The 122,406-nt window shown below is 37.6% G+C and overlaps 1 protein-coding gene and 1 pseudogene across 14 annotated transcripts; one reads left to right on the forward strand and one right to left on the reverse strand.

Annotated features, from left to right (window-relative positions):
• The first annotated feature begins 17,134 nt into the window (after positions 1-17,134).
• LOC114291047 (ABC transporter C family member 12) lies at positions 17,135-110,898 on the forward strand. 13 transcript variants are annotated; one of them, XM_082887334.1, is made up of 29 exons: positions 17,201-17,291; positions 17,708-17,796; positions 17,885-18,184; positions 20,359-20,537; positions 20,901-20,940; positions 21,202-21,358; positions 21,835-21,949; positions 22,040-22,120; positions 22,286-22,310; positions 23,585-23,641; positions 26,204-26,269; positions 27,824-27,898; positions 28,821-28,928; positions 29,766-29,900; positions 60,118-60,224; positions 60,319-60,412; positions 64,482-64,649; positions 69,816-69,956; positions 76,052-76,252; positions 76,367-76,465; positions 76,587-76,739; positions 77,153-77,556; positions 81,739-81,931; positions 82,214-82,537; positions 83,676-84,432; positions 86,218-86,339; positions 105,989-106,234; positions 106,328-106,763; positions 108,245-108,749. In XM_082887334.1, the coding sequence occupies exons 3-29, from the start codon at positions 18,131-18,133 to the stop codon at positions 108,340-108,342; spliced, it is 4,635 nt and encodes a 1,544-aa protein (XP_082743460.1). In that variant the 5' UTR covers positions 17,201-17,291; positions 17,708-17,796; positions 17,885-18,130; the 3' UTR covers positions 108,343-108,749. The 13 variants fall into 13 exon arrangements, 12 of the variants coding, with proteins under 12 accessions (XP_082743459.1, XP_082743453.1, XP_082743455.1 ...); XM_082887333.1 differs by lacking the exon at positions 108,245-108,749 and adding an exon at positions 110,751-110,898 and having other exon boundaries at positions 17,135-17,291; positions 17,708-18,184; XM_082887327.1 differs by having other exon boundaries at positions 17,135-17,291; positions 17,708-18,184.
• Positions 51,754-58,023, reverse strand: LOC114293209 (mitotic checkpoint protein BUB3.3 pseudogene; annotated as a pseudogene). The gene is made up of 3 exons (XR_014340910.1): positions 56,874-58,023; positions 54,588-54,643; positions 51,754-52,218 (listed from the first exon to the last, which is right to left on the reverse strand). The product of XR_014340910.1 is annotated as a mitotic checkpoint protein BUB3.3 pseudogene (transcript).
• Positions 110,899-122,406: the final 11,508 nt, after the last annotated feature.

Genomic DNA, 122,406 nt, shown 5'->3' on the forward strand with positions numbered 1-122,406 from the left:
TTAATCCAACTTACCAAATGGTTGTAAAAATTGCATGATCTAAGGTGGATCCTTAGTATAATGAGGTGAAATCAAAGGCTTTGTGGCTAAGGTTTTCAAACATGAAGAGGTGAGGGAGAGAAAAGAGAGAAGTGAGAGAAAATGCACAAAAAGTGGGTTTTATACTTGATGATCCTCGAATAGATCGCTCAAACAACTACTCTTATGCTTGAGCGAACACAGCCAACTCTCAGAATCTCAAACCTGCAAACAAGAGTACTAGATGTCACGAAAGACTGCTACACTTCTTCGCTCGAGCGACGAAGAGAGATTTTCAAACCGTTACACAGACCAACAATCTCCCTCTTAACACCTGCCTGCAAGTAGCATGCCATCTAGGGGAATCGAACTTGAGATCTCACTCTAATACCAATTGCATGATCAAGCGCTTACCATCTCACCAAAACCCATAAGTAGTGGTGAAGGTGCAACTTTATTCTCTTAAAGGGTACAACGCCAAATGCCACAAGTTGATTGTGATTTTGCCTCAACCCAGACCTTCGGCACGGCGGGATGCTGGCCCAAACCTAGGCCAACACAATTGAACAGATAAAAATAATTGAACAAGATAAGTTAAAAAAATTTTAAATAGATAACCTCAGTATGTGTGTGTGTGTGTGTGTGTGTATGAAGGAAATATAATACTATATACACAGCGGAATATTATATGGGTTCAGGCATACCTTGTGGGTAAACAGATTGCATAATCAATCCAGTATAGAAGTTGAATCACGTACTCTTGAATAATCTCCATAACAATAGAGTAAAACTACTAGAGTTTTACCCACACCAATCACCGTACAAAGGCATAATGGTTTATGGAAAAAGAGAATGTATATTTTATTTGTTGTAAATACAAAACCCAAGTTCTATTTATATAGAAGAGTTAGGAGACCCATAGGATAGGTATATTATCCCAGATAATGTCTATCCCATATCAACAATATCTAATTAATAATTATCATCTAGTATATTGACAATTATCCATATCAAGATTATCCCATATCAAAATTATCTCATATCTTGAAATATAATCTATTATTTTATTTGGATCTCTCCTAATCGGGTCATACCACCATAGGCGACCCAATGGGGTTTGGGTTCTAAACCCAACCCAATTTCACACATCTCTCACTTGAACATGCGTTGGCATAACACCGCGCCTTTTGTATCTCAATCTACCCAATAAATGCAATCATACTTAGCCAATGGACCATGTGACCGCTGAGGATGCTTGCATGTGGGAGCTCTACACTAGAAACTCATCACGGTCCAGCATAGAGGCATCAACCCAAAGATAGTATCTCATATGCCCTAGATCCATTTAGTTACACCTAGTTAAGCATCTTTGATCCCTCAATGAGCAAACTTTACTTCTCCAATCATGCTATGTATTCACACCAATCCTCGTCCCATATAGAGCGATGTGAGTTGTCGACAGTGAATATAGAGAAAAGGTGTAATGCTAGACAATCTTCCTTTCACCCTCATGTCAGTTAGTGCAAAATTAATTGCTTTCAAAGACATGTTCCTCAAAGCCGAATCATACATGACCATATGCAACATACCGAAGTAGCTAACATTGACTTCTTACTTTATGACATAATTTGAAAGTTGCTAAGGGTATAGTATAAATGTCAAAATTTAAAGCATATTTTTGACTTATTTAGACTCACACGATGTGGAAAAATTAGGATCCTTTCTCTCACCTCACTAACTGGTTGCCAAGCACATGTAGTATGAATACATGCTACGGTGGAGTTACTCTTCTAAAGAGTGATGTCATCCTCCAAACACCGTACAAATCTTAGTTCAGTCACTAACTAGTGCATATGTCACTTTTCAAGCACCTAACTCGAGTTTTTTATTTAGCCGCTATACAAGCGCTAAAATGAGATCTCGTATCTGGCCATCTCTATACGTATCTGGCCATCTCTATAGGCACATCATGGAAAGTACAAATTTCTATCCATGGTCGGTCAAGTAACATGACCTCATCTTGGTCAACCAAGGCGACTTTAGCTGTGGATGATCTAAGTTAGAAACAACTCCCACTATGATCTAACAACCACATGTCTCGTTTTTGCTCGCTTCATCGAGCACCAAAAGCGATTACTCGTGTGAGTGAGCCAATCTTGCCTATTGACATCAATCAACAAATCTATATATGCTTTCTCACAAGTCATATCCAAACACAAAAATGAAAAGAACAAGCATAAATACTAATTGCATAAATAATATCCCAAACATTGCAAAGTACATAAGTAATCCTCCAAGTCTAAAAAAACACATAAGCATCACTACCATCTACGTAAACCCAAAGTCCTAACATGAGTACAATGAGCATCTCTCGAAATTGGTTTGGTCAATGGGTCCATAACCATGCGACTAGTAGAAATGTGTTTTAAGATAACTTGCTTCTGCACCACTATTTCTCTGATGAAGTCAAACTTTATGTCTATATGTTTGGTTCTTCCATGATATTTAGGATCTTTGGCATAGGCGAGTGCAACCATGCTGTCATAATGAATAGTGACAGGGTCTATGGCTTCTGAGACTACTCCCAAATATTGTAAGAACCTTTGTAATCAAACAACCTCCTATACGGCAATTGAGCATGCCACAAACTCTACCTCCATGGTAAATAAGGAAATACATGATTGTTTCTTACTGCTCCAGGTAATGGCTCCACCACCGAGCAGGAAAGCATATCCAGATGTAGACTTTCACTCATCTATATCACTGCCCCAGTCAACATCATGGTAACCAACTAGGTGTAAATCTGTACTCTGGTAGCAAAGCATATAATTTGCAGCCCTTTGAGGTAACGCAATATCCTCTTGACTGCATTCCAATGAGCAGGTCCTGGATTGGACTGGTAACGACTTACCAATCCCACTACATAACATATATTTGGCTGGGTACACATCATAGCATACATCAGGCTTCCTATTGCATTAGCATAGGGTACTTAGGCCATCCTTTCTTTTTCTTCAAGAGTCTTATGTCTCATATTAAGGCTTAGGCTCTCACATTTGGCTAAAGGAGTGTCAACATGTTTGTAGCTTTGTATTCGGAATCGCTTTAAGATATTCTTTATATAACTCCCTTAAGACAAACCGAGAAGCCTCTTAGAGCGATCTCTTAGGATCTTAACCCAAAGTACATAGCTAGCTTCACCTATGTCCTTCATTTCGAAGGTTGAGGACAGCCACCCTTTGGTGGCGCCAATTATCTCCTTGTCATTTTCGGTCAATAGTATATCATCAACATACAACAACAGAATCAAAAAACCATCCTTGTATCATTTGACATACACACAGTGGTCTTCATCGATCATTGTAAACCCATCAGTGATAATTGCTCAATGAAATCTCAAATACCACTTTCTAGATGATTGCTTTAAACTATAAATAGATCTTTGAAGCTTACAAACTTTGCGCTCCAAACCAGCTGTTATAAAGTCCTTTGGTTGATCCATATAGATTTCTTCATCCAATTCTCCATTAAGAAATGCAGTTTTAACATCCATCTGATATAGCTCAAGGTCCAACCGAGATACTATTATTAAAATAAGGCGAATAAAGGCAGACCTTACTACTAGAGAAAACGTTTCCTCATAGTCTACACCCTCCAATTGGGTGTAACCTTTCGCCACTAGGTGAGCCTTATACCTTTCCATGCAACCATATGCCTTGCATTTGATCTTGAGAACCCATTTGTTCCCAATGGTCTTTCGCCCAGGTAGCAGATCAACCAAGTCACAAACATGGTTTTTTCTCATAGACTCCATCTTATCAGGCATCGCAACTTTCCACTCATCACTAGTAAGAGATACTAGAGCCTCTTTTATAGTTTTTGGCTCAGCAATGTCACTTGGAGCAATCATGAATGCTTCCCTCACAAACTCAAAACGAAGACGACGGATGGATCCACACTCGTTTCTACGGCGTTGAGGTTCTTGAGAATCCATATTTGTGGACCTAGTCCATCAATGTCGATCCCACTGTCCCTAGGAGCTTGAGGGATTTCATCATTCTCAACTAAGCTACATGGTGTGCCATGTTATGGTTCCTCCATCTCATGGAGATCTACATCTTCACTAACCTCACCTCTCCTAGGAAAAACCCCTTCTAGGAAATCCACATCACGCGACTCAATTTCAATCACACTCTCGTCTGGCTGCTTTCCAATGAACACATAGCCATTAGAATACTCACAATAGCGAATGAAGATACACTTCTTTCCTCTAGGGCCTAACTTCTCATATTTATGAGAAGTGTTGTGTATGAAAGCTGTTGAACCCTATGGCAGCAAATTGTCCAAATTTGGCTTTTCGCTAGTCCATAATTCATAAGGGGTGGAAGGTACTGATTTAGAAGGCACATGATTAAGGATATAAGCAGCAGTTACCCAATAGGAAACGAAAAGATTGGCTTGCGCCATCATTGACCTAACCATATCTAGCATTGTTCGATTCATTCTCTCCGCTACACCATTTTATTGCGGAGTGCCAAGAATTGTCAATTATCTAATTAATCCTTTCTCGTCACAAAGCTTTTTGAATAACTTAGATAAATATTCGAGGCCTCGATCTATCCTTAAAGCCTTAATGCTTTTGTTTAATTAATTCTCGACCTCTAAAACATAATGTCAAAAGCAATCCAATGCTTCTAACTTATGGGAGCTCAAATAGACATAACCAAAACACATACAATCATCTATAAATGTGATAAAGTAAGGAGCTCCATTTCTTGCCTTAACATTCATTGGTCCACATATGTTAGAGTGAATTAGCTGTAATGGAAAAGATGCCCTTTTGGCTTTTCCAAATGGTTTTCTGGTTGCCTTGCCAGCAAGGCAATGCTCACAAGTGGGTAGATTGACCCTAGTGAGTGGGCCTAAAAGGCCTTATCTAGCTAACTTGATCATTTTGCCTTTCCCAATGTGGCCTCATCTAGTATACCATTTAATAGAATCATTATCAACATCACAATTAGACGTAATATATGAAATAGAGTTATCGGCATTATTCAAACTAGAATTATTAACATCCAAAACTAAAAAACCATCTAAAATAAAACCATTACGATAATAAATTGTACCCAAAAAAATGCAAACTTATCCACTCTCAAACTGAAAATTAAAACCAAGACTCATCATGCTAATAACTAATAATAAGTTTCGTCGAATCTCTGAAGCATAAAGTACACCATGAAGATATAGAGTGCACCCACGTTGTATTTCCAGCTTGTAAGTGCCAATCCTAAGCACCTCCACACTAGATTCACTACCCATATATATACTTTTTTGCTACCAGCTGGAACTCGACAATACTCAATGAACCTAACTCTGTCCCTCGCTACGTGGCAGGTTGCTCCTGAGTCTACAACCCACAAATGAGAAGAGTGAGCAACCAAAACTTGACTAGAAACATAATAGTCAAGGCAAGAAAATAAGTTAGTGAGTACCTTCTTTAACTCAGGGCAATCCCGAGCGAAGTGTCCTTCCTTCTTGCAGTTAAAGCATGACATGTTAGCCTTAGCTTTCTTGCAAACCCTCTTACCTCTTTTGCGCTTGAAAGTGCCAACGTGCTTTGGCCCAAGGTCAACCCCATCTTTCTTTTTGGGAACATGCTTAACCCCTTCGCGCCTAGGACCAAATGCCCGGCACGAGCTAGACTCAGCAACAAAAGCAGTGCCATCAGGTTTAGCCGCCTCTAACCGCTCAGCTTCAAGCTCCAAATGACGTGATATGTCCTCAAATGTTTTAACATTATCATTGTGCTTCATATGACGCTTCATTTCTTCCTAAGAATGAGAAAGTGAACGAACCACTGCCTGAACTTGTTGCTTTTGTGTCATATTATGACTTGCTGCCGCCAGCTCACATATCATAATTGATATCACCCTCATATGTTGCTTCATTGAATAATGCGCTTTTTTTTTTATAGGAATCAAATTCCATGGACCCGCGCAACTTAGCCAAAGAGGTGATGCCGAATTTCTGTTTGAGAGAGCCTTCCACATTTCAAAAGCAATCAAGGAACCTTCAAACTTTACCATCAAGTCATTATATATGCTGCTTAACATCGTAAAGCGAGCGTAGAAAGTTGTGCTCCAACGAAGACCTTGTGTGATAACCCTGTTCCGTATTATGTTAATTGGTCTTTATTATGAATGTGATTATGTGTTTGATATGATTTTGTGTGCCATTTATGTGAAAATATGTGGTTTTGAATTTCTATCTGTTCACCATAGGAATATCTATTTGATTATCTGCTTTGGAATCTAAATTGAAGGCCCTATCGGCCGCGGAACCCGAAATTGATTACGCTATTGTGATTGGCATAATTTTTAGAGCCTATGGTGAAATTTAATTAAAAATTGATTCAGATCAGATTAATTAGATTAAATTAGTGGTGTAGTGCTCAAATTATTTAATATTAATAATTGTGATTAGTGGAACTTATGTAAAGAGGGCCACTATACACTTAATTCTTTTACTTGAGCTCAAAATCAAATTTTGTGCCTTAGAAAAAGAGAGGGTCGACTAAAGAAGAGAGAGAGTGAAAGAAATGAAAGATTTGAGCAAGAAACTTGCGTAAATTGAAGACCAACTCAAGATTTGGCCATAAATTAGGAAGATTGGGCTTCTAGGTAAGCAATTGGTTATGAATTCATGAGTTTAATATTGTAATTTTGAGAATACAAAGTTGAATGGTGATCAAGAACAAGAATTGTGTTGTATTTGATGAGTTTGAAGTTATGGAATGCATGCATGTGTATAATTACCATGAATTTGTATAGTTGAGCATGACAAGTATGATCCATGTAGAATTTTGATTAAAGTTCATGTTTGTGATCACCATTTGCACCATGTAAGTTGAAATGGGAGTTATATTCCACATGCATGTACAATTCATGAGAATATGAGTTTGAAATACATGGAATTGTTATGATGGAAATAAGTTTGGGGTAATTTGGAACATGCATGTAAGTAATTCATGGAATTGAGCTTCATAATGTTGTAATTTGGTGTTTGTAATATGTTAGTACATGTATATGTGAAGTTTGAGTCATAATATGCAAGATATGTTGATTTGAATGTTGAATTTGAGCTCAAGAACAATTCTGGATTTTCCAGAATTTGGGATGTCCGCTCGAGCGAGGAAGGCGCCGCTCGAGCGGGAAATACGAGCTCCCAGGACTCTTTGCACACATGATGTCCGCTCGAGCGGGAAATACGAGCTCCCAGGACTCTTTGCACACATGATGTCCGCTCGAGCGGGAAGTTCACGCTCGAGCAGGGAGCTATGTAGGATGACCTTTAGCTCGAGCGTCCGACTTCACGCTCGAGCATAAAAGTGAGGCAACCGGTACTTTTGCAGACCTTCTGGGTCTGCTCGAGCGGGGAAGTCCACGCTCGAGCGGGGGACCCCTGTTTCTGAAATTTTGAAAATGCATTATGTGCTTCGTTTTCCGTTCTCTTTCACTTCTAAGTACTCTTAGGCATGCATAAAACATTGTAAATGAGTTAAAAGGATAAGAAAGAAACTTAAAGAGGAATATGTGAATTAAGGAACGGATTGAATCGTTTGTGACCCATGTGTGTTATGTAATATGTAGGGTCAAGCTCCAGGGCAAATTATCCAGCTGATCACTATGAGTAATATCTTAATAAAGATGTTTTGAAACATGTTATTTGTCTAATTACTTATTTCTCTATAAGTTTTATGAGTTTGTCGATTTGAATTATGGACAAATGTTTGCTATGCCATATGGTTGGGCCTAAGGCCATTTGCTATAAGTGAATGGGCCGAAGGCCAGTTTGACATAAAAGAATGAATGGGCCAGAGGCCAGTATGACATGAATGAATGAATGGGCTAGAGGCCAGTTTGACAGGAATGAATGAATGGGCCAAAGGCCAGTTTGACACGAATGAATGAATGGGCCAAAGGCCAGTTTGACAAGAATGAATGAATGGGCCAGAGGCCAATTTGACATGGATGAATGAATGGGCCAGAGGCCAGTTGACACGAATGAATGAATGGGCCAGAGGCCGTATGACACGAATGAATTGGGCCCGAGGCTGTATGATGTGTTTGGAACCACAGTCACTTGAAGTGTATTTATATACATATATGCTAGATAAAATACTAATTGAGCCCAAGGCCATTTGAAGCACGTTGTTCTAAATACTGTTTGTGTAACTTCTTTATTTGATACTATTCACTGGGCCTTCGCTCATGCTCATTCATGTGTTTGTAGGTGAGCCAAGAGAGGTCCAAACCCAGCCTTAGTGAAGTTTGTGTGGAACAACCAAGGTTTTGAAGAGTCAGCCCATACGTCTCACGCACGAGACCCGTCTTCGCCCTTTTGCTATCTTATTTTAATTTGTCATGTTAGCGAGGACTTTGGTTATGTTTGTATATAGTTTTGATTGGCTGACTTAAACTTGAATGATCCTGTATGTACAGAACTCTGTGTTAGTACATATAATGATGTAAGTTATTAACATATGTATGTATGGTTTGTTACGACGTGCCATATAAGCGCAGCTCTAAGGACAAAGTTTTAAATTTGCTTCCGTTTGGCCCCTTTACTTTGATGAGTTACGTCTTATTTGGTTTGAAGCCGTAGGTAATCTCGTGATTACTGGCCGGTTATGTCCTTAACCCATGGGAGCGGAAGCGGGTTCGGGTCATGACACCTTGTTTACTCAGTCTTTGGCTCGAGCGACTATCGAGCGTTCGTCGAGCGCAAAAATCATGTAACCAGTACTTTTACAGACCTTGCAGACCGCTCGAGCGACCGAAATTGCACTAGAGCGGACTGCCCTTTTTTTGAAAATTTGACTAAGTGTTTCAAGTTACATTTTGGCATCCTCATTGCATCCTAGGTATTTCTAAGCCTTAATTAAGACATAACAATGAGGATGAGGATTAGAAACACACATTATGGTAGGTTTAATTGAACATCAATCTGAAAATTCCAGAATTCTGCATCATCGCTCGAGTATAAAATGTGAGGTCTCAAAAGTTTTGTAGAGTTTTGCAGACCGCTCGAGCGTAGGAAGTTGCGCTCGAGCGAAGACCTTGTTTACTCAGTCTTTAGCTCGAGTGACTGTCAAATATCCATTGAGCATAAAAATCATGTAACCAGTACTTTTGCAGACCTTGCAGACCGCTCGAGCCACCGAAGTTGTGCTCAAGCGGACTGCCCTATTTTTGAAATTTTGACTAAGTGTTTCTAGTTACATTTTGGTATCCTTATTACATCCTAGGCATTCCCAAGCCTTAATTAATAATGAAGATAAGGATTAAAAACACACCAAGATAGAAAAGAAATGAGTTAAGTGTTTTCCGAGCGTGTGTTTCATTGTGTATCCATTATGTGTTTATACAGGTCACGTGCCATAGTCCATCTGATCTGTTTGCTCTGTTTGTTCTACCACTGGAGCTATCTATGAGTAATAACTTTGTAAAGCTATGTTTAACTTTAATTATTTTCTAAATGATATGAAATGATCTGTTTTCTGAAATGCTATTTTCTATATGGATGAATGATTCTCCAGATTTCTGAAATATTTTCGTGACATCCTTAGCATCATGTGATATCTATTATCTGCTCTGTATATGTCTCATATAATCATGAGTCAACTGTACATCCCATGTGATCATAGGTCAACTGTTATGGATCCTTATGAATGTCTTTGTGCACATGAGTCAATTATTTGCGTCCCATATAAATGGGTCAACTGTTCTGTTAGCGCTAATGGATGTATCATGTAGAATTATCTATGAACTCTGAATATAAATATGAATCTGTTTTTGAATCTGAATTCTGATTACTGAATCTGTTATAGACAATATTCGTTTAAATCTTTACTCTGTTATTATTCACTAGGCTCCAGCTCATTCTATTATTTATGTATGTAGGTAATCAAGCACGGGACCAAGCTCAATGAGGTTTGCTTGGAGATCTGTTTGAGTCAGCAAACTAGTGTGCCTCCCGAGAAGGTTCCAAAATGTCTTGTGGTCGAGTTTTGTGGGCATAATGCAAGTTTAAGTTACTTTGCTATGTTTGTTTGGTCAAGCTTTTGGTTTATTTGTATCTATGATGATGTAAGACTGACAATCTGATGACACCATATATGTATGTAAATTTAAGTTTTTAAATTTTTGGTCACGTGTATGTCTACACAACTCTATAGACATTATTCATTGGTATTTTCTTCTGCTAGCCCCTGTATCCTTATTTAATTTGTTCAGAGGCCTTTGGTAATTCTAGGTAAACCTATATGGGCGAGTTTGGGTTGTAACAAAACCCAACCCAATTTCCAATAGCATATAAGAATTTGAACAAATAGAATAAAAAATTGAACAAATGGGTTAAAATAATTTGGATAGATAGGTTAAAAAAATTCAACAAATAAAATAAAAATTTGAACAAATAAGTTCAACAGATAGATTAAAAATATTAAAACAATTTAATAAATATATAAAAATGTGAATAGATAGGTTCAAAAAATTGAACAGATAAAATACAAATTTGAACATATATGTTAAAAATAAAAATTTCAACAAAAAGGAGGTATTTATGGAATAAAATTTGTTAATGAACTTTTAACCAACAAATGTCTTTATGTCCTCAATAGAACCACTATTGTCCTTTATGACTTATACGGGTGTGAATATAGATTTATCAAGGATTTTTTTCTTTTTGAATAGCACTCCTGTTATTATATTGTTTCAGACCCTTTCAGTATGACTCGTCATCAAAGCTACTTGTATATAAACCGAGATCTTCATTAAGAACGGATTGAGAATTATCATTATGGGAGTGCAAAAGTATGCTTGAGGATGCAAATTGGGAGAACTTGAATATACAAATTAAGTAAATAATTAAATAATAATAATATTACAATCTCAAATATTTTGGTGGTGAATTCTAAAGTGAAAATTAAATATTTGGAAGGTCTTTTAATTAATTTTAAACCTAAAATAAATTTATGGTGGAAATCTCTAATTTAGAGGTAAGATTTAATATTTTAAAAAAATAAGGGGCGAGTTAGTAAGTATATTTTGATGTAATAATAGTTGTATTTTATTTAAATTAATGATGAGAGGAAATATAATAAAATAAAACATAGGATAATAATTTAGAATCTTTTAAGTTTAGATATATATATAAAGCAATCCTAGTTTTCCTAACCAAAACCCTAACCCTTATTATAATTGTTTTCCACATCACTTTCAACATATGGCAGCCACAAAAGAGAGAGAGAGAGAGAAAGAGAGAGAGAGAGAGAGAAATTTCTTGCACCCTTGTGCCTCAACAACTCTCTAAGGTAATAATCAATCTATTATTGTTCTATTATAATATGTTGTTTACATAGTTATGGTGCTTGTGGGTGTTGTGAGTTGGTGGAAGAAAAAGGAATGGATTGGTTGATTGGGTTAGTATTCTAGAAATTTTAATTGAATTCATAATGTTGCTCCTAAGAATATTAATCTGCTAGCAAACTTTAGAAATTATGAAATCATATCAAACAAATGAATTTTGAACTAAAATTTTTACGGTAGATTAATTACATATTGAATTTCGTATCTGAATTTTTTCATAATTTTTGGGAGTCAAAATCCATATAAACTGATACGTTCAAATCTATCCAGAAAACTGTTTTAAACAGTAAGTTCAGGAGTGTTGTTCTCTTTGGGTATAAATCCAAAAAATATCAAATCAGTGTCATTAGAACCGGTTACGAGTCTAGTTTTGTACGTTTTTGGCCTTGCATTGATTGCTTATGTATACTAAGAGAACCATTAATTTCTTTAAAGTGCTGCAGGAAACAATCTCTTTAGATATAATTAATTGTAGATAATTATTTTGATAAGAAAATGAAGTGAAACCATTTGGGTTTGAAACTTAGGATATATTAGTTGATATCTGAAGGGTTTTAGAATTTTTTGAACAACGTGGAGTGGGTTTTTAATTTTCAAAGTTAGCGAATAGATTGGAAAAAACTCTATTTTATCTTAAAGTCACTTTTAGTTAAGTTTCGATCAGAACCCATGTCTTTGGCGATTTTAGACCTTGAAGAACATGAACTTAGATAATATTTAAGAGTAACGGTGAGTTGGGTTGAGCCGTGTTAGTGCGCTTTAAGTTTGAGGTTACTTAGTTCCTATTCTTTAGTATTTTTAAATTAGTAGTGATGTGTAGTTTTCATACTTGGTTCAGGGCGCTAGTTAGACTTTCATATTCTATTCGAGGATTATGTTATTTCATTTTCAGGTGAGTAGTTTCATGCTACATATTTTTATAAATGTTCCCCTACCTTGAACTGTTGGAAAATTAAGTTGTTGTTTCAAGACTAAACTATTTTGATAAATTATTATATTATCAATGGAATTAAATTATTTCTGAAACATGTATGAACTTGGCATACTGCAAACTATTTATTTTGGTCTCATGTTTATAATAATGAACTATCATGTTTTGTGAAACTGACATGTATTGATTATTGGGACCATATGTGTATTTAGTCCAGGAAAATTATTCCATTGTGTGTGGTGACTCTGGCCACTAGGGAACAGATCCGGGTTGGGCCATGATGACTCTAGTGCTTAACGATTGTAAGGAAAAGACCTACATTAGACTACGTGACTTTCAATCGGATCGTCTTAGAGAAAAGGCCCAGGTTGCCACCCTGAGGATGACTCTTAGGCCTAGTTTGGAAAGACTAAATAAGTGCACTTTTTGACTTTTTTTGTATTATGTGTAGAAAAAGTAGAGAGGAGATGTTGATTGATGTGACCCAAAAAAGATAAAAAGATGAAATAAGTGCACTTTTTCCTTTGTAGCCAAACTTGGCCTTAGTTCAGTATTGGATCTAACGGGGCTTATAGCCTTGAGAACTGTGTAGCACATTATTTGTTTTTTTTCTTGGTACCCAGAAAATTATTGGTGTTCATGTTGTAATCTGTTTTAAGTGGAAAATGTCATTTATCATGTTCTTGAGAGACATGAGTATTTTAACTGTTGAACTGTGGAACCTTCTTTTTGAAACAGATTGTCTTTACCAAACTGTATGATAATCTAGTTTTTGTGATATATATCTTATTTTGGAATTGAACTCTGTTTTCAAAACTGTATTTACTATCCATGTTGCTACTCACTGAGCTATCAGTTGACTTAGTTGTTTATCATTTCCAGGTGTTAGAAGGACTTAGAGTGGACTCATGGCATATTGGGGACTCGATTGCATGGACCTCTAGGACATTCATTTATTTTGTTTTAGATTGTTATGTCAAGGTTGTGCATATTTATTTTTATTTTTATTGAGGTTCATTTAGGATTATTTTGATATGTTGGCTGTTTATATCCCATATGTTTGGATGGTATTGATTACGGTTGGTTTTGCCGTTTATACTTGTGGTATGTCACTGGATTGAGTTTGGTTATTTATTATTGGACTATTGTATAGTTATTCAATGTGTTTATGGATTTGTGTTTAGGTGTGCCTTGGGCTGAGTCCCTATGGGCCACAGCCGGTCATGCCCGGATTTGGGGTGTGACACAAATCCTTATAATTTTTAATTATTTTAAATTTTTTAGTATAATATATATTTTTTTTCAAATTTTTGGAGATATGATCCCGCACCCTCTGCACCCCTAGATCCATCATTGATCTTCATTAAGCACTTTTAAATCTATTATAATTAGAATATTACCCGTACTATCTATGGTATAAATAAATAATCAAAAATTAATTTTTACATTTAAATAATAATATAAAATTTATCTAAAATATGTAGTAAAAATTATTTATGATCAATTAAATTTTATTTACTGTTATCAACGTTACACATAAGAGAGAGTTTTTATTATGTTGTCACTAATTGTATATTATAAAAAAATACATATCATCAAAGGTTAGACCACGCAAGCTCATGGACTTGGTTTTAGCTTAAAAAATGCAATGGACCATAAAATTTTATTCCGAAAGTGAGTATGATATGAATTTAAAGTTAGTGATATGTGAATTTAAAGTGAGATGCCCAGGCAGGGGGGCAGAAGACAACTCCTACGACTCCTCAGCACAATAAGACCAAGGAACATTCTCGCCGGTGCTTCGCGGGAGGTCGGCCATGGAGAATCCCAGAAGACACGATCTCGGCCTAGATGATTAGGTCCGAGAAAAGAAGAGCTCAGTCTAAAAGTGAGCAGATCCCAGATTCCAGAAGGCAAGATCTCGGCCTAAGATGATTAAGTCCGAGAAGAGAAGAGTTTACCGAGATTATGTTTAACCCTTGTTGAAACTTGAGAAAAGTTTACAAGTTGAAGTTAAACCGAAATGATGTTTAACACTTGTTGAAACTTGAGAAAAGTTTACAAGTTGAAGTTAAACCGAGATGATGTTTAACGCTTGTTGAAACTTGAGAAAAGTTTACAAATTGAAGTTAAATCGGGGTCATGATTAAAGGAAGGAATGATATGGGTTCCATCACCTCAGGATGCCGAGGTAATAGAACCTAGGGGGCAGTTGTGGTGACATAATTTTTGAATGACAACACGTGGCCGAGGTGTCACCGAAGTGCCAACCGAGGTGCCACGTGTCTTGGTTATGACGCTGAGGTAATCTCGGCTAGGCTGAGGTTATCTGTGAGAATATCGGAATCCGAGATAAGCGGATATCCTAGAATGAGAGAAAACTTCAGTTTGGGTGAAGATAAGACTCTTAGAGGGTTTATCCTAATCCTACTGGGAGTCCAAGATTAGCAGTAATCCTAAGTCCATTAGAGTTAGACTTTTGTTGGGACTAGGATTGAGTTTGCTATAAAAGAGAGGCATCCCCATAGGTCTAAGGTATGCTTTTGATATTCTGTCTAGTGAGTTAAGCACTATTGGTTATCTTTGAGAGATATTGAGTATTGACTTGATCGTCGGAGTGCCCCTGGGTGGACGAGCTACCGCCGAAAACTCTTCTTTCTATTGCAGGTCGTTCGGACTTAATCTATTCTACCGGTGCTCTCCAGCTGGGTACCTATTTGGCAGTGTGGTCAGAAAATCACCCACACACTACTACTGTTTAATTATATAACAACTTTAGTTAATTATTATTTATTTATTTATTTATTTATTTTTGCCACCGGCTTGTTAAGGTTTTGTTTGGGAAATTAAGTTTGAGGCTTTTTAAGTTATTTTAGTCAAAAAAAAAATAAAATAGACTTTTTAAACAAAACATCACATCTAACTCATAAGTATTACATTCTTTCTTTTACAAAAAAGTTAAAAAAATTCAAAATATTTCTAAACGAGACTTTTTAACCCTAAGTTAAAATAACTAAAAAAATTAAAAAATCAAAAAATCTACCCACCGCTAAGTTAAAATAACTAAAAAAATTAAAAAATCAAAAAATCTACCCACTTTACAAACGAACCCAAAAAATGAAACTAAAGCACGTTGTTTTTTTTTTTTTTTTTTTTTTTGGGGGGGGGGTCAGTGTCTTCTGTCTAACATTGTTTTTGTCGTGAAGGATATAAATTATAATAATTGTCCCATGCACAGACAAACACACTCTCTGTCCCCTGCGTGGTCGTTCGTAAGCCGTGACGCTTGCATGCCCTTTTTTTGGTTTTTCTCACTTTGTTTTCAACTCTTTTTTTTGTCATTATGTCTTGTTGTTCTTCTCTCTAATCTTTTCTTTATATTTCATAGATACATACGTACATACATACTCTTTTTTCTTTTTTGTATTCATTTCTATCCATTCATATTAGAAATTTTATCCTCACACTGCTTTTTTGAGTTGAATTTTAACCTCTTGTGTCTCCAGTTAAGTGTCGTGTAGTTATGATTGACTACAGTTATTTGGTTTAAATTTATTTATTTATTTTTTATGATTCATTGTAGTGAGTGACTTTTAATTACCTGTGAAGTGAGTGACTTTTAATTACCTGTGAAGTGATATTAAGTTATGATTTATTGTAATATTTTGATTATTATTTAAAGTAATTTGTTATAAGGTAAAGTAATATTAAGAGCTCGTTTGGTAAGTAATTTTTTTAGTTAAAAAGTCTAAAAAGGCACTAAAAAGTAATAATTTATATCAAAAAGTCAAAGATTTTTTTTTCTCTCTATTTTTACACATTTTTTCGTAAAAAATCAAAAAATCATTTCAAACATATTAATTTGTTTTTACATCATATTTTAACCAAAACGCTAAAAAGTTACTAAAAAAGTATGTTCCCGAACGAGGCCTAAGATCACAAAATATCAAAAGTTGTATATGATATGTATTAGAAGAAATTTATGGCATGCACCCTTAAAAGGTGTACATTAGGATGTATTGTGATAAAAATTATGAATATTTGTCACGTGTTTATGTCACTTTTATGGGAAAATTCTATAATACGCATCTCAAAAAAAAGTATTTATCATATGCACCTAATTATGATTTTTGTAGTTTTTTTGTTATGACATTGTGATGTTAATTGTGTTAGGTTATGACTTAACTATGATCTTTTGTGATTGCTATTTTGATTATGATTGAAGAGATTTTTAATTATAGTTGAAGCAGTGCTTGGTAATGATCCTTTGGATCTTTTTAGTTATAACTGAAAATGATTTGATCATAACACTTTGTGATATCAATATCACAGAATATACCTTATAACTTACATATGGTACACTCTTTTGGGATTGTGTATGATGGAATGATCCTACTTTATGGTAAAATTATAAATAGTTATAATGTACACCCTAAAATTACAAATAATAAAATTACGATATTTTGTAATCTTTATAATATGACATTTTGTGGGTGGCAATTGTGACATTTTTGTATGGGTTATGTTATGAAGTTTTCTAAAAATATAGGAAAATGTTTGGGACTTCCATAAAAGAGTATCTTTATGACTCTTGTTAACGTATTGATCATTAATGTGTTTAAATTTTTTTTAGACTTATATCTGATAGTGACATGAATAATTTAAATCATGTTAAAATTGTAGGAATTATATTTTGTGGTCCCTATCGTTACTAAAAAAGTGCTTAAAAAAGGTACGGAGGGCATTAAATAAACTCGTTTTTTTAAAGGTTGCAAAGGTCCACATTAAAAGCCACAAAGAAAGAGACGCTCCTATGTATTGTAGAAAGAGAGAGGCGTATTTAAAGCCTCCTCTTTCATTACATGCATGTGAGGCTAAACAATCTACAGTCCTAAAGTTGCAGTGTTTCAGAGGTATTTTCGCTTGCTCACTTCGTTGTAGAGAAAACAAGGGTTTTGAATTTTTGAGGGCTTTAAGACCCATATCAGTAACCAATGATCTACCTTTCCATTTTGGACAGTTGCTGTTTTGAGTGAGTGTGTTTGTATCTCCATGTTTGTTGTATATCCCATTTTCTGAAGCCAAAAACAACAGAAAATATTTCAATAGAGTCTTACTCTCTTGTATTCTCCTCTGGTTTCTAATTTCTCTTGGAAACCAAAAGAAGGGAGGGTCAAGTAGATACCAATGCCTGTTTGTTTGTTTTAGTTCCAAGTAGAGTTCAATTTATGTCAGTGGAGTTACAAGTTTGATTTTTAATATGCATAAATATGACTTCTTCATTTTTTATTAATTAATTTCAAGACTCTATGGTTTGCTATTACTGCAGAGCAGAGGTGCAGGGAGTTATTTCTGGAAGGATTGGATGAACAGAAAACCCAATCAAATACCTAAATACTCTACTACTTAAAATTATTTGTATCTGTATTACAAAGAAAAATAATAATAATTTTGGTGGTGAACATAATTGAAAATGGGTTTTGAGCCTTTGGTTTGGTATTGTCAGCCAGTTGAAGGTGGGATTTGGGCAACAGTGACAGATAGTGCTTTTGGTGCTTATACACCATGTGGCATTGACTCTGTTGTGGTTTGTATATCTCATTTGGTTCTTCTGGGCCTGTGCTTCTACCGAATTTGGCTAATTAGAAATGATCTTAAAGTCCAGAGGTACCAACTCAGATCAAAATACTACAATTATGTGTTGGGTCTCTTGGCTGGTTATTGTATTGCTGAGCCTTTGTTTAGACTGGTTATGGGCATTTCATTGTTTAATTTGGAAGGACAGACAGGTCTTGCTCCCTTCGAGGTTCGTTGTTTACTATCATGCAGTTTCTATTTACAATTTTATTTCGATTCTAGCGTTCCTTTACTTTGAATAATATGCGATCTGGATTTTATAGTTTTCTTTTCTTTTCTTTTAAATGCATCTAACTAGTTAAATGTGTAATCTTGGGTATCTGTGCTCTTTTCTCCTATGTGTTTCAACATGCAAGATTATGAGGCATCCATAATGTGCAGCTAATTAACAGCCGAAGTTAGACATTTGCCTAAGACGTTGAGAGTAGTTTTTTAGTATGAAAATATCTGCCATGGAAGAGCATGCTTGTGTATTTGGTTGTAAAAGCAAATAAAGCTGAACTAGGGCTTTGAAGTGAAGTAAGCCCTAGTGAATACAGTTCTGTTAGGAAAAAATATTTTTCTCCGCGTAAATCTTGTTCATGATTTACAATGTTACTTCCTTCAATCTTTTTTCTGCGCTTACATTTCAAAACATTACAACTCCAAGTAAGATTCAGTTAGCCATCCTCGTGGACATTTACATTTACATTTGAGACATAGTTCGGATTCTCAAGATGATTTTACATGGCTGATGCAATGCCTAGCTCCAAATGGGGGTTTGTGGGAGGAAGGGTCAGGGAATCTCGATTCTGAAGTATCAAAATTTGTGGTGGCTGACTTTCTCTGCATTAATCTTAAGCATTCTAGAAACAAGAACATAGTATATGATAGCTATGTTTAAATCTTTAGAGACAAGAGAGTCACTAAATAGCATTTTGGACTTGCATTTACCTCAGTTAAAGGGCACTCCATTACTGGCTTTTCTTCTATCATGATCTTCTAAACGTGATTAGGTATTGCCCCCCAATGGCATTGCATATAGATTGCATGTTCTTCCCAGTTATGTACTGTACATCTCATGCATCTGTCTTTTATAAAAATTCCATACTCTTCTTTTGTGCAAAAAGATGTTTTTAGGGATTAAAGTATTGGATAGAATGCTTCATTTCACATATAAACTGAAGTTGAGGCTCACAAGGATTTAGGAGTGTGATGCTATTGCTGAAGGAGAGTTATTATGATTAGAATGAGAGGAAAAGGAATTATGCTCTTTGATATTGGTTTTGGACAATTTAAAGATATTGGTTGTTAGTATCTAAATTTATTTTGCGATAACTTTATATCAATGATCCTTTTTTTATGCTTCTCTTTTTCCCTTTTATGGGATCTTGGCTGTTACTGATTGACATTTGCCTTTGGTCATTGTGGTGCCTTAGTTTCTAATTTCTGCTATTTTGGTAAAGAGAGACTAAAGCTGATCTATAATGTCTTGGCAACCATGAATAAGCCAAACATTTTTGTTTTTGTTTTTTCCTTTTTGTTTTCAAATTTTCTGTGCTCAATTTCAAATGACAAAGTGACTGTAGAAATTATTCTTAGATCAGATGATCACTTCATTCTCACACTTACTTACCAAAGAGACAAAAAGAATAATAGTAAAAGTCACAACTTTGAAATAAGATGCACTTTATTATTGTTTTTAAGGGTGGCTTAGCCCAACAGTAAGACTTGTCATTAGTATTCCCTATATGAAGCACGTGTACTTAAAAAAAAATGCCATACATTGGATACACGGGACGAAACATGTATCTTTTTTTTTTTTTTTTTTCATTTGTGTTCAACTTGGGTATTGACTGGGTACCTCTGGAGCACAACAGGCTCCAACAACAATCATGTTTTGAAGTATATGAGTAACAAAATAGGGTGTTCTTTTATTCAGAGATGAAGTTTGCTTGATAGGCTTCCTTTAATGCTTAGCATGCTTTTAAAATTAAGTTTTGGTTTGTAGGTTTTCTAATGTAATGACATTAAAATTTGGTTTGCACTTTGCTTTTGGCATTAAAAGGTGTCATGAGTTTGAGTCATCGAAATAGTCTCTTTAGAAATGGGGTAATGCTGTGGACACCTTACCCTTTCCAAACCTTGTTGTAGCAGGAGTCTCATGCACTACGTTGCCTTTTTTATTGTTGTTATTAATATCATTTATTTTATTTATTTTCTCATTAATGAATTGCAATGTTCATTGGAATGTCTATCCCAGTTTTTTTATTTTTATTTTATGGCATGTAGATTATAAATTGTTTAGGCGATGTGATGGTTTAATGCTACGTTATTTGTAAAATAGTGTCTTCTCTCTTACAGATGGTTTCATTGATCATTGTGGCTCTTGCTTGGTGCTCCATGTTGGTTATGCTTGGTATAGAAACTGGAATCTACATCAGAGAGTTCCGGTGGTATGTCCGGTTTGGAGCCGCATATGTGTTGGTGGGGGATGCTGTGATGCTCAATCTTATTCTTTCAGTGACAGATTTCTACACAGGGTCAGTATCATTGTTCATTATTAACTAGTGTGATTACTACTTTTAATAAATTTGTAAACCTTCGTTGTTGGTACCTATGTATTGTGCTTGAAATTCATTTACTGATTGAAAAAGTACTCCTAGATTGCTCACTCATTCTATTTTGTGCATTTCCAAAACTTATTTCGATTTCCCTTAAGTTTTCAAACTCTTTCCTTCCCCAAGTTGATCAAAATGTCAGATCAGAAACAAAATCAATCCTTGTGCTTTGGCATATAAAATTAATGAACTATTTAGTTAGGATTCATGTGGCTTTGGTATAGAATTCCTCTTTTGTAACTGTCAGTGGCTTATGCATACTCATAATTGTATTTATTTGTGCAGATCTGTGCTGTATATGTACCTCCTCACACTTTTCATTCAGGTTTGTTGCTTTTGTATCTGTGTTGATCCTTCTAGGCTCATGGGATTCATTATGTCTTGCCAACACATACTGGCCAATACTTGTTAGACACTAAAATTTAAATCCAGAAAGCTGATGCCAAGTCAGGATGACTGCATTGTATGGGAAGCAAAACATTTTTCAAACCAAAATGGTCTTGATTTTAAAGTTTCTGGTTTTTATTTTAAGTCACTCTAAAGAAAATCTCTCTGATATTGGTATGTAATTTTTGTTCTAGTGCAGGTTCTGTTTGGAGTGTTTCTTTTTGTTTACATTCCTCAATTGGATCCTTATCCGGGGTACGTCCCAATACGGAATGACCCTCTTATTGACGCCGAGTATGAAGCACTTCTTGGAGGAGAGCATGTTTGTCCAGAGAGGGATGCCAACCTATTTTCCAGTAAGTAGTAAACATTATTTAGTGTTGTTTTTGCCAAGAATACCAAAGTGTTGAAAATGGCCTAGTTCTTGTTCTAGAATAAAGAAATCTTAGCAGTATGATTTTTTTCAACAGAGAATGGACTTCAATTAGAAAATTAGTAGATGCTATGCATGTGTATCTTGGAGGGTTAGTATCTTACAATTTGACATGTTTAGAGATACGCATAGCTAATACATATCTTACTATCTTATGCTAAATGTATCTTATGGGTGCATCTATTTACACCACAAATTTAACTTCTTGCACCCCTCATTTCCTTTTTTGTTTTTTTAATTACAATTCTCTCATGTAAAATTACCAAAAAACTCAAATCCTACAAATCATTGACCCCAATTTCTCAAAAACTCAAATCCTACAAATCATTAGAGATACGCACCCCTCATTGCCAATGATTGAGTTGCATACCACTAATGTGATGCATTGGTATATGGTAGGGATTTGTTTCGGGTGGATGACCCCACTCATGCGGCAAGGCTATAAAAGACCTATCACTGAGAAGGATGTCTGGAAGCTAGACACATGGGATGAGACTGAGACATTGATTAAAAAGTTTGCATTGTGTTGATTCTCTTACTTACACCTCTGCGTAGTTAATTAGGTCTTCGTTCTATGGGATGAAATAATTTCTGACTTTTGTAGGTTCCATATTTGTTGGGCTGAAGAATCTAAAAGGTCTAAACCCTGGCTTTTGCGTGCCTTAAATAATAGCCTTGGAGGAAGGTATTCTTTAAACAAAAACCATTCAAAATAATCTACATTTTTCTATTTTAGTGAAACCATTAACCTTCCAAGCAATTATTATTTTCTAATATGAACATCCACATGTTGTACCAACATATAAAAGCATTTTTATCTCATTCCTTCCAATCTAATTTTTTTCTACAGGTTTTGGTTTGGAGGCCTTTTCAAGGTAATGACATTATTCTCCCTACATTTCTTTAAGCTTTTCATTTGTTTAGAACTCTTCATATCCTTATATCGGGCAAGTTGCTTGCTCTAAGCATTTGATCTCTTTAGAAATATTGTTGTTTAGTGTTACGAAACTGTGTTACCTGCAAGATGCTCTCGTAATATACAAGCTGGACGTGTGATCCGTCATTTGTGTATTTGGCTTCAAATGTCATTCAATCTTAGGAGGCCTAGATGCAACTTTACCTTGTACATATCCTAGACCATGCTTGTCACTAGGACTCTTGCCAACACTCAACATTGGTTTAGTTCATCTGTATCACTAGTTAGCATCCTAGTAGTGACGTTGCATTAGTCAACTCCTTCTCTAAAGAAGACATGCTGCACTTTCTCTAAGGAGGTTATACTTGGCTTTGTTAGATCACCAATTCTCCCAACAGCTTAAGCTATTAAAAAATGGACCAAACAATGTATATCAAACTATCCAATACCCTCCTTCATGTGCAATCCCATCTTGCGTGTTGAGAGACAAATAGAGAACCAAATAGAAAGAGAAGCAAACAACTAAACATAAAAGAAGAAACCAAATTGGAGCCAAATACCAAATGCTAAGAGAGAGACTTGAACATAAGATCTCTCTCAACCTGAGCTCTAAAACCATGTTAAATCACTAATAGTTCCAAAATCTAAGCTTGACATACATTGTTGGGCCCATTTTCTGACAAGTAAAGCTTTTGGGACAATTGGTGACTTGATATGGTATTCGAGCTCAAGTTGGGAGAGAGTCTTGCATTCAAATTTTTCCATTTGCATTTGGTTCTTGTTTGCATTATACTTCTCTATATGTATGTATGTTTGCATGTCCACATGCAAAATCAAGTTACATATGAGGGAGGATGTTGAATAGTTTGACATACATTGCCGGGCTCATTTCCTAACAACTTAAACTTTTGGGACAATTGGTGACTTAACAAGCTTGGCTACAAAAAAACTAAAAAAAACAATTGGTCCACACAAATTTGCCAACCTAAAAAAACTAACAAAGCTCGTATCATGTGCATTCATTATAGTTATTTAATTTTGTTGTATAGTATGGCTTGAGCTTGCATTATATTTCTTCAATGTAGTTGTCCTAGGAGATATAGTCAACCTTGGTGAATTTTTTATTAATGTATTATTTGTTTTTCCTTCATATTTTACAAATCTTATGAATCATATGACAATCACTTATATTATGTTTGTCATCTTACTCATCATTCTTCAACAATCTTGTAGATTGGCAATGATCTTTCTCAGTTTGTTGGGCCAGTTTTGTTGAATCATCTCTTACAGGTTAGTCTTACCATTCAAATGCATGGTGATGCATCCCATCTTTGTTCCTTTGTGATCCAAGGCCCATAAAAGGGCCTCTGACTTATTTGGACACTAGCGAATTACTCGTGCCTAAGGCACTTACGACACAATTTGATCCCAAGTAAACTAAACACCCTTTCATGCCTTTGACCAATCCTAGCCCCTACACTTGAAACCAAACCAACCACTACTAAAACCAAGATAAACCACCAGACTCTTAAACTCCGGTTTAATCTGCAGCTGATGAAGAAGGCTGTATCATTACTTGACATTGTCAGCCATCACTAGTATTGTCACATCTACTACTATCACCTAGTTGTTGGCAAAGAGAAATCATAAGTAGAAGAAAAAGACAAAAGTTCAAAAGTTACAATTTAGGGCACAACCAATTATCAAATAATTAATAGAAATTTAGATTTTACAATTTAGGAAAGTGGATGTTAATATTTAGTTTAATTCGACTCATTACAATACTCAAATGAAATTGTATTATCACATATGGTTTTTTTTGTTTTGTTTTGTTTTGTTTTTTTTTATTATTATTTTTTTTATGGAGGAGAGACCAATTAATGAAAGAAAATATTAAAAATAGTTTTAATAATTGATAGGTAAAATATTAGTATTTGAACTAAGGAGGTTCATTAGTTGTTAAATTGTAAATTTGAAATGTATAACTCATTTTCTATATAAAAGTTTTGGAATGACAATTATTTAAGAAAAGTAAAAAATTAGCATATATATCAAACCCGGCACATAATTCATGTTGAAAGGCCATAAAATTTAAGAAAACTTGAGAAAATTGCCTTATAAAAAGGTTGAAAGTCTAAAGTGAACAAACTACATTAACAGTAGAATTGATTAATTTTATTTCGTAGACATTTCAAAAAGTGATGAGCTTTATTAAATAGATATATTGCCTTATAAATCAAATGATCAGTAACATCAAGACGAGTTCGGATTTGCTAAAGTTGAAGATTTCAACTTCACGGTGAAGTTGACCTATTATGGGACTAACTTGGACCCACTTCGATAATCTAAACCGTTCATCTCATACAACTAACTGAGAAAATTATCCATGCAAAAAATCCATTTGATCCAACATCGATTGTCATACCATTACATCGTTTTTATCCATACGACGTACATGTTTTTAAGAATGGACTGTTGATTTGTTATAATATATATGTGATTACTTATGTTTGATCAACCAAATTTTTTGCATGCATGTTCTTCTCAACTTATCATATGAGATGAACAATTGAAATTATTGTGATGAGTACAGATTGGTCCCACAATGCACCAACTTCATCTATGAAGTTGAGATCTTCAACTTTAGGAAATTCGAACATGTTTATTTATATTTTATAAATTCAAAATTCTATTAAAATTGATTGAAAACTTTCAAATCCGAATAGCTAAAAATGTTTTGTAATAATCTATTTAATTTGCTGAATTGACAAAGTTGTTGAATTGGCATGGGTAACTATAATCTATAATTTATATTTGTACCAAAAAAATTAGTTCCTAAAAATTTGGTTTTGTATCAAAGAAAGTTTCAGGATTTTACACCCTTTCAATGTTTAAGCATCAAGAGATAATTTTTATTTTTTTATTTTTTTTATTTTTTGGGAATAAAACATAACGGAGATATAAAGAAGAAAGGAGAGAACATTTTAGTAATTTGAGATAGGGTGGGAAGGGCATATTTGGGGTACAAAAGTTGAAAGTGACATATTTGGGAGGGAATGTTGAAAGTGAACAAACTTCATTGACCATAGGATTGAAAGCAAGATTAATCCTAGCCATTCTAACCAATTGTACCACATAGACGTTTCTAAGAAGTGATGTGTTTTATCATGTAGATTTGGCTAATTATTATATTCTAATTAAGTGGAAATAGTAAGCACACTTCACAAAAATTGTTGTGTTGTTCCATGTCAGTAGTAAAATTTGTGATGATAATTTATATTTTAGGGATTAATTTAGTTTTTCTTAATGGTTACTTCTGGCAATTAATTGTGCTTAATACTTTCCTAAAAGTATTTACTTTAATCCTAACACATCACCAATAATGCAATATGAAGCAGTTCCACTTTGCTTTTGGAGATATAATATGGATCTTGTAATTCTAAGCATTTTTTCAAAATTCCATATCATCTTATTGATACACCTGCTTTTTGGATGTTTGTCCATCTCCTCTTTTTACTTTTTTTTTTATTATTTATTAATCCCTTATAAATGATTGTGCAAAAATGTACCCAAAATTAGTTTTGTAGTCAATTAAATCATTCACAATTAGGAACACTTAAATATTGAAAAAAGTAGGTTGAGCTTATGAAGTCAATATTCACTGAAATAAGAAATTATAATATATACTTACTAGGTAAGCTCATAATTTCTTTATAATACTGTAAATCTTGTATATTTTTCACCCACTCTTGTGTTCTCCCTTTACTTCTCATTTTTAGGTATGCAAAGGACGCCATTTTAGCTTTATAGTTTGTATTTGGCCTACAAAGTTTATGATACTACTGATTACAGTCAATGGAACAAGGTGATCCAGCATGGATTGGCTACATTTATGCCTTCTTTATTTTTGTTGGGGTGGTATGATTTCTATCCTTCTTATTTTTATAAAGTATTTATGTTACAAAAATATGTATCAGATTTATCTCATATTTGTTTTTCTCAAGGGAGTAAATTGCTCTTCCTTTAGTATTTCTTTTTCTTTTTCCTCCTCTGCGTGCTATTAATTTCATTATATAATCACTAATAAATATTACATGTTATTTGGCATTCTAGAGATATCACATGTATGGGTTTAATATTAATTATCTGGGTCATTTTTCTTCTTATATTTATTTTTCAACTAACATCACAAAGTTGATTCATTGAAATTAAATGCAAAATCCACTGGGAAATACAATAAACATAAAAAAGAGAGAGGAAATCATTTGAAACGGAGCCAACACCGGCCAAAGATGTGGAGATGCCATTGATAGCCATCACATTAGTAGAAGAAAGAGGAGAGAAAATAGAAATAAACAAGGAAGGATCATTTTCCATATGGTGCGTAGCACCTGAATCAAATACCCAAGTGGAGCGAGATGAGGAAGACAAACCTAGAGGTGAAGAGAGAGAAAGCATTAGATGAATTGGGATTGATCCTCTACAGATGGGGCAGTAGCTGAAATATATTTATCCCCACCCTTCTTCCAAGTCAACTAGTGTCCATGATACCTGTCTCCACTTTTTTCCGAGACTCTTGCTGCCCAAAATTTTGTAGACGTAAAAGTTTAGGACACTGAGCCTTCCAGTGACCTTTTTTGGTGACAAAAACAGCATTCATCCAAAGGTGTATGAGTGAATGATTTGCCTTGTGTACTAATTCGATGGCCAGTAAACACTGTCTAAATTTTTTATATTATGACCATAGGATGGGCTTGGATTGAACTTGAAATTTTGAGGAAGAATAGTATTTAGTATTGCAATTATCCTTCAGACTCAACATCTTAAGGCATACAATTAGGTGTTTCAAATATTTAAAGCAATTGGTTTACTCATTTGAAGTTTCCAAAAGCTGTCTAAGTCTTGAAATGGGAGATACATCCTAAAAGGTATATGAAAATGACAATGATATTTGAGGTTGTTTTGGGAACTAAGTGAAACTCAGGCTCTTTCTGAGACTTAAAAATTTCTTGGGAGAAGTCTTTGGAAGTTTTGTCTTTCTTCTATTTTGACTGTGCAATCTAACCCCTCCCAGACCCCCATCCAATAGAAACTAAATTGGTTGTAGTTTTTATTCTCTACCACAATTTATTAATTCTATCCTTCTTATATTTTTTCTGGGTACAATTACTCTTGTTTTTTCATCCAAAACAGTGTATCACTTATTTTGTTGAATATTGAAGTCACATTCCACAGTTTTCTCATGAGAGCAAAAAGTTATAGGACTGCATATTCTTGAATATGTTATTTTGAATGTTCTCTATGCTGAACATTAAACTGCCGTTGTTAGTCCTTGATACTAAAAGATTTAAGCAGTTGCTTTCTATAAGCATTCTTTTCTAAGATAATTTATGCCTAGAGTACAACTGATCATGGAAGTTGTACTTGTAGTTTGCAATCATTGCATTGACTAGATGATTTTCCATGGTTCAGTCAGCTGGAGTGCTGTGTGAAGCTCAGTATTTTCGAAATGTTATGCGTGTTGGTTTCAGGCTAAGATCAACTTTGGTAAATTCTCTTTCTCCAATTACAGTGTAAAGATCTACATGTGGCTTATTTCTGTATTTCTCTTTCAATTTTGGTTGCTTTTTGTATCACCTAACATGTTTCTTTTACTGCATTAGCATTACTTGTTTGATCCGGGGCGGCCACAATTACAAGAAAACCAACAGTAGACTGCATACCATATCAGATTTTGAGGATAAAAACTAAATTTACATAATCAGATTAGGGGTTTCTTCTAGCATACCAAGGGCTTGGGTGGAGAGTTTGAATGAATCTGCTTGTGGCAGAAGTTTGTTCTCTATTCAATTTACATCACCCGGCACATCTATTTATCAATTTTTCATTCTTGAGCATGTCTAATGTCGTAGATTTAAAACTTTTTGATTTTTGGCGAAAAACTTTGGCTCAAGGAGGAAGCTGAATGATATAGTTTAGAAAAGTCAATGACCAAGAAGAACAAGAATAAAAGTAGAGCAAAAGAAGAAGTATACGATAGAAAACAGCTGGTGTAGTATTCTAATTGGGTGATAGGGATTGTATTTATGTTGATGAGAATGGCGCTCTTTGAAATAAGTAATGCATCTCTTTTACAAAAGGAGGAAAATAAAACTGTATGCAAACTCTGGGCCCTTCAAATGCCAGAATAAATATTAACCATGGTCATATTATTTAGTTTTCTCATGAAAACTTCTTGATCATATTTCCCCTTTTCAAACTTTTGTGATGACTGACCCAGACACTTGTCCAAATGCTGTCAAATATAGCTCACAGAGGATTTTCATTTTCCGTTTTTTAGATGTCAATGAAATGTTAATCAGTTGTTATGGTTGGTGATGTTGGTAATGTTCAATGTATATTCTTCTGGAGTTCTAGGATGTCTTGCCAATTTGAAAGCACCAACTTAATTTGACTTCCTCGTTTGTAGGTGGCTGCTGTATTTCGCAAATCCTTAAGACTAACCCATGAAGGTCACAAGAAGTTCCCATCTGGAAAGATAACAAATTTGATGACAACCGATGCTAATGCACTTCAGGCATGCTATTTTTGACAATCATGCACATGCACACAACCTCGCATGTAAATAAACCTTATTATGCCCAATGCTAAATTCATTATGCTTTTATATTATACTCTATTTGAGGACACTACGAGTATGAAATTTTGATGAAGTTTTGGGAAGTCAGACAATGATTTGTCCTCTCTCTATTTTGAATAATATTATGATATCATCAATTTCACCATGACTGTTTCCAAAGAGAATAAATTGACAATTCTCAATTGCCTGAACTTTTCGTCGGACTTCTCTGTATGTATGAAGAAAACTAGTGATGATTCACATATAATTGCATTATTTGGGAAATGTGTCTGCAACAAGTATCCCATGTCTGAAAGTATACAAGTCAGTAAAAAAAATTCTTGGATTTTCATTTTTTTGAAATTCAGCTGGTAATTTTTTTCTTTCCAGTCTGTTGTTTTTTATTTGAAGTTGGCAATCGGAACCTAGTTGGTCTCTCAAACAAAATATCAGTGGCTCTAGTCCCCTTGTCTTTTGAATACAAAAAATAAAAATAAAATAATAAAATAATAATAATAATAATTTTGACATTATAGTTTTAAAATAAAGTACAATTTTCTGTCCCCCACCAAGGGTTATAAATCTGCATTAGTACAACTTATATAAAAAATAAAGAAAGACAATCTGTAATAATACAGACTCGTTATAGTTAGAAATTTTGATTTGCAAGGATGCATTTTATCATATGACTGACTTTGGTCTATAATTGATTTTGGTACCAATCATGTCTGCATATTTTGGTAGTCTTTTGCAGTTGCTTGGATTGAATTATAAACTCATATGTCCTTTGTTCAGCAAATATCACAACAACTTCATGGTTTATGGTCAGCTCCATTTCGTATCAGTATTGCTATGGTTCTTCTTTATCAGCAATTGGGTGCTGCATCACTTCTTGGTTCCCTAATGTTAGCTCTAATGTTCCCATTACAGGTAACAAAAGTTTTTCCTGCTGCTTTGCAGCTACATATGGATTTTGTCTTAATGGTGTATTGCATGTGTGTGCGTGCGTGCGTGTGTGTGTGTGTTTTGAAATTTGTTGGATCCATCGACTTTGAATAAAATCATAACCATCTTATTTGGTTGACCATGTTTAGCCTTTTTTATTCCCATTCTACTCTGTCTAGGGAATGGTTGTTAAATGGCCTCAGCACCTAGGAAGGCACCCAGAATTTCATAAGCACCCCTCTTTTTCATCTATTTGAATGTTTTTCTGATATTATACTATTTTTGATGATTTAACATTTCAAAATATTTTAAGTAACAAAAGTCATGCTTGTGTGAGTGTTCGTAAATCAAGCAGCTACAAATTTTAGAAGGGGAGAATGTTAGGCATGGCTCGAAATGAAATATTGGGGGGTTCTAAAAGAAATAATAGAAAAAAAAAAGAAAAGAAGTAAAATAGGTTGGACTAGTGTGTGTGTGTGTGGTTACTTTCCATAGGGAAGAAGCCTGTTCTTGTCCATGGTTTTGAAGTAAATGAAGCTTGAGTAACCAGCTTAGGGTATGATGAGATATCACCCCTTATTTATAGATGAAGATTAGGGTTTACAAGGCATAAAAAAGATTACAGAAAAATGATTACAGACCCTAGTGACTTTCGGCTAATATAATATGCTAAGTGACTTTCGGCGAATATAATATGCCAACACTCCCCCTCAAGCTGGTGCGAAGATATCTCTCATGCCCAGCTTGCCTAATATGTCATGAAATGGTTTATTCCCAATTCCCTTGGTGAGAATGTTAGCAAGTTGTTCACCAGACTGGACAAAAGGAGTACAAATGGTACCACTAGTGAGTTTCTCCTTAATGAAGTGGCGATCAATCTCAACATGTTTTGTCCTGTCATGTTGAACTGGATTGTGAGCGATGTTGATGGCGGCCTTATTATCACAGTATAACCGCATGGAGTCCGTCTGAGCAATACCTAGATCACTCAACAATAATTTGATCCATAAAAGTTCACACACACCTTGTGCCATAGCTCTAAACTCAGCTTCTGCACTTGACCTGACAACCACATTATGTTTCTTACTCCTCCAAGTAACTAGGTTGCCACCAACAAATGTGCAATACCCTGAAGTTGATCTCCTATCAGTTACTGACCCAGCCCAGTCAGCATCTGTATAGGCTTCTACACGAAGATGATCATTCTTTGAAAAATACAGACCCTTACCAGGAGCAGACTTCAAATACCTCAAGATTCTCATGACAACCTCAAAGTGAATCTGATGAGGAGCATGCATAAACTGACTAACTACACTGACAGCAACAGCAATATCAGGACGGGAGTGAGATAGATAAATGAGCTTACCCACTAATCGTTGATAGCTCCCCCTATCCACAACTTCTCCTCCTTCATCATCTCCCAATTTCTGATTGGGTTCCAGTGGGGTGGCACATGCCTTGCAGCCAAGCATCCCAGTTTCCTTCAACAGGTCAAGCACATATTTTCTCTGTGAGATAAATATCCCATCCTTAGAGCGAGCAACTTCAATTCCCAGAAAATACTTCAAGCTTCCCAAGTCTTTGATTTCAAACTCTTTGGCTAAATATTTCTTCAACAGAGGTATTTCCCTACTATCATTGCCTGTAAGAACTATGTCATCTACATAAACAATAAGTGCTGTAGTCTTACCGCATGAGGAATGTTTCACAAACAATGTGTGATCTGCCTGACTTTGTTTGAAGCCATATTTAAACATAGCCTGAGTGAATCTCTCAAACCAAGCCCTTGGAGACTGTTTGAGACCATATAATGACTTCCGAAGTTTGCATACTTTGCCTTCTGTTTGATGATCCTCAAAACCCGGAGGAATGTCCATATATACTTCTTCTTCGAGGTCACCATGGAGAAAAGCATTCTTGACATCAAACTGATAAAGCGGCCAATCTAGATTAGCTGCTAGAGAGAGAAGTACTCTGACTAATTCATTTTAGCCACGGGTGCGAAGGTCTCCTGATAATCAATGCCATATGTCTGAGTAAACCCTTTTGCCACAAGTCTTGCCTTGTAACGCTCAATAGACCCATCTGCTTTGTGTTTCACAGTATATACCCATTTACAGCCCACAGGTCGTTTGCCCGTAGGTAACTCAGTCAATTCCCAAGTGCCATTCTTCCTAAGTGCTTTCATTTCCTCAATCATGGCTAGTTTCCACTCAGAGATAGCAAGAGCATCCTGAAAATGGTTAGGAATACTAACAGAGGAAATATTGGACACAAATGCTCTATATGAGGATGACAAATGAGAGTATGATACAAACTGTGAGATAGGATGTTGAGTACAAGATCTCACACCCTTCCTTTTGGCAATAGAAACATCAAGATCAATGGACTCACGAGATTCAAAGTTATCTAGACTCTCATCAGAAGCAGGAGATGGCAGTGGAGTAGCAGAAACGGTCCCGTGTATCTAGTTAACTTGTTTTCTGTCGATGTCCCGGACATAAACATGCCCATCCTTATTCTTGGTGACAGTGGGTTCTATAGTTCCAGTAGAAGAGGGTGGTGCAAGAGCAACTGGTTCTACCATAGGAGGCACAGGACTCACTTCTACCATAGGAGGCACAGGACTCACTTCACACCAGGGCTCCCCCGGAAATGAGGACGGTGACACCGGAGAGGACAAGAAATAGGACTGGGACTCAAAGAAAGTGACATCCATGGACACAAACCACTTACGAGAAGAAGGGTGGTAACATTTATACCCCTTTTGAGTAGGAGAGTAACCAAGGAAAACACACTTGAGGGAGCGAGGGTCCAACTTACCACGAGAGGGAGAGTGATTATGGACAAAACAGACACAACCAAATATTTTGGGAGGAATAGAAAACAAGGACTGAGAACCGAGGAGGACGTGAAGTGGAGTCTGTTCGTCCAAGACCTGGGTAGGGAGACGATTAATAAGATGGGCAGCGGTGAGAACAGCGTCTCCCCAATAGGGTCGAGGCACATTCATAAAAAAACACATGCACCGAGCCATGTCAAGAAGATGCCGATTCTTGCGTTCGGCCACCCCATTTTGTTGAGGGGTATTGGTGCAAGAGGTCTGATGGATAATGCCATGAGTAGAGAAATATTGTCCTAACCCAGAATCTATGTATTCCCCGCCATTATCAGAACGAAATATTTTGATAGTGGCCCCAAACTTAGTACAAATCATCTTATGAAAAGTGCGAAACACAGAGAAAACCTCACTCTTATCTTTCATGAGATACACCCAAGTAGCACGAGAAAAATCATCAATAAATGTAACAAACCAGCGATGACCATTCACAGACAGAACACGAGAGGGACCCCAAACATCAGAATGTATTAATGAAAAAGGAACTAAGCTTTTATTCAAACTGGGAGCAAAAGAAGCTCTATGTTGTTTTCCAAGTTGACAAGACTCACAAAGAAAGTCAGACACATGATGATTTGCGAAACTAGAAGGAAATAAATGCTTAAGTAAATGAAATGAGGGATGTCCAAGACGCCGATGCCACAGCCATACATCAGCGGGGGTAGTAGAAGACGTGGTGGAAGAATAAGCAAGTTTATCCGGTTGATCTAGGAAGTAGAGACCATTTTCTGCACTACCACTGCCAATCGTCCTCCCCGTGACAAGGTCCTGAAAAAGACAATGATCAGGAAAAAACGTCACACAACAATTCAAATCCTGGGTAAGACGACTTAAGGATAACAGATTAGCAGAAAACTTGGGAACATGGAGAACAGAAGATAGATGTATGGTAGGAGTGACTTGGACTAAACCTTTTCCAGAAATGGAAGAAACAGTTCCATCGGCAATCCTAACTTTGTCCTGACCTGAAGAGGGCTTATAGGCAGAGAAAAGATCAGAGGAGCCAGACATATGATCTGAGGCACCAGAATCAATAATCCAAGGCAAAGATGTATGACACAGGAAAGCACAAGGAGAAGATGCTAAGTTACCTGAGCGGGCAAAGGACGAGGAAGCGGTACTGAGAGCAGTAGAAGATCGGCGGTCCAACAATTGGCGCAAAGCATCCTCCAGCTCAGTATCAGAAGCTTGGGTAACAGAAGTAGAATTAGAATCAAGGGTATCAAAGGCACTAGACTGATGAGCCCGGGAATAGGAACCACGTCCTCGAGATTGGCCTGACCGACCTCCTCGAGAACCAGACCGATCACCTCGACCCCCAGATGGAGTCCCATGAAGCTTCCAACATGTCTCACGAGTATGCCGCGGCTTCTTGCAATAATCACAGAATACAGACTCCTTAGCAGCAGACGGAGGAGGCAGGCTGAGGCCATCTCGAGGAGTAGACAGTAATGCGGAACGGTCAGTAGAGACAGGGGACATCATAGCAGACCGACGACTCTCCTCATTTTGTACATAGGCAAATGCCTCCTGCAGTGAAGGAAGAGTGTCCATACTCAGAACTCGACCCCTAACTGGATCATACTCCATATTTAGGCCGGCCAAAAATTTAAAGACCCGTTCCCGTGCGATGAACTTCTTGTACCCGACAGAATCAGTAGGGCAAACGGGCTTATAGTCTTCCAGGTGGTCAAGGCGTTTCCAGCCGTTGGTGAGGAAAGTGAAGTACTGAAGAACAGTCTGCTCCCCCTGAAGGGAGCTCTCAATAGAGCGACGCAACTCAAATACCTGTGAAAAATTACCTTTGCGGGAATAGGTAACAGACACAGCCTCCCAAATGTCCTGGGCAGTCTCCATAGACAAGTAGCCCTCACCAAGTTCTGGAACCATCGAATGGATAAGCCAACTCATAATCAAAGAGTTGGTAATCTCCCATTGGTCATAACCTGAGTCAGTGGTACTGGGTGCCTGTATCCTGCCATCAACATACCCCATCTTCCCTCTGCTTTTCAAAAACAAAGTCAAACTTTGAGACCATGCTAGGTAGTTCTGACCATTAAATAGAGAGGTGGTGATTTTCAGACTAGGGTTGGGGTTCTTAGTCATGGTAGTAGGTAGAATGAGACTCTCACTCTTTGGTGTTTGAGATGAAGGGGACACACTAGTGGAATCTGTCATGGATACAATACTACCAAACCCGCAACAAAACTAGTGGAAATCACAAACCCGGAAGGTGGTAGTGAGATATCAGGCACAATGACCACTATAAAGACATAACAAAATTAAGAAACGATTTTTTTTTTTTTTTTTTTTAAATTTTTTTTTAATTTTTAATTTTTTTAATTTTTTTTTAATTTTTTATTTTATATATATATATATATATATTTTTTTTTAGGTGCAGCTTTATTTATGTGTACATGTCTTTATATATAAATATATATATATATATATATCAGGCTATATTTATAAATATATATCAGGATATATATGTATATATATATATTTATATATACCACAGTGAGATCAGAGGCTGAGGGCGACGAGTGACGAAGAAGACGAGCGACGAATGGCTGGAGAAGATCGCCGAGCTGAGGAGTTGACGGCTGAGTGACGATCGACAGAGGAAGGCGAGGAGATCGACGAGGTGAGGAAGACGAGTTGAGGAGATCGACTGAGGAAGACGAGCTGAGGAAGACGGCTGAGGAGATCGACTGAGGAAGACGGCTGAGGAAGACGGCTGAGTGATGATCCACTCAGGTAAGCTTCGAACCCTAGAGTGTCGTTGGTGAAAAGGTCTACCAACGAGGGTGAGCCGAAACCCTATAGGTTCTGCTCTGATACCATGAAGCTTGAGTAACCAGCTTAGGGTATGATGAGATATCACCCCTTATTTATAGATGAAGATTAGGGTTTACAAGGCATAAAAAAGATTACAGACCCTAGTGACTTTCGGCTAATATAATATGCTAAGTGACTTTCGGCGAATATAATATGCCAACAGTAAACAGTTCAATTAAAGTCAAATTAACCAATCTATTAAATTATCATACTTCTGTATGCTATAGTTTAATTGTTTTCTACATCTAAATTTGCTGTATTTATTCGTTTGAGCTGATAATATTACTAGAACAGTCTTGATTATTTCAGAATCAATAAATAAAAATCCAAGGCTTCAGATAGTTTTAAATTTCTCTGGCAATCAAGATGCCTGTTCGTTAGTTATATTATCCTTAATTGAATATTTGATGGAAAGTAATTGCATATTTGAATCAATTGAAATTTGACCGGGATAGTATGATCTATCTGTTTATCGAATCGAGCCAATCGAGCTTCTCTGATTTCCAGCAGTTTGGTAGGACAAACAGTGTGTGGATATAATTAAAATCTAAGTTCTTATTAGTACACACTTGTTCACCAGTTGCTACGTAAAAAATCGATTGTGAAACAAATGCAACTTTTGGTTGCCTGGAATTGTTTCTAGCATTGAAACTTATTGAAGAGTTAACTGGAATGACTTAAATTTTTATAAAGGGATTAAAAGAATTTTAATTGATCAGAATTAAGGAAAATATGTTTTATTATGAACATACTTATATATGGAGCATTAATATGCTAACATAAAACCATATTTCTACTTGTATAAATTTCTACATATCCGGTTTTTTCATGCAATGCATGTTTCATGGTGAAAATCTTTTTGGTTAAAGACCAAATATAAAATATATTATATTGTTGGAATATAGAATATATTTAGAATCTATTTAGGATCTATTTAGGATCCCGTGATTTGTGGATCATGGATATTTAAGCTTAATTTTTGCACTCTTGTTTATTTCCTATTTTCAATTCATTATATATACACATGGCCTCACCCTTATTGTGGTAAGCCAATTACATACAGTTCTTCTTGGTATTCAAGCCAATACCCTAGCCCACCCCTCCTTCCCCTCTTCTTCTCTTCTGTTGGCACCACCCATCCATCCAGCAACACTGCCGGCAGCCCCTTTTTCATCCAGCAGTCACCAACAGCGCTGTAGGCAGCCTCCAGCAGCCCTGTCGGCACTTTTAGGCTGTCACCCAGCCATCGCACAGGCCATTCCAGGCCTGGGTCTTGCTGGATAGCCTTTATAGGCTTTGTCAGTCACTTCAGAGCTTAGTCTGCCACCGACCAGGCTATCCAAGGTCTTGTTCATCGATCACCCTAAAGTGTGTTGCTAACCTTTTTACAGCGCTTTTGGATGTGTTGACTTTGCTTCTCTCTGTTACAGTTCTTACACTAATGTGGTAAGCATGTGCTCTGTTCTTTTCTTTGGAAAGGCTACCTATGTGTTCGGTAGCAGTTTTGTTGGGCAACGGCATTTCTTCGGCTTCAGTTTTTGCCTTGTGGTTAGCCGTTTCTTAAGCTTTTGCTGTGTCAGTACTCTTCCTCTGCGTCGCTTCGCATTATGACTGAGACTTCTGAGAAATCTGAGACAATTGGGGGTGTATTACTCCAGTGGTCCCTCCCATTGATGTTTCTCTCACTTTGCCTACTTCTGCACATTGTATTACGAGTGTGGTGCTTAATGGGAAGAATTTTGTTGTTAGGAGTCGCTCTCTTCGTCTGTACGTTTGTGTTAGAGGTAAATCTGGTTGGCTTCTTGAAGCTATTCGGTGATAAAGCTATTCAGTGCATATTTGTGGGATAGTCTGCCCTTTCCGAGGGTTATTGGTGTTATGACCTAGTTGGTTGACGTTTTTACCATTCTTTGGATGTAACTTTTTGTGAAGATCTTTTTTTTTGTACTAACTCTCTTATGTTGGCATCTCCTTTCTCGGATCTGGTTGGGGACATGCCTTCTTCTGCTTGTCCCATTCGTATTTTTTACTTTGCCACTCTGAGTCTCCCTTCGGCGGTGTTGCCTACCGGGTCTTCTCTGCCACTTGCTTTGCCTCCAAACTAATTCCCGTCGTCCGCATGCTCTGCTCCCGTCTAGCCTCCTTTTCGTCTCCGGATTCAGGTAATGCTTCTCCCTTAGTCACTGTCTTTCCACCCCCGCTTTATCCAACTCCTCTTTCTTCTCATCGGTATCCCACTCACAATCGTTTCCCCCCTAATCATTATGGTTGGCTTAGCAGTACTAATCATCCGGTTTTCCAGTATTTGTCTTATGTTGGTCTTTCAGATTTTTAGCGTTCTTTTCTCAGGAAGCTTGAGTCGATCTCCATTCCTCGCTTAGTCTCTGAGGCTCTCCAGAATCCTCGTTGGGTTGCGGCTATGCAAACTGAAATGGCTGCCTTGGAACATAATCACACCTGGGAACTTGTTCCTTTACCTTCTGGTGAGAAGATTGTAGGCTGTAAATGGGTTTTTAGTGTGAAGTATTTAGCTAATGGTACCATGGATCGATAAAAAGCTCGTCTTGTTATCAAGGTTTTTACACAGATTCCTGGCAAGGACTTTAGGGCTACCTTTCCACCTGTTACCAAATTGACTTTTGTTCATTTTCTTGTATCTATGGTTGCCTCGTTTTCTTGGCCACTTCATCTACTTGATGTCAAAAATGCTTTTCCTCATGAGGATGTACTTGAAACTATATACATGGATCTTCCACGCGGTTTTCGGGCTGAGAGGGACTATGCTGGTAGGGTATGCTTGTTTGTTTAGGAGGAAACAAAACTTAGGGAATGATGAGACTGATGATTTTAGAGTAATCAGATTAGAGAATGATTAGGATATCATCCCTTATTTATATTAATGAAGATTAATTATTACAAGGCAGCCCTAAGACATAGAATAATTACAAACTAATAACTCAAATAATAATATAATATGCTAATACTCCCCCTCAAACTGGTGCGAAGATATCTCTCATGCCCAGCTTGCCTAATATGTCATGAAATAACTTATTCCCAACTCCGTTGGTGAGAATGTCAGCAAGTTGTTCACTAGACCGCACAAAAGGAGTACAAATGGTGCCACTAGTGAGTTTCTCCTTAATGAAGTGGCGATCAATCTCAACATGCTTTGTCCTGTCATGTTGAACCGGATTGTGAGCGATGTTGATAGCGGCCTTATTATCACAGTATAACCGCATGCAGTCCGTCTGATCAATACCTAGATCACTCAACAATAACTTGATCCATAAAAGCTCACACACCCCTTGTGTCATAGCTCTAAACTCAGCTTCTGCTCTTGACCTGGCAACCACATTCTGTTTCTTACTTCTCCAAATAACTAAGTTGCCTCCAACAAAGGTGCAATACCCAGAAGTCGATCTCCTATCAGTTACTGATCCAGCCCAGTCAGCATCTGTATAGGCTTCCACACGAAGATGATCATACTTTGAAAAATAAAGACCCTTACCAGGAGTAGACTTTAAGTACCTCAAGATTCTCATGACAGCCTCGAAGTGAATTTGATGAGGAGCATGCATAAACTGGCTAACCACACTGACAGCAACAACAATATCAGGATGGGAGTGAGATAGGTAAATGAGCTTACCCATTAATCGTTGATAGCTCCCCCTATCAATAGCTTCTCCTCCTTCATCATCTCCTAATTTCTGATTGGGTTCCAGTGGAGTGTCACATGCCTTGCAACCAAGCATCTCAGTTTCCTTCAACAGGTCAAGCACATATTTTCTCTGTGAGATAAATATCCCATCCTTGGAGCGAGCAACTTCAATTCCCAGAAAATACTTCAAGCTTCCCAAGTCTTTGATTTCAAACTCACTGGCTAAATATTTCTTCAACAGAGGTATTTCCTCACTATCATCGCCTGTAAGAACTATGTCATCTACATAAACAATAAGTGCTGTAGTCTTACCACGTGAGGAATGTTTTACAAACAAGGTGTGGTCTGCCTGACTCTGTTTGAAGCCATATTTAAGCATAGCCTGAGTGAATTTCTCAAACCAAGCCCTTGGAGACTGTTTGAGATCGTATAATGACTTCTGAAGCCTGCGTACTTTGCCTTCTGTCTGATGATCCTCAAAATCAGGAGGAATGTCCATATATACCTCTTCTTCGAGGTCACCATGGAGAAAGGCATTCTTGACATCAAACTGATGAAGTGGCCAATCTAGATTAGCTGCTAGAGAGAGAAGTACTCTGACTGAATTCATCTTAGCCACGGGTGCAAAGGTCTTCTGATAGTCAACGCCATATGTCTGAGTGAACCCTTTTGCCACAAGTCTTGCCTTGTAATGCTCAATAGAACCATCTGCTTTGTGTTTCACAGTATACACCCATTTGCATCCCACAGGCCGTTTGCCTGTAGGTAACTCAGTCAAATCCCAAGTGCCATTCTTCCTAAGTGCTTTCATTTCCTCAATCATGGCAAGTTTCCACTCAGAGGTAGTAAGAGCATCCTGAAAATGGTTAGGAATGCTAATAGAGGAAATATTTGACACAAACGCTCTATATGAGGATGACAAATGAGAGTAGGACACAAAATGTGAGATAGGATGTTGAGTACAAGATCTCACCCCCTTTCTCTTAGCAATAGGAACATCAAGATCAATGGACTCAAGAGATTCAAAGTTACCTGGACTCTCATCAGAAGCAGGAGACGGCAGTGGAGGAGCAGAAGTGGTCCCTTGTATCCAGGTAACTTTCTGTCTGTCTTTGTCCCGGACATAAACCTGCTCTTCCCTATCCTTGTCCTTGGTGACATTGGGTTCTGTAGTCCCAGTAGAAGAGGTTGGTGCAAGAACAACTGGTTCCACCATAGGAATCACAGGACTCACTTCACACCAAGGCTCCCCCGGAAGGGAGGACTGTGACACCGGAGAGGACAAGAAATCTGACTGGGACTCAAAGAAAGTGACATCCATGGACACAAACCACTTACGAGAAGGAGGGTGGTAACACTTATACCCTTTTTGAGTAGGAGAGTAACCAAGGAAAACACATTTGAGGGAGCGAGGGTCCAACTTACCACGAGTAGGAGAGTGATTATGAACAAAACAGACACAACCAAATATTTTTGGAGGAATAGAAAATAAGGACTGGGAACCTAAGAGGACTTGAAGAGGAGCTTGTTTTTGTAAGACCTGGGTAGGAATACGATTAATAAGATGTGCAACAGTGAGAACAGCGTCGCCCCAATAGGACCGAGGCACACTCATAGAAAAATACATGCACCGAGCCATGTCAAGAAGATGGCGATTCTTGCGTTCCGCCACCCCATTTTGTTGAGGGGTATTGGTGCAAGAGGTCTGATGGATAATGCCATGAGTAGAAAAATATTGTCCTAACCCAGAATCTATGTATTCCCCCCATTATCAGAACGGAATAGTTTGACAGTGGCCCCAAACTGAGTACAAATCATCTGATGATAAGTGCGAAACATAGAGAAAACCTCACTCGTCTTTCATGAGATACACCCAAGTAGTACGAGAAAAATCATCAATAAATGTAACAAACCATCGATGACCTTTCATAGACATAACACGAGAGGGACTCCAAACATTAGAATGTATTAATGAAAAAGGAACTAAACTTTTATTAAAACTGGGAGCAAAAGAAGCTCTGTGTTGTTTTCTAAGTTGACAAGACTCACAAAGAAACTCAGACACATTATTATTTGTGAAACCAGATGGAAATAAATGCTTAACTAAATAAAAAGAAGGATGTCCAAGACGCCAATGCCACAGCTATAAATCATCGGGGGTAGTAGGACTCGTGGTGGAAGAATAAGCAAGCCTGTTCGGTTGATCCAGGAAGTAGAGACCATTTTTTGCATTACCACTGCCAATCGTCCTCCTCGTGACAAGGTCCTGAAAAAGACAATGATTAGGAAAAAACGTCACACTACAATTCAAATCCTGGGTAAGACGACTCAAGAAGAACAAATTAACAGAAAAATTGGGAACATAGAGAACAGAAGATAGAGATATGGTAGGAGTGACGTGGACTAAACCTTTCCCAGAAATAGAAGAAACAGTACCATCTGCAATCTTAACTTTGTCCTGACCTGAAGAGGGCTTATAGGCAGAGAAAAAATCAGAGGAGCCAGACATATGATCTGAGGCACCGGAATCAATAATCCAAGGCAAAGACTTATGAGACAGGAAAACACAAGGAGAAGAGGCTAGGTTACCTGAGCAGGCAAATGACGAGGTAGATGTACTGAGAGCAGTAGAGGACTGGCGGTCCAGCAATTGACGCAGAACATCCTTAAGCTCATGAGTAGGCATGCTAGAGAGATCATTAGAAGCTGGGCCAACAGAAGCAGAATTAGAATCAAGTGTATCAACGGCACTAGACTGATGAGCCTGGGGATAGGAGCCACGTCCTCTAGACGGGCCTGACCGACCTCCTCTAGAACCAGACCGATCACCTCGACCCCCGGATGGAGTCCCATGAAGCTTCCAACACGTCTCACGAGTATGCCGCGACTTCTTACAATAATCACAGAATACAGACTCCTTAACGGTAGACGGAGGGATGGGAGTTAGGTTGAGGCCATCTCGAGGGGTAAACAGTAATGCTGAGCGGTCAGTAGAGACAGGAGACATCATAGCAGACCGGCGACTCTCCTTATTCTGTACATAGGCAAATGCCTCCAGAAGTGAAGGAAGAGTGTCCATACCTAGAACTCGACTCCCAGCCGGATCATACTCCACATTTAGGCCTGCCAAAAATTTAAAGACCCGTTATTGGTGAGGAAGGTGAAGTACTGAAGAACAGTCTGCTCCCCCTGAATAGTGCTCTCAATAGAGCGGCGCAACTCAAACGGCTGTGAGAAATTCCCTTTGTGGGAATAGGTGGCAGCCACAGCATCCCAAACATCCTGGGCAGTCTCTATAGACAAGTAGCCTTCACCAATTTCTGGAACTATCGAATGAATAAGCCAACCCATAATCAAAGAGTTGGTAATCTCCCATTGGTCATAACCTAGGTCAGTGGTGCTAGGTGCCTGTATACTACCATCAACATACCCCATCTTCCCTCTGCTTTTCAAAAATATAGTCAAACTCTAAGACCATGCTAGATAGTTCTGACCATTAAATAGAGAGGTGGTGATTTTCAAACTAGGGTTGGGGTTATCAGGCATGGTAGTAGGTATAATGGAACTCTCATTCCTAGGTGTTTGAGAGGTGGTGGACACACTGGTGGAATCTGCCATGGATACTATACTACCGAATCCGCAACAAAACTAGTAGCAATCACAAACCCGAAAGGTGGTGGTGGAAGAAAAGACACAATGACCACTGTAAAGGCATAACAAAATTAAGAAAACATAAAGTTTTTTTTTTTTTTTTTTTTTTTTTTTTTTTTTTTTTTGGGGTTCTGTGTTGTGTTTAAGATCTAACAGAGGCACTACATCTATATGACATATGAGATGTAAGACCAAACAAAGTGATACCAGAGACGACGAAAGATGAGTGACGAAGTGATGAAGTGGCGAGCGACGACTGAAGCTGTTCAAGAGACGACGGCATAGGGGAAGTCGCCTGAGGCAGAGGGGCTACCAAGAGCAGTCGACACCAGCGGATGACCTACCCAGGTAAGTTTTGAACCCTAGAGTGTTCTTTGTTGCTGAGTTCGACCAACAAGGGTGAGCCGAAACCCTAGACAGGCATCAACCCACCCGAAACTACGTGGGTCCTTCTCGGCTTGAGCCGAAGCCCCTCAGGGTGGAGTCGGCTTGAGCCGACAGAGAGAGAGGAACTAGCGCCGGTGGTGGCTGGTGGCTCCGGTGGTGAATAGGAACAGTATGGGTAGATGGATTTAGGTGTTAGGGTTTGGCTCTAATACCATGATGATTTTAGAGTAACCAGATTAGAGAATGATTAGGATATCATCCCCTATTTATATTAATGAAGATTAATAATTACAAGGTAGCCCTAGGGCATAGAATAATTACAAACTAATAACCCAAATAATAATATAATATGCTAACAGAGACAATCATCTCATTTTATATTGATAATATGTAGCTTACAATGGAAGCCTTAAGGCACAAATAAGGAAAATACACAATAAGGAAACTACAGCTAAAATAGAATAAGAAATACATAATAACCAAGCTATTATTCTGACACTCCCCTTCAAGCTGGTACGAAGATGTCTCTCATGCCCAGCTTGCCAAGTACATCATGGAATGGTTTGCTCCTAATTCCCTTTGTGAGAATATCTGCCAGCTAATCACCCGACTTTACAAAAGGAGTACATATAGTTCCACTAGTGAGTTTCTTCTTAATGATGTAGTGATCAGTCTCTACATGTTTCGTTCAGTCATGCTGAACTAGATTGTGAGAGCAATGTTAATAGGAGCCTTATTGTCACAGTATAATCGCATGGAATCAGTCTAACTAATCTCCAGATCACTGAGCAGCAACTTGATCCACAAGAGTTTACACACACCTTGTGCCATGGCTCTAAACTTGGCCTCTGCATTAGACCGTGCGACTATATTGTGTTTCTTTTTCCTCCAAGTAACCAAATTACCTCCAACAAAGTTACAATAACCAGATGTGGACCTTCTATCAGTTACTGATCCTGCCTAATCAGCGTCTGTATAAGCTTCCACTCGAAGATGATCATGTTTGGAAAAATAGAGACCCTTTCTTGGAGAAGATTTTAAGTATCTAAGGATGTGCATTACTGCCGCCAAGTGTGTCTCATGAGGAGCATGCATGAACTGGCTAACCACACTAACTGCCATGGCAATGTCAGGAAAAGAGTGAAATAAGTAAATGAGCTTACCTATTAGTCTTTGATAACTCCCCTAGTCAACCATAGCTCCCCTACTATCATCACTCAGTTTCTGGTTTGGCTCTAGCAGTGTATCACAAGCTTTACTCCCAAGCATCTCGATTTCTTTCAATAGGTTAAGAACATATTTCCTCTAGCAGATGAAAATTCTATCCTTGGACCGGCAACTTCAATACCTAGGAAATACTTCAGATTTCCCAAGTCTTTTATTTCAAACTTGCTTGCCAAATATTTCTTCAACCGGGTTATTTCCTCACTATTATCTCTTGTAAGCACTATGTCATCTACATAAACAATAAGAGCTATAGTCTTACCATGTGAGAAATGTTTCACAAACAAAGTGTGATCCACCTAACTCTGTTTGAAGCCATATTTGAGCATATCCTGAGTGAATCTCTTAAACCAAGACCTTGGAGATTGTTTGAGACCATGTAATGACTTCCGAAGCCTGCAGACTTTACTCGCTGTCTGATGGTCCTCAAAGCCAGGAGGAATGTCTATATACTCCTCTTCTTCCAAGCCATATTTGAGCATATCCTGAGTGAATCTCTTAAACCAAGCCTTTGGAGATTATTTGAGACCATGTAATGACTTCTGAAGCCTGCAGACTTTACTCGCTGTCTGATGGTCCTCAAAGCCAGGAGGAATGTCTATATACTCCTCTTCTTCCAAGTCATTATGTAAGAAATCATTTTTTACATAAAATTGATGAAGTGACCAATCTCGATTAGCTGTGAGAGAGAGAGAGAAGTACTCTGATTAAATTCATCCTAGCCACTGGTGCAAAGGTCTCTTGATAGTCTGCTCAATTGAACCGCTCGCTTTATGCTTCACAATATACACCCATTTGCATCCCACAGGTCTTTTGCCCTTAGGTAACTTAGTTAATTCTCGAGTGTTGTTCTTACGAAGTGCTTTCATTTCTTCTATCATGGCATGTTTCCACTCAGGAGTAGAAAAAGCATCCTGAAAATGATTGGGTATACTAACAGAAGATATTTTGGACACAAAGGCTCTATAAGGACACAAAGCTAGAAATAGGATGATTAGTACAAGACCTCACACCTTTTTGTTGAGCGATAGGAATATCAAGAAGAGTATACTCAGGAGAAGAAAAAAAGATAGCAGTGGAGAATCAGAAGTGGTCTCTTGTATCTAAGTAATTTTCTGTCTGTCTTTGTCCATAACATAGATTTTTCCCTCCTTCAATTAATTAGATTCTGTAGATTCTATATTTCCACCACTAGTAGCCGGCTCACCTTCTGTATTCTCAACCACTGGTGATGAGCCAGGGACTGATACAGACCTAGGAATCTTGTGTCACCAAGGCTCCCCCTGACGGGAAGGATTGGGACCCCAAGGAGGACTGTGACAAGAAATAGCACTATGACTCAAAGAATGTGACATCCTTGGATACAAAGCGCTTATGGGATGAAAGATGGTAACACTTATAACCTTTTTGATTAGGAGAGTAATCCAGAAAGACACACTTCAGAGAGCGGGGATTAAACTTACCATGGGACGGAGCATGATTGTGAACAAAATAGACACAACCAAAGAGTTTGGATGAAATAGAGAAAACAGACTCAGAACTTAAGAAAATCTGGAGAGGAGATTTTTTGTGCAACATTTGGAGTGGGAGACGGTTGATGAGGTAGGCGGCAGTGAGAATGACATCCCCCCCAGTAAGGCCTAGGCACATGCATAGAAAATGACATGCAACGAGCTATATCAAGAAGATGACAATTTTTGCGCTCTGCAACTCCATTTTGTTGAGGGGTGTTAGTGTAAGAAGTCTAATGAATAATCCCATGGGTGGAAAAATAGCTTGCTAGACCAGAATCAATATACTCACCCCCATTATGAGAACGTAATATTTTGACAATTGCCCAAATTGAGTACATACCATTTTATGAAATTTATAAAACACAGAAAAAACCTCACTTTTTTCTTTCATAAGATACACCGAAGTAGTACGAGAAAAATTATGGATAAAGTAACAAACCATCTATACCTTTTAAAGACACAACACAAGATGGACCCTAAACATCAGAATGAATTAATGAAAATAGTTCTAAGCTTTTATTAAAACTTAGAGCAAAAGAAGCAATGTGTTGTTTTCTAAGTTGACAAGACTCACATGAAAATCAGAGACATTATTGTTTATAAAAATAGAAGGAAATAAATGCTTAAGTAGAAAAACGATGGGTGACCCAAGACACTGATGCCACAACCACAAGTCTTCCTTGGTGGTTGGAAACTTGATGGAATGATGTGCCAGCTGGTCCACCTGATCTGGGATATAAAGACCATGTTTTGCTTTACCACTACCAATTGCCTTCCTCGTGATAAGGTCCTGAAACAAACAATGATCAGGAAAGAAAGTCACACTAGGGTTCAGGTAATAAATAAGACAACTCAATGATAAAAGATTAACAGAAAAATTAGGAACATATAAAACAGAAGATAATGATAGAGAATGAGTGGCATGGATTAAACCTTTCCCGGAAACAGAAGAAACAGTACTATCAACAATCCTAACTTTGTCTTGACTTGAAGGAGGATTATATTTCGAAAATAGATCAAGAGAACCGGTTATATGATCCGAGGCACCATAATCAATAATCCAAGGTACAGACTTATGAGATAGAAAAGCACTCGGAGGAGCGGCTAAGCTACTTGAGTAGGCAAAAGACGAGGAGGATGTACCGGATGGAGTAAAAGAAGAACAATGGCGATCTAGTAGGTAGTGCAAAACATCCTGTAACTTAGAAAAAGACATACAAGATTTATCACCACTAGAACGAGCAACTGAAGAGGCATTAGGAGTATCCACGGCACTGGTATGATGTGCACACGGATTAAACCCGCATCCTCGCGACCGTTCAGAGCAACCCCCATGACTACAAAAACAGTCACCACAACCACTAGAAGGAACCCCATGAAGCTTCCAACGAGTCTCATGGGTATGTCTCGGCCAACGACAATAATCACAGAATAGTGTATCCTTCTCTGAAGGGCTAGGTGAAGTACAAGGCAAATCAGGACCATCTTTTGGAGGAGCAGAAAGTAAGGCTGAATGCTCTGTAGAGGTAGGTGGCAGCATAGCAAAACGACGACTCTCCTCATTTTGTTCATAAGTGAAGGCCTCCTGAAGAGAGGGTAGAACATCCATACCAAGGACACGACTCCAAACAGGATTAAACTCTACGTTGAGACCTTCCAGAAATTTGAAGACCCTTTCCTGTTCAATAAACTTTCGGTAACCCACTGAATCAGTTGTGCAAATAGACTTATAGTCTTGTAGATGATCAAGACGTTTCCAACCATTATTAAGAAAAGTGAAGTACTAAAGGACAGTCATCTCTCTCTATACTGAGCGCTCAATAGAAAAACGCAAATCAAAAGTCTATGAGAAATTTTCCTTTCGGGAATAGGTAGTGGCCACAACATCCCAAATATCTTGAGCAGTATCCATAGATAAGTAGCTTCCCTAATATCTGGTACCATGGAATGAATGAGTCATCCCATAGTTAAAGAATTGGTAATCTCCCATTGGTCATAACCAGGATCAATGATTCCTGGTGCCTTGCTCGTCCCATCAACATAACCCATATTCCCTCTACTCTTCAAGAGAAGTGTCAAACAGTGTGACCAAGATAGTTCTAACCATTAAACAGAGAGGTGGTAATTTTTAGGCTAGGGTTTAGGTTTTCAGATATAGTAGTCATAATGAGACTCTCCCCCATAGGTGGCTGAGAAATAGTGGTGGAGTCACTAGTAAGGTCAACCATTTATATTATACAAATTGAATAACAACTTGCACTAAGCAATATCAACTGGAAGAGGGAATAAAATTAACTGTACCAAGCAATGTCAATCACAAACCATTATAGGAGCATAACAATCAGTCAAGATTGAGTAATGGGGCCATATAATGACCCAATAAATAAATAAATAAATGAAATAGAGGGAAAAAGAACCTCCAATCAAGACAAGGCCTGAACTATTCTCAAAGAAGAGAGAAAAACTTGCTTGAAGTGGGGAACAGAGTGCAAATGGACCAATCAAAACATGTGCTGAACGAGATGATGATATTGACCCAAGAAGAGGAGGAACAAGGTCAGAAACTGTGATGAAACAGTCTAGAGACCAGCTGATGATGGGCAACCCTCAGAGACACATCAATCAGAGCTAAAAACCATAGTGGGATTGTCAACTGGAGCTGAAAGGGCTAGGAGGCTTTCGACTTGAGTCGAAAAAGGAACAGGGGCTGCCGGTTTAAGCCGAAAGGGGCAAAAGGACTAGCGACTGGACCTAGATGTCCTCCAACTACTGTCGGTGAGAAGAGGAGGTTGTTGCAAGCCCTAGAGAGGAAGAGGTGGTGCCAAAACAAAGTGGGTAAGGGTCGGCTGGTGATAGGTGAGAGTGAGAGGACACAAAGGTAACCCTAATGCTTTGATACCATGTTTGTTTAGGAGGAAACAAAACTTATGGAATGATGAGACAATCATCCCTTTTTATATTGATAATATTTAGCTTACAATGGAAGCCTTAAGGCACAAATAAGGAACATACATAATAAGGAAACCACAGCTAATGACAGCTAAAATATAATAAGAAATACATAATAACCAAGATATTATTCTAACAATCCTGTCTACTTAAGGTCACTATGTGGATTGAAGTAGTCTCCACGGGCTTCGTTCAGCAAGCTCAATTATGTTATTTTATCCTTGAATTTTGTTAAGTGCCACTTTGATCACACGTTTCATTCACCGTCAAGCCAATGGTCGTTGTACATTTTGTTGGTCTATGTAGATGAATATCATCCTCACCGGGGATGATGCCTGAAGAATTGCTCTAGTGAAATAGGAGCTTACTAGAGCCTTTGACATCAAGGATTTTGGTCCTCTCAAATATTTTTTTGGGTATAGAAGTAGCTCGTTCTTTCTAGTGAATATCTTTTTCTCAACGTAAGTACACTTTGGATCTTCTTCAAGACATTGTAATGTTGGGGTGCAAACTTGCTTCTACCCTTGTGGATCAAAATCTGAAGCTTTCAACGGAGTCTGGTGAACCATTTTCTGATCCTTTTCGGTACCAATGGTTGGTAGAATGGTTGATCTACTTGACTAATATAAGCCAAATTTGACATTTGCGGTTAGTGTGGTTACGCAATTCATGCATGCGCCTTGTACCACTCATCTAGATGCTATTCTTCATATGAGATATCTCAAGTCTTGCCTTAGTTTAGGTTTTGTAAAATAAATTGATGTATATTATTGATTGATATTTTGATGATTGTTCAATTGATATTACAAGGCTTCCTATTATATAGGAGAGGATTTGGGAGTAGGTGAGTGTGTGTGGTAGGTGTAGGTGGTAGGTGGAGTGGGTTATGGTAAATTCTAACAGCCCCCCGCAAACTCAAGGAGGATAGAAACTAACCAACTTGAGTTTGAAGAGAGGAACAAAACAAGAAAATACATAAAAATAAAAAAGGATAGGAGACATTGGATGGTCGTGTCAGACCATTGGTGAAGACACTGGATGGTGGTGTCATAACGTTGTAGAGGACACTGTATGGTGGTGTCATAACGTTGTAGAGGACACTGTATGGGGGTGTCATAACATTGTAGATGACACTGTATGGTGGTGTCATAACGTTGTAGAGGACACTGTATGGGGGTGTCATAACGTTGTAGAGGACACTTTATGGGGTCATGTCGGACCGTTGTAGCAGACAATGTTGTGACAGTTGTTGTGACAGTTTACGGAGTCTTGCTGGACCCTTGTAGAAACTAACCGGAATCAATGTCGGGACAGTTTACAGAGTCTTGTCGGACCCTTGAAAAAGCTAACCGGTATCAAATGTCGGGACAGTTTATAGAGCTTGTCGGACCCTTGGAAAAGTGGCACCCTCAAAAGGTGTGCCCAATTTTGTTAAAAGACGTGCCATCAAAAGGCGTGCCCAATTCATCAAAAGGTGTGCCGGACATGATGGCGAGGCACGTGGGCGCCTTGGCTTGCGTGCCCGTTTGTCGGCTGGTGGTAAGAGGCGCGCGATGCGCATGGCTGCCTCGGCTATAAGACAGAGGCTGAGGCTGAGGCAAAAAACCTGCGAGAGATATTCTGAGAGAGATTTCTGAGAGAGATTCTGTAACACTCTGTTTTCTGAGAGAGATACTGTGTAACACTCTGGTGCCTAGAAAATGGCTTCATCGTCTTCCCGCGGGCTGCTCACCCTCTTTCCCGACCTCAACGAGTCAACGAGAGAGAGAACTGGTGCGGTGGCACTGGAAACTCAACCAAGCGCCCCGGAGTTTGCTCCGTTGAACTTTCCGATGCGGTCGGTGGAGCAAAGAATGGCAGTGCAGTCAGATGTGGAGGCCAACCAGTATACTTTGAAGGCATGTGTGGAAAGCATGACGGCGGTCACAAATTTGTCGAACCGGCTGCAGAGTAGGACAAATGAGGTGCAGCATGTAAACGCCCAACTGGCTCTGCTCCAACGCATGTATAAGGATGCGCGAGCAGAGATAAGTGTGCTAAAGGCGGAAAACAAGGAGTTGAAGCGGAAGGCCACCGTGATGTTCCGATTTGGAGGGCCGCCATATGCTGCAGAGGAGGAGCAGGGAGGAGGCAACTTGCTTGGTGGTCTAGGAAGTACAGAGGTAGCACCGTCAAGAGCCGCCCAGGATGGAGGCAAGAAGAAGAGACCGGCGGCAGAGTAGAGAAAAAAAAAATCCCACTGTGGGTGTGGTTGTTTTGTTTGTTTGTTTGTTTGTTTTTTTTTTTTTTTTTTTTTTTTTTTTTTTTTTTGTAATATAAATAGATATATATATATATATAAGATAAAGAATTGTTGGCGTGGGAAAAAGGTGATGAGGGTTGTGGGTGGAGAATAGGTTAGAATAAAAAAAAGGTATATAATAATAAGAAGGTGCCTTGTGAGGATTTGTGTTGAATAAAGAAATCATGGTGGGTGTGCGTGGAGTAATAGATGAGAATAAACATATACATATATATAATAAAAGAAAAGAAAGTTGAGTGGGATTGGTGGGTGAAAAGGAAAAGCCAACTGGGTGGTGAGAGTGTGGGTGTGATCTGCCCCATTTGATCAAAGCCGAGTCAAGTGGGTTTGAAAAAGTAAAGTGAGAGAGAGACAATAGAAATGCATAGAAAGAGACAATAAAACTTCTTAAACTCTGCAGGTTCTATCAAAGCTGTTTAAGAGGATGCACCACTTCGCAGAGCTTGAGACTTCCTGGATTTGCTAGTTGTCAACTGAGACTCAGGCTCCTTTTTTACTGGCTCTTCCTTCTCGGACAAGATTAACTCAATATGGCATGGGGAAGACATGTAAGGGTTTATTCTTCCATGAGCACGGTATGTGCGGCGTCTCTGCTTCTGTGCCTGATTCACCTGAATGTGAGATATGTAAAGTGTATCCACGTCCAAACCTTTCACCTCGGCATTACTCTCAGCATTTTTAAGCAAGTCAAGTATGAAGCCTGCAGATTTGACAGGCCAGCGTCCTTGTCCATTAGAATGTCTGTTCTTTGCCTGGGCAGTTCGACCCACACCCCGACAAAAGCGTGTAAAGGGAATAGCCTGAACTCGCAGAGCCACGCAATCCACGCTGTTCTCCACGCAGAAGCAGACAAGGCTGCTATTTTGGTTGAAGCTATTCGACTGGTGATACAGTTGATGCTCAAAAGTTGAAGGATTCAAACTTGACTCTGCAGGAGAAGATTAAAGAGTTGAAGGCTGAGAAGAATGAGCTTCGTGAGCCAATCGCCGTTCAGTGTAGTAGATCGTCGGTCGACTGTTTAGTGCTGGACGAGGACGACGATGGGTAGGGTTTTGAGGGTAGAGAGAGCGATGAGAGGTCCGGCGGGCGGCCAAGGTGAGGCTGCCGCCCGCCGGTGAAGTGAAAATACTAGGTTCTCAACCTAGCTCTGATACCATGTAAAATAAATTGATGTATATTATTGATTGATATTTTGATGATTGTTCAATTGATATTACAAGGCTTCCTATTATATAGGAGAGGATTTGGGAGTAGGTGAGTGTGTGTGGTAGGTGTAGGTGGTAGGTGGTAGGTGGAGTGGGTTATGGTAAATTCTAACAGGTTTGTTCCTTTCCGTTAGGACTCAAACGGACTGTCTTCTTTACTGATGCTGACTATGCTAGGTCAACAACTAGTCAATGCTCTACCTCTGGGTTTTGTACCTTCTATGGTAGTCATATTCTATCATGGAAAAGCGAGAAACAAGTTGCTGTATTCGGTCTTCTGCAGAAGCTGAGTACCACGCTATAGCTCTAGGCACATGTGAGTTTCTCTGGCTCAGGTGCATTCTCTCTGAGTTAGGCTTTGAGATGGGCATCTCCTCCAAATTATTCTGCAACAACAAATCTGCCATATGACTTGCCTCCAGCTCAATTCTTCATGAGCAAACCAAACATATCGAAGTTGACATCCACGTTTTGAGAGGCATCATTTGTCCATCCTTTGTTCTGTCTTCTGATCAAACTGATGATGTCTTCACTAGTATATGGGACCATCTCTGCTCCAATCTTCCATTGTCAAGCTGGGTTTGGTTAGTATATGTGAACTTGCTTAAGAGGGAGTGTTGGAATATAAAATATATTGTAGAATATATTTAGGATCCCATGATTTGTGGATCATGAATATTTAGACTTAATTTTTGCACTATTGTTTATTTCCTATACTTAGAAAATATGAAGAAGAAGAACTCCGAAAATATGAGGAAGAAGGAATATATTTCAGTTATATTCAAAACTTCTTATCTTACAAGACCAAATGACACTCCTTATATAGGAGATATTACAAACATCATCATAACCCATTATATGCCACTTACATATTATATATTACCACTATCTACCACTATCATATTATATACATGCCACTATCTACCACCAACACCACTATCATATTCTATACATGCCACTATCTACAACCAACACCACTATCATATTCTATACATACCACTATCTACCACCAACACCACTATCATATTCTATACATGCCACTATCTACCACCAACACCACTATCATATTATATGCATGAACACAATTTCCAGCACCTATTTTGTAATCAGTTTCATTATATATACACATGGCCTCACCCTTATTGTGGCAAGCCAACATACACTTCTTCTAAGACAACTATTAGCAATCAGATAAAATATTTTGTTTGTCATTTAGACGAGGTGCAATGACTGTTAAAGATCTTTTAGTTGCATATTATATCAAACACATATATGTTTGCATGTTTAGTGTTGGAGATAAGATTATATTGTCAAAGATATCAGAAAATATGGAAGATGTTAGAATATGTGGAGATCCTATGATTTGTGTTTATCATATTTTTTGTTTTTGATTTATTTAAATTTCTTAACTGAAGGGATTTGATTGTATCTCCCACTCTATATATATGGTGTATCATGTAAACAAGAGTATCAAGTTGAGTGAATGAAAGATTTAGCCCTCTAGGGCTTTGTATGTATGGATGTAGGCCAATATTGGCTGAACCACATTAAACCTTTGTGTTCTTTCTTTTCTCTTTTCTGTCTCTATTATCTCTCCATATTTAACCTTAATGCCTTATTCCAAAATTCAACTTGGTATCAAAGCCAATTGAACCCTAGGCATGTTTCTCTATGGAGTGCTTTCTCACTCCACATTTTTTTGTTGTCAAGGTGTTTTTCGCTCTTCCTTGATTTGACCGCTAATTTGCTGATGTAGTAAACAAACTTTGTGATTTTTACTTGCTTCGGGGCTACTGATGTGTTTGGTAGCATTATTCTATGATATGTCGAGTTTTCCAGCTACTTCTCTACCCTTAGGGTTCCCATGCTGATGTATAAGCACATATTCGTTTTTTTGTTTTTGTTTTTTTTTTTTGTGTGTGTGTTTTTGGGCTGTTGGTGTGTTACCATTCTTTGTGGGATGCCCTTTTTTCGGCCTTTCTATTTGTGGTGATTTGCCATTGCTTTGGCTTGTTTCTTTCTCGCTCTTGATTGGTTTCTCTTACTGCCATCATGATTGATTCAATGCACATTTCTTTATTGCAAGATATTGATTCCTTACCTATGTTCATTGAAGTTGTTATTGAAGGGAGTTATTACAATTGCTGTTGTCTTTCGACGATTTTATTGTAGTTGTTTGTAATATCATCGTCTTTTCAGTTCAAGTTGGACACTTCACTTCAACTGTTCTGTGTTCCAACTTGGGGTGAGTGTTGGAGATAAGATTATATTGTCAAAGATATTAGAAGATATGGAAGATATTAGAATATATGGAGATCCCATAATTTGTGTTTATCATGATTTTTTGTATCTTTAATTTATTTCAATTCCTTAACTGAAGGGATTTAATTGTATCTCCCACTCTATATATATAATGTATCATGTAAACAAGAGTATCAAGTTGGGTGAATGAAAGATGTAGCCCTCTAGGGCTTTGTGTGTATGGACGTAGGCCAATATTGGCTGAACCACGTTAAACCTCTGTGTTCTTTCTTTTCTTTTTTCTGTCTCTATTATCTCTCCATATTCAACCTTAATGCCTTATGTAGAAATTTAATGTATAAAGAGAAATGATTGTATTATTGATTGTAGTATATTGTTATGTTTACAATGATTCCTATATATAGAAGAGAAGAATAGGTAGTAGGTGGAGTAGGTGAGGTGGAGTAGGTGAAGTGGGTGGAGTAGGTGTAGAAGAATAGGTAGTAGGTGGAGTAGGTGAAGTGGGTGGAGTAGGTGTAGTGGAGTAGGTGAAGTGGGTGAAGTAGGTGATAGGTTTTAACAGCCCCCCGCAAACTCAAGGGGGAGAGGAACTAACCAACTTGAGTTTGGAGAGAGTAACAGAACAAGAAAATACATAAAAATAAAAGAGGATAGGAGACACTGTATGGTCGTGTCAGACCATTGGTGAAGACACTGTATGGTGGTGTCATAACGTTGTAGAGGACACTGTATGGTGGTGTCATAACGTTGTAGAGGACACTGTATGGTGGTGTCATAACGTTGTAGAGGACATTGTATGGTGGTGTCATAACGTTGTAGAGGACACTGTATGGTTGTGTCATAGCGTTGTAGAGGACACTGTATGGTTGTGGCAGACCGTTGCAGCAGATAAAGTCTGGACAGTTGACGAGGTCACACCGGACCGATGGAGAAGCTAACCGGAATCAATGTCAGGACAGTTTTATGTGGTCATGCTGGACCGTTGGAAAAGCGAATCGGAATCAATGTCGGGACAGTTTATGGGGTCATGTCGGACCATTGGAAAAGCTAACCGGAATCAAATGTCGGGACAGTTGATGGGATCATGTCGGACCGTTGGAAAGGCTAACCGGAATCAAATGTCGGGACAGTTTATGGGGTCATGTCGGACCGGTGTAAAAGTCGCACCCTCAAAAGGTGTGCCCAATCTGTCAAAAGGCGTGCCATCAAAAGGCGCGCCCATGTTGTCGTCGAGCGCCGAGCGGCGCATGATGCGCGTGTCTGCCTTGGCTATTTAACCAAGGTTGAGGCGGAGGCTGTGCAAACCAGTCTGAAACCTCTGAATATTTGCAGTCTGAAACACTCTGTAACCAACCCTTCCCTGAAACACTCAGCAACCCATAACATGACCTCTTCTTCCCGTCCAGCTACCCAGAACATGGCCTCCTCTTCCCGTGGTCTGCTTACGCTCTTTCCAGAACTGAACGAGTCCACAAGAGAAATAACTGGTGCGGTGGCCCTTGAACCGCAACCAAGCGCCTCTGGTTTTGCTCCGTTGAACTTTCCGATGCGGTCGGTGGAGCAAAAAATGGCAGGGCAATCAGATATTGAAGCCAATCAGTATACATTGAAGTCATGTGTGGAGACCATGACTGCAGTCACAAACTTGTCGCACCGGCTGCAGAGTAGGAGAAATGAGGTGCAGCAGTTAAACGCCCAATTGGCTCTGCTTCAGCGCATGTATAAGGATGCGCGAGCAGAGATTAGTGTGCTAAAGGCGGAAAACAAGGAGCTGAAGCGGAAGGCCACCGTGATGTTCCGATTTGGAGGTCCGCCATATGCTGTAGCGGAGGAGCAGGGGGGAGTGAACGTGCTCGGTGGCGTGGGAAACACGGAGACAACACCGGCAAGGGCCGCCCAGGACGGAGGCAAAAAGAAGAGACCGGCGGCAGAGTAGAGAAGAAAAAAAAAAAATCCCGCCTGGGAATGTGGTTGTTTTGTTGTTGTTGTGGTTGTTTTTTTTTTTTTTTTTTTTTTTTTTGGGTGTAAAATTGTGATCGGGGTTGATCCCCTGATATGAATAAAATGACAAGGTTGTGGAATGTTGTTGGTGTATGTGTGGCTCGATGCAACGGCCAAAAGTTGCCCCCCATGGTTATATGATAAGGATGACACACTATTGGAGTATCTTGGAAACTGTAGTAGTCTCTTCTTGCTTTGAGCATCCCATGAGGTAACATAACCCTCGTTGTTGCCAGTAACAAAAGCACCGGAGACAAATGGATTAAATGCAATGTCATTCACTGCTACAACTTGATGCCTTCCATCTTTTGACTTTGGATGACACCAAAAAACATATCCTGTTTCACTTGAATTAAGATACTCCAACGCTATCCGTCCATCAATTGATCCTGCCACAAATCCTTCATAATTAAGAATTGGCCGGACACATCTTATTTGAATGCCCAGACATAATTCCTTCACATAAACTGATTTGTTAAAGTTGCGCAAGTCATATATCTTTACGGATGACCCAACAGCAACCATCAAATGAAACCCAGAGACCGCCATAGATTCCACATCTGCACCTGCAGTGTTCAAGCATCCAAGAGTGTTTGTTGAGCGCGTATCCCATGACATTATCTTTTTGTCCCAACCGCCACTGATTAGTTGACGTGTTTCAGCAGAATATTCAACACAGCTCACTAAATCATCATGATTTCCAAGAGTATCATGAATTCCTGAATCCAAATCATACCTTCTAATGAAACTGTCAGAACCAGCGCCAAAAGCAACTGACTCATTCTGGAAACAACAATCAAGAAGTGCAGCTTCGGAGGGAGCCTCTACTCGGAGCATAAAGCTATCCAAATCATACAATCGAAGACTGGTGTCCCAGGAAGAGATGAGGAGATTGTTGGATTTGGGAGCGAATCTGATCCTGGTAATGGCGTCTCCAATTGCGTTTTGGAACTTCAAATGAGTTCCTTCATTCATTTTCTGAACCCAGAGGAGAAAGGGAGCTCAGGACATTCGATTCAGAAGGGGTGTATCGAATTGAGGTGTAATTTAACTGGGATTTTTTGAACCCTAAAACTGGGGAAAACTTCAAACCCTAAATTTGGTCTCTGAAGTTCGATTTGTCCAAATCCACAGCTTCTTCCGGTGAACCACTGACATTAAAGTGGGTGTGTGGTCTTGTAGTAGTAGTAGCAGCAGTTTGTGAAAGTGCCAAGTGCAGTGGTCTGCCGAGAGGGACACCGAGAAGAGAGAAGAGAGAGCCCAGGTGCAGGAAAGAGAGATGCTTTGCTTTCTGTGCTGAAATAGAAACTGTGCATGTTACTGTCTTACACTTCTTCAGTCTTGACTCACTGCTCTCTGTTATTACTTCTCACAAATGCGGAGGTGGTGGCTCGGTGCAGAGGTGATGGTCTAGGTTCAACAGAGAACCTCCATGAAAAGGAGTAGAGCTGGTTTGCAGCCATGGCCGCTCCCACAGAGGAGAAGGATATTCAGACAAGTTTGAACCCGGTAAATTAGATGCTCCAATTGGCAGAGAGGCATTGAAAGCCCAGGTGGTGGTCGAAGCAAGGATTGCTGGTGCAACTGGGGGAGCCCATTGGGGGGCCCATAAAATCCTTGCCAATACATTGGCATAGGTAATCCACTGCCATTAGCACTTGGAGGAGGGGGAGAAGGCCCCCATGACCCTAAATTCCCTCCAGGTTGATACAACGGCAAGCCACCTTGGAAACTTGACGCTGGATGTCCCAACTGTGCATCGCTGGAGGAGCGACGTGATGAGGACAGTCAGCGGCTGGTTTGGACATGTGGTGGTGAAGAAGAGTAAAGGTATGTGTAAAAAATTTTAGCGGACTAGGTTGAGGCCCGGCGGGCGGCTAAGGTGAGGTTGCCGCCCGCCGGGGAAGCGAAAATACTAAGTTCTAAACCTGCTCTGATACCATGTAGAAATTTAATGTATAAAGAGAAATGATTGTATTATTGATTGTAGTATATTGTTATGTTTACAATGATTCCTATATATAGAAGAGAAGAATAGGTAGTAGGTGGAGTAGGTGAGGTGGAATAGGTGAAGTGGGTGGAGTAGGTGTAGAAGAATAGGTAGTAGGTGGAGTAGGTGAGGTGGAGTAGGTGAAGTGGGTGGAGTAGGTGTAGTGGAGTAGGTGAAGTGGGTGAAGTAGGTGATAGGTTTTAACATATAACAAAATTCAACTGTTAGTTTGTTTTATGGAAGAACCCCTAGTGTCTTGGAAGGCAGATATAGTAATACACAATAAGATATGAATAGTTTGTTTTTTGGAAAATTGCACTTTTACCATGAAATTTTGAATATTTATAAAAGAAGTTTGTATTTTGGCCCCTTCAAAATATATATAGTTTTACTCCAACCCCTCCAAAATCTAAATAATTTTACTTTTGCTATCCTAAATTTTAAAAAAATTCATTATTTTTATGTAATTTTTAGTAATTATAGAATAAATTAGTATTTTAGTCACCCCAAACCTTTGAAAAATCTCATTACTTTCATGTCATTTTGAGTTTTTGTAAAATAAATTAATATTTTGATTTCCAAAATCTATAAAATCTTACTTCAATTCCTCTAAAATTTAAATAATTTTGCACAATTTCTGCGTCCGCCATTGAGTATAGCATACGTCTTTGGTTGGAGCTGAATAAAATATATTAAACACTAAAAGTACTTATTTTAATATGGATGACTTTAATTAGTGTAGTATGATTGTACACTATATAAGATGTGTTAAGATGTGTTGAGATTGAAGAAACGAGTCTTGTGTAGAGAGTCGTTCCAAAAAAAAAAAGAAAAAGTCTTGTGCAGAGAGAGAACAGTCAGACACACTTTTCATCAACATCTACTACAGAAGAGTCCCATACATGTAATAGCATTTTGTAGGACTTAAAAGAGTAAGCTTAATCTTATTCCTAACCAATTTGCTTTTTGGCAGCAGATGTCCATTGACTGGTCTACAATGGCCAATTTTAAGTTACTCTGAATGTGATTCTTTGATTCAAAAGTTATATTGATGGGCAGAATGGGTCACTTTTAGACCTCAGAGTGCTTTTAGTTCTATGCTTTTGAAACCTGATTAAGTTTGGGGAGCATAGGAAATATTGCAGTTAATGTTTGAGCATTGAGATAGATGCCACAAGATCTTGGAGATATTAAGGAAACATTGTTCTTTACTTTGTTCAGTGCTCATGAATTTAAGATTTATAACTATTTGACTGTAGTCACTGTGTCTTCCACTGTTTTGCTCAGAACTCTTATACATTTAATTTATCTTGTGGGAACAGACATTTGTCATAAGCAAAATGAGAAAACTGTCAAAGGAAGGATTGCAACGTACTGATAAGAGAGTTGGGCTGATGAATGAAATCTTGGCTGCCATGGACACTGTGAAGTATAGTTTAATCTTTGCTAGGTTTTACTTAAGCTTATGTACTACTTTAGGCTGTTAACAATGATTATTTTTATTTTATGCTAAACTAATTCAGATGTTATGCGTGGGAGGAGAGTTTCCAATCTAAAGTTCACAGCATCCGGTTTGATGAACTCTCGTGGTTCCAGAAAGCACAGCTACTGTCAGCGGTATGACATGAATCATAATCTCGGAAACCATCTTCTTGGCGCTACAAATTTTGCAAATGGCACCATAATTTGTGATAAGTTTCTTTACTGTTGTACTCACTACAATTGAATGAAATAATACATTTTTAGTAGATGTGCCTGCCCGTTTGCATTAGTGAGTTCTGAACTCGCTTTAGTTACTTAACATCTTATAGGACATGTGGTGTAGAACCAAAAGACGAAGAATGGCATAACCAAAAAATAGGGTTTTTAGACAAGAAGAATAAATGGGGATTTCACTCCCAAAATGTCTCTCAGAAATCAAACTCAACATCCAATCATTAATCATCAAAGTCTAGGTATCCAAACTACTACATAAAAGGCCATATATATAGGCATAAGCACCATCTAATTAGGAAACTCATAAATAGGAAACTATGGAATTGGAAACTACTAATAAAGATACAAAATCCTAAAGACATAAAATCTTTTTAAATCATAACTCCGAATAATACCAAAATTCAAAGATTCTTCAATTTATTGTCATCCAATGCCTTTACGGTCCTCATCAACATGGCTAGTTGTAATTGTTTTCTTTTTTGCCCATGGAGTGCTGAAGCGAGGGGTATTTAGACTTAAAACTTAAGGCTTATCTATTACATGCTGGTAAAGGGGAAAAGTGTTTTAGTATTAGTGGAGGCAAATCCCAAGTTTAATGGCTGAAGATGTGTAACAAACTATACTTACAAATATATTTATGGGCAAATTCCATTTTACCACCTTATGGTTTGGCTTCACCCCGTCTTTTAAAAATATGCCACTCACACTCACATGGTTTGGGACAAAAATGCACAGTTAACAATGTTAACAGAAAATGCAAAAGATCTTTATTCCCTCCTCACCATGACATTGTCTTCCTCCCCTTTCATTATAAAAATCATCAAGAGGCTAGAATTCGAATGCGACAGAAAAGCAAATCGGCCAAGGCTGCAAAAGGGAATGTGATGGCCCTAAGAAAGCAATTAGAAGAATTTTCTAAACTAGTGCTGCACATATATCCTTATCAGTATGGGAAGCACCATTTTTCATCTCAACTTAGCACATGTAGAGCTTTGTATCAACTCAAGTTAAGTTAATAGAAACAAAACCCTTTCTCTATTGATCTTATGGGACATGTTTTTGCTCACCTGGTGCAGGAAACTTCGACTCAGCACACGGAGCATAGATTAAACTAAGCATAATTTGGGGTTTTGTTCTCATGAAACACAAAGTTTGAGACTTTTCTATATTCATCAAGATCTATCTTAAAAAAAATAAAATTTAAAGCACAAAAACCCAAACTAATTACAAATCTCTTCAAAGAGCTTTAGACTCCAAACCCTGGCACCTTGGGGTCGTTGTATATGATCTTGAAGAAATTGCAACAGAAAGGAAAGGATGACTATAGGAATGAAGATAGAGAACGGAATTTTTGTTTTCTTAATGGTTAGGATGGGGTTGGCTTGTGTTCGACCAGTTGCAATCAATGAATTCATTCAATTTCATGGGGCATCCAAACATCCAGAGATTGAAGTGCAAGCAACTAATTAGAGTTCTCAGTGCTTATATTCTGATGGTCACATACCAATGCCCAAACACAGGAGGCCAATTTAGAAGCACTGATCATGCAATACTGATTTAGCAGGGGAAGAGGTCGGGGGTGGCTAGGGAGGTTGGGGAGCAGAATGGGAGGAGGGACAAGGATGGGTCTAGAGGAGCCGCCGGACACCGGGGGGGGGGGGGGGGGATTCGCACCCCCAAAATTTCAATAGTTCTCACCCTCAAATTATAAAGATTCACCCCCCAAATTATTTACATTACAAAATTTAAAAAATAGTCTCTAAATCGAGTTTTATCAAATATTGATCTATTCTATTTGTTATATGTATTATTTGTTATATTTCAATATTGTTTAGAGTTAATTATATTCTTCTATTTGTTCTTATTTGTTAGTATTCTTTTCTGTTTATATGTCATTTTTTGTTGTTTTTTTTTTTTTTTTGTTTTTTCCTTTTATAAATCACACTTTAATTTGCTTATATACCTTATTTTGCATTCATTCTTTTTTGTTCATTCTCTAAAAATAGTAAAACATGACATTCTTGAAAATGAGTTCATAAATTTTAATTTCGCTTATTGAAATGAATTATCATGTTACTCATAAAAACATACATTATCCACTTTTTTGTGCTATTATAAATCAAAATTTAAAATTTTATAATAATTTTTTTCGACGAAAAGTTATGTGTGTTTTTGCCCTCCCAAAGTTCAAGTCCTAGATCTATCCCTCAAGAGAGAGGTAGTGGCGGAGGAGGTTAGGCAGTAGTGGAAGAGGAGGCTAGAGGGGGTGGGACGGGTAGGTGCATCAGGGTTAGGATTTGGAAGATGGGTAAGACAATATCATCAAATTCAAGTTTTATTGTAAATGACGTTCAAATGGTGGAGGAATCAACAAAATAATACATTTTGTTTTCATAAGGAATTATTAAGATCTCATATTATTGAGGCAAACATAATAACAAGAAAATTAATGAATGACATCCTTGCAAAAATTGTGCCAAACCCCTAAAGCTTGAGGAGTTCGGTTAATCTGTGACAAAAGTCCATTACAATTTCCACAGGATTCCAAGAATAATGTCAAAAAATGTAATCATAATGATGAGGCAGTAGGATCCAGCCCTTGAGACTACAAATGGATCTCACAAATGTGAACAATAAATTTCAATGTGAAAATAACCAAGAGGGCTTTGATGGTTCGGGCCTGTTAGCGGGGGAAGAGAAAGCAGAGTGAGACTAAATGGACCCGGCATATACAATAAGTGAGGCATAATCAAATTTTGTTCTGTCTCGGTCTCAAGTGAGAATGTACTCTTTGTGGCCTTCTTTGTAGGAAAGGGTTATCATATCAAGATTGACCCGTTCTCCCTTTCCCTTCAACATGCTTTCTACTTTCACCTTCCTTTTGGATCGTCGTTTGTGAGCTCTATAGAATGGAATGGACTTTGGGACAGTTAGCTAGTGAGGCTTCGATAGTCAAACCAGAGGGTTATGTGTAAGCTCGGTACTAAGACTAAGATAAGCCACTGAGCGATTTCAGACAGAACTTTTGAGATTTTTCTTGAGTCTTCTCTTTAGAAGTGTAAGGGTCCAGGATGAGAGCTTGAGCCCAATTCTATCAAGCCAAAGCCCCTAGTCAATGTCTCTGGGTGTTGAAGGCAGTGTCAAGGCAAGAAAAGAAAAAGAAAGAGTACGGTGAAGCAAAGGGCTTTTTCCTCAATAGCAATATATAGGAATAAATAAATAAGACAGTCATTCCTCTCTGGTTTACCTCAGAATAAGACTGCCCCTGCCAATGGCAAGACTTGGGGTCAAGGCATCAAGCCACCTAGGGCCAAGCCACCTATATTTATAAAGGCTATCCTGATATTGATTCAACCCTGGAAACTCTAGATGTCTATCAACGTGCTTATGCTACTGGATGGATGATACTCACATGGATTTCTTTGTAATTTCATCAATCCATCTTGCTCCTTCCCCAAGATCATATACAATTTCTGTGCATGTGTAGAAGACTATATAAGATTAGCATGACACTGAAATATATATATGGTATCGATAAAAAATGTTCATCTATTATTACTTCTTTTTTTTTTAAAGCCATTGCACTTTGGGCCACCCCCAAGATTGCATATGCATCTATATTTGCACATAGAATTACTTGCATATCCAGTTCTATGCTGTTATATAGTACTGCATTTGATTTATCTTTGGGCAAGACTATAAATATGTGTAGTATCGTAACCTGATTCATCTATTTTATGACTCAATGATCAACTACAATTTGCTTGTGCTTTACAGAAGTAGACTAATTGCATTAATGATTCAAATTTTTGTCCTACCTATCATTTTTATAATCTTTGAATGGATCAGCTTCTCTAAAGGCTATTTGTCGACCATAAGTGATTCATGACACTGTTAATTTTGTTAAACGCCAAACCTCTATGTTGACCATGGAATGTACGATTCCTAACTTTATTTTTTTCTTATGTAGTGTAACAGTTTCATACTAAACAGCATTCCAGTGCTTGTGACAGTGACATCGTTTGGGATGTTCACTTTTCTTGGAGGAAATTTGACTCCCTCGAGGGCTTTTACATCACTTTCTCTGTTTGCAATGCTACGTTTTCCGTTAAACATGCTTCCAAATTTAATAACACAGGTTTTGCCTTCTTCAGCTTGGTTATAATTTTATTCAGCGTACAATTGAGACTTTGATATTTTGGATACTTGAAAGTAGAATAAGCAATTAATCAATTTATTCAATATGTAAACTGTGTAATATGTTATCCAATATCATTTTCTGCCACCTCCTGAACTTTCCATTTTATTCAATTGAGGAGCCATGATCGGCTTGGAAACCAAACAATTGGGAACCGCATCAAAATGGTATAGAACTTTAGGAGCATTTTCAAAATGTGCTAGGTCAATTGTCTTGAGCTTGGGATCCGAATGTCGGATTTGAAAGTTGACAGAGTTGACTCTCACGGCCTTGCAAATATTTCATGAAAAGTTTTCTAGAATCTTAAGATAATTAGGCACTTAAGGGATTTCGATTTGAAAGCAAGATAGGAAGGCAAAAATGGTTAGGGTTGAATTACACCTTGATATGGTAGTCTAAGAAGCAAGTACATGGGAACTGACAATTTTCAAAAAATTACGGACATGGCGGTGATAATGATTTTTTTTAAAAAAATATTTATTTACAAAAATTATAATAATAATAATGATAAAAAAAGAAAAAGAAAAATAAAAATTACCCCTAATTTTAACATGAAAACAACTCAATCTACAATTTAAAATTTGAAATATCAATTAACATATAAAATGGGAGCTTCTATTTGCACACCTCCTATTCTCTCAATTCACACCATTATGGGAGCTTCTAGTTGCACACACACATTCCACTCTGTGCACACACTTAATGATGATTATTTTTATTATAATTTTATTCCCAAGTAAAATTACTATTTTGGACATCACACTCAATTCAAATAAACACATTCGGAAGTTGAATGTCGAAAAAATGAAAAAAAAATCGAAATTCTACTGTCGAAAAAAATGATAATTTTCGGAATGCTACTTCCGAACAAGTTGTTTATTTTTGGAATACTACTTCCAAACAAGTTATTTATTGAGAAGGATGTGCATAGAGTGTAATGGGTGTATGCAAATAGAAGCTCCCCACCATTATCCCAATTTTTTTTAATTACCATTGTATCCTTTAATTAAATTACCTACACACCCCTTCCTCCCTCTCAACTCACCACCGCCGGCTGCCACCTCCTCCCAACCCCGCGACCGCCAACTGCCACCTCCTCTAACCCCACCAGCACCGGTTGCTACCCCTCACCTCCAATAGCACCATTCCCACCCACCTCAACCCCACCACCGCCGGTTGCCATCTACCCCACTTCCATCGCCTCCCTCGCTGCCCTTTACCTCTGGTACCATCTTCCCTCTGCAACAACTCTCCAACGCCTCCTTTGGCGAACCCCTCCCATTGTGACCTCTTTTTCTCTTCTTCACTTGCTCGCTCTCTCTCTCTCTCTATTCGATTGATCATTTATCGATCTTAGTCAATCGCGAGGGTTGGGGGTGGCGGTCACTAAGGCTGCGGTAATGGCGAGGTGTGGTTGTGGAGGTGTCGGAGTGGCGCGGAGTTGAGGCAAGGAAGGGTTGAAGGAGTCTGAGGGAGGGACAGTGGTAGTCGGGATGGGTTGTGGAGGGTGGATGAGGCAGTGGTGGGTCGCCGGATCTGGTGGTGGCTGGGTTGGGGGTCGGTAGGGTTAGGGTATTTTTGGGCATAAAGGGTGTGAATTGAGAAAATATTAAAAAATGAAGATGGTGTGGAGGTGTGAACTAGAAATGGTGTGTATTGAGGTAAACTATGGTGTGTAAATAGAAGCTCGGCATACAAAGTACTATTTCATCAATCATGACCCATACTATCATAGATCTCATAAGCATTTAAGTTCTATTAGGACAGAAAAAAAATACCATACTTAATTATGAAAAAACCCAATGAAGAAGATGACCAAAACCATCGCGTGATCGCCATCCACAAGAAAAACACCGCTAGCCGCTAAGAAAATAGGGTACCTCATCCCGTGGGGGTGTTGGTTTATTTATAATAATCCGGTATCTTGCCTAGCAAGTAACATAATTGATCTAGAAGTCTTACTAGGATTTGACCGCCGCCTTACACTTTAATGTAAAAAATAGTCATACATATACGTGAAATCATATCATGTCAAAACCATAATCTGTCATTTTTAATGTAAAAATATGAAAAAAGTCCCTATCTCAAATATGAAGAAAAGCTAATTCGAAAATGCAAACATCACTCGGTCATGAATCCGAGAACACCATTGCGAAGATCACGACGAGCTCTCCAACTTTCATTTACAACACTTTTGCAAAATCTCACTCTAAGGACTCCAATTTGAAGCTCAAAGATTGAGCAACAATGGAGAAAAGAGAAAGGGAGAGAGAGAGAGAGACATGTTGAGATAGAGAGAAAGAGGGCCAAGCTCTCTGCCAACCCAACAAGAAATGAAATGAGATGGAAAGGAAAGGAAGAGGAATGATGGCCAACACAAAAAGGGTGCCCGAGTTTGTCTTCCCAAAGCTTGGTATTTTTAAAAATATATATATATATATAACTTTTGTAATAATACTTTCAAATTTTATAATATAAATTATAAAATGATATGATTTTTCTCACCACAAAATATAATATTTTGATCACTATGAAATATACACATTTTCATTATTTATAAAATATATAATTTTTTGCCATATGGTACACACCATAAAATCAACTATCAAATATTTATTATAATCCTATATAATAAATAATTACAACTCCTAAGGTGGTGGTTACTACCAATCACCTAATTAAAAATGACCAAACAGTTAAATATGAGTCATTAAACAAATTCAAATTAAATTAAATTTAAATCATGGGTCTCACCCATAGATCAAACATGGTCCAATTATGTACCAAAATAGTCCCAACAAATTTATCTCAAATCCTGGTCCGAACACCCAAAACTCAATTTCAAATTCTGTTATAAATTAAACTGAACACCAATCAGTCCATGAATTTTCATAAAATAAATACTCATCATTTAATTCTAAAATTTTTATACAACGTGATAGACTCATATGGGAACAACATATAAAAATTTCATAATTTTCTGAGATCGGAAACTATTACTAAAAAATACAAAACCGAACTGTTTTTGCACAGAATTTACACAACAATCAAATTCAAAAATTTGCTCAATTAAATTATACACTGGCTATTTAAAAAAAAAAAAAAATTAGAGTCATTACAATAATGAATAGATCATCCATAAAAAATATGTAAATCATACTATTATTCTTGAGAAATAATAATATAGTGTTTACATATGCCAAAAGTTTGCACCAAAATTTCTACAAACCAATGTACATAAAAAAAGATTATAGTAACACACTGAAATTGATTTTTTCAAAGACATATGCTTTCTGCCTATATTAGTTGAATTTTAGGACACATATTACAGATATCAAAGATATAACGTATTAGGAGAAATGTTTTTTTCCGCCACCATCTTGTTTTGAAATGCAATACTTTGACCACCAAACCAACTTTCTAAAATTATAAATAAAAATAAAATAAAAAACACAAATGTGTAATGTGGAGTATCTAGGCACAAGACACGCATGTGCTTGATGCGTCCCCCTAACTTGTCCAGTGAAAAAATAATTAAAAAATTGACATGCCATATGGTGTGTCCAATAAATATCTCAGTGTGTCTAACACATGTTAGACACTGCTATGACTACTAAAATGAAGTAGTTGTGTTTCATAAATGCTAATTTAGAGTTGACTCAGGGTTGTTTTGAGGGATCGTTAAGGTTTCTTAGCACACCCTTAGGGTGGCCCTTTGCTAGCTGTGGGTGAGAGGTGTGGTTAGAGGTAGTCCGGGAAGATGGCGGGCACTTCAATGGCTTGGGATCATCGGAGGTGGAGAGGAGGAGGTCAAGGCAAGCTTGGAGAGGGAGAGGTTGGCAGTGATAGACCTTTGAACACTAATATGTAAAGTATGAGAGTGTTTTTAGCATGAGACTTGGTTGTATTGTTGTTGTTATGTCTCGCTGCATATACGATACGTTATATAGGCCGCAGGAGTATTGGAGCCCAAGCAAACTGTTGGACAGGTGGCTCGTTCTCCTCGACTCTGCCAGAAGTGATATAAGCCCTTCTGCCGTCTGTGGCTTGCCGGCAGGCGGAGAGCAACGTTTCGTGGCAGGCAGAAAGTAACGTTTCGTATATGCATCGGATGACATGAACGTAAGGTCATTGTTGCCTCTTCTCCAAGCCTGGTCGAGATAGAGTTGTCTTAGCAAGAAGACAACTATCGCGACGATCCCATGACCTCAGCCACCAGTCCAGTATCCTCTGATGATCCCGAGCAGTGGTGCCTGGGTCCTGCTCCCAACCCAGGCATCTAAGTAGATAAATGGGCCAGGGCCCACCTTAGTGTTTAAGAGAGCCAAGGGCTCGCTTCCAAGTGACCAAGTAGGAGAATGGACCGCAGGCTTAGCTCAATGTTTAAGAGAGGGGCTTGTTTCTGAGCGATCAAGTAAGAGAATGGGCCGCAGGCCTATCTCAATGTTTAGGAGAGCCATTGTTTATCAATTCAAGTACAAGTGAGCCGGGGGCTGATTGTATTGTTGTTTGGCCTTGGAGCTAGGTATGAAGGACCATGGGCCCTGCGGGGCCATGGTGCTGCCTGTTGCAGGGCTCTTTATATCTAGATATATTTGGGCTTGCATATATGCTCCCGCTTAGGCTAAGCATATAGTTTTGGTTGCTTTGGCACATGGCGCCTATAGGGCTCGCCATGTATCAAACATATGACGTGCCAGACGTGGTGCCTTATTGGTCTGCCACGTAGGTGGGGTTTTGGTGATGTGGCACCTGTAGGGCTTGCCACGTATTGAGCTTGATACAAGTACCCACACTAGCCTCATAGATAGAAAGAGGCATTAACCATGCGACACCTCAAAGAGTGTATTACTACCTTTGAAAAGTCGTGATACAGCCCCTGAGGGATAAATGATTGAAGGATTTGAGTGAAAACTGCTTTGCAATTCACTTTTGATTTATTTATATTTATATTTTATATTCTGATATATTGCAGCGTAGTTGTTTTCATTTCTTTACCTTATATCTGTTAAATAGAATGTTCCCCCCACCCTCCCCCCTACATGTTTAGAGTAGTGCTCAAGTGCCAGTTTTGCTATAAAATTTAAATATGGATATTGCTTACAGGTTGTAAATGCAAATGTATCATTACAACGATTGGAGGAACTATTCTTAGCTGAAGAAAGAATTTTGTTACCGAATCCACCTCTTGAGCCAGAACTTCCTGCCATCTCAATCAGGAATGGATACTTTTCATGGGATTCTAAGGTTTGCTATCAACATTAAATTTACAAGTGTGTTTTGTGTTTATGATGTGTGTTGCTTTCTGCTTTTCAATTCTGTGTTTGTGCTTTAATTTTATGATTTCTTATGCATTGCTCAAAGTTATGATGTAAAAATATGTAAAACTATGATGAGGGTTAGAGAGAAAGAGAGGAGAAGAAAAGAAGACTCTGTTATATTGAATATATTTGTAGGTTCTTAAAATAAACCTAAAACAATCAGCACATATTTAAAAAGAGTGCTACTATTAGCACCTACCTAATTTTTTTGGACCCCCCAATTTTCAACTTTTTTTTTTTTTTTATTACAATTATATCCTGAAGTAAAATTACATTAAATGACAATTTTTAATGAAACACCCACCCACCAAATGAAAACAATTAGAATGACACTCTACAATATTGTACAACCTTCATCCCCATCTATACGTATTCCTTACCAACCTAAAGCCTAATCGTATTCTTCTTCATCACCATCTTACACCCACGTATTCATCTTCAATGAAAAACATTTGAAACCACCTAATCAGGTAACGTTTTGTTCGATGGTTTTAAATGTGTTTAGTATTCCAAATCAGTTAATGTTGCAAACAATCCTATTACAGACTCCGAGTTTCTACATTTGTGATCGTTTTCACCATTTGTTGATACTTATAGAGCAATGGAAGACGATGACAAAAACTCTGATGAGGTTGGCATTGCATAAGTAAGTTTATCTATCTTGCATTTACAATTCTGGGTCATTTTCGATTCGGTATTGGTTTGTCAACTGTTAAGGTTCTGTTCAGTAATACAGCGCTGAACAAAAACATTTAGTTCAGTAATGCAGTGCTGGATATAAACATTTTGTTTGGAACTGGAATGCCGAACGGTTCTATTTTGCAGGATTTTTCTCCTATTTCTTTTCTAAGGGTTTTTCCCTCTAAAACCCCCTGTATCGAGGGTATTACCCTGAAATAAACCAAAACAAAAAAGTGATGGGGAGTTGGAGGTTACCTAAGAGAAGAAGAAAGAGATCGTAGAAGAGATTTTCAATTGAGATACCGTCGTTCATGGTGACAAGGAGAAAGAGACCATCGTTTATGAGAGAAAAGAAGAGTGGGATATTTGATTCGTCTCTCAATCATTTGTTGTTCTCAATCGTTCATTGTTCACTGAGAGAAGAAGAAGAGAGGTGTGCAAAATTAGGCGAGTGTGCAATTAGGGGTGATGATATTATGAATATGGGTAAAATTGGTATTAAGTGGAGTGTTCAAAGAAATCTTATTAAAATTTAGGATTTAGGGCGGGGATTCAAAGAAATGAGGGGTCCAAAGAAATTAGGCAGGTGCTAATAGCAACCCTCATTTATAATACATAACACCTAACAATATGACCATAGTACTCTCAACTTAACACAAAAATAACATAGAACATATAACTATTCTAACACTAACCCTCAAGCTGAAGCATAGAGATCGAACATGCCCAGCTTGGCAGACAAACACTAAAATAAAGAAGGAGCGAGAGGTTTGGCGAGGGTATCACCCAACTAATCATCAGAACGAATATATGGTGTCATAAGTTGCTTCCGCAACAACAAATCCCGAATAAAATGACAATCAATCTCAATATAGTTCATGCGCTCATGAAACACAAGGTTATTAAAAAATGAAATAGTGGCCTGATTATCACAACATATGTTCATTGGAGTGGGAACGGAAATACTAAAATCCTACAAAAGAGAACAAACCCCCAACATCTCAGAGGCGGTACAAGCCATGGTACGATACTCAACCTTAGCACTGGAGCAAGATGCAAGAGCCTCTAACGAAGAAGATGAAGTAGCCGAGCCATAAGAAACAATGCGACGCGCTTGAGACCGCTGATAAACCTGTAGAGGAGATGGTGAAGAATGACAGTAATCTAAACCTAGAGCCGGTGAGGGGACAAAAGGCACTAGAAGAGTGGGAGTCGGAGTCGGAGTGGGAAAAGACGGCTCCCCCTCACGATGAGATAAGATGAGCAGACAACTGATGGCCAGAAGGGGGAAAAAAAAGAGGTGGACTCAAAAAAGGTAACATCAACCCTAACAAAAAATTGACGAGACTTAGTATGATAACACCGATAACCTTTTTGAGTACGAGAGTAACCTAAAAAAACACATTTGCGAGCACGGGGAGATAACTTATCCATTCTTAAATCAAGGACATGGACAAAGCCCACACAACCAAACACACGAAGAGGAAGTGGAAACGGGGAACAATTGGGGTATAATTGAGAGAAATGAGACTAGTTTTGTAAAACAACCGAGGGCATGCGGTTAATAAGAGAACAAGCAGTGAGCACAACATCACTCCAAAACTGTTTGGGTACATGCATGTTAAACATTAAGGTGCGGCCAACAAATGGCAATGTTTCCGCTTAGCAACACTACTTTTTTGGGAGGTGTGAGCACAACGAGCCTGATGTATAATACTACGATCATCACAAAAATTATTCACAATAGTTGCACATATTCTAAGGCATTATCAGACCGAAATATCTTAAAGATTTCCCAAAATAAGTAAAAATTTCATTATAAAACTTAGAAAGTATTTGGGGCAAGTCAGATTGTTGTTGTAATAAAAACAATTAAGTCATCCAAGAGTAATCATCCACAAAAATAACAAAATAAAGAAAACCATTAACAATAGGAGTTCGAGAGGGACCCCATATATCTGTGTGGACTACATCAAAAGACGTAGACACGCGACTAACACTACGACTAGTAAAAGAACTACGTCGATGCTTTCCAAGTTGACACACTTTACACTCAAGCTGAGACACATGACTCAAATCAGGAATAGCTAACTTAAGCTTAGCCAATGATGGATGACCCAAGCGGAAATGCCATTGTAGGAGACGCGCTCAAAACAACAGAAGTAGGATGAGGAGAGCCATTAATATCCAAAAAATATAAGTCATCTTTCTTATGTCCCGAACCAATCATCCGCTTGGTTTGGAAGTCATGCAATACACATGAAGTAAGAGAAAGTGAAGAGCTTTAGTTAATTGACTAATAGAAGGCAAATTAAATGGAAAGGTGGGAACATAAAGACTAGAGATGGATTGAAGAGTACCTTGCCCACTGACAGGTTGGGAGGATCCATCAGCTAAGATAATATTATCGGTAACGAGGATGAAGAGTATTAAAAAGAGAAGAATTATCAGAAATGTTGGAACTAGCACCGGAGTCTAGGAGCCAAGGCTTAGAAGTTTGAGCCATACGTGCAATATTGCCTGTACTAGCCAACGTAGTTATGGAGGATGACGGGAGAGCAGTGTGAAGAGAATGAACGTGGTCAGTGACCTCACTAATCTGAATAGTGAGTGTATCACGAGAATCAACTGGGGAAACCACCATATCAGAAGGAAAGGATGTCGATGGCAAGGATGGAGCATCCATAACCTGATTCACATAATTAGGTTTACGATACTTCTTCCAACACCAGGGTTCAAAATGACCCAAGGAACCATAATAAGTACACTTCTGATCACCATGGGACATGGAACTAGTACCACGCCGACCATTACCATGAGAACCATGAGAAGAATGACCACCATGAGAACCACGTGAACCAGCATGAGAGCCATGGTGACTAGAGTGGCCATGAAAACTCCTAGGGGTAGACCCACGGTCACCACTGCTAGAGATCAATGCAGAAAAGGACAAGGACTAGGAGGAGCAACTAGATGTAGAATGACACTATCCCAAAGAAGAAAGCAATAGCCGAGAGTAGGCATTAGCAGCTGAAGGAAAAGTCTCACTAATAAGAATCTGATCTTTGAAATCCCGTAAATCAGAATCTAAACCCAAAAGTAAGGATGCCATCATAAACTCCTCCCAATATTTCTTCTGTTGGGCCAAACCAATAGTAAAGGGTCTGTGCTGCAGTAATTGATCCCATAAGTTCTTAAGTCCACTATAATATTTAGGTAGAGGACAACTAGACTGTCGAGTAACAAAGATCTATTCATACAACTCATAGACATGAGAAATGCTACTTTGATTTGGAAAAAGAATCAGCAAGGGAGTCCCAAATTTCATTAGAGGTTTCACAAAACTCCACTGTAGTAGCAACATGGGGTTCCAAACTATGCCAAAGTCACCCCATAACACATGAATCCTCACTTAACCAATCATCATAGCCCTTATCATTATCAGCTAGTGGAAGTTCAATAAGAAAGCGTGACTTTTCTTGCCACAAGAAAATCTTAACTGCATGGGCCCAAGCCAGATAATTCAGTCCATTTAATTTCTTAGTTGTAACAGACTTGGGTAAGTCATCATCGTTAACCAATGAAGATTTTGCATCAGGTTTTGCCTCGGCCGTGACAATGAGATAAAACAACAATACTAGAAAATAACAATAGATGGCAGCACAAAGCAAAGACCAACACCAGCCACCAATAAAGCGCACGCACACACACACACAAAAAAAAAAAAACAAACAAACAAACAATCAAACAAACAAGCCAAAGAAATTACCACTACTAGTAATCACCAAGCTAAATTACCAGAATCACCAGAATGAACAAATAGGTACAGTACTGGAACAAAATCAGCAATGCTGCGCCAAACAGATGAACAGAATCACTCGAAAATCCAACAAAACAGCAAAGCCAGCTCTGAAACAGCTCTCTAGGGCAATTTCGGCTCCCATAGAGTTGATTACAAGAAGAAACTGCAGCTAATGGGCTATACCACAGATTGAAGAAAATACCACCAAAAACTCGAAAAACATTCAAAAATTGAAAACTTGTATCAAATGGTCCCAAAAATTCCACAAAAGTCATCATCATCATCAGAGGGAGAAAATGACCTTGGGAGGTCAATCTGGTCCGTACAAATTATGATGTCATGCGATGTCATCATACAGAGGATGACATCAGCACATATTGTCACCTCAGAATAATCCCAAGAGTCTAATGAACACTTGATAGGGCAGAATTGATGCTCTGATACCAAGTTAGAATGTAAAAATATGTAAAACTATGATTCGGGTTAGAGAGAGAGAGAGAAGAAAAGAAGACTGCGTTATATTGAATATATGTTTGTAGGTTCTTAAAATAAACCTAAAACCATCAGCACATATTTATAAAACATACCACCTAACATTATGACCATAGTACCCACAACTTAACACAAAAATAACATAGAACATATAACTATTCTAACACTCAACAAAGTAAATTTTGACATTCGTAGCACTTTTTAGTCCTTCGTGCTTACTTATTTTGGTTTGTCTAAGCATTGTGTTCTCTCTATTATAGAATATATAATGGAGCTGCCAAAGCATCATGTATCTTTTGGGTGTTTATAAATATGGCATATTTGTATCAAAGATAATCATAAGAGGTTCATGGGGAATCTATAGGAAGTAGCAGTTATCTAAAGAAACTTGCTAGTGACGTGAACAGATTAAGAAAGCAATCAAAAGAAAAAGTGGCTGTCATGAATCTCTACATACAAATAGTTCGAACTTAACTTGTATTGCCCAGGAATAATTAGGATTTAAAAGCATTTGGACTTCAGAAAGATGAGAGATATATTCCAAGTTACTTAACATTCATAATGATTTTTCACTTTTTATCTTGGAACTTTTTTTAATCAGCATCTTTACAAAAAGGTTGGGGGGAGGCTGTCTACCTAGTACCTACTCTCTCTCCCAGACCTACCGTAAGCAAGAGCCTTGTGCACTGTGTATAACCTTTTCCTTTAGTCCCCTGACAGGGAAAGATAGATGGTGAATGTTGTTATGTGAACTAGAGTGAAACACAGAATTTTATATGACATATTTCAGCCCTATTTGTCTAATGGTCAAGGTTTACCATTTATGCATCAACAAGAAAATGTTACAGTTGCCTGCCAAAAAAATAAAGAAGTGAAAATAAAATAAAGGAAACGGTAAGCTACTCCAGCTGTGAAGCCATTACCTTTCCACTGGATAGTTACACAAGAGTTCAATCTTCTCATACACTGATAACATTAGCAATCCTGTGACTTTTAGGATTTATGTTTCCTGTATTTTTATGTATATATATACATATTTTTTTCAGGCAGAAAACCCCACATTAGCAAACATCAATTTGGACATCCCAGTTGGTAGTCTAGTTGCAGTTGTTGGTGGTACTGGAGAAGGAAAGACGTCTTTTATATCAGCAATGATTGGGGAGCTTCCGCCGGTAGCAAATGCAAGTGTTGTCATCAGAGGATCTGTTGCTTATGTTTCCCAAATTTCATGGATTTTCAATGCTACTGTGAGTTACAGCATGCTCATCCTCAATCAAAACTATGTCCTGTAGCTGAAAATTTGTTATATTAAAAATGCTCAGGATTTATGATCATTCAATGAGCAAATCTTATCCTTACAGGTACGCGAGAACATATTATTTGGATCTAACTTTGAACCAGCCAGATACTGGAAGGCAATAGATGTAACTGCATTGCAGCATGACCTTGACTTGCTTCCTGTTAAGTATAATGTTATATGATTGTGATTAGTTTTCATTAACATGATATGTGATGGAATGCTGTCATTACATTAAAATGGATCCTGGACCTGAATTTCTTGTGTATTTAATGCTTTTTCAGGGTCGCGATCTTACGGAGATTGGTGAAAGAGGGGTGAATATTAGTGGGGGACAAAAGCAAAGAGTTTCCATGGCTAGGGCTGTATATTCAAATGCAGATGTATACATATTTGATGACCCTTTAAGTGCTCTAGATGCCCATGTTGGTCGACAGGTAAACATTGCATGTTTAAGCAATATATTGTCACCTACCTAATAAGAGAGAACGAAAATTTTTATATTTAAAATGGTTTACTTCGACTTAGAGTGTCATTTGTGCTGAGATTATACCATATACTTCATGGAAAAAGTTCTCTGAAACTCTTTGTTGCTAACTCTTCGTACTTGTAAACAAGCTAAATTTACTGAAATATACCTTCCGGAAGAATAATCAGAAAACAGAGATGACTTTCTGTTTCATCTCTCCTTTATTTCTCTTCAGAATATTGCTCATGTTTTCTACACATCTAAACATTATCTTGGGTCATAATTATCACTGAATTGGCTCTTGAATCTTCTCAACTTTGTTAATCATTAATTTTTTTTTTTTTGGTTCTTGGTCTAATCTCCAGTATCAATTTCCTCCAGGTTTTTAACAACTGTATCAAAGGCGAGTTGCAAGGGAAAACCAGAGTGCTTGTCACAAACCAGCTACATTTTCTTCCTCAGGTGGATAAAGTCATATTAATATCTGAAGGTATGGTCAAAGAGGAGGGAACATTCGAGGAGCTTTCTAGAAGTGGAACATTGTTCAAAAAGCTCATGGAGAATGCAGGGAAAATGGAAGAACATGTGGATGAAAAGGAATCTGGTGATGAAATGGAAGATGGAATTAATCTTGATTATAAATCCTCGAAGCCCGCTGATAATGGTGTGCAGAATGCTTTTCCAAAAAGTGTGAACTCAAAAAATAAAAGGAAAGAAGGAAAATCTGTTCTTATAAAGCAGGAAGAACGAGAGACAGGTGTTGTCAGTTGGAAAGTCTTAAAGAGGTAGTATGCTGTATCATGAAGTTTTAGTATTACATTTCTATCATACTATGTTGTTTCTTACTGTTCAGTTGAAGTGGAACAGTATGAAAAACTTTGATTAGGGCTAGAGAGAAAGAGAGAAGGAACAAAGAGAAGACTGTCTATTAAACGTATATTTTTAGGTTCTTGAATAAACCTAAAACCATCGACAAATATTTATATAAAATACAATATAACCATATAACCATAGTACCCTCACTCAACACAAAAGTAATATATATCACTATATATTCTAACATGCTCATTGATTTCTTGATTGCTTCTAGGGAAAACAAAATTAAATGACCAAAATTAATATGAATCTTTTCTTGAATAGGTTTGCAATTGCATGCTATTGTATGAACTTATATGACTTTAGGTAAAGTATATCTGCCTGCAAGTGATTTTGTGGTATTTTTAAAGAAAGGAAAGGTTGTAGGTTTTGGGTTCAATAAGGTAGTCAGAATGAGTTTCACTGCTGTAATAAATTTTCAAACACATTAAATAAACTCATTCTGTTTCAACCTCTATATTTCAGCTCAAAAAATAAGAATCCTAGAATACTTGATCAAAATCTCATGTTGTATGCTGGACATGTGACTGACAATGATTGAAAAGGATATCCACTGATACTGCTATATTTTTCGTATTTTCTAATAAAAACATGTGATGTTAGGGGAAAAAATCCTATTTTATAAATCCAAAACATTGACCATGATTAAAAAAATATAGAAGTAAAATAAAATGATGGTTCAGATAGGAGATCAACTTAACACGTGTCCTATTCTTTTGAATCTTTTTGTTGCTTATCCAAGTGATAGTTCTAATTTTTGTCTGGATTTCTTCAGCGCTATTCTGACAAAATAACAGTTCCTGTGAACCTAATAAAAATCATCTTCTTTCCTTGTTTTGTGTAATCAAAAGCTAAAAGTTGTAAGTTTCATTGAAGTCATTATGACATAGATGTCCAATCTGAAGCTATTTTATTTTTCTAATTATAGTTTATACAGTGATGAGTCATTTAAAAAATATTGTGAAGCTTTGATTAATGGTTAAGACTTGGCCTAATAACCTTAAGGTGATGAGTTCAAGTCTTGGGGCCATCACTTTGTGGATTATGCCAAAGGTTAGGTGTATACTCAATTTTTCCCCTTCCAAACACATTAATGTGTACTAATTGGGCGTTGTTTTGTTATCCAACATTGTTAGGGATGTTTCTTTTTCTTTTTCTATTCTTCTTTTTTTGATGTAAAGTGGAATTCTTCGCTTAAGCAAAATGATATAGAAACATGTTTTTTAATGAACAAATTTGAGTCTTCTAACTGATATTTGGTTAAATCACTCAAATGGAGACCCTACATTCTCTTTGTCACCTTCTTGGATGCCCAGATTGTACTCAAGACAAAGATATTTTTAAGTTTACACTGCTTAAGATTAGATGTTCTAGGTTAACTTTCTTCAAGGCCAACATAAAGAAGTCCATGTGATTTTATTTGTCTTCTGCATGTGCGTCATAGCAGCTGAAGACTGTTCCTAATGAGATTGGCATTTACAACAGTGGCAAAATTGGTAAAGCACACTGTATAATGAAAAACAGCTGAAGAAAATAGACGGAAGTATAAAGTTGGAACTTGGTTTTTGTTGAATATAGAAATTAGAGTACATAGAATCTTTTTATTTTTAGTATTATGTATATAATCTGGGATTGTGTCAATCACTGATTTAGTATTGTTTTTTTATTTATATCGTTTCCTAAATTGTATCATGAATATATTATATATACATGGCTTCTACCTCATTCATGGGTAATCCAAATAATTCTTTTCATCCTTTTGGTGTAAGAGCTAGATTAAGTACCTACTAATTTTACTTCACCGGCAGGCGACAACCTTGCCTTGGCCGTCCGCCGGATCTCAACCCATTCCACTGACATATTTTCTTTCAGTATCATTTCATGGTGATCTCTTCCTCTACCCACTAGTTCATTCCTATCTCAAATATCTCTATCATATTTTTTTTATTCGCAATCTATTTTTTTATGTGTTTCTGTTCCACTTTGTCTTTCCCTCTATTTCAATCTCAAATAGGTTTCTATTTTCAAACGTATTTGAGTTTGAGGGGGGGAGGGGGTATTATACCTATATCATGGTGAGCATGATGATATACTATGTGAACCATCTAAGCCGCCCCCTCTGGCGCACAACCCAAGTCGCCCCCTTGGCGCACCACCTAAGCTGCCCCCTTTGGCGCACAACTAAAACTGCCCCCTTTGGCACACAACTAAAGCCGCCTCCTGGCGCACTTTCTAATCAGCCGCCCTTTGGCGCACTCAGTCATTTGTTGCCATCATCATTCAACACGGGGTCATAAGTTATGTGTGTGCCACGCTAGATGGTTCAACATCTAGTTCTCTACGTCGGTCCGGCATGACCCCTTTAAATTATCTCGACATTGATTCTGGTTAGTCTCTATAATGGTCTGACATGACCCCTTAAACTATCCTGACATTGATTCCGATTAATTCCTACAACGGTCCGGCATGACCTCGTAAACTATCCTGACATTGATTCTAATCAGTTCTTACAACTGTCTAGCATGACCTTAAACTGTCCCGACATTAGTTACGACTAGTTTCTACAATGGTCCGGCAAGACCATAAACTATCTCCCGACATTAGCTCCGGCTTCTGATGCTGACCAGGGTGTTTCCTAGCCATAGATGCTTCAGTAACTCTTCTAGGGCAGTTCAATCCCTATGTTTTTTTTGTCCTTTTCTAGGGTGTGGTGCTGATGTATTAAGCACTTTTTGGCTTTTTTTATTTAGTGGACTGCCAGATTTGTTCGGTAGCATTTATTTGGACTAACCATTGAGTTTTTTCCGGCTTCTTCTCGTCATCCATTGACAAGCTGCGATTGTTGAATATTTTCATACCAGCTTGAGAGGGAGTGTTGAATATAGAAATTAGAATACATAAAATCTTTTTATTTTTAGTATTATGTATATAATCTGTGATTGAGTCAATCACTAATTTAGTATTGTTTCTTATTAATATCGTTTCCTAAATTGTATCATGGATCTATTATATATACATGGCTTCTAACTCATTCATGTGTAAGTCAAATAATTCTTTTCATTCTTTTGTTTTGCGTTGATTGCATGCACAAGCCACGCCTCAATTTTCATAATCATATCTACTCAGCTGCATAACAATAGATGAAACATCATAAGTGATTCTTTGAAAAGCAGTTTGTAGATCAGTTAAAATGACACACTACACAAAGCCATTTCCAAAAAAAAGCACATTAGAAAAAATTGAATGAAATTATGGAATCTTTTTTCAACTAGATTCATTATCATTTATCCATGGGGTGGAGATTAAAAAAAGGCACTACCCTTTAATTTACTGTGAGATAGATATAGGTTAGGACATTCTTCTTATCTTCCTTCCTGATCGATACATACATACATACATATACCAAACCAAACCAAACATACATATATGCCTATATTTTTATAAACTCAACAATAAGAACTTACCTTATCCCTCTAAATGCCATTATAGCAATGTTACTATGGTGGGACGAAAATTATGCTCCTGCTTTCCCTTGTCGGCGAATAACTCTTCTTGACTCTACACCTGCACACACAAAAGTAATAAGGCCCCAACGAGTTGTTTTCACCGGGTAAGTCCTCCGACGATCAGATTAGTTCTCTTTTCCTTTTCTTTCTTGCTTTGTGCTAATTTCTGCTACTTGCATCTATATTTTCACATACCTCTTCCTTCAGTTCTAAGTCCGTATTCATAGAATTCCTTCCTTTCAATTCTTCATCATAACCTTTAATTTTCATTATCATGTCAATTCCACTTTTTTCCTCTTGATGGGACGTCCTCCCTTATACGATATTTTCATACATCTCCTTTTTCTCTTCAGTCGACCTCTCTTCTTCGGAAATCAAATGTTGCCAAAGAAGATGGATTTTCTTGTTCACCACAGTTACAGTAGCAATAAATGTCAATAGAGTAAGTACAACCATATGGTGAATATTATCTATACATTGGAGGCAACTAGTTGTGCTGTACAAGGTCTCTTCGAATGTTGCCTCTTGAATCAAACCTGTTCGGAAATACCCTGTATTAATGTGTTTATATTGCTTCTCTTCCAGGTATGAAGATGCCTTAGGAGGTTTGTGGGTTGTCATGATACTGTTTATGTGCTACATTTTAACTGAAGTTCTTCGAGTCTTGAGTAGCACGTGGTTAAGTGTTTGGACAAAACAAAGCGGTGGAAGCAGTTTTGGAAGCAGTTTTGGACCAGGTTTCTTCATTCTGATTTACGCACTTTTGTCATTTAGTCAGGTATTTTGACAACTTCATCTTGCAACTTACCTTCATCCTCCTGCAATTGATTATCCCAATTTTCTTTTCTGTATTGTTTATCTTATTTAACTCAATAATTTCATGTGTTTCTAATCATCTTTCCAGATATTATGTTCTTGGTTGGTAATAGTAAAACCAAGTAGGAAAGAATATCACACACACACAACATGTATATATGTTATGCACAACAATGCCTATGCACTGGCTATGTTAGTTGAAAATAGAAAATGAGGTTTCTTACTCTGCATGTGCTGTATTCAGGTGATTGTGACACTGACAAACTCCTTTTGGTTGATTACATCAAGCCTTAAGGCGGCTAGAAAATTACATGATACCATGCTACAGTCTGTACTCAGAGCTCCTATGTTATTCTTCCATACCAATCCAATTGGGCGGGTAATCAACAGATTTGCAAGGGATGTGGGTGATATAGATCGCAATGTTGCCAGTTCTATGAATATGTTTCTCAGCCAAGTTTGGCAGCTTCTGTCAACTTTTGTGCTGATTGGCATAGTGAGCACGATCTCCCTCTGGGCCATAATGCCACTTCTGATTTTGTTTTATGCAGCCTATCTATATTATCAGGTTGGTTTTCTTTCTCTTCTGTTTTATTTTTTGATTTGTTGGTTTCCAAGTTGATAGCCTAAACCTACAATCCTGAGCTAACTTCTTTACCTGAACTAATTCAAAAAAGTACAGGGAACCTAACTTATTTTTCACCGATGCAGCGCCCCTTGTCCATTTTTTGAAATGTCTGAATGCAGGCACAAAGCATCGCTTACAGGAAACGCCCTAGCCCTTACTCATCTATTCATATTAGGATTCATGTTACGAGAACGCTGCCTAACACAAAACCTCCTTATCCAGGCTTGACGGCTGTGTAAAAGATGAAGAACTAAGCATGACACAGGCGGAGTTAGAAATTTTGTTTAGCCAAAACCAGTAAAAGTGTCTATACTAGGCTAGCATATGTAGCAGCTTAAAACCTCTCAAATTGAACTTGGGATTTCCTAAAAATTCCTACTAGAAAAAGGATTTCCAAAACTAATTAAGACACAAACATAATCCAATTAAGAACACATGTGAGCTTCTATTTGCACACCACAAAAATTCTCAGTTCACATTATTTTTCCTTTCTGATATCAACTTTCGAACAAAAAATTAATTTTTCAAATATCAACTTCGGAACAAAAACACCATTCGGTATTAGATATCCAAACAATTGATTTTTGTTCAGAAGTTGATTATCCAAAAAGCAGAAATGGTGTGGATTGAGACAAAGTACAGTGTGCAAATAGAAGCTCCCAAAAAATATAGACCCAAATAATAAAACAATTACTGAATGACCCCTGGGTTTGAAAAATTATAGAAATACCCCTGATCTGGGAAATTGCCAAAGTACCTTGATCAGAGAACTTATCCCTATTTCCATCTTTTAACTTAGATTTTTAGGGGCTGATCCTCATCAAAATAGGAGGTACATCTTTGGTCGCCCTGGGAAATGTGTAGTGAGGGAAGGGAAAATAAAATAAGAAAATACGGAGATAGTATCTTAAATCTGTTCAGCCATTCCTTATACTGTATTTTTTGCAAATCAAACATTTACATAGCTTCTACATATGCTTGTCATATCAAAATTGAAAATCATCAAATATTTCTCACATTGCTCATTTCATGTCAATTGAACCCTTGACTACAAACAATATATACGTCTGTTTCGCAGAGCACAAGCCGGGAAGTAAAACGCTTAGATTCCATTACCAGATCTCCAGTTTATGCACAATTTGGAGAAGCACTAAATGGTTTGTCAACGATTCGTGCCTACAAAGCATATGACCGGATGGCCAACATTAATGGAAAATCTATGGATAATAATATCAGATTCACTCTTGTCAACATAAGTTCCAACCGCTGGCTTACCATAAGATTGGAAACATTGGGAGGCATCATAATATGGTTTACCGCAAGCTTTGCTGTCATGCAGAATGGAAAAGCAGAAAACCAGGTGGCATTCGCATCTACAATGGGTTTGCTTCTTAGTTATTCTCTAAACATCACAAATCTACTGAGTAATGTTTTAAGACAAGCAAGTAGGGCTGAAAACAGTCTAAATGCTGTTGAGCGTGTTGGCACATATATAGATTTACCTTCTGAGGCTCCAGCCATCATCGAGAGCCATCGTCCACCACCTGGATGGCCTTCATTAGGATCGATTAAATTTGAAGATGTTGTCTTACGTTACAGGCCTGAACTTCCTCCTGTCTTGCATGGACTGTCCTTCACTATCTCACCAAGTGAGAAGGTAGGCATAGTAGGAAGGACTGGTGCCGGGAAATCTAGCATGGTCAATGCTTTATTTCGGATTGTAGAACTGGAAAGAGGAAAAATCTTGATTGATGATTGTGATGTTGCAAAGTTTGGGTTGACAGATCTGCGTAAAGTTTTGAGTATTATTCCACAATCACCAGTTCTTTTCTCAGGTATGCATTGTCCATAAACTGGATTGTAGAGAATATAAGTTCCAAGTATACCTTACATTTTTTAATTATTATATTTCTCTTGAATTGGCCTCATTTTCTTTCCTCTTTGCGTAATTGGCACTTTCTCAACATAAAAGTCATATGTCCAGTATTATTCTGTCCTCGGTTTTAAAAAATTGTTCAAGTTGATATCAGCCTTGGGATGAATAGAATGCCTCTCCTGTGGTTCAGGAAAAACTAAGATCTTGACACTCTTTCTAGAATTTCAATTTCTTACCTTATAATTGTAGAATATTGAAATTCCCTAGATACTTCTGATAAATTAACTATCTTCTGCCTATTGGCAGTCTCCCAATCACCTTTTTCTATATGTGGGTGTTGCAGCTGTTGTCTACCTATTGCATCTTAGTAGAGGGCAATATAATGACATAGAAAACACAAGAAATGGTTGTTTGCTAGGTTGTGCATTATCATGCCACCTCAGGCAAATATATATTTTCATGTACGTTTTCTTGCTTATGGTATTCTTTTGTTAACTTTTGTACATAAGGACATAAAAACGTTCTACAATTATGACATGGCTGGTATTAGTTTTGCACACGGTTCATATTTGTCAAATAAATCCTATGAAAAGAATGCTAGGATGCTATGTAATATATTTGTGTAGGGAAGTGCAGGGTTGGCCCTGGCCCAAGGCAAGGCCGCCTTGGGCCCCCAAATTTTGTCAAATTTTAACTCTTATGAGATTTGTGGGTTTAAAAATTACAACCCAAATTATCTAATTTAACTTCACAATCGAAATTAAAGATCCTTAGAGCATCTCCAACCCTTCATTACTTTTATTCTAAATTTGAATGAAAAACTTGATTTGATATAAACTACTCCAACCCTTTCATCAAAGTTTTTTCATAATCTCATAAAAAAAAAAAAACTCCTCTTACCGCAAATTTCCATTTTCATCAAATTTGATGAAAAAAAATATCTCCAATGCTTTATCTTTTTGAATTTTCATCAAATTCAAATTTGATTAAAAATAAAAATAAAATAAAAAATTCTCCATTGATTTAATAAACATTTGATGAAAGGGTGTGGGATTAGTAAAAAAAAAATTACGAGTACTAAATTACCATTTTTCGACAACTTTTTTTTTAATGATTATGTATACATACATTAATACTATACTCTTAAAAATTAACTCAAAAAATATATTTATATATCTCATTCATTCTAGGTATGACTCACATTAAAGTACCTTTGAATATACATTATACACCTTCAAGGTAAAATTTTGAATAAATAGTTTTTTTTATACATAAAGGGCCCCAATTTTAAGATTTCACCTTGGGCCCCGAAAATCTCAGGGCCGGCCTTGATGGAAGGCCTTCCATTATAGATACCACTCAAGCTAGGCATATGTGAATATGCACAAACTCAAGGAAAAAAAGTGTCAAGTAATGAAACATATGGATTTACAATAACTTAACAACTGACAATTTACAGAAGTCTGATCTTGAAATGTCTGGATCAATGACAAATTATTGTCTATGTTAATTAAATTGACAATCAAACAGTTTGATAGTCTGCAGTGCTCCTCAATCTTTCCATTAGGCATCTTGAGTACAGCTCTATGGCTATACCAAGTTACACTTGTTTATAATAACTTCCCACTATATTTTTCAAACTAATATTTGTTAATGTAACTTATTCCTTTTTTCCTTGTCACAAAAATGTGTTGTGAAAAAAACTTCCAATAGTGACTAATTAACACTCATTTTATTTGGCTAGGGACCATCCGATTTAATCTTGATCCTTTCAGTGAACACAATGACGCTGACCTTTGGGAGGCTTTAGAGCGTGCTCATCTAAAGGATGTCATCAGAAGGAATGCTTTTGGTTTGGATGCTGAGGTATAAGCTTAATTTCTCTTTGCTCAATCTTTTTTATTTATTTTTACCTAAATGCTACTAGATATTGGATAAAAGGTGTTCATGCAAGGAGATTCAATCTTCGTACTGATAATCTTGTTTTTCTCTTTTTGTGATCAGTGCAAATGTTTAAAGTGTCTAGGTTGTAGGCATGAACAACTTGATTTTTTCTTGGTCAATGCATTTTCTATACTCTAGATCAATGCTCTAAGCCATGGATTGTTCGACAAACCAGAAAAGGTACCAGGTCAAGGGTCACTAGTTCAACGTCAAGTCAAGCGAAATCGAACCGTGATGTCATAATTATCTCATAAATATATTAAAAATAAATTTAAAAATATAAGCATTAAAAACATTAATTATTTTATATTTTAACGTACATATATGCTACGTTACATGGACTCAGGTATGGGTGTCAAGTGTGGGTATGTATCTAGAGGTCAGACTCATCAAACCACAAATTTAAGGATACATGAGCTCGGCAAAAAAATGTCGTATTTTTATATTTTTAATCAAGTATGTGAGATAAAATAGTGTTGTAAGTAATTTATAGTGTCAAAAAGGCATTTATAGCAATTATACAATAATATGTTCATAATAATAGTGTTAAATACAACTATATAAGAAGTGTCTGATTAAAATTATCCGACACATATCCTATACCTTTGTCCAAGTGTCGTGTGTCCTGCACAGGTATTTAATTTATATTGAAGAGTTCGTGTAACATAGCATATATGTTAATCAAATATATAAGTTTATACATATATATTGTTTGTAGTCAAATTAATTGAAGTTGTGTTTAGACAAAATGGGCATAATGTAATAAATAAATTATATTTGCCATAGCTAAACAAAGCAAGGTGATGGCTTGGTGGTCAAAATCCAAGCTTCTGTGGATGAGGTTCTAAGTTTGAGACCTCAAAGCTTATGTTTTTGTTTGTACCCTATTTGGCACAGCCAATAGGAGGCCGCCACGTGGCATGAAGTTACAAATAAAAGAGTGGTGGTTATGGGTCAACCCGTGGGGCTCAATGTGAGAATATTAGCTTGATTGTGTAAATATATTAGATTGATTGTGTGAATATTAGATTTGTTCTTATTTCCCATTTTAGTCTTGGGTCTAGAATTACTATATAAATCAGATGTATTATTTGTATTTTACATATTGAAATATACAAGTTTATTCATAAACTTTCATGGTATCAGAGCCGTGTGCGAAAACCCTAGCCGTGTTTTCTGTTCGTTCGACCTCTTTTTTGATCCTCCTAAGTTGCACATATCAAAATTAGGATCAACCTCTGATCTCATCGGAATCGCCACCCACCCAATACTGGAATGTTGATTCAACCCCTTTGTTCTCAGACCCTTGTTCACATATTTGAAGCTCATTACCTCGTGACCTGTCTGCTTCGCAGCCCCTGAATCACGATCCCTCACAACAGTTTGCCTCAAATCGCCACCCATCTGGTGTTCAAGACCTCCGTGTCTCACCTCTGCTTCTTGCATCTAGTGCATCTGGCTTGCCGACTTGGGATTATCTCTTTGTGTGGTCTCTCTGTGTTTGTGACCCCTGATTGACCCACAAATATGGACTCTATTGGTAAAGTTTTTAGTTTATTACAAATTGCCACATTTGTAGGTCTAATTTCAATTGAGCCCCTGTTGAGAGATTTTACACTCTTTGTTTACTACCACTCTTACGATGTCGGACAACAAAATTCAAGCCATCAGTTGCAAACTCATTGCTGTCAACTATGCTTATTGGGCTTATGAAGAATTTTCTTCTCGGTCAAAAAAAATTAGGGTATGTCTCTGGTTCTATTTCTCATTCATCGGATTTGAAAAATGAAGGATATCTAACTGCTTATGACACTTGGGATTGTGACAAAACCCAAGTTCTGACTTAGTTTCAGAACTCTATGGAAGATTGTATTGGGATGATGTTTTTCAAATACACTACTACTAAGGAGGTGTGGAACTATTTACTGGGAGTTTATCGGCAGTCTAACTTTGTCAAGCGGTATGAGTTGCAATCAGCTATTTAGAGTGCTAGTTAGCAGTATCGGTCTATTCAAGATTTCTACATTGAGATAATGGGTCTCTGGGATCAGCTAGCCCTCATGTAACCATCTAGCATTAAGGTACTTGATGCTTATTTGCAGTTTCGTGAGGAACGTTGTTTGGTGTAGTTCTTAACAGCTCTTTCTCCTCAGTTTGAGGCCATCTAAGGTGGTATCCTTAACCGTTCTCCTCTCCCTTCTGTGGATTCTATAGTTCGTGAGCTCTTGTCAGAGGAAACTCTTCTCAAGACGGCCAGTCAAGCTCTATCTCCATCTGGCCCTGTTTGGTAGAGCTGTGGGAAAGTACTTATAACTTATGCTTAAACAGCTTATAGCTTATTATAGCTTATAACTATGAACATAAGCTGATTTCTGACTTATAAATTAAGCATCTCCTGCCCCACTCAAAGAATAAGCTGATTTCTGACTTCCAAAAAGCTATAAGCTATAAGCTATAAGCTATAAATTAAATCAAACACATCAAAATAGCTTAAATTAAGCTGAAAGCTGAAATAAGCAGCTTTTAAGCTGCACCAAACAGGGCCTCTGTCTTCTTGGCTTGTACTCAGCCTCTACTATTGTCGACCCCATCTACACATCTGCTGCAATTGGAAGTATGACTGTCCCAAGAAGGGACGTCTGCTTGCTTTGTCTTCTCAGCAGTCTCAGACCCAATTCTGCGCTCTTTCTCTGAGTACTTTTCGGCCTCCCGAAGCTTATACTGCATCTGCTCTGGCGCTCGATCTTGACTTGGCTTCCTTGAGTGTTCAAATTACTCGGCTTTAGCATATATTGACTACTTCCCAACTATCCCCGTCTACCTCCACTCTTCCTTCTCTTCCGCACCTTCGAAATTAAGGATCTGGGCCCATTGCGGATTTTCTTAGTATTATTAAGGTAGTTTTTTCTCCCAAGGGTTATTTTGGCTTAGACCAAGTATATGAATGAAGTTATTCACCGTGTCGGTCTCACTGATACTAACCAATTGAGCTTAATGTAAAGCTTCATTATACTGTTGGTGTCCCAGTGGATGATCTTACCTCATATTGCAAGCTTGTTGGTTCCTTGGTCTATTTAACTCTCACTCGTCCTGATCTTACATATGTTGTTCATGTGATCATCTAATTTGTCTCTGCTCGTTCCATGCATTAGGCAGCCTTGGTTCGAATCCTCCACTATCTCTTAGGGTTTGTTGTTATCATCCACTTCTTTTTTAGATTTGGTAGCCTATGCTAATTTTGATTAGGATGGTGATGTCATTGACCGCAAGTCCATTTCTAGTTTCTATATGTTTTTTGGTGATCCTTGATTTCTTGGAAAAGCAAGAAACAAACTATTGTTGCTCATTCTACTGTCGAAGCTGGGTATTGTGCTATGGCCCATGCCACTACTGAGATTGTCTAGCTTCGTTGTCTCTTGTATGATTTAACTGTTCCTCAATCCTCTTTGACTTCTCGCTACTGTGACAACCGCAATGCTACACAAATTGTTCATAGCATTGTTTTTCATGAGCGCACGAAGCACATTGAGATTGATCGTCACTTTGTCGGCCAGTATCTGTAATTTGGCTCTACTTTGCTTCCGTTCGATCCATCTACGCTGCAACTTCTTGATTTCTTTACCAAGACTCACATTATTGCTCGGTTTCGATTTTCTCTTGACAAACTCTTCGTGCTTTCTTCTAAAACACCTTAAGCTTGAGAAGGGGGGAGGGGGGGGGGTTGTATGAGAATATTAGATTTATTGTTTCCTATTTTAGTCTTAGGTCTAGGATTGCTATATAAATCAGATTGTACTCTTTGTATTTTACACATTGAAATATACAAGTTTATTCAGAAACTTACACTCAAATAATGATTGGGTCAACTTGTAGAAGTTGCACCCTGGTCTATCCATAGCAACAAACAAAGGGTTAGACTTGGTCAAAGAGGCAGTTACGGATCCTTGGTTTTCAAGAAGCAACTAGAGATCTTGTCCCAATTTTCTCTCAACACTTTTAGGCAGCTATAAATGGAGAAGTAAATTACTGTCACAACCCCAACCCACCCCAAACAAGATCGTGTAATGACCGGCCAATAGTTCTTGACTACCAAAGGCCTACTAAACAAAAACAAGTTGGACTCTTAACATAATTAGGGCAAAATTAATTAAGAGAGTGTGGAAGCCTTTAATTTCTTATATTGAGTCGATTTAGAACATCCATTCAGAGCAAGTGAATATCTATATGAAATGAAAGCATACATTCTTCTTGAATAATTATTTGTACTATTAAATGACTAAATAATAAAATAGAATACAATACTCAACATAACTTTACAAATCCGATACAAGAAACGTAAAACCGGCTTCTAACTAAACTTTTCCTTGGTGCTCAAACTCTTCTCACGTAAGGGAGAGGGGTGAGCCATTGCCCAATAAATAGTAATACAATAAAGTGGTAAATGAATGAACACTAACAAATTTTATCAAAACCAAGAACGTGATCATTTTGAACATAATATAGCTTTGCACATGATAATAAAGCTTAACTTGCAAGCATATACATAGCGACGAACATTCTCAAGGCACTTCAAATCAAATACAAGGTGCCACAGCAGGTGGCGAAGAGCTCAGTTGGCAAGAGGTTATTGGTATGATTCCCAATAACAAACAGGTTCCAAGATGTCATCTTAATACATGATACAAAAATATATGATGTTCATTCATAGCAAAACAATAATTAGCTTTCATAAACATACCATACGTTTGCATTTCGAATCATAGTTTTTAAGAAACATAACTTACTATACTACTACTCACAAATGGCTCCATAGACAAGGGTATAGACTTCTTCAAGCTTGACCTATACGAAACAGGAAACAAACATTGAAATACTAGATAACTTGTAAGCTTCTTATATTCACTTAAACGTATGATTTAGTAGTTCTCTTTTCTACTTGAACATAATTCAAGTGGGTTTCTAATTATGTTAACCTTGTGTCCAGGTCTAAAACATGTATAAAAGTATCCAAAGAGAGAGAGAAAAATGAGTGAAAAGTAGTTCAGGACTTGCTAAATTTGGTCAGTCTGCTCAAGCGAACTTTCCACCACTTGAGCAGTGAAATGATTTCCCCAGAATTACAGGCCTGCAAACAAGATTCTGAGGACCCTCTCATGTTCGCTTGAGCGGTGCCCTAACTGCTCGAGCGGTTAACCGACTTCTTCAAACTTAACCAACTTGCAAAACTCAAAGTATTGAGAGTTCAACATCTTCGCTTGAGCAGTCTTCATACTGCTCGAGCAGTCTGAAACAAAAACCTGCTGTATGAAAAATCCAGCCCTGTTCTAAGTGTTCTACCTACATTTTTCCTTGAGCTAGGCTTGTGAAACTTAATCTAAATCATGCAAAATCCTCAAAAAACTTGAAAATAAGATTGTTTTGTAAATCAAAAACATTAAAACTTCCTTCATTTTCAAGAATCAAGGATGAGACTTTGAAATTTTCCAGGTATTTGAGAAAACTCTCTTTTCATGCAATCTATCTCTTTCTTTCTTCCTAGCAAGGATTTCAGCCACCAAACTCATCAAAACCAAAGAAACAACCAAAAGTAGATGTCGAAATACATCAAGAACACCATAAACTATCTCAAACAAGGATGAATACCTAACTTTCTTTTTAATTCCTCACCTAGCTTAACTTTTCTTATTCTTTTCCGTATTTCTCCATTTTTAAACCAAATTGATCCTAGTTTCTTCCAATTCTTAGATGTTAGGAGCGTTTACTACAAGAATTAGGGATGGATTCATACCTTAGAACACTTCTTGGTTGAGTTTTTGGTTGATTTTTCTTAACCTTTTCCTTTTTCCCTTCTTTCTTTCTTTTCTCCTCCTTTCTCTCTTTCTTTGGACTTCTATAGGTTCTATACCTCTACAGAACTCATCTCCTTTTATTTGATTAGAACATAAGGCTTTATTCAGTGTGGCAAAAATCGTACAAGGTTACTGTTAAAATATTATTATTATTTGTTGGGTTATTATCAATTGTAATTATTCTATGCCTTAGGGCCTCTTTGTAATTATTAATATTTATTAATATAAAAAGGGGATGATATTACAATCATTTCCTAATCTTGGTATTCTCTAAAAGTCATCATGGTATCAGAGCCTAACCCTAAAATCTAAACCCATCTACATCCATCCATACAGTTCTGTTATACCGGAGCAACCAATCACCCGCTGGAGATAACCCACTTCAGCAGCCGAGAAGGGCCCAGGTTGTTTTAGCTGGGTTGATGTCAATCTAGGGCTTGAAAACAACCCTGGTTGGTCGCACAAGGGTTCGCAAATCACCCTGGTTGGTCGCCTTCAGTGCTAAAGGCCATCCTGGCTTTGCCAACCACTGCTACCGGCTCTTTTTGCCTAGCCGACTGCCACTGACAGCCTCTATGCCTCTTTGGCTTCATGCGATAGCCTCTCTGCTTCTCCCTCTGCTCGCCTCTCCCTTTTGCCGTCATATGTCTGTCGTATGTCTCTTGTTTCTGTCACCTCTCTCTTGTCGTTGACTAGGTCTTTGTTTGAGTCTTTGTATCTGTCGTCTCTCTCCCTAGTTTGAGTCTTTGTTTAAAAAAAAAAAAACAAAAACAAAAACAAAAAGGAAAAAAAAAAATATAAGTTCTTAATTCTTTCTATTGTTTTTCCCTTCCACCACCATCTTCCGAATTTGTGATTGGCACTAGTTTTGTTGAAGGTTTGGTAGTACAGTATCCAAGGCAGATTTCACTAGTGTGTCCACTACTTCTTAGACACCTACGAGTGAGAGTTTCATTATACGTACTACTATAATTAATAACCCCAACCCTAGTGTTAAAATCACCAACTCTCAATTTAATGGTCAAAACTATCTAGCGTGGTCACAGAGTTTGACTATGTTTTTGAAGAACAGAGGGAATATGGGGTATGTTGATGGCAGGATACAGGCACCCAGCACCACTGGCCGGGTTATGACCAATGGGAGATTACTAACTCTTTGATTATCAGTTGGCTTATTCATTTGATGGTATCAGAAATTGGCGAGAGCTACTTGTCTATGGAGACTGTTTGGAATGCTGTGGCTACCACCTATTCCCGCAAAGGGAATTTCTCACAGGAATTTGAGTTGCGTCACTCTATTGAGAGCTCTGTTCAAGGGGAGCAGACGGTTCTTCAGTACTTCACCTTCCTCACCAACGGTTGGAAATGCCTTAATCACCTGCAGGACTATAAGCCTGTTTGCATTGCTAATTCAGTCGGGTATAGGAAGTTCATTGCATAGGAATGGGTCTTCAAGTTTCTGTCCAGTCTCAATGTGGAGTATGATCGCGTTTGCAGTCGGGTTCTAAGTATAGACATTCTTCTTGAAGCTTGAATAACCAGCTTAGGGTATGATGAGATATCACCCCTTATTTATAAATGAAGATTAGGGTTTACAAACAAGACAATTACAAGATGATCCCTGAGGGCATAACAATGATTACAGACCCTAGTGCCTTTCGGCTAATATAAAATACTAAGTGACTTTCGGTGATTATAATATGCCAACACTCCCCCTCAAGCTGGTACGAAGATATCTCTCATGCCCAGCTTGCCTAATATGTCATGAAACGGTTTATTCCCAATTCCCTTGGTGAGAATGTCAGCAAGTTGTTCACCAGACTGAACAAAAGGAGTACAAATGGTACCACTAGTGAGTTTCTCCTTAATGAAGTGGCGATCAATCTCAACATGTTTTGTCCTGTCATGTTGAACTGGATTGTGAGCAATGTTGATGGCGGCCTTATTATCACAATATAACCGCATGGAGTCCGTCTGAGCAATACCTAGATCACTCAACAATAATTTGATCCATAAAAGTTCACACACACCTTGTGCCATAGCTCTAAACTCAGCTTCTGCACTTGACCTGGCAACCACATTCTGTTTCTTACTCCTCCAAGTAACTAGGTTGCCGCCGACAAATGTGCAATACCCTGAAGTTGATCTCCTATCAGTTACTGACCCAGCCCAGTCAGCATCTGTATAGGCTTCTACACGAAGATGATCATACTTTGAAAAATACAGACCCTTACCAGGAGCAGACTTCAAATACCTCAAGATTCTCATGACAGCCTCAAAGTGAATCTGATAAGGAGCATGCATAAACTGACTAACTACACTGACAGCAACAGCAATATCAGGACGGGAGTGAGATAGGTAAATGAGCTTACCCACTAATCGTTGATAGCTCCCCCTATCCACAACTTCTCCTCCTTCATCATCTCCCAATTTTTGATTGGGTTCCAGTGGGGTGGCACATGCCTTGCAGCCAAGCATCCCAGTTTCCTTCAACAGGTCAAGCACATATTTTCTCTGTGAGATAAATATCCCATCCTTAGAGCGAGCAACTTCAATTCCCAGAAAATACTTCAAGCTTCCCAAGTCTTTGATTTCAAACTCTTTGGCTAAATATTTCTTCAACAGAGGTATTTCCCCACTATCATTGCCTGTAAGAACTATGTCATCTACATAAACAATAAGTGCTGTAGTCTTACCGCATGAGGAATGTTTCACAAACAATGTGTGATCTGCCTGACTTTGTTTGAAACCATATTTAAACATAGCCTGAGTGAATCTTTCAAACCAAGCCCTTGGAGACTGTTTGAGACCATATAATGACTTCCGAAGTTTGCATACTTTCCCTTCTGTTTGATGATCCTCAAAACCCGGAGGAATGTCCATATATACTTCTTCTTCGAGGTCACCATGGAGAAAAGCATTCTTGACATCAAACTGATAAAGCGGCCAATCTAGATTAGCTGCTAGAGAGAGAAGTACTCTGACTGAATTCATTTTAGCCACGGGTGCGAAGGTCTCCTGATAATCAATGCCATATGTCTGAGTAAACCCTTTTGCCACAAGTCTTGCCTTGTAACGCTCAATAGTCCCATCTGCTTTGTGTTTCACAGTATATACCCATTTACAGCCCACAGGTCGTTTGCTCGTAGGTAACTCAGTCAATTCCCAAGTGCCATTCTTTCTAAGTGCTTTCATTTCCTCAATCATGGCTAGTTTCCACTTAGAGATAGCAAGAGCATCCTGAAAATGGTTAGGAATGCTAACAGAGGAAATATTGGACACAAACGCTCTATATGAGGATGACAAATGAGAGTATGATACAAACTGTGAGATAGGATGTTGAGTACAAGATCTCACACCCTTCCTTTTGGCAATAGGAACATCAAGATCAATGGACTCACGAGATTCAAAGTTACCTAGACTCTCATCAGAAGCAGGAGATGGCAGTGGAGTAGCAGAAACGGTCCCTTGTATCCAGTTAACTTGTTTTCTGTCGATGTCCCGGACATAAACATGCCCATCCTTATTCTTGGTGACAGTGGGTTCTATAGTTCCAGTAGAAGAGGGGGGTGCAAGAACAACTGGTTCTACCATAGGAGGCACAGGACTCACTTCTACCATAGGAGACACTGGACTCACTTCACACCAAGGCTCCCCCGGAAATGAGGACGGTGACACCGGAGAGGACAAGAAATAGGACTGGGACTCAAAGAAAGTGACATCCATGGACACAAACCACTTACGAGAAGAAGGGTGGTAACATTTATACCCCTTTTGAGTAGGAGAATAACCAAGGAAAACACACTTGAGGGAGCGAGGGTCTAACTTACCACGAGAGGGAGAGTGATTATGGACAAAACAGACACAACCAAATATTTTGGGAGGAATAGAAAACAAGGACTGAGAACCCAGGAGGACGTGAAGCGGAGCCTGTTTGTCCAAGACCTGGGTAGGGAGACGATTAATAAGATGGGCAGCGGTGAGAACAGCGTCGCCCCAATAGGGTTGAGGCACGTTCATAAAAAAACACATGCACCGAGCCATGTCAAGAAGATGCCGATTCTTGCGTTCGGCCACCCCATTTTGTTGAGGGGTATTGGTGCAAGAGGTCTGATGGATAATGCCATGAGTAGAGAAATATTGTCCTAACCCAGAATCTATGTATTCCCCGCCATTATCAGAACGAAATATTTTGATAGTGGCCCCAAACTGAGTACAAATCATCTTATGAAAAGTGCGAAACACAGAGAAAACTTCACTCTTATCTTTCATGAGATACACCCAAGTAGCACGAGAAAAATCATCAATAAATGTAACAAACCAGCGATGACCTTTCATAGACAGAACACGAGAGGGACCCCAAACATCAGAATGTATTAATGAAAAAGGAACTAAGCTTTTATTCAAACTGGGAGCAAAAGAAGCTCTATGTTGTTTTCCAAGTTGACAAGACTCACAAAGAAAGTCAGACACATGATGATTTGCGAAACTAGAAGGAAATAAATGCTTAAGTAAATGAAATGAGGGATGCCCAAGACGCCGATGCCACAACCATACATCAGCGGGGGTAGTAGAAGACGTGGTGGAAGAATAAGCAAGTTTGTCCGGTTGATCTAGGAAGTAGAGACCATTTTCTGCACTACCACTGCCAATCGTCCTCCCCGTGACAAGGTCCTGAAAAAGACAATGATCAGGAAAAAACGTCACACAACAATTCAAATCCTGGGTAAGACGACTTAAGGATAACAGATTAACAGAAAACTTGGGAACATGGAGAACAGAAGATAGATGCATGGTAGGAGTGACTTGGACTAAACCTTTTCCAGAAATGGAAGAAACAGTTCCATCGGCAATCCTAACTTTGTCCTGACCTGAAGAGGGCTTATAGGCAGAGAAAAGATCAGAGGAGCCAGACATATGATCTGAGGCACCAGAATCAATAATCCAAGGCAAAGATGTATGACACAGGAAAGCACAAGGAACAGATGCTAAGTTACCTGAGCGGGCAAAGGACGAGGAAGCGGTACTGAGAGTAGTAGAAGATCGGCGGTCCAACAATTGGCGCAAAGCATCCTCCAGCTCAGTATCAGAAACTTGGGTAACAGAAGTAGAATTAGAATCAAGGGTATCAACGGCACTAGACTGATGAGCCCGGGAATAGGAACCACGTCCTCGAGAGTGGCCTGACCGACCTCCTCGAGAACCTGACCGATCACCTCGACCCCCAGATGGAGTCCCATGAAGCTTCCAACATGTCTCACGAGTATGCCGCGGCTTCTTGCAATAATCACAGAATACAGACTCCTTAGCAGCAGACGGAGGAGGCAGGCTGAGGCCATCTCGAGGAGTAGACAGTAATGCGGAACGGTCAGTAGAGACAGGGGACATCATAGCTGATCGACGACTCTCCTCATTTTGTACATAGGCAAATGCCTCCTGTAGTGAAGGAAGGGTGTCCATACTCAGAACTCGACCCCTAACTGGATCATACTCCATATTTAGACCGGCCAAAAATTTAAAGACCCGTTCCCGAGCAATGAACTTGTACCCGACAGAATCAGTAGGGCAAACGGGCTTATAGTCTTCCAGGTGGTCAAGGCGTTTCCAGCCGTTGGTGAGGAAAGTGAAGTATTGAAGAACAGTCTGCTCCCCCTGAAGTGTGCTCTCAATAGAGCGACGCAACTCAAATGCCTGTGAAAAATTTCCTTTGCGGGAATAGGTAACAGCCACAGCCTCCCAAATGTCCTGGGCAGTCTCCATAGACAAGTAGCCCTCACCAAGTTCTGGAACCATCGAATGGATAAGCCAACTCATAATCAAAGAGTTGGTAATCTCCCATTGGTCATAACCTGAGTCAGTGGTACTAGGTGCCTGTATCCTGCCATCAACATATCCCATCTTTCCTCTGCTTTTCAAAAACAAAGTCAAACTTTGAGACCATGCTAGGTAGTTCTGACCATTAAATAGAGAGGTGGTGATTTTCAGACTAGGGTTGGGATTCTCAGTCATGGTAGTAGGTAGAATGAGACTCTCACTCTTTGGTGTTTGAGACGAAGAGGACACACTAGTGGAATCTGTCATGGATACAATACTACCAAACCCGCAACAAACTAGTAGAAATCATAAACCCGGAAGGTGGTAGTGAGATAACAGGCACAATGACCACTATAAAGACATAACAAAAATTAAGAAATGAATTTTTTTTTTTTTTTTTTTGAATATATATATATATATATTTTATTTTATTTTATTTATTTATTTGTTTTTTTTTATTTTTTTTTATTTTGTTATTATTTTATTTTTTTTATTTTTTTTTATTTTTTTATTTTAAGTTGATTTATTTATACATGTCTTTATATATAAATATATATCCGGCTCTATTTATATATATATATCAGGATATATAGGTATATATATATATATTTATATACCACAGTGAGATCAGAGGCTGAGGACGACGAAGAAGACGAGCGACGAAATGGCTGGAGGAGGTCGCCGAGCTGCGGAGCTGACGGCTGAGTGACGATCGACAGAGGAGGTCGACGAGGAAGACGGCTGAGGAAGACGAGCTGAGGAGATGAGGAGATCGACTGAGGAAGACGGCTGAGGAGATCGACTGAGGAAGACGGCTGAGTGATGATCCACCCAGGTAAGCTTCGAACCCTAGAGTGTTGTTGGTGAAAAGGTCTACCAACGAGGGTGAGCCGAAACCCTATAGGTTCTGCTCTGATACCATGAAGCTTGAATAACCAGCTTAGGGTATGATGAGATATCACCCCTTATTTATAAATGAAGATTAGGGTTTACAAACAAGACAATTACAAGATGATCCCTGAGGGCATAACAATGATTACAGACCCTAGTGCCTTTCGGCTAATATAAAATACTAAGTGACTTTCGGTGATTATAATATGCCAACACTTCCTTCACTTCAGGAGGCATTTGCCTATGTACAGAATGAGGAGAGTCGCTAGTCTACTATGATATCTCTTGTCTCTACTGAGCGCTCAGCAATATTGTCTACCCCTAGAGATGGCCTCAGCTTGACTCCCATCCCTCTGTCTGCCACTAAGGAATCTATATTCTGTGATTACTGTAAAAAGCCATGGCATACTCGTGAGACGTGTTGGAAGTTTCGTGGAACTCCATCTGGGGGTCGAAGTGATCAGTCTGGTTCTAGGGGAGGTCAGTCAGGCCAGTCTAGAGGACGTAGCTCTCATCCACGGGCTCACCAATCTAGTGTCATTGATGCACCTAATTCTACTTCCGCTTCCATTGGCCAGCCTTCTAATGGTCTATCTGGCATGACTACTCATGAGCTTGAGGATGTTCTACGTCACTTGCTGGACCGCCAGTCTTCTACTGCTCTCAATACATCTTCCTCGTCGTTTGTCCGTTCAGATAACTTAGCTTCTTCTCCTCGTGTTTTCCTTTCTCATAAGTCTTTGCCCTGAATTATTGATTCTAGTGCCTCAAATCATATGTCTGGATCCTCTGACCTTTTCTCTGCCTATAAGCCCTCTTCAGGTCAGGATAGATTTAGGATTGCAGATGGTACTGTTTCTTCTATTTCTGGGAAAGGTTTAGTTCATGTCACTCCTACCATTCCTCTATCTTCTGTTCTCCATGTTCCCAATTTTTCTATTAACTTGTTATCCTTGAGTCGTATTACAAATGATTTGAATTGTAGTGTGACATTTTTCCTTGATCATTGTCTTTTTCAGGACCATGTCATGAGGAGGACGATTGGCAGTGATAGTGCAAAAAATGGTCTCTACTTTCTAAATTAACCGGACAAGCTTGCTCATACTTCTACCACGAGTCCTACTACAAAAGATGATTTATGGTTGTGGCATCGGCGTCTTGGGCATCCTTCTTTTTATTTACTTAAGCATTTATTTCTATCTATTTTTGCAAACAATAATGTGTCTGAGTTTCTTTGTGAGTCTTGTCAACTTGGAAAATAATACAGAGCTTCTTTTGTTCGCAGTTTTAATAAAAGTTTAGTTCCTTTTTCATTAATACATTCTGATGTCTAGGGTCCATCTCGTGTTATATCTATGAAATGTCATCGATGGTTTGTTACATTTATTGATGATTTTTCTCGTACTGTTTGGGTGTATCTCATGAAAGACAACAGTGAGGTTTTCTCTGTGTTCCACAATTTTTATAAGATGATTTGTACTCAGTTTGCAGCCACTGTCAAAATCTTCCGTTCTGATAATGGGAGGGAATACATAGATTCTGGGTTAGGGCAATATTTTTTTGTCCATGGCATTATCCATCAAACCTCTTGCACCAATACCCTTCAACAAAATGGGGTGGCGGAACGCAAGAATCGTCATCTTCTTGACATGGCTCGGTACATGTGTTTTTCTATGAGTGTGCCTCGGTCCTACTGGGGTGATGCTATTTTCACTGCTGTCCATCTTATTAATCGTCTTCCTACCCAGGTCTTGCAAAAACAAGCTCCCCTTTAAGTCCTCCTAGGTTCTGAGTCCTTGTTTTCTATTCCTCCAAAAATATTTACTATTTTGTCCATAATCACTCTGCTACTCGTGGTAAGTTGGACCCTCGCTCCCTCAAATGTGTTTTCTTTAGGTACTCTCCTACTCAAAAGGGGTATAAGTGTTATCACCCTCCTTCTCGTAAATGGTTTGTGTCCATGGATGTCACCTTTTTTGAGTCTCCTATTTCTTGTCCTCTTCGGTGTCACAGTCCTCCCTTTAAGGGGAGCCTTGGTGTGAAGTGATTCTTGTGATTCCTATGGTGGAACCAATTGTTCTTGCCCCACCACCTCTTACTGGGACTACAGAACCCAATGTCACCAAGGATAGGGAAGGGCAAGGGCAAGGGCAAGGGCAAGGGCAACTTTATGTCAGGGATAAAGATAGACAGAAAGTTGACTGGATACAAGAGACCACTTTTGCTCACCCACTGCCATCTCCTGCTTTTGATGAGAGTCCAGGTAACTTTGAATCTCTTGAGTTCACTGATCTTGATACTCTTATTGATCTTGATGTTCCTATTGCCAAGAGAAAGGGTGTGAGATCTTGTACTCAACATCCTATCTCAAATTTTGTGTCCTACTCTCTCTTGTCATCCTCATATAGAGCTTTTGTGTCAAATATTTCCTCTGTTAGCATTCCTAACCATTTTCAGGATGCTCTTGCTACCTCTAAGTGGAAACTTGCCATGATTGAGGAAATGAAAGCACTTAGGAAGAATGGCACTTGGGAATTGACTGAGTTACCTAAGGACAAACGATCTGTGGGATGCAAATGGGTGTATACTATGAAACACAAAGCAGATGGTTCTATTGAACGTTACAAGGTTAGAGTTGTGGCAAAAGAGTTCACTCAGACATATGGCGTTGACTATCAGGAGACTTTTGCACCTATTGCTAAGATGAATTCAGTTAGAGTACTTCTCTCTCTAGTAGCTAATCTAGATTGGCCACTTCATCAGTTTGATGTAAAGAATGCCTTTCTCCATGTGACCTCAAAGAAGAGGTACATATGGACATTCCCTCTAGCTTTGAGGATCATCAAACAGAGGGTAAAGTATGTCAACTTAAGAAGTCATTCAATGGTGTCAAACAGTCTCCAAGGGCTTGGCTTGAGAGATTCACTCAGGCTATGCTTAAATATGGCTTCAAACAGAGTCAAACAGATCACACTTTATTTGTGAAAATTCCTCACGTGGTAAGACTATAGCACTCATTGTTTATGTGGATGACATAATTCTTACAGGTGATGATAGTGAGGAAATACCTCTGTTGAAGAAATATTTAGCGAGTGAGTTTGAAATCAAAGACTTGGGGAGCTTGAAGTATTTTCTGGGAATTGAAGTTGCTCGCTCAAATGATAGGATATTTATTTCACAAAGGAAGTATGTGCTTGACTTGTTGAAGGAAACGAGGATGCATGGCTGTAAGGCTTGTGACACTCCACTAGAACCTAATTAGAAACTGGGGAATGATGAAGGGGGAGCAGCTGTTGATAGGGGGAGCTATCAGCGATTAGTGGGTAAGCTCATCTATCTATCTCACTCCCGTCCTGATATTGTTGTTGCTCGCTCCAAGGATGGAATATTTATCTCACAGAGAAAATATATGCTTGACCTGTTGAAGGAAATTGGGATGCTTGGTTGCAAGGCATGTGACACTCCACTGGAACCCAATCAGAAATTAGGAGATGATGAAGGAGGGGAAGCTATTGATAGGGGGAGCTATCAACGATTAGTGGGTAAGCTCATTTACCTATCTCACTCCCGTCCTGATATTGTTGTTGTTGTCAGTGTGGTTAGCCAGTTTATGCATGCTCCTCATCAGATTCACTTCGAGGCTGTCATGAGAATCTTGAGGTACTTGAAGTCTGCTCCTAGTAAGGGTCTTTATTTTTCAAAGCATGATCATCTTCGTGTAGAAGCTTATACAGATGCTAACTGGGTTAGATCAGTAACTGATAGGAGATCGACTTTAGGGTATTGCACCTTTGTTAGAGGCAACTTAGTTACTTGGAGGAGTAAGAAACAGAATGCGGTTGCCAGGTCAAGTGCAGAAGCTGAGTTTAGAGCTATGGCACAAGGGGTGTGTGAGCTGTTATGGATCAAGTTATTGTTGATTGATCTTGGTAATGATAAGACGGACTCCATGCAGTTATACTGTGACAATAAGGCCGCCATCAACATCGCTCACAATCCGGTTCAACATGACAGAACAAAGCATGTTGAGATTGATTGTCATTTCATTAAGGAGAAACTCACTAGTGGCACAATTTGTACTCCATTTGTGCATACTGGTGAACAACTCGCTGACATCCTCACCAAGGGAGTTAGGAGTAAACCATTGCATGACATCCTAGGCAAACTAAGCATGAGAGATATCTTCGCACCAACTTGAGGGGAGAGTTAAAATATTATTATTATTAGTGGGGTTATTATCAATTGTAATTATTCTATGCCTTAGGACCCCTTTGTAATTATTAATCTTTATTAATACAAAAAGGGGAGGATATCACAATCATTCCCTAATCTTGGTGGTATTCTCTGAAAATCATTAGTTACTAGGTTCATTAATTCACTAATCTTGTTTATTTAGTTTAACTAATCTAGGTTAGGACTAATTAATTGTGAGGTTTATACTTAATCTTACTTAACTTAATTAATCCCAATTAAGGTTCACTATTCACGCTTAATTAACACTAATCCTGATTAGTAAAATTTTTATTATATGAGTTGATCAAGCACATTAGACTAGGATCATTAAGCTCCTCAATTAGTACTAAAGCTCATGCTATTATTCTCAAATCAAGTCTTAAGTCTTCCCCTAACTCTTTAATAATAAATATTTATATTCTTGGATTATCTTATTAAAACAGATTTCTATTTCCAATTTGTCTGAAGTTTATTCATTGATCATAAATATTCCAAAGTTCTTCTTCTTATTCTTTCCTCAAAGCTTTCTAGCTATCTACTTTTTATTCATTATTTTAAATATTCTACAAATTAAAATAATTAATTTGACATAGGATATTTAAAGTTGATTATTACTATAATTAATTTGGGGTATCTCACAATTACGCTTCAAAAAGTGGGCCACGTGTACCCTTTTCCAGGATGGTTCACCTGTTATACAAATGGTCCCATGGGATGTAACAATCCACTAGGTTTGGCTCACTCCTAAATCTTAGGAAATAGCCATATGACCTAGGAACATAGGGAGATAATGGTGACATGGAACAGAGAATCATAACCTATGAACATGGGGATAATGGTGTCAAGGAAGAGAGAATGCAGGATGTCATGCAAGAATTCAAAACCAATTATCCACAAATGCAGCCCCTTTTCCAAGATGGTTCAACCGTTATACAAATGCTCCCATGGGATGTAACAAACCACCAGGTTTGGCTCACTTCTAAATCCTAGGAAATAGTTACTTGACCTACAAACATGGGATAATGGTGACATGGAAGGGAGAATGCAGGATGTCATGCAAGAATTCAACATCAACTATTCACAAATGCAGCAAGTGATCAGTTTCAGATATGGAATCATGGGACGCATGGCAAGCAATCATGGGACCTTGACGGAGAAAGCTGGATCGAATAAACTGCCATCGGCAACAACTATAAATACCCAAGAAGTGATCATGGCAAACGGTCTAGTACCAACCAAACAAAAAGATTATTTTCATACTTCAATTTGACCCAGCGCCTTTATCTTTTACATTTCCTAGTTTCACTAACTTAGAATGTCTTAACTTATTCATTTCAATTTATTCAAGCCTATAAGCTACTATACTTCCATTCATCAATAGAATAGTTTATTTTGCCTTTCATGTCATATGAGTACTACACTCACTCACACGTAAGAAATAGTTAAGTCCTCTTCATTGAGGCGAAGAAAGAACCTCGATGGTGTTTCCCCTTTCATCACCAACTTTTGTTGGTATTAGAAGTTAGATTGAGCGCATCACTCACTTTAGATCGCAGTCCTGCATTTCCATTTTGCAAGTTAGTTGTTGTTTTTAGCATAAACAGTTTTACATTGTCTTGCATTGCAGTTATCACACATGAGGGCTTGGCCGGTGTCACTGAACTGGCTCCGGGTTGAGCGGATGATGGGTTTAACCGTGGCTTTATCTGGTTTTAAGAAAATAAGTCGGTTTTCAAGTTAGAATGGGTTTTAGGGTCTATCCGGACCGGAACTTGAACCGGTCAACGGGTTGACCGGTCGAATTGGCCAGCCCAATCCGGTTTTAAAAACAGTGCTCTAGATCGCACCATGGGTTGGCCCATGTTTACAGATGGCCGGCCCACATGTGGATCATTTTTGACAACCTAAGGACTTGATTCTATCATGGTCAACCAACCTATCTGGATAGTTGCTGGTTGTTAAGATATGTAGTATTTTTTGTATTAATGATGGAGGGCAGTTTAGTCATTTACTTCTATTTATTAGGATAATCATTGTTTATTAGGTTTCTTTGTATTTTTAGTGGGTATTATTATGCAATAATAGCAGTGCATAGCAATTCACATGCCAATGAATCTCTCCCATAGCAACTCACATGCCGGTGAAGAACTTCCATAGCATCCTTGCTTCCACGGCTTCAAGACTTGTCCACTATGCTCTCCAAAGTGGTAGTGGCTTGGACTCTAACTAAGGCACACATTACATAGCTATGAAATTGCCAACCTATGCTAGTCCTACCACTAACACGAGAAATTAGTATTTTTGGCCAAAAGCCAGTTTTGATTTATAAAAAAATAACTAAATAAATAAATAAATGATTTCTCTAATAAATCACACAAGTATGATATTCCAGAAGCCAGTTTGTCTAGAAAACCTCACCTATAAGCTTTGGTTCCATTAGTTTCTTACATCTGCAGGGTTCTATGATAATGAAACATGTATGATATTCGTATCTCCTCTGAAAGTTGACTAAACTGTTAGTGATTGAAGTGAAGTCAAAGTTTGACAGAGTTTTATATTATTTTATTGTCCTTTAATATGATTACAATAGTTTGAATGACATTTTTACAGCATTTAGAGTGAAGTCAATGTGTACAAATTAAATGGAATTATTTATGTGTACAAATTATTATTGTCTAAGGTTTGACCCATTATCAAATATATTTTACTGTCCAAAAGAAGGAAATTGACAATTGATTAACAAAAAAAAAGAAAGTAATTTTTTTTTTTTTTTTGACTGTAAAGGTTTCGGAGGCTGGGGAGAATTTCAGTGTTGGACAGAGGCAACTATTGAGTCTTGGGAGAGCATTGTTACGCAGATCAAAAATTCTTGTTCTTGATGAAGCCACGGCAGCTGTTGATGTTAAAACTGACTCACTTATCCAGAGAACTATTCGAGAAGAATTCAGATCACGCACAATGCTCATCATTGCTCATCGACTTAATACCATTATAGATAGTGATCGAATTCTGGTGCTTGATGCTGGTCAGGTGTGCCCTTACATTGAACATTCATCAGTCTTTGAGTTGGAGTTGTTTTGTATGAATGTCAGTAGTAAGAAATTGTCAACACCTATTTTTCAGGTTATGGAATATGATGCCCCGGAGAAACTATTGTTGAATGAAGCAAGTGGTTTCTCGAAGATGATTCAGAGTACAGGGGCTGCAAATGCTCAGTATTTACACAGCTTAGTACTCGGAGGAGGAGAAGGAGAGAATAAGTCCTCGGGAGAAGAGATATTTAATGGGCAGCAGGGGAGACGGGTAGCCTCTTCCCACTGGGCTGCTGCTACGCAGTTTGCACTTGGTGTTTATATGGCTTCCTCACAGAATATCCTTCTTCAACCCTCCTTGGAAATGATGGAAGATGAGAACAATATCGTCAAGAAAACTAAGGATGCGGTTGTAACCCTTCAGGAAGTTTTACAAGGGAAACATGATGAAGTCATCGAAAAGGCGCTAGATCAATACCAGTTTCCTAGTGAAAGATGGTGGTCAGCTCTCTACAAAGTCATTGAAGGTACTGAGATGCATACATGCATACACACATCTGCACTAATTCTACACGTGGTGTGCTTTTTTTTTTTTTATGAAGCAAATAGTAAAAATTTAAGTGAATTTGCACAACAATGTTTGCATGCCCATTATGTTTTATTCATTGCCACATGCAATAGAGGTTGATTAGGCTAATTGTTGTGTTCTATGTTGCCTATTATACTATTATTAGTAATGAAATTGGATGAATATGGAATCATTTTGTATAAGAACTAAGATAAAACTGAATGAACTAAGATAAAACTGAGTAGGCCCCCGGCAACCTTGCAACTCGCATGATTTTCTTTGATTAATTAGTCTTAACTATTTAATAACTGTTCACCTTGTGGCGATATATTCTACACATAATTTGGAAGGACAAAATTCACTTTATCCCGTTACGGTTTGAGCTTGGAGCACTTTAACTCCCTATGGTTCAAATATAGCAGGCAACTCCCTCATAATTTTGGACTAAACTCCAATAGTTAGTTAAAATTAACAAAAAATGTAATGCACTTGCCTGCTTTGAAAGTGGATATAACTTTTTTTTAAAACTAAAGTAAAATAAAAATGCAAAAAGCCATTTTTACCCTTCATCTTCATCATCTACCTTCAAACCCTAAAAATTCCAATTCTATAAACTCTAACCCTAACACTAATACCAACCACCGCTGCAGCCCCCTCCCTCCTTCCCCCACGTCCTTGCCTCTCCCCGACCTCTCGTATCACCGCCTCCTTCCTCCTGAATTCACACACAATTTCGGCCATAGCTACTATTTACACTTATAATAGTCCCTTACACAACCATGGGTTGCACAGCCACGTTTCACACCATGTTTCTTCTTTCAATTATTGGGTTTATTTATAGGCATATTTCAATTACCAGATATATATACATATGTATAACTTTAATGTTGCGTGTATATATGCATAGTTTTTATGAGACATATATGTATTTATTTTTAAAATTATTTTATGTATATTTTTTATCCATTAAAATAAATGGTGGTAATTGGGTTGAATACAATAGTGATAATGGTTTATTTTTTGTTAATAAAGAAAGAGACGAAAGACAATGATGAGGGTATAAAGGTCTATTTTTCATTTTCCATTAACAGCGTTTACAGTGCAGTTTGGTCCAAAACTACGAGGGAGCTCTCTGCCTATATTTGAATCATTGGGGGTAAAATGCTTCAAGATCAAACCACAATGGGTAAAGTGAATTTTACCCAATTTGGAAAGATATATTTTTTCCCTCATGCCAGTTAAGATGTTAATCCAAAATGACACTGTTCTAAATTACTAGCACTGTCTTGTTAGTTCTCGCTGAGCTCTTTAGTAAATTTATTTTCTTTGGCAACAGCATAGATGGAAGCCACCAATAGGAGGCGATGTCCTTTCACTGTTCTTTTTCTTTTTTTGTTTCCTAATCCAAAATTGGCCTTTTTTTGTGTGTGTTTATTTCAGGTCTTGCTATAATGAGCAGATTGGCTCACAATGAGGTTCAACGATTAGAAAACAATTTTGAAGACGGATCATCTGGTTGGGACCATGTTGAAATGTAGGGAGCAAATATTAATCTAATTACATGGGAACTCTCAATAATTAAAATTAGAGAATATTTATGTAGACAATCAATATCCTGATAATATAACTATATATATATATACATTATTATGTAAGTAATATGGATATTTGTGCCTTGTGGCACAACTGCATCCCCATGTCCATCTGTCTACAGTCCTGAAGACGACTCTTCTTTCTTCCCCTTGTTGTTAGAGGAGCTTTGTAACATTATTTGAGAGAATAGTCACTCAAACCAGCATGTTAAGGTTGATGATTGGCCCTAGATATAGTGTAAGGGTGCTTCTAAATGCATCCCATTTTTATGTTTGGACAAGGGTAATTTCATTTGCACATCATATTTGTTTAAAAATTAATATCTGAATTATATAAATTGTGTATTGAGATATAGTGTTGTTTGCAAATTGAATTACCCTGGACGCACTAAGTTTAATAATTTTTCTATGGGTAATTCTATTTACACAACATAATTTCTTCCTTACGCCCCCCTTCTTTTTACAAAAATTTGAAATTTTTCTAATTTTCCAAACCTTAACTCACATCCACCATCATCTCCAACCATTGTCTCAACCCCATATGTGTGATACCCCTGTCCCGTAATATGTTAATTGGTCCTTAACCTAGGTATGATTATGTGTTTAATATGATTTTGTGTGCCATTATGTGAAAATATGTGGTTTTGAATTTCTATCTGTTCACCGTAGGAATATCTATTTGATTTTTCCGCTTCGAAAATTAAATTGAAGGCCTTATCGGCCACAAAACTCGAAATTGATTACGCCATTGTGATTGGCATAATTTTTAGAGCCTACGGTGAAATTTAATTGAAAATTGATTTGGATTAAATTAAGTTGGTTAAATTGGTGAATTAGTGTCCAACTATTTAATATTATTAAATAAACATTAGTGGGACTTTTTATATGGCCATATACACTCTCTTTGCTCCTTTTTGAACTCAAAAATCTGAGATAGGCATGGAGAGGGTGTGAAAGCCGGCTATAGAGAGAGAGAAGAATTGTGCAAGTTTTGCTCTTGAACTTTGAAAGTCTTGAAGATAACTCAAGAATTTGCCATAAATTGTGAAGATTAAAGCTCATTGGTGAGTAATTCATGTGTTTTTAGTTATCATCTTGTGAATTCAAATTTGAATGAGGGTCAAGAACATGAATTAGTTTGATTTTGTTGTATTAAAGACCCATGTGTGCATGCATGTATGTAATTGCTTGAAATTGCATGTTTGAGTTTAAATTACATGATCCATGTAGGATTTTGGTTAAAGCTCATGTAAAATCACCATTTGTGTCATCTAAGTTGAAAATGGGAGCAATACATCACATGCATGTACAATTTATGAAGATAAGAGCTTTGGATGCATGAATGTGTCTATTGGAATTGAGTTTGGTGTCAATTTGGGGCATGCATGTGTTTGATTCAGAAATTGAGCTCCATGATGATGTGTTTTAGTGTTTATACCATGTTAGTACAAGAATATGTGAGGTTGGAGCCATAAAATGCGAGAAATGTTGGTTTGAATGTCGAATTGGAGCTCAAGAATGTGTTCTGGAAAACCCAGAATTTTTGATGTCCACTCGAGCGGGGAAAGTGCTGCTCGAGCGGGAAATTCGTGCTCCCAGTACTTTTGCAGACATGGATGTCCGCTCGAGCGGGAAATTTGACGCTCGAGCGGGGAGCCATGAAGAGAGGCCTTCCGCTCGAGCGCTAGACTTCAAGCTTGAGCGTAATTTTGATGCTTCCAGTACTTTTGCAGGCCTTAAGGGTCCGCTTGAGCGGGGACCCTGTTTTCTGAAAAAAAAAATTATGCAGTCTGAGTTCCGTTTTCTGTTTTCTTTCACTTCCAAGTACTCTTAGGCATTCATTGAGCATTGTAATTGAATTAAAGAGATAAGAATAAAGCCTAAAGAGGAAAATGTGAATTTAAGAATTGATCGAATTGTTTGTGACCCTTTTTGTGTTCATGGAATGTGTAGGGTCAAGCTCCAGGGCAAATCCACAAGTCGACCACTGTGAGTAATATCTTATTAAGATATTTGAAATATACTGTTGTCCAATTGTTTACTTATATGTAGGTTTTGTAAGTTCATTAATCTGAATGGTGGACAACGATTGATATGAATGATTGGGCCGAAGGCCGATTGATACGAATGATTGGGCCGAAGGCCGATTGATACGAATAATTGGGCCGAAGGTCGATTGACATGAATGACTGGGCCGAAGGCCGACCGACATAAACGTTTGGGCCAAAGGCCGATAAATATAAATGATTGGGCCAAAGGCTGTTTGCTGTAACTGTTTCAATGATTGCTTATGTATCTTCCTCATTTGATATTATTCACTGGGCATTCGCTCACACTCATTCATGTACATGTAGGTGAGCCAAGGGACATCCAAAACCAACCCCGGTGAAATTGTGAGAAACAGTCGAAGTTTTGAGGAGTCAACCCAAACGTCTCGCGCACGAGACTGTCTTCGCTTTTGTCCTTGTTCATAGTTTTTGTTATGTTGGCGAAAACATTGGACTACCTTTGTATATAGTCTTGGGTTCGACTGACTTAATCTTGTATGATCCTGTATGCACAATGTTCTGTGTTGGTATATATATTTTGATGTGGGTTATTAACACATAAATGTTTAGAATGTGATGGTGTGCATATAAGCACAGTTCTATGGACAAAGTTTTAATTTTGCTTCCGTTTGGCCCTTTTACTCTGATGAGTTTTGTTTTAGTGGATTGAGGCCGTAGGTAATCTCGTGATTACTGGCCGGTTATGGCCTTAACCCATAGGGGCGGGTTCGGGTCGTGACAATATGTATCCTCTCTGCCACCCCTAGATACTCTTCGACAACTGCAACACCTTTCTAACCCATCCATTAGAACGAAAGTGACTCTTTTTCAGCATTCTTGTTTTGTTCGACAAACGAGAACAGAACAAATGAAAAACATAATTTCTTCCTTACCCCCTCCCCTCATTTCCTTCTTTTTTACAAAAATTTGAATTTTTCTAATTTTCCAAACAGTAACTCACATCCACCATCATCTCCAACCATCACCTTAACCCCTTATGTATCCTCTTTGTCACCCCCTAGACACTCTTCGATAACCACAACACCTTTCTAACCCATCCATTGGAAAGAAAAAGGACTTTTGTTTTAGCATTTGTGTTTTATTCGACAAACCAGAACAGAACAAATGACTTTTTAAAGAGCCAAGTATCACAAGTCGACTGTGATTCAACCTCAACCCAAACCTTCGTCACGGTAGGATGCTGACCCAACCCAATCCAACCCAACAATCTCCCTCTAACACCTACCCGTAAGTAACATGCCATCCAGGGAAATCAAACTTGAGATCTCACTTTGGTACCAATTGTAGGATCAAGTGCTTACCATCTCAACAAAGCCCGTAGGTAATGGTAAAAGTACAACTTTATTCTCTTACAGGGTCCAACGCCAAGCATCACAAGTCGATCGTGACTCGACCTTAACCCGAACCTCCGGCATGGCAAGATGTTGGCCCAAACCTAGGCCAACACAATTGAATAGATAAAATAGAATGCTAATTGCAATTGAATAGATAAAAACAATTGAACAAGATAAGTTAAAAAAATTTCAAACAGATACCCTCTATATATATATATGTGTGTGTGTGTGTGTGTGTGTGTGTGTGTGTGTGTGTGTGTCTATAAGAATTTGAACAAATAGAATAAAAAATTAAACAGATGGGTTAAAATAATTTGGATAGATAGATTCAAAGAATTCAATAGATAAAATAAAAATTTGAACAGATAAGTTCAACAGATAGATTAAAAGTATTAAATAGTTTAAATAGATAGATTAAAAATATTAAAACAATTTTGATGAATAGATAAAAATTTAAACAGATTAAAAAAATCGAACAAATAGATAAAAATTTAAACATATATGTTAAAATTAAAAATTTCAACAGATAGGTGGTATTTATGGAATGAAATCTGTTAATGGACTTTTGACTAACAAATGTCCTTGTGTCCTCAATAGAACCACCATTGTCCTTGATGACTTATAGGGGTGGGAATATGGATTTATGAAGGATTTTTTTCTTTAATTTTGAGTTTGAATAGCACTACTCTTATTTGAATATAATTTTAGACACTTTCAGTATGACTTGTCATCAAAACTACTTACATGTAAACCGAGATCTTCATCAAGAACGGATCTAGAATTATCATTATGGAAGTGTGAAAGTATGTTTAAAGACGCAAATCCATATAATTTTTAATTATTTTAAATTTTTTAGTATAATATATATATATATTTCAAATTTTTGGAGATACGATCGCTTCCCTCTCTGCATCCCCAGATCCATCATTGATCTTCATTAAGCACTTTTAAATCTATTTAGGGTTGCAAATGAACTGAGCTATTCATGAACAAGATTCGCTCGGCTCGACTCGACTCGTTAAGGGCTCGGCTCGGTTCGTTTAGTAAACGAGCCGAACTCGAACTCAAATATTAGGCTCGTTTACTAAGCAAGCCGAGCTCGAGCTCACATAAGCTCGGCTCGTTTATCTTTATTTAAATTATATAATAAATATATTATTTATATATTAAATAATATATAAAAATAATAGTATAAATACATTATTTATATATTAAATAATGTAAATAGTATTTTTTATTTAAATAATATAAATAATATTTAAAAAAAATTATCGAGCCGAGCCGAGCTGAGCTCAAGTTTTATTAATATTAACGAGCCGAGCTGAATTCGAGCCCAGTTCCTTATCGAATTGAGCTCGAGCTCAGCAAAGCTCGGTTTGCCTCGATTCATTTGCAGCCCTAAATCTACTATAATAATAAGGATTCAAAACAAGATTCAAGTTACATTCTAAAACAAACACAACTCAAACTAAGCAATTACAAATTGATTAGGGGGAATAAAATTAACTAAAATAGCTAATAAGATAAAATGACAAATTTAAATCATAATCATTTCAATTTTTTTTTTTCACAATCATCAAATCAACTATAAAAAATAAAAAAACAATTATCATTCTAAACACAACTTTTTAAATTAGGTTAAAATAATCAAAAAAAATTAAAAACTAACAAAAATAACCAAATTTCCAAACGAGCCCTAAGTTTTGTCCAAAAAAATTGACAAATTAAATAAAAATTATAAATCTTAACCTACTGAAAAAGACAAGTGCAAATTTTTTTTCATAATCAATAATATATGGTTCCCAGAGTCCAACTAGAATAAAAATACCCTAGTTTTATTGTATTCATTTCAAGACATTTAAGCCTTCCACTAGGGTTGGGCATAGGGTTATCCGATCCAAAAAAATCGCCCAACCCGAGCCGCTCGCACCTATTTGGGTGGTTTCACATAATTGTTACGGACGGATGCGAGTTAGGATTTTCTTGTTTTGTGGGTTGCAAGCAGGTTGTGGTTTTTACCCGCACTTGTATTCACCTGCCCACATCTGTAGACATTTTTTTTTAATTTATAAATATATGCCATCAGATTTTCTTGTAAATTTTGTAAGTATGTAATCATAATCTTCGCTTCTTTCTCTGACTTGCAAGTGAACAAATGTTTTGCTCTCACTAACTTGCAAGTAAACAAATATTTTGCAACTTGTTTTGCATTGCAAATATGAAAACCCAACAAATATTGATAACTCGTAATAAAATGAGTAAAAAAGCTTATTCACGATTATGTTTCTTGTTTTTCGCTAGTTAATGATTTAGCAAACCCTAAAATCAATTTTTCAGGAGAGATGTTTGTTCCATTTTTATTAAAACAACTATAGGTTTTGTTTAGCTTATACATTTTTCTGCAAAGTAAATGTGGGTCAATTGACTAATCTTAACTTGTGCTTATGTTCTGTTTGAAGTAAATTAGATAGATAAACTATAATTTATTTGGAATAAATCATTTAAAAAATAATGATTTTATGATAAGAAATATGTGATTTTATAGGGAAAATTATTGTAAAGCACCTCTTCTATTTTTAGTAATGGAAGAGATTCACAATATTATTTTATGATGTCTAAGGTCCCTCAATCCCATACTCATATATCACAGTCTATCTGTTCGAAACCTACCAAACTCAACACATAAACCCAAAACCAGTCCACTCTTACTCTCTCTCTCTCTCTCCTCTCTTCATTTGCCCAAACCAAACCCTAGCCTACTCACGATCTGGATCTCTACACTCTCCTCTCTTTCTTGAATCACCAATACACAGACATACCATTGATGGCGAAGTATTTGGACCGTCGTCCGTTAGCTCTCCGGCGTAGGTAGCATCGCTGGCAGACGGGAACGTGAAGCACCGCAATCTGAACCGCGATTTCTTGCTTTCTTCTTTCTCTCTTTCTAGTAGTTTCTCTATTTCTCTCTCTCTACGCCATAGTGGTATAGGTAACGGTCTACTGTGAGCCGCCGGTGGAATCCTCAGTTATGGCCTCACTCACATAGCTGTCACTTCTCTTGATCTCGTCAAATGTAATATGCAGATTGACCTTTCAAAGTACAAGAGCATCTCGTTCGGTTTTAAAGTTTTGATTCAGGAGGCTGGATCAAACAACAAATTTAAGTCTGCATCAAGTAGGGGATCGGTTAATATGTATGTTCTTAAATCTGTTGTTTAATCAACAGTTGAGGTTGATTTATTCAAATGGTTGTTATTGTTGAAGGCAGAAAAAGTGGTAAACAAATCAGAGAAAATTACAAATAAATCAAAAAGAATTTCACTGGTTTGGACAAAAGAAATTCAAAGCGTTTGGACAAAAGAAATTCAAAGCTAAATGGTTGTTGTTGAAGACAGATAAAATGGTAAACAAATCAGAGAAAATTTCTCTGGTTTGGATTGATTTTTTTATAGTTTGGACCAAAGAATTTCTCTGAATTAAATTTTCTCTAATTTGGATTGAATTTTCTCTAATTCAATTTGAAAGATCTTAGACATTATAAAAATATTGAATATCATTTATGCTATAAAATCTTAATACCATAGACCTTAAAAAAAATCCCCAACTTTATAACTCAAAATAATATTTTAAAAAAAAAATTGTGAAAAATCCAAACTAAGGTATAAAACATTAAGTCAAGAGAGAAGTCATTTTATTTATTTTAAAAGATATTTTATTTTTAATTTTATCCCTTAATTTATCTGTTGACTATCTATTCAAATTTTTTCCCTATCTGTTCAAATTTTTTTTCTATTTGTTCAAAAATTTTCCTATCTGTTCATTTTTTTTCCTACCTATTCAACTTCAACTTTTTTGACTTATCTGTTCAAAATTTATTATCTATTCGATTTTTTATTTGTGTTTAAATCTATAACTCCCAATTTTATTATCTGTTCATTTTGTTTCTTCTGAATTTTGTCAAAATTTTATCTGTTGAAATTTTAATGATATTTGTTCAAAATCTATCTATGTGAATTATCATCTGCTTGAATTGTTATCTGTTGAAATACCAAAGCCAAAGCAAATCCTATCTGTCGAAATATAGAGTCAAACCAATCTTATCTGTTGCAATACCATGTCAACCCAAACCCTAACCCAAACCCAAACCCTAACCCAAACCCTAACAAAGACAACTAACCAATCCCTAACCCCCCCCCCCAAAAAAAAAAAAAATCAACAAGAACAACAATAATAATAAATATATAAAAAAAGGATCTGAATGGTGTGATCTCCTAGTCGCAGATCTCAGATCGAGGGAGGTGGTTGTGAAGCTGAGAAGGATTCAGAACCAAACAAGTTGCAGCGATAGCGACCCATTGATGAACCTCAGATCTGCATATGAAAGATGTAGACAAACCTCAGATCTGTTTCAGATATCAAATCTGTTAAAAAAAATTTAAGCCCAAACTCCAGATTTTTTTTTTAATGAAATTTTCCCAATTTATATATATATATATATATATGTGTGTGTGTGTGTGTATGTATAGTAGGGAAATGAAATTACTTACCCATTTTTCTATGATAATAAAACAAAAGAAGAAGAAAAACTAAAATCATTTAAATTTGGAAACAAATTTATTCATATATTATAAATAAATAAAGTCTAAATTGTGAATGCACATGGAAAACATACTAACTTTTTTTTTTTTTTTTTTTTAAACAATGCACATGGAAAACATACTAAAGCACCCATAACCAATAGTCATGTACAAAAAAAATGTAATAAACAATACATGAGAAGAATTTGTTGTAAACTCTAACCTTACCACCAGGAAAAGATTTTATTTTCCAGAGCAAATCATCATTTTTCAGGTGCATGTGAAGCAAATCCCATTGGTGTCTGAATATTAGGATTAGTAGCATCAGCTGGAACAGGCAACACAACCTCAACATTAGTATTAGTGTTGTAACATCGAATCAATTCCAGCGTTAGTTAAGGAAATTTTAAATATCAAGATTCGACATAAATATCCCAAGCAATGGAGTTTACTGGAGAAGAGACACCAATGAATGAAAGTAGAGAGTAGGTCTAGGTCTGAAGATTAAAGTAAAGGAATTGCACAAATGAATCGACCGAAGAGAGAGAAACCGAAGTGAAGTTACCGGATCTAGGTTTAGAATGGTTGAAAGTGTTGGAACAATCTTCTGTGTAAATAAAATAAACTAAAATAATCCAAACAAAATAAAATAAAACTTATAGAATTTATTTTGTTGAACCGAATAAATAATTAAAGACCAAGTCGAGTGTGTGACACTCTGTCCTTAAGACAGATTCGCCCCACTACGGTGCTTACGGTTGATTGGCGTCTATCTCCCAGGATACAATGATCTTAATCAATTTGTAGTAGCACTCCAAAACAAGTTGTTCGGCGAACCAAACCTGTGTTCTAACTGTCTGAATATTTTTCCTAAAATTATATATGAAGAATATATGCAATGGAGCAAAATTGGACAGCAAAAGATGGGATTTGCAGGCTGATTTTCGGATATGTAAAGTACTGGAATATGGTATGTATTTATAGACCCGAATAGGTGCTTAAATTGAAGTGAAAAGATGGGTTTTTGAATTGAACTTGTGCTGTTTGAATTCAAATAGATTTGCAAACTGTTTCAACAGATTAATTGCTGGGCAGTTTGAAATCTGTCCAGTTTAACAGATCTGAAACTGTTATAAACTGTTCGACAGTTACTGTAAGAAATTCGGACGTAAAGAGGCACATCTTTTGGACAAGAATTTGAATTCAAATTCAAATTCGAATTTTAAATTCATTTTTCCCGCAATAATTTTTGAAAAAATTCAAAAGAATTTTGTCCAAAAAATTAATACAAGAACCGACCCGACCCACAACCCACACCCGTGCCCGGCATGGCTCGGCTCGGCCGGACGAACGGACGGTGGCGCGCACGCACGAGTGTGGTGGTTTGGGCTAAGGTTCACTTTGTCCATAACTCCTCCCTTCTACAAACTTGGGGTGCCCCTTGGGGCCCAACCCAAGTGTTGTAGGTTAGAGTTTATAAACTCAACAAAACTCTCTTAAAGTTTCAATGTGGGACAACCCTTTCCAAAGAAACCCACATTTACTTCCTTAAATTTCCTATTGCACGAACCTGAAAACGACGTCATGTTCCCATTCACTCATAAATGGTTTTGACGAACCGTCTTCACCGTGTGACTTGCCACGCGGCAAGGAACACTTCACCTCTTCGGACCCACCCCAAAAGACGTTCGGGGCCCACTCAATTTTGGGCTTAAAGTCGGCCCAAAATAAGCCTAACAAACCAAATTTTCCAACAATCCCCCACATGAATGGAATTTGACGGAGAGAAAATGCAACAACATGATCTAATTACAGAAAATACAGAAATTGGAAATATTCTGCAAAGGATAGATAGCTTTTGGCTTTGAACCTTCCCTTGTGAGACACTATCGGATTTATTAGCTAACTAGTGAACATAATATCTTGAACTATTCAGTCGTTTGTGTAAACCAAGACAATAGAACTCACACAGTATATCCCCAGACACAGTTTAGTTCTCACCATTGTGTTCATTTTGGCCCTGAACAACCTGGTCTTTTATGAGTGCTCTAGAGAATTGTAGCCCTTCACAAATCTCATAGAACCGGCCCAGTTCACACTCATATAGGTGATTCTTATGAAGAATATCCTGCCATACTCCACTAAGTTTACCTAGATATAAGAATCATTAAAATCTTACTTAACCTAAAACGCTGCAGACATCACTATTTCATCATAGAAATGGATAGGAGTTGGACTCCCCAGTGATCATTCTGAGTCATTCACAACTCGGTTGTCCATTTGAACCTAGATCTTGGGATCTCTAGTCAACTAGGTTGGGTTACCGTTGTGGTAACTCTTATTTAATAGGCTTTAGTCTCATTCCCCTCGATGAATTCTCAACTAGCTCTCTTGCTAACCCTTTGGTTAGTGGATCCGCTATGTTGTCTTTAGACTTCACATATTCAATGGAAATAATTCCATTAGAGAGTAGTTGTCTCACGGTGTTATGTCGACGATGAATGTGTCGTGATTTACCGTTATATATATGACTTTGTGCTTTACCAATTGCTGATTGACTATCACAATGTATGCATATAGCAGGCACCGGTTTTGGCCATATTGGAATATCTTCAAGGAAGTGGCGAAGCCATTCTGCCTCTTCCCCTGCTTTGTCTAAGGCTATGAACTCTGATTCCATAGTAGACCTAGCAATGCAAGTCTGTTTGGAAGATTTCCAAGATACAGCCGCCCCACCAAGAGTAAAGACATACCCACTGGTGGACTTTGAGTCTCTAGTATCCGATATCCAATTTGCATCACAGTATCCTTCAAGTACTGCTGGATATCTTGTATAATTAAGCCCAATATTACGAGTAAATCGGAGATACCTTAGAACGCTTATAATTGCTTTCCAATGTTCCACTCCCTGATTACTCGTATATCTACTTAACTTACTTACTGCATAAGCTATATCTGGACGAGTGCAGTTCATCAAGTACATTAAGCTTCCAATAATTTGGGCATACTCTAATTGAGAAATACTTTCCTGTACATTCTTAGAAAGATACAAATTAACATCTACAGGTGTTCTAGCATGATGATCATCATCTTTGCTGAATTTGTCAAGTATTTTCTCAATGTAATGAGATTGTGACAAAGCATATCCTTCTGATGTTTTGGTAATTTTCATACCAAGAATTATATCAGCAATGCCCATGTCCTTCATAACAAAATGTTTATTCAACATTTTCTTAGTAATTTTAATCATATCATTATTACTACCTATGATGAGCATATCATCTACATAAAGACATACAATGACATAACCTTTGTCTGTGTTTTTAATATAAACACATTTGTCACACTCATTAATTTTAAATCCATTTGACATCATTGCCTTGTCAAATTTTTCATGCCATTGCTTTGGCGCTTGTTTTAAACCATATAATGATTTAACCAATTTACACACTTTCTTTTCTTTTCCTGGAATAGAAAAACCTTTTGGTTGTTCCATGTAAATTTCTTCACTCAACTCACGATTTAAGTAAGCGGTTTTCACATCCATTTGATGAATTTCTAGATTGTATAGAGATGTAATGGCAATTAGCATTCTAATGGATGTTATTCTAGTAACCGGTGAGTATGTATCAAAGTAATCAAGACCTTATTTTTGTCTAAAACCTTTGACCACAAGTCTTGCCTTGTATTTGTCTATTGATCCATCCACTTTCAATTTTCTTTTGAAAATCCACTTGTACTCAAGAGGTTTACAACCTAGTGGCAAATCCACCAATTCCCAAGTGTGATTTTGCAAGATGGATTCAACTTCACTGTTGACAGCTTCTTTCCATAAAGGAGCTTCAGGACTGGACATAGCCTCTTTAAAAGTTAAAGGCTTATTTTCTAACAAAAATGTTAGGAAATCTGGACTAAAAGATTTTGAGGTTCTAGCACGTTTACTACGCCTAGATTCCTCTTCCTCATTTTGATCTAGCTCTCGTTCTTGATCATGTTCTTGATCTTGACTAGTAATAGCATCATGAGATCTTTTATTGTTACTAGTCTCTTGTCCAGTCTTATTTGGAAATATACGTTCAAAGAAAGATACATTCTGAGATTCAATAATAGTATTTACATGCATTTCGGAATGTTCTGATTTATGAATCAAAACCCGATATGCACTACTATTCTTGGCAAAACCAATGAAAATGCAATCAATGGTCTTAGGACCTATCTTAGCCTTTTTAGGACTAGGAATAACCACTTTAGCCAAACACCGCCACACTTTTAAGTATTTGTAGGATGGTACTCTTCCATGCCATAATTCATAAGGTGTTTGATTCACTTTCTTTCGGGGTACTTTATTTAAAATATAATTAGCAGAAAGTATTGCTCCCCCCCACAAGTTCTGAGGTAATCCAGAACTTATTAACATGGCATTCATCATTTCTTTTAAAGTTCTATTTTTCCTTTCAGCAATTCCATTTTGTTGAGGTGAGTAAGGAGTGGTGGTTTGATGAATTATTCCATGTTCTTTACAAAATTCACCAAAAGGTGATTCATATTCACCACCTCTATCACTTCTAAGTTTCTTAATTTTCTTACCAAGTTGATTTTTAACTTCATTCTTATATTGAATGAAAGTTTCCAAAGCTTCATCCTTGGTTCAAATTAAATAAACATAACTATATCTAGTATAGTCATCTATAAAAGTGATAAAATATTTTTTCCCACCTCTAGTTTGAATTGATTTAAAATCACAAATGTCACTATGAATTAATTCAAGTGGTTTCGTACTTCTTTCAATTGAATGAAAAGGAGTTTTAGATAATTTTGCCTCAACACAAATTTCACATTTATGATTTGAATCAATGTCAAATTTAGGTAAACATTTCATATTAATTAATCTACGCAAAGATCTATAATTAATATGTCTTAATCTACCATGCCATAAATTTGAACACTTAAGCAAGTAAGAAGAAGATGTATTATTATTAATAATTGAGGGTACAACGGTCATTACATTTAACTTGAAAAGGCCATCAGACATGTAACCTTTTCCTACATACATCTCATTCTTAGTAAGTACAAATTTATCACTCTCAAATACTAGCCTAAACTCATTCTTACTCAACAGAGATCTAGAAACAAGATTCTTGCGAATGTCCAGTACATGCAACACATTGTTGAGAGTGAGTTCATTTCCAGATGTCATCTTAAGTACAATCTTTCTTTGTCCTTCAACTTTGGAAGTTGAGGAGTTGCCCATAAAAAGTTGTTCACCATTGTCCACTTTCGAATAAGATGTGAACATCTTTTTGTCGGCACAGATATGGCGAGTAGCACCAGTGTCCACCCACCATTCTTTAGGATTTCTGACAAGATTTGCCTCATAAACAATTGCAGACAGATTGATGTCATCTACACCATTGGAAATCTTGTCCACTTCGGTCATATGGGCTTGAGCAGGCTTCTTGCTTGTTCTTCTTTTGCTTTTGCCTTTGCTACGACAATCTTTCGCCTGTGCTACGGCAATCTTTCGCCTGATGTCCCTCTTTGTCACAGATGCAATATTTTCCATTAAACTTGTATTTTTTATTTTCCTCCCCTTTAGAGCCTTGTGATGAACTTTCTCCAGAAGATTTTCGTTTCTTGGTGTTTAAAGCATGTTCCACCACATTTGCCTTAGGCCTCGTTTGGGAACAGGCTAATTTAGTAACTTTTTGGCTATTGGGCTAAAATATGAGCTAAAAAAAACAAGTATGTTTGGGATGACTTTTTGGCTTTTTACGAAAAGATGTGCAAAAAGTAGAGAGAAAAGAGAATCTTTGACTTTTTGGTATGGGTTGTTGGCTTTTTGGCTAATTTAGTAACTTTTTGGCTTTTTGACTAAAAAGGAAGATTGCCAAACGAGGCCTTAGACTCCATAGGATGCTTACCGGCCCACTTTTCAGAATTGCGGTTGTCCTTCTCAATCCTTAAACGCACAATTTATTCTTCCATAGACATTTCTTTGCGCTTATGTTTGAGGTAGTTCTTGAATTCCTT

This window comes from Camellia sinensis, chromosome 9 (genome assembly GCF_055761805.1).
Source record: "Camellia sinensis isolate YWXY chromosome 9, ASM5576180v1, whole genome shotgun sequence".
NCBI lineage: Eukaryota > Viridiplantae > Streptophyta > Magnoliopsida > Ericales > Theaceae > Camellia > Camellia sinensis.

Bases quoted from the DNA above. Each gene is read 5' to 3' on its own strand.
- LOC114291047 (XM_082887327.1), top strand. From the start codon at position 17,852: ATGGGTTTTGAGCCTTTGGTTTGGTATTGTCAGCCAGTTGAAGGTGGG. The intron at 29,901-60,117 runs GTAACAAAAGTT...TTGTGGGAACAG, and splicing joins CTCTAATGTTCCCATTACAG to ACATTTGTCATAAGCAAAAT. The intron at 86,340-105,988 runs GTATAAGCTTAA...TTGACTGTAAAG, and splicing joins CTTTTGGTTTGGATGCTGAG to GTTTCGGAGGCTGGGGAGAA.